Here is a 144179-nt window from a genome sequence, read left to right on the forward strand (position 1 = left end):
GCTGCACTTGCAAATAGAGACCTGCAAACCCGCGGGACCCAACGCAACAGAGTGCGGCGCGGGACAAAACTTGATGGGCAAGTGCGTGTGCTGGTGCGGGCGGGTAGAGACTCGTGTGTGTGTGCGCGGGATGCGGGAAATTAAAATGATTCGCGGGACTTCCGCAATATAGAAATATCTAAACATAAAATATCTAAAAAACAAAAAAATGTTATTCATCTATTGCACAAAAGCAGCAAGAACAACATATATGATTAGTAAGCGCAAGAATAGGCAGTTTCGATTTAAAATCGAATGTTTTAAGATTTTATGAAATCGCGTATGCACTGAGATGTCAGCTTTAAAGGAGCTTTGTTTGTTTGCATTCTGCCGTGGATGCACGCAGTAGGTCATGTTTGCTTTTTTGTTAAGAATAACAGTGGTTTGTGTAAGAAAAAAAGTAACTAGTAATATAACTAGTAATATAACTAGTTACTTTCTCCAGGGAGTAATAAAGTAAAGTAAGGGATTACTATTTTTGAGAGTAATATGTAATATGTAATATATTACTTTTTTGAGTAACTAACCCCAACACTGCTTATAATCAGTTTGTCATTTGGGGAACCAAAAATACAGTGTTAGCATATATTTTGCATACTAATTTAAAAATTATTACATAAAAATTACTGTTAGCTGACATGCAGTTGCAGAGTTACTTATAAAAAAGCTGTCTAAAGGGTACCATCAAAATAATCAAACTGATAATACTAATGTGTCATATTACACATTTATCTCATCTAATACCTGATCTTATGGCTCTTTGAGAAATATTATTATAATTACTTATAAGTCGTCTTTGTATGCTTTAAGTAAAGTGACATGAGAAAAATGGCAAGATATGAGACTTATAATATGTTATAACTATGGAGGAGGTAATCATACTGTTAAAAGCTATAACCACAAATGAAATAAGTAAAACATTATAATACATTAAGACTGTTCTTATGAATACTCATAAGATGATACAACATATAAGTTTTTTTTTATAATGTATTATTAATGTATTATAATGCCTTAAGTTCTCAGATATTTATAATGTATTTATAATGTATTATAAATACAGGCTTCATAGAAAGTGTTACCAAAACTTTTTACAGTGTAGTTAATAGTGAGAATTGGTCTCTAATATGTTATCAACTTATGTTTAAGACAAATAAATTAGAAGATCTTAAAAATATTTGACAATTCTGCTTTTTATGTATTTATTTATTTTTGTGCTCTTTATGCAATGGTGGTTTTTAAAATATATTTCTCTGTTTTTTCTCTTAAGCTGTGACACTCATTCCAGCCTAAGCCTAGAAACCGTAGGGTGGATTTACTGTTGACAGCTTCCTTCTCCAATAGCCAGCACATCCAGTTAGTTAGAGAAATGAGTCACCTCTAAGAGTAACAAGAACATTGCGAAATTGCCCTGGACGTTTCTCAGAAATTGGGATTTGTGAAAGGTAAAAGCATTTCTGTGATTTTAAGAAATAAGCGAGGCCATAGCAGGTATTTTGCCTTATTTCAGTTGTCATAAACATCATTAAATTGCCATAAAGCAAAAGTCCAAGACATCATAGTGGGCAGAGGTTACCATGACATCTTGACACAGTAAATCAAGCATTTGTGCACAGAAACACAACAGAATTTCTTTCATCCTGGACTCAAATTTGATTAAATGTGACTTTATTTTCTACTTCAGTACCATTTATGTCAGATAATATTGTATGGCTCTATTTTATATAGGCTGGAAGCTAGGTCTACAACCTTTTTCAGTACAAGTACTCCTTTTCCCTCTCTGTTTAAGACTTGTGAGGGAAAAAATAATTTGATCCCCTGCTGATTTTGTGTTTGCCTGACAAAAAAAAATGATAGCTCTATAATTTTAATGGTAGGTTTATTTGAACAGTGAGAGACAGCAAAACCAATGAAATCCAGAAAAACGCATTTCAAAAAACGTATAAATTGATTTACATTTTAATGAATGAAATAAGCATTTGATCCCCTATCAATCAGCAAGATTTCTGGCTCCCAGGTGTCTTTTATACAGGTAACGAGCTGAGATTAGGAGCACTCTCAGCTTGTTACCTGTATAAAAGACACCTGTCCACAGAAGTAATCATTCAATCAGATTCCAATCTCTCCACCATGGCCAAGACCAAAGAGCTGTCCAAGGATGTCAGGGACAAGATTGTAGCCCTACACAAGGCTGGAATGGGCTACAAGACCATCACCAAGCAGCTTGTTGATAAGGTAACAACAGCTGATGCGATTATTTGCAAATAGAAGAAACAAAAAAGTCACAAAAAACTGTCAATCTCCCTCAGTCTGGTGCTCCATGCAAGATCTTACCTGGTGGAGTTTTAATAATCATGAGAACAGTGAGGAATCAGCCCAGAACTACACTGGAGGATCTTGTCAATGATCTCAAGGCAGCTGGGAGCATAGTCACCAAGAAAATAATTGGTAACACACTACGCCATGAAGGACTGAAATCCTGCAGTGCATCTGAATGTGCATCTGAACATCTGAATGATTCAGAGGAGAACTGGGTGAAAGACCAAAATCAAGCTCTTTGGCATCAACTCAACTCGCCGTGTTTGGAGGAGGAGGAATGCTATCTATGACCCCAAAAACCATATCCCTACCATTAAACATGGAGGTGGAAACATTATGCTTTGGGGGTGTTTTTCTGCTAAGGGGACAGGACAACTGCAGTGCATCAATGGGACGATGGACTGGGCCATGTACCGTCTAATCTTGGGTGAGAACCTCCTTCCCTCAGCTAGGGTATTGAAAATGGGTCGTGGATGGCTATTCCAGCATGACAATGACCCAAAACACACGGCCAAGGCAACAAAGCAGTGGCTCAAGAAGAAGCACATTAAGGTCCTGGAGTGGCCTAGCCAGTCTCCAGATCTTAATCCCATAGAAAATCTGTGGAGGAAACTGAAGGTTTGAGTTGCCAAACATCAGCCTCGAAACCTTAATGACTTGGAGAGGATCTGTAAAGAGGAGTGGGACAAAACCATTGACAACAAGGGTTTTGCCACCAAGTACTAAGTCATGTCACCTTTTCACCAAGCTGCTTGGCGATGGTCTTGGCGATCCTTGTGTGGGTCTACAGTCTTGTCCCTGACATCCTTGGACAGCTCTTTGGTCTTGGTCATGGTGGAGGGTTTGGAATCTGATTGATTGATTGCTTCTGTGGACAGGTGTCTTTTATACAGGTAACAAGCTGAGATTAGGAGCACTCCCTTTAAGAGACCTGTATAAAAGACACCTGGGAGCCAGAAATCTCGCTGATTGATAGGGGAACAAATACTTATTTCACTCATTAAAATGCAAATCAATTTATAAGTTTTTTTGAAATGCGTTTTTCTGGATTTTTTTATGTTATTCTGTCTCGCACTGTTTAAATAAACCTACCATTAAAATTATAGACTGATCATTTCTTTGTCAGTGGGCAAACGTACAAAATTAGCAGGGGATCAAATAATTTTTTACCCTCACTGTATGCCAATATATGCAAAAGAATATTGAATGTAAACACAAGCATCAAGTCAATTTAGTGTCTACTTCATTGAGTCTCGGCCAGTGTGTTTTACGTGTAGTGATCCTGGTCTGTTGACCCTCTCGTACATGTTCTGGTTCTTTCCAGTCACGTGGGACATGTTCAGGCTCATCAGGATGTACTTTAGCACTGGCTGTAATTGTAGAGGTTGTGCCCTCAAAACCACTGTGTTTCTTTTAATTGGTGCGCCGCTGTATTGTGGAGACGCACAGGGTACAAGGTGAAAGGTCACAAGACACTCTCTATAAGAATGCGTGTCAGCGTATTACTAAGGAAAAAAAATCTCTATCCACAACTCCTTACAGGATTTCTGGTGCATTTTACCTTGTTGAGCTGGAATCAGAAATGCTAATAATGAAAAATCTCAATATAAGACTATAATGAAAAACTATAAATGAAAAAAATGTTTCTATAAATTATTTTAAAAAGTCATTTTTATTGTCCTATGTGTTTCTGTGGTGAACGCTGAACTTATTTAGGTTCAGTGTAACAAAATGTGTGGTGATAGTCAACATTTCATTGCATTGTGCATGACAAATATAGTAAAAAAAACAGCAAATGTGGGAGTAAACATTTTTCAGGGCTGAAGATATAAGGATGAACATTTTGAACAGAATATTCTATAATAAAACCTCCTGAGTCTTTAGTACAAGCAATATTTCAGGTAGAATAAAAAGCACAAAATAAAAATGCAGAAACTTACAAAAAATATCTACAGATATATACGTATATACAGTGCAAGAACAGAAAAGCTTTTTAAAATATAAAACAATCTCTAATCTCTCAACTAAATCTTTCTAAAAATAGAAAACTTACAAAAAAATGCATGACATATATCAGCAGAAGGGCTTTTTTCTCTCAGTAATAATAAATATGCCAGCAGTTGGATTGATATTTCATTGGATTGGCACCTGGACATAATATATTATAGAGCATATATTATATAACATATATAGAGCATAGATTTTGATGTTACACAAAAGAAGAAGTGTTTTTCCATTTTATTTTGGAGGCAAAACAGAATTAGAATTGCTGAAGACACTGAAAGTATATTAAAGGACTTGAACATACTCGAGTCTTATAGTTTCGAAAAGCTAATAAGGCAATCTTAGTACATTATTGATAACATTATCCTCCTTATGGCGGTAGCTTGCATGCACTAAAACATACTTTTGCATATTAGTGCAAGTAGAAAATTATAGAATCTAACCATACAGTGTTGACCTTTCTCGCCGATTTCTTCCCATGTCAGTTTTAATCAAATACGTGGTTAAACGGAAATAAGTTTTTGTAGATATATTGAAGAGTCAGAACATAATTGTTTTGTTTCATTGTGTCAGTATCTTGCTGAGAGGCGTGCAGAGAGGTTACGTGATTGCCCACACAAGCAAACATGTAACCGAAAATTGTGCTGTCAAGATATCAGTTTTGTGACAGGCCATGAATTATTTATTTTTTCTTCAGCAGGAATAGTGAAAATGTTACCTAATCCAACCGCAACCGTGCAATCCACATTAATTCTAAGGTGCACAAACCTGATTGTTTTGTTGTTGGGCAAATAATGTGTCATTGAACCAAAATAATCTGTTAAATGTATATTCTGTCTTCATTTACTCACCGTCACGTAAACCCGAATGACTTATTCTTTCTCCCATTATTGAGATAAAACATGCTGGGATATGTTTTGGGATACCATTTGTGAAAATGCGCAAATGTGAATGAGATTTAAGAGTCGCAGCAGATTGTCATTGAGTAATGACTTCAATTTCATATTGTATGGAAGACTTTGAATACCCTTGTGAAAAAGAAGTGTACTTAATTGTATTAAAAGTGCACTTTGTAATGTCAATTAAAAAAATATTTTAAAGTAGGGCTGTCACGATTATTTTGATAATTGAGTAATCGGGCGATTATTCTGACGATTATTTGAGTAATCGGTCGATTATTTTGACAATTAATCGAGTAATCAGATTTTTTATATATATATATATATATATATATATATATATATTTATTTATTTATTTTTTTGTAGTAACAGCCTTACTACTGTTATTACACTTTACTGCGCAATCTAAACCTTGTTAAATATTGACTAAACAACATTTAATTTAAATGTCCTCTTAATCTTTGCACTAAATCTAAGATGTGCGTCTACAACGCATTACATAATTACGTTGGAAAGGTCACGTACGGTTAGTTTTTCATCTGTGTACTCCGGTTCAAAAAGGTAGGGTATGGCGAAAAAATCTTCAAAATCGTCGGACAACGTATGACTTTTTCACATTCGTTTTGTAAAGACTAGGTTGGTACTTCTAGCCTACGTCCCGCGTGATCTTTTCAACTTGATTATGTAATGGAAACAGAGCTAATGCAAGACGAGCATTTGTGTTTTTTTTTTTATTTTTTTGCTTTCTCGTTGAAGCTGCATTTGGAGCTGCTGATCCCCATTGAAGTCCTCTATATAGAGAAAAATCCTGGAATGTATTCCTCAAAAACCTTAATTTCTGAAGAACAAAAGACATGGACATCTTGGATGACATGGGGTTGAGTAAATGATCAGGACATTCTGGAGTGGACTAATCCTTTAAGTCCTACTTAAGTGGATCAATAAATACTCATAAATTCAAACAAATTTACAGTTGAGGTCAAAAGTGTACACCCCCTTTCAGAATCTTCAAAATGTTAATTATTTTACCAAAATAAGAGGAATCATACAAAATACACGTTATGAGATATTTCACATAAAAGATGTTTACATGTAGTCCACAAGAGAAAATAATAGTTGAATTTTTTAAAATGACCCCGTTTAAAAGTTTACATACACTTCTTAATACTGTGTTGTTACCTGATTGATCCACAGCTGTGTTTTTTGTTGTTTAGTTAGTTTAGTTAGTTGTTCATGAGTCCCTTGTTTGTCCTGAACAGTTAAACTACCCGCTGTTCTTCAGAAAAATCCTTCAGGTCTCACAAATTCTTTGGTTTTCCAGCATTTTTGTGTATTCAAACCCATTCCAACAATGACTGTATGAATTTGAGTTCCATCTTTTCACACTGAGGACAACTGAGGGACTCATATGCAACTATTACAGAAGGTTCATATGCTCACTGATGCTCCAGAAGGAAAAAAAAAAAAAAAAAAAAAACATTAAAAGCTGGGGGTTGAAAACTTTCGAACAGAATGGAGATTTGTCAATTTTGCCTAAATATCCTATTTTTTCATTTAGTACTGCCCTTCAAAGGCTACAGGGTAGTTACATGTTTCCCAGAAAAAACAAGTTACATTTACACTGATCTTAATGCATTGTATAATAGTTGCATATGAGTCCCTCAGTTGTCCTCAGTGTAAAAAGATGGATCTCAAAATAATAGTCATTGTTCAAAAGGGTTCAAATACACAGAAATGCTGAAAAACCAGCACCTGAAGGACTTTTCTGAAGAACAGCAGGCAGTTCCAGGTGGTCCAGGAAAAACAAGGGACTCCTGAACATCTATCACTAAACAAACAAACAAACAAAAAAAAAAAAAACACAGCTGTGGATCATCAACACAGTATTAAGAATCAAGGGGGTGTAAACTTTTGAACAGGGTTGAATTTATAAAAATATAAATTCAACTATTATTTTTTTTCTTGTGGACTATATGTAATATCTTTACATATAGTCTATACTATCTTTTATGTGAAATATCTTATTCAGGTCAGTACTAAATTAGTCTCAGCCTCAGATTCACGCCCACGGAACGTTGGCTAAACGTCTGATGCATATGGTACGCTTAACTGGAAACACTTCAGGAATGTTGAAGTCGTCATCTGATTCATTGAATTTGATCACATTTCCGGGAGACGCGAGTGTCGCGTTTATTTTCGGTCCACCGGGAAACAAAGCGCAGACTGATCTACTCGGCGTTTTGCTAAAATGTGCTCATGCAGACGTCATTGCTGTTATACACACTTGCGACGTTCGCAAACAAATTACTGACTTAATGCTTGTTCTCCCTCTTCTTATTTAACTTCCAATGCTGGTTATTTCAATGACTGACATGTTGCATGCCAGTTTGTTGTTGTGGGGGCATTTCCACGCCCCGAAACGTGACGCTGAACGAAACGAACTGTGATTGGTTGTTTGGCATGTCGGTCAAACGGCCTTATGGGCGGACCTTGGCCAATGAAAGCTGCCATGAATACCAGACCTTCAGCCGTCAGTCTGAAGGTCTGGATACGCGAGACTAGTACTAAATAAACAAAAACATGTATTTTTTATGGTCCCTCTTATTTTGGTAAAAATAACATTTTGCAGATTCCTAAAGAAGGGTGTAAACTTTTGAGCTAAACTTTATGCTAAAACTGTATGTAAGGTATGCTAAAGTGTACTACTTTTTCACAAGGAAGATATACGTATAGATATATTTTTGTCCTTTTTGAAGCTTTCCAGTACTTGGTCACTATTTATTTTTATTCTACAGTATGAGCAGCGTGAACATTCTGCTAAAAATCTCAAAAAGATAGTCATACAGGTTTGAAACAGCACAGCGGTGAGTAAATGATGGCATCATTTTTATACTGGCCAGAACTATAATCTGTCATCACCCTTCATATTAATACTGTAAAAAAGTGGCCATTCACACAAAAGTAAACTCCTGAAAAACATAGGCACATTCATGGCACATCATACAAACAAACTTTTCTTTCTCCCTGTAAAGTTATTTAAAAGTTCTTAAGATTGAACCAGCATTAAGAAGTCACGGGGCCGTGTCCGTTCACCTCAGTGGACACCCTGCGCTTGTACCCAGAGTATTCGCCGATAAACGACCCGTCTTCATTGAACTCGCAGTCATCCTCCTCTGACATCACAGAGCTGTCCTCGCTGCTATCATCCTCTTTGATGTCTGCGAACAATTGCTGGCTGCTCTTCAGCGGCTTCTCGTCATTGTCACTGTCAGACACAGAGAAAAATGAGTCAAATTCAGCTCAGAGTGACTAAGAAGATGATACTAGTCAAGACTGGCAGACAGCGTGGGTGAAAAAGGGTGTAGGGGAAGGATGCAATCACTGCTTTCTGCTAATTACTAATTGCAAAGACTTCAAGGCCTGATGGCAATTCTCAAAACTAGAGAGAGAGAGAGAAAATTGCAGAGCGCCGGTCACGGCAGCCAATGAGCAGACCGACTTAAGAACTGCTTTGTGTGCCTGTAGACAAACAGCCTGTCAGAGTACTTTAGTCCCTAAGGAATGATGGGACAAACCAAAATTAGCTGCCAATTTGAGAGCAGGCACACTGCCAGCAAGCAGGTGTCTGTATAGAGACAGGGGGTCACCTCGTAAGCTCCCAATTACTATGAGATGCCACAACATCTTGGATAGCGATAAAATAAATCCAGACAGAACATTTATTAGGATAAACTGACATTTGTCCTCTTTTAATTTTGGAAATAATAGTCCTGCTGACCACAGGAGGACATTTCACTGAAGGGAATGAATTGCGTCATCTTTCAGACAAAAAAAAAAAAAAAAACGTAAAAATGAGATGCTTTTAACAATTAATTGGTGCAGATAAAAACTAAAATAATTTTATCAGAACCTGTGTTCACTAGATATCTTATGCTCACCAAGGCTGCATTTATTTGATAAAAAAGCAGTAAAAATAGTAATATTGTGAAATACTGCTATAATGTAAAATAAATCCAATTTAAAATAATGGAAAATAAAATTTCCTTCAGAAATCATTCTAATGTCCTGATTTGCAATTTCTTTTTATTATTAATGGTCAAAACAATTCACTGCTTCATATTTTTGTGGAAACCATGATACAGTAATATTCAAGTGTTTGGTGTCATTATTGTATGTATTTTTCTTTAAGAAAGTAATACTTTCATACAGCAAGGATGCATTAAATTAATCAAAAGTGACAGTAAATACTTGTAATAATAAATAATCAGAGTTCTATTAATCAGAGTCCTGAAAAAAGTCAGTGTCCACATAAATAGTAAGCAATGAAAACTGTTTTCAAGATTAATAATAATAAGAAGAAGAACGATTATTAATGCAGCTGAAATCAAAAGTTTACATACACCTTGCAGAATCTGCAAAATGTTAATTATTTGACCAAAATGAGAGGGATCATAGAAAATGCATGTTATTTTTTTATTTAGTACTGACCTGAATAAGATATTACGTATATTTACATATAAAATGACCCTGTTCAAAAGTTTACATACACTTGATTCTTAATACTGTGTTGTTTCCTGAATGATCCACAGCTGTGTTTTTTGTTTAGTGATAGTTTTTCATGAGTTCATTGTTTGTTAAACAGTTAAACTGCCTGCTGTTCTTAAGAAAAAATCCTTTAGCTCCCACAAATTCTTTGGTTTTTCAGCATTTTGTGTATTCGAACCCTTTCTAACAATGACTGTATGATTTTGAGATCCATCTTTTCACTGAGGACTCATATGCAACTATTACAGAAGGTTCAAACACTCACTGATGCTTTAGAAGGAAACAAGATGCATTGATGATAAGGGGAAATGTAAATTATTTTGTCTTCTGGGAAACATGTAAGCTTCTGTAGCTTCAGAAGGGCAGTACTAAAAAAAAATAAGAAAAAATAAGGAAACTGTACACATTTTCATTCGGTTCAAAAGTTTTCACCCCCATCTTATAATGTAATGTATTTCCTTCTGAAGCATCAGTGAGTTTTTGAACCTTCTGTAAAAGTTGCATATGAGTCCCTCAGTTCTCCACAGTGTGAGAAGATGGATCTCAAAATTATTTTGGTAAAACAATTGACATTTTGTGGATTGTGCAAGGTGTATGTAAACTTTTGACCTCAACTGTAAGTGAGCAGCAAATCAGCATATTAAAATGATTTCTGAAGGATCATGTGACACTGAAGACTAGAGTAATGATACAAAAAATTCAGCTTTGCATCACAGGCATTAATTACCTTTTAAAATATATTACGATAGAAAACAATTATTTTAAACTGTAATAATAATGAATTCAGCCTTTGTGAGTTTAAAAGACTATATGCTATTTTCATTCAGTACTTCTGTTTCAACTGATTTCTTCCCTTGCCTTACTTTAGTTATCAGCATTTGTTAAATCCTTTATTAGTCACCCTGTAATATCACTAATAGTATCCCAGAATCCAATGCACTAGATCATATTACAGCGCATTAAATGAATATCACCAATGGTGTAACACGATAAACCTGCTCTTCTACTCCCAAAAGTGTAATAAATCAGTAGCCTCCTTGTGTAAGCCAGAGTAATGCAGTTTTGAATGCCTCTGAGGCTACCGTCATACTCCACAGCTGGTACGGGACGCGCTTCCCTATCTGGTTTCTTTGGTTAGCAGATGTTTGAGTGTGTCTGGTGCTGTAACTCCCCAAACAAGGCTAGCGTACAGATCAGACGCCGAGCCTCTGCTGAAGCTGCATTTCTTTCCTGAGGGAGGAATAAAACGGGCATCTCTGTGTCTAAGTGTAATGAGATGGAAACACATTTATGGATTCAAGCTACTCCATTTGCAAGTACACAAGTTAACTGCATGCAGCCCCCATTTTCGCTTGCCTCTGGTCTGTTTTTCACACAGGTTTTTAATGTGCCACTTGTCACTTTACACCAGGTTGTAACAGTTTCACAGCCGTGATTGGTTGAAGTGTTTTTCCAATATTAACTACATCTTTTTTTTTTTTTTTTTTTTTTTTTTGTAATCCAAGAAACTGATTTTAATATAAACAGTTAAAAAGATTTGTAATATACATATTTTTTTAAAATAAATCTCTTATGCTGCGTTCACACCGCCCCAAACGTCAGCGTCAGTTGCCGCAAGATTACATGTAAAGTCTATGGTTGAGTCCGTCAAAGGTCCGTCAGAGGCTCTGCGGTGCGTTGTGTGCGTTGGATCCGTCAACTTTTCAAGCGTTACCTGCGTTTCAAGTGTCAACGCAGCAAACGCAAGCAACGTAGAAGTTCAGCTAGCTGAACTTTTGATGGACTTGATGCACTTGACACAGTGCGTCAACCAATCAGAGCGTCTCACTGTAGCGACGTCACCACACATATCTTGAATGAAGCGGGAGCAGAAAAAAAATAATTTTCAATTTAATTATATTATATTATATATATTGCTCATTGTAGCCGTCTGCAATCGCAGAGAATTGTATGATCCGTCCTCGTTGTTGTATAAAGACAGGAATGTAAAGGAACTTGCTTGGATGAAGATCGCTGAAGAGATAGGGATGCCGGGTAAGTTATCAAATCTTTTCTCAATGTAATTATTTCCCATTTCGTTAGCTAGCGAAACATGGTCATGAGAAGATTCCAAAATGTTCACTCCCTACTAGTTTGCCATTGTTTATTGAGGGGAAGTGTGCAAACTAGATGCATTGGAAGCGTTGCCTGACGTGTGCGGTGTGAACACATCAAAAAGCAAGCGTTGCAAACTTCAACGTACATGCGTCAAACTAGATGCATTGGAGCGTTGCCTGACGCAGACAAAGTGTGCGGTGTGAACGCACCATTATACAGTAAAAACACTAATATTGTGAAATATTAATACAATACTATACTATTTTGTATTGTTATATCTTTTAAATTGTAATTTATTCCTATGATTCAAATTTTCAGCATCATTACTCCAGTCATCAGTGTCACATGATCCTTCAGAAATCAAGACTTTACTGTCATTTTTGACCAATTTAAGGTGTTCTTGCTAAATCAAAGTATCAATTTCTTTATAAAAAAAATCATACTGTTTCCAAAATTTGTAATATATCAACAGATTTCCATTTGTATGTCAGATAGATTTTACTTTAAATAATAATTAGCAAATCAACAGGTTCTGACCTCTTAAAGAGCTAAATTTGGCATATGTAATATTTACAATTATCTAGTCAATGGGGAAATATACATATACATATATATATATATATATATATATATATATATATATATATATATATATATGGGCCATTCTACAGAATTGCTGCAAAATGCTGTCTCACAACCAAAAAACACATTTTAACAAGCATTCAAATCTTAGATGTTTACTAAGATCCTTCAATTAATAGTTAAGATGTTATTATAGCGTTTGGTTCAATATATATTCTAACATATTAATCCTTAACTTTGATATATAATCAACTTTTTGCCCTTTACAAAGAAAAACTGGATTCAAAATATAACATATCTCATAATCACATTTGAAATATTGTTAAAATTGTACCTCTGAAAACATTTTAATAAAATAAAATGCAGCAGAGAGCTTCTGTTTTTCACCTGTTGAGTTGATTAAAACAGCTTATTCCCAATGAATCAGGGTAATTAGGATGCTTTGAACAGCTTGGACTATTTGGAATGGTATAGAACTTTGGATTTTCCCATAGACTGTGACAGTTTGCAAAGGGTTTGAATAATTTTGGACATGCCACTTTTTGTTCAAATGTAAATAAAAGCTGAGAAATATTTTTTTCCACAATGATGCCTCTTGTACATCATCTTTTTGGGAGAAGCCTGTGTCATTTCCGGTAAAAAAAAAAAAAACTTGCTGGTTGAATATAAGTAACTTTAAGTCAGAATTTGCCAGGGGTATAAATAATTTCGGGCTTTACTGTATATATTTACATATTCAATAAAAAAAATACTATTTTTTACTATTTAACTATTTACTTTCATTACTTTTTCAGGCCTGGAAATGTTTAATATGGAAAAGTCCCAGATATTTTTTAAGTGTTTCTATAACTGAGGAAGTTGTACTACAGCCTTACTACACAAAACAACTATCAACATACACCACTACACTAAAAATCTGACTTTTGAGCTAAACAAAGCTGCCGTTTACTACCTGTGTGTGGGCTAGTGAGCACACAGTCAGTTGAAGCTTGAGGAGCAATGCTTTCCATGAGGCTCCAAGTAAATGGTGTGCATGTAGGGTTTATTTGCAGGAGATAAAGGCATTAAGAAATGACATTACAAGAACTCAGTGACATGAAGAACTTGTGTCATGATCTATAACAGAACTAGTGTTGCTCTCTGACCTGTACTCGCAAGGGAATTCTTCGCCCCTGGCGTGAGATTCAGGATCAGCCGGAGTTTCCTCTTTTTCCTTCACTGCCAAGAAAAAAAATGCAAAGAAGTTATTTATCATAAAATAATATTTGGGGAGATTTGATTGTAGTGAAATTACAACATTCAAGAAGAGAGCTCTGCGTATTGGTTTCTCAGCTGCCTTTGAAATTTCTTTCCTTGATATAATTTCAAAAATGACATTTATTGCTATTCATAAGAGATAATATGATATCAACTTGTTTTGCAAATGCTGAGTAAACATTCAATACTTCCTATTCTCCAAATTTGGGAGAATATGTTGTGTTTTGCTGTGTGGAAGCACATCAAGGACACTGACTGCCTTTTAGATGAACTACTGTGTGCTGAACTTGACTGTAAGACATGGCCTTACTGGTGAAAACATTTATTCTTTTCAGCTTGGTAAGGTATAAATAACCTACATGTAAAGTATAGCTAACTGCCACAGTGATGTAAGAACAAATGTCTAGCAAAGCCTTAGGCTTTATCCTATAAGCTCCATAAGGGTTCTTATGCATTTTAATGCATTGCAGTAATCCATTCAGGACATAATTAGTTCTTGAATTCATTAAAAGCATTTCATATTGGTTAAATATGTGACCCTAGACCAAAATAACAGTCATAAGGCTCATTTTGTGAAATTGAGATTTATACATCAAGTGGAATAAATAAGCTTCCCATTGATGTATGGTTTGTTAGGATTGGACGAAATTTGGCTGAGATACAACTATGTGAAAATCTGGAATCTGAGGGTGCAAAAAATCTAAATATTGAGAAAATCGCCTTTAAAGTTTCCAAATGAAGTTCTTAGCAATAGGCCTACATATTACTAATCAAATATTAAGTTTTAATACATTTATATTCGGAAATGTACAAAATATCTTCATGGAACATGATTTTAACATAATATCCTAATGATAATTGATAATTTTGTTCATACAATGTATATTTAGCCCTTGCTAAAAAATATACCCGTGGTACTTAAGACTGGTTTTGTGGTCCAGGGTCACATATATGTGAGGAACAAAAGAAGACCAGTAGGAGCAGGTGAGGACAAGCCAATAAAGCTCACTGATCCCAGTTATCCGTCTGACACTGCTAGTAATAAGTCTATGGGTTGGTGCGACAGAGCCACACAACACAAAGCTAACAAAAGCACCAAGCGAAGGTGTGTTCGCATTGACTACAGAGAACTGAGAGCTCGAACAGAGGTCTATATGACCTCTGAAGCTGTTTGCGTCTTACCTGCGTACTTGCCGCCTTTGTTCTTGAGCACAAAACAGCCGATGAGGACAAGCAGAGTTAGTAATGCCACCACGCACAATATCGCCACAAACCACTTCTGGGATGCCATGAGTTGTTTACTAGGCACTGCAAGGACAAAGGAGAGTTTGTTTTTGGAAAAATGTCATTCATGAACACAGTCATACTGATGTCAACTTGAAAACATTGGAAAATAACACAGATGGGTTAGAATACTTGTTGGGTTTGAGCTGGTATAAGATGGTCCTTAGCTGGCCATGAGCTGGTTTAAGCTGGTCCTTAACTGGTCATGTGCTGGTCCTAACTTAGGACCAGCACATGTCCAGCTTAAACCAGCTCATGACCAGCACATGTCCAGCTAAGGACCAGTTTAAACCAGCTCAAACTACACTCTTAAAAATAAAGGTGCTTCACAAAGTCATAGAAGAACATTTTTTTTGTCTAAATGGTTCCATAAGGAACCTTAAACATCTGAAGGACCGTTCTGTTTCACAAAAAGGTTCTTTGTGGTGAAAGAAGTTTTTTTTCAACAGGGTTCTGTGGGTCCTATGCCAAATTCTGATGTGGTTTGTCAAATGAGGGCAACCAGAACCCAAAGAGTATTTAAATGGATCATATTAATTTTAAATTACTTGAAGGCTCAGTTTCACAGACAGGGTTTAGGTTAAGCCAGGATTAGGCCACAGTTCAATTAGGACATTTAAGTAGTTTTTATAAATATTCCTTAGATAAAACCATTACTGGTGTGCATCTTCACTGTAAAAAGATTTCACCAGTTTTAACTTAAAAACTTAAGTTCTGCAGCTGCCTTAACATTTTAAGTTAAATCAACTTAAAAGTACAAGTCTTTTTAACTAATTTTATTGTCGTGAGTTGAAATGACTTGTAGTTTTAAGTTGATTTAACTAAGGCAGCTGCTGAACTTAAGTTTTTAAGTTGAAACTGCTGAAATCTTTTTACAGTGTTGAGACAAAACAATAAATCTGACATATTTTAAGATCAGTCAAGTTTCTTTCAGTTCAAACAACTCAGACTTACATTTTAGTCTAGGACTAGTCTTAAGCCTTGTCTATGAAACCAGGGGGACGTTTACTCCTTGTAGCAAAAATAGTTAACGTCTTAACATTTTATAAATGTTTGGAACACATTTGCCACCAATTCTCCATCATAAATGGCTCTTCTTTGTTGGTGTCTCGAGGCTGTGGGTTTGCTGACAAAATGAAATAATCAGGAAGCCAGTTGCAAATAAATTTCAGTCACTTGTTTCTTATATGTGACCCTGGACCACAAAACCAGTCATAAGGTTAAATTTTACAAAACTGAGATGTATATATAATATGAAAGCTCAATAAATAAGCTTTCTATTGATGCATGGTTTGTTAGGATAGGACAATATTTGGCCGAGATACATCTATTTGAAAATCTGGAATCTGAGGGTGCGAAAAAATAAAAATCCTGAGAAAATCACCTTTAAAGTTGTCCAAATTAGGTTCTTAACAATGCATATTACTAATCAAAAATTACATTTTGATACATTTACAGTAGGAATTTTACAAAAAATCTTCATGGAACATGATCTTTACTTAAATTCCTAATGATTTTTGGCATAAAAGAAAAATCAATAATTTTGACCCATGCAATGTATTTTTGGCTATTGCTACAAACATACCCCAGCGACTTAAGACTGGTTTTGTGGTCCAGGGTCACATATAGGGTCCGTGGGAAGCATATGCAGAGTTGTAGGTGCTACATCTAGCAGTCATACATAATTCAGTGAGATTATCATTAGTTCTTCTGGTGCTTATGAATAACATTATCTACCCTACTTCCTCTGTATCTGACAGAAACTTGGCCCATCTATTCAGTGCGAAGTAATACAGAGTAGACATCACTGACGTGTTAGAAAGTTATCGGTAACATGCTATTTTACAGTCTTTAATGATCTTACACTCAATTACCTTACAGTCTCAAAGGGATAGTTCACCCTAAAAAAAAAATTCTGTCATTAATTACTCCCCCTCATGTCGTTCCAAACCCGTAAGACCTTTGTTCATCTTCAGAACACAAATTAACATATTTTTGATGAAATCCGAGAAAGGAAGGGAAGAAATTGTTGAATAAAGTTGTTATTTTTGTGTTCGGTGTGCACAAAAAGTATTCTGGTAGCTTCATAAGGTTGAACTACCTTTCTGGGCCTTGAACGTGGTAGTTGCATTGCTGTCTATGCAGGGTCAGAAATCTTTTGAATTTTATCAAAAATATTAAGGTCTTACAGGTTTGGAACGACATGAGGTAATTAATTAATGACAGAATGTTCATTTTTGGTTGAACTATTCCTTTAAGGTCATTTTTTCTAGAGTGGAACTTTCTGGTTTTAAAAGATAGTTAGATAAAGTTAGTATTTTTTGAGGCAAAGTTCTAGCAACCACACAGCTGCTGTTTTCCCCCTGTAAAATTCACAGCTTTATTTTTTACAGCACATTCGATAAACCTATAATTGTGAAGTATAATAAAAAAACTGCTTGCTCAATGGAATGGGAGACCTTGTTTTTATACACCAGTGCTAATGCACCCACAGGAAGAATATCACACACTATACCATGTCAGTGATACCTTTAATGCTGTTCTACAGGCTAAATTCTCTAACTTCTCACCTTTCCTGGTCTTGAAAACCTCTTCAAAAATGCTAGGGACATCAACCCTGTGTGAAGCCTGCAGCCGGACTGTGTACACAGTTCCTGGGCTGAGCCCTTCAACGAGGTGGAAACCTTTAGATGTATTTAAAGCCTCTGAAAGCTGCCAGATACCATCACCTGAAGGAATAACCGCATAACCAGATAGCGTTAGGCCACAACCCGGCAGAAAGAGCCGATATCTATGATAGTGTAAAGTGACACTTTGAGAGGTTAGAAAAGTTGACAGAGCAAGACTGATAAAAGGGCTGCAAATAAAGATCCACAACGGAAATAGTCAAGAATTAATTTTATTATTTGTTGGTTTGGATTTTTTAAGAGAGGCAGTTTTTAGCCAAGATATTTCTCTCATTTTATATTCCTAATGTGTTCATCTGCTAGTCCTAATTTAAAGTGAGAAATTAAATGTCACTGTCATCATTAAACTCTAAATACTTCATGTATGCACACGCATGTACATCAAACAGAGCGCAAGCGAGAAGAAAGAGTAATTATGTAATTAAATCTGTTGTTGGATCAAATTAGATTTTTAAATAGATATGTTCAGTTTGTAGTCCATACATGTTAGGGAATTAGCATTTTTGCAACTCCCTTTGTCATACTGTAATTTTCGGATGGAACAGAATTTTGAAACTGCTGAATGAACTCTTTCAGTTCTTAAATAGCAAATTGATAAGAATTTTCTGTATTAATTGTTTACAGGTATTGTACATGTATTTTGAATTGCGCATTTTATTGTAATGTGTTGTAAACTCAACGAAAAAAGTAAATTTTTGCTTAACCATAATTAATAAAAACATTATTAAATTTATTTCAGTTAGTTCATTGGACATTACTGAAAAAAAAAAAGGAATTACTTTAAACAAATCATTTTCTTTAATATTGTTTCTACTTTGGTTATTAATTTTTTTTTTTAAACTTAAAATTCTAACTTTTTTTAATCTGCATTTAAATTGTAACCTTTATATTTACATGAGTACACTCAATATATACAGTACATTATGCATATTTCAATCTGCGCATTAATCAAAATGTTGAAAAGCCAATTAAAGGGATAGTTCACCCAAAAATGAAAATTACCCCACGATTTACTCACCCTCAAGCCATCCTAGATGTATATGACTTTCTTCTTTCTGACAAATACAATCAGAGTTATATTTTAAAAAATGTCCTGGCTCTTCTAAGCTTTATATTGGTAGCGAATGGCTGTTGAGATTTTGAAGTCCAATAAAGTGTATCCATCCATCATAAAAAGTGCTCCACACGGCTTTGGGAGGTTAATAAAGGCCTTCTGAAGCTATATAAAGTATAATCTTTGAGAAATGTTCTCGCGAGAGTGGCGTTCCAGTGGATGACATAGGACGTAGGTGTAGCTTCGGTAAGAATATGCTAGTCTCGCCAGAACCAAGTTTTGTTTACAGCAAAGCAAAACCTCCTCTTGGCTTATATCGAAATTCTCAGACATATTTCTTTACAAATCCACATTTGTACGTCTAATTCAGTGGTTCCCAAACTTTTTCTGCCGGGCCCCCCTTTTGCAGAATGACAAAAAATCAAGCCCATTCAAGCCCCATTCTCTGCCCAAAAATGAACATTTATGAACTGCAGGGTTAAAAATGACTATACAATTTTTAGTTCTAAAAAAGTTTTTGACGGGTGGTCTAATAAGTTTGTTAAGCACTGTATATAGCTACATAGTTTTATAAGGATTTAAACGGAAAATAAAACATACAAACTCACTTGTTTACACTCTGCCCCTTTTTTTTAATTGCCAACGGCTGCAGCCTGCAAAGTACAACGTGAAAGCACAAGGCTCTATAGCGAATTCACACATATATAAGTGAGGCATTTTAATTTACATTTTTTTCACAGTTTGTGTGAATCTGGCGATAGATCGTGCATCCACTGACTTATTACGTTCTGATGAAAGGGTATATATAGGCCATGGCTAAACAGACGTCTTACCGGAGAAAATTTATTTGCGTGGTGTCCCCCCTAAACGTGGTGCCTCTGGGCACTTGCCCAATTGCCCATATGGTTAATCCGCCTATGGTTAGTGGAGCATTCATAGTGGAGCATTCATAGTGGAGCATTCATATGGGCCGTGAGCAACTCAAAGGAATGCACATTCATAGAGCGGAATACTGATCAGAGCGTCACACATTGAGTAGTGAGTGCTGAATACTGCCGGGCGGCGCGGCAGATAGTTTCGGCCGTTTATCTCTTTCGAATCTCTATAAAAATCGTCTGACTGTACACTAGCCTTGCCGCGCACCCCTTATCATAACTCCGCGCCCCCCAGTTTGGGAACCACTGGTCTAATTCATGACCGGTGTTTTGTTTTGCTCTCGCCTCTGTGCATCCAAGTTCGTTGCCATGTTCATCTATGTCCAATGTCATCTGCTGGAACGAGTTAGCAGACGCTAGATTACAGTTTATAAAGTTTTAAATATACCTAGTTCTGCCATGAAACTCTAGATGGTGCAGGTTGACGGGTTTTTAACATAACTGATGATATCACAGAGTTATATGACTTGGCACAAGCTGATTGGTTCATGTTGCATACGCAACCAATGAGCTTGCAGCTATTTAAATGGCTGGTAGCACTTGGGCATTTTGTAGCGCGCTTTCAGAGTTCCTCTGAAACCCTCCTCCTTACCCAGCTCCACCTGTATAGATCTGCTACGGGTTATTTTATGCTCTTTGTGCAGTAGCAGCATGTCTTAAATACTCATAGCATCGTATCGCCATGTGCTTTGGCAGTAGCAAGTTCTGTACTTGCTTGCAGCAGCAGCAGCAGCAGCAATCTACAACTACAGCAATAACCAACAGCAGCAGCAGCGTAGCAGACCTATTCCACCAAGACCAAATACATTAACATTGTCATATCCATTACCATGCTAAACTTTTCAGAGAGTTGTCACGACAGAAATGCATATATTTCTTACACAAACACATCGATTCGCTTCAGAAGGCCTTTATTATCCTTCTGGAGCCGTGTGGAGTACTTTTTCTCAATCTCAACAGCCATTTACAGCCATTATAATGCTTGAGAGAGCCAGGATATTTTTTAATATAACTCTGATCATATTTGTTTGAAAGAAGATGGCTTGAGGGTGAGTAAGTCATGGGCTAATTTTATTTTTGGGGTAAACTATCCCTTTAATGTAAGAAATCAACAGATGAATCAATTCAAAATAGTTCAAATTGTTTTTAGTTGCAGCCCTCGATAATACTTTCCAAATGTCATTACTAAATACTTCTACAATTGACACAAAACTCAATGCTGTAAACACTGGATCCTGACAGAGCAGTTTGAGGAGAGAGATCCTTACGGTGATTCATTATTGCGACATAGAGCTGTGAATCAAAACGTTCTCCTCTGGTTCTCCAGCTGATTCTTGCAGAGGTGTCACTTACAAAGGTGGATATGTTGAGCACGACTGAGAGAAATACACAGAGAAGATATAGAACAAAAGACAGGAAAGACTCAAAAGGTTAGTTCCTGCAACAGAATCCCAGTACACCCGTAACCATAGAAATGTGCTACAGAAATCATACAGTGATACAGAAATCAGAATGATATAGTATGGAGTTATGAAAATGATTGTTTAAGTAGATGAATGGATGAATACCTAAGGTAGAAAAGGAGGCATTGACAGAAGGAGTGTCTGTGTTAGATGAGGTGAAAGAGAAAGGTTGCCCTGTGAGAGAAAGAGAGAGTTCAGACCACATGCATTTCCCAAAAGAATTGACTGCAGCAGTGGAAAATTTTAATGTCCCTATCCAGACTGTCCAGACAAAAAAAAATAGTTCTACATATTATAAAATCATTATTCATAGCATGGAAGCAACATGAACAGGAACTATATTAATAATCAGGATTGTTTAATTGAGTTTATATCAACCGATATCTATTAAAAGGACTCAAAAACAGCCCTTGGGTCTGAAAAATGCTAAATGCAAATAATAAAATGCAACTTATCATGGTCAGGACAGCAAAATAAATGGACCTAACAAGGGAAAAGTGCTGTCAAGACCTGACAGCTACTAAATGGTTTTTGCATTTGTACTATGAGTATACAGCTGGTCTTTACAAAATGAACGCCGTTGAGTGACGTGTTCCTGTCAGCAGCCAAACTGGTTTTGTCAACCCTGATAAAGACAGCATGTTTTTGCTGTCTTTAAGCAGGGGTTCAGGGACAGTACTACTGCCTCACAGAGGAGCTCTTAAAAGACAAAAGCAAGCGCCAACAGCAACCAAACTGAAGTAAACTTGAACCAGCTGTCACTACGTGGATTTTTGATGGAACAGTATGTTCATTTTGCAGAATGTACACAATTATCTCCTTCACTGAATATAGAGTTATGCAAGGCCTTTTGAATTTCAACAACAGCAACAACAACTGATGCTATTTATGGGACTAAAATTAGTGCTACAACTACTGACACTGTTACTAGTATGACTAATGTTAGGACCTAAATGTTTTCCCATGCTGCTATGAGTTAATGTAACTAATGACGTTATATAGACATAATAATGTAGGAGTTAATATACTAATTTATTTTGTCAGTTTACAAAAACAGCTTCAAATCTGCTGGTACATACTCAACTCAGAAGATGTCACTTCAGATGTTGACAGTTCATCTTAAAAAGAGAGTAGAGATATGTAACAATAAAAACAATAAATATAATAATAAGGATAAATAAATCACTTCAGGTTTTATGTCTATAAGATGGCATTTTTTACTTATAAATTAGCTTTAAAGTGCATTTATCTGCATCTAAAAATGCAAAAGTGACCATGGACCACAAAACCAGTCACAAGAGTCCATTTTTTTAAATTGAGATGTATGCAACATTTAAAAGCTGAATAAATACACTTTCCATTGATGTATGGTTTGTTATGATAAGACAATATTTGAAAATCTGAAATCTGAGGGTGCAAAGAAATCTAAATGTTGAGAGAATTGCCTTCAAAGTGGTCCAAACAAAGTTCTTAGCCATTTAAATTACTAATTAAAAATTAAGTTTTGACATATTTACAAAATGTCTTCATGGAACATGATCTTTACTTAATTTCCTAAGGATTTTTGGAATAAAAGAAAAAAATGATCATTTTGACTCACACAATGTATTTTTTGGCTATTGCTACAAATATACCCGTGCTACTTACGACAGGTTTTGTTGTCCAGGATCACAAATGTAATGGCAGGAGCTTCAAAATGCTTCAAAATGTTACATTTTCAAAATAGAAACTACTGCTAAGCTGAAAAATGCTCTAAACTACAGTATGTAATACATACAGCTGTCTGTTGACGTTTCAGCTGAGACTGTAGAAACTTCTGAAAATGAATGCTCGGGCATTGTAACTAGTTCACAAGAAAGAAAAGTTGGTTGATAAGAAGACAGATCAGTTTAAACAACCCCATGGAGTATGAGAATATGAGCATAACAGAAAAAAATAAGCAATTTATAACAAAATTGTGGCCTACAGAAAAACCCCAACGACGATTCAGTAAGTAAAAGCACATCAGTAGGCAATTATTTTTACTAAGCCACCTCATTGATTGGTCAAAGTATTGGTCATTACACCCTTTTGTTTGTCAGATCACTGCGAGTTTTGCATTTTAGCAATAATCTAATCATTCTGCTTTATGCAACAAGATCTTGCCAGCAGCGACTCAGAGTTCCATAACTGCTGCTTAATCACTTTCGAACACCTTGCGGCTCTGCTAATTAGAACACAACTAACTTTGCTTGTATCAGATGTTTTGTGTCTCAGCATGGGCACCTCAATTCAGATTCTAATACTGGATCCATTATAGCTCTTGGGATTCTGCTTATAGTTGCTGCCGGGCACACTTACACGCTTCAGAGACGGTGCCTCCTTCCTCACTGATGGCTGACCCGCAGCCCACCTGCGTGCACGCGCTCAGGTAGAACTTATACCAGTTGTCCTCCTGCAGATCACGCAAGACCCACTGTGTTGTATCTGGTGCACTGATGTTCACAGATTTCAGCTCACCCAGAGTCTCATTAACTACAAGGAAAACAAAATAATTAGTTTTAAAACATTAAAAGTTTGGGGTCATTCATTTAAAACATTGGTTTAAAACATTTAAAGGTGATACTTTTATTCAGCAAGGATGCATTAAATTAATTAAAAATGACATTAGAGACACGTAATGTTACAAAAAATGTCTATATTAAATAAATAGTTCAGTGAAGAAATCAATTATTCAATAATTCAATTATTACAGAAGGTTCAAATGCTCAAAGATGCTCCAGAAGAAAAAAAAACATGCGTTGAGAGCAGGGGTGAAAACTTTTTGAATTTGAAGATCAGGGTAAATTTAACTTAATTTGTCTTCTGGGAAACAAGTAACTATCTTCTGTAGCCTCTGAAGGGCAGTACTAAATAATAAAACAAAGATATTTAGGCAAAATAAGAAAAATGTACACATCTCCTTTCTGTTCAAAAGTTTTCACCCCCTAGGTCTTAATGCATCGTTTTTCTTTTCTGGAGCATCAGTGAGCATTTGAACCTTGTGTAATAGTTGTATTTGAGTCCCTCAGTTGTCCTCAGTGTGAAAAGATCGATCTCAAAATCATACAGTAATTATTTGAAAGAGTTTAAATACGCAAAATGCTGAAAAAAAACCTAAAGAATTTGTGGGACCTGAAGGATTTTTTCTGAAGAACAGCGGGCAGTTTAACTGTTCAGGACAAACAAGGGACTCATAAACAACTATCACTAAAAAAAGAAAAAAAAAAAAAACACAGCTGTGGATTATTCAGATAACAACACAGTATTAAGATTCAAGTGTATGTAAACTTTTGAACGGGGTCATTTTTATAATTTTACTATTATTTTCTCCTGTGGACTACATGTAAACATCTACTCTGTGAAATATCTTATTCAGGTCAGTATTAAATAAACAATAACATGCATTTTGTATGATCCCTCTTATTTTGGTAAAATAATTAACATTTTACAGAATCTGAAAGGGGGGTGTAAACTTTTGACTTCAACTCTACCTATTCGCTATTCCTATGCTTGAAACAATGTAATCAAGGAATTCTAAATAAAGCACACTGTATTGCATTTTCCACACTTTCTTAAAGCAGTACCACTTTTTTTTCTAACCTGTGATTATAATTAGAAATCAACAAATCAGCATATGTGACCCTGGACCACAAAACCAGTCATAAGGTTAAATTTTACAAAACTGAGATGTATACATCATATGAAAGCTTAATAAATAAGCTTTCTATTGATGTATGGTTTGTTAGGATAGGACAATATTTGGCCGAGATACAACTATTTGAAAATCTGGAATCTGAGGGTGCAAAAAAATCAAAATACTGAGAAAATCACCTTTAAAGTTGTCCAAATTAAGTTCTTAACCATGCATATTACTAATCAAAAATTACATTTTGATATATTTATAGTAGGAATTTGACAAAAAATCTTCATGGAACATGATCTTTACTTAATTTCCTTATGATTTTTGGCATAAAAGAAAAATCAATAATTTTGACCCATACCATGTATTTTTGGCTATTGCTACAAACATACCCCAGTGACTTAAGACTGGTTTTGTGGTCCAGGGTCACATATTAGAATGATTAGAAGGACCGTGTGATACTGAAGGCTGGAGTAATGATGCTGAAAATTCAGCTTTGCATGACAGGAATTAATTACATTTTAAAATATATTACAATAGAAAACAGTTATTTCAAATCATAGTAGTATTTCCAAATACTGCTGTTTTGACTGTATTTTTTTCAAAATAAATGCAGCCTTGGTGAGCATAAGACTTGGTGAACATAAGACTTCATTTAAAAACATAAACAATGTTACTGACAGTTGTAGTGCAGTTAAACATAGATTATATAAAATGCACTGAGACAGATGATGTAACATGAGATAAATCTGTGAGTGTCATACATGTCTGATATTGCAGCAGGTATCCAGTGAGAAAGCCGTTGGTTTCATGCGGAGGCGCCCACACCAACGTAATGGAGTCTTTCTGAAAGTTTGTGGCTTTCAGGATGGGAGGTTGCTCAGGAACTGTGGGAAGATGTCAAGCACTACTGGTCAGTATGTACCCTAAATGAGGAAACTCATTAAAAACTGTTGGGTGCTCTATTAAAGTGAGAAAAAAGGTGTCCTTATTTGATAACCACCTACATTTTAGTTCAACTGCTAAAATAGCAATGCATTGTATTTCAATTAAGTCAATGTCATCCTTTTTACACCTCCTTTCTGTGTAAATTACTCTTATGTTCGGCAGTACATTTGGGTGAACAACAAAGTGTGTAAAATTCAACCAAATTCTACACAAGAACTTAGCAAACACTCAGACCACTGAATTTTAAAACGTGTCTACTGTCAAAGTGTACTTGCCTCCCTGCGGAGTTGAGAAAGAGATGGGACTGCTGCTGGGCCCATTCCCTCTCCGGTTAAAGACGTTGACAGTCAGGGTATATTCAGAGAATGGCCTCAGTCCCGGCACCATGGTGTGACTCCTGTTTCCAGGGACGGTGAGAGACTGTCTCTCTATGGGAATTCTCTTAGAGGTCAACAGACTCTGAGTTTGCCACCACTGCACCTGGGAGCAAAAGACGGAAGAAAGAGAATGAGGGTGTTGATGAGGATATATATATATATTTATGGAAAAGAAGAGTGAAAATAGAGGCAGAGAGAGAGAAAAAGCAATAAGGAAACACATAGCAGAGTCTATTAAATGCTATAAACAGCTCGTTCGGCTTTTGTCCAGCACCACAGGACCTTCGAACCGGAGGGGTAGGAAACTCACAGTGTATCCACCAAGATGGCCCCTCAGGGTGGTTTGGGGCACCGGTGACCAGCTGACCCTCAGCAGCGTGGAGTTCAACACCTCCACAAATACATCTTCAGGAGCTGCCAAGGGCACTGGAAAGAGCAACAGAACACAGATCTGTTTAAGGCTAAACTTTCCCAGATGACGCAAGAGTGTAACGGCTCACTAATTCACACATACACAACCATTTCCTCGAGCAACTACAGCCACCGATGGGGGGAAAAAGACTGTAATTAGATGATACCCTGACTGTTTCCAGGAAAAAAAAAGCACAAGCTAACACGAAGCTATCCATAGAGACATGTGGGTACAAGGCAAAGGCTTTTTCAGGGATGCAAACTCATCGATGATGAAAAAAATAAGGGACAAAGATGCAACCATCCATTAGCTTTAAAGGAGATCTATTATATACTTTTACAATATGTAATAGAATTCTCAGGTGTCTGTGAAGTTTCAACTCAAAATACCCCACAAATCATTAATTATATAATTTTAAAAATGCGTATATTAAGTGGAAGCATGTCTCTTTAAATGCAAATCAGCTGCTGCTCCCCGCCCCCTTTTCCAGAATAGGTCTGTGCCTTTACAGCTCGTACCTCAGATACCTCAACCATCTGTTTGGTTTTGTTTATCATGTTTATCGTGCTGGAATCATGCGTTTTTAACCATATTAGTTTACATTTCTGATATACAATTTTCTAAGCGATTACATCCAAAGTACGCACACAAAGCGGCTGTCACTTGGCATGTGAGTACAAACTAAGTTCTCTTTCATGTCTTATTGTGCTTAAACTGTCAAATACACACAAGTTTAGGTTAAAAACACACATGAGTTACAAAAACAGTCAATTATGTCTATACATAAACAGCTGGGAAAGAAAACACAATGGCGGTGCCGTGGGTGGAAACATTTAGATTAAGGGGCGGTAATATTATGATAAGATCCTCCTCCTATGCCATGGGGGGAGCGAAACGAGAACCAAAAAAAAAATTGTTTTCTTTTTCACATTTTTTTGGGTAGGTAGATGCACTGGGGACCCGATTAAGTCACTTAAACATGGAAAAAGTCAGATTTTCATAATATGTCACCTTTAAAACATGGATTTATGGATATAGTGGGATATAGGATATAGTGAAAAACTCACTCACTTACTTTTACTTTGGTTGTCTCAGACCACATTCACAATGTTTTTATGGAACCCATTCAATATTACTATACCATAATAATAATAACAATAATTAAATTATCATTAATAATAGTAAAATTAAACCAATAGATTCATACTAAATGCATACTACTGTGGAAAAAAGAAAATTAGTATTTAATAATAATAATAATAATTTTGCAATACTAAATTACAATAATAATTTATGTATTCCTTAATTTATTTGCTTTTAAACATTAACCCACATAGCTTTTCTTTTGGCAAAAAAAAAAAAAAAACGCAGGGAGGAATTATTGTTGACACCACATTTATAAACAATTTTAATAACAAATTTAGGAAGATGGTTGCATGTGTTTCATTTTAAAATTCATGTTATAAGCGACATAAAACTGAGCTGCTCCATGATCCATGCTTTTACTTTTTTGACAACTCAAAAGTAGTGGTTTTCATTTCATTCCAATTTCAAAAACTCATCGGATTTACATGAATCACACAAAGGACTTAGACTGGCAGGAAAAATGTGCAAAAACTGTACCTTTGGGAATATGACAGCTTGATATTGGGGCAGTACTTTTTAAAGGGACACATTTGTACCTTCTTCATCCCTAAAGGCTGCATAGTAGTACCTTAAAGTAATTTAAAGTCCTTCAAGTAAAAGGTACAAAGATGTCGGTTTGAGGGTACCACCCCAGTGACAAGCTGTTTTGCACATTTTTTTGTCTGAGGATATTTTGGATTCAAAACAGCAATTATCAGCGAAAAGTGTCAAGTTTGCATCCCTGCTCTTTGCCACAACTGCATGAAAACTGTCAAGATCTACCTACAGCTTAAGAAACCATGTTTATGTGTATCTACAGCGATGCAGTACAAAAAACAGGGACAAAAGCAGCCCAACCTGTTGCATCATCCTGAAGACAATGCCAAATGTTGACTAGAGACAAGGCGATGAAATGGAAAAATTTAAAAATGGAATAAAACAAAAGATAATCGCATAAGTGCTCAGTAAAGAATGTGTCTGATCCCTAAAAGCACAATGTAAAAGCTCAGCAGAAATGGCTGATCCTGGTAAAGAGTGGATTAAACCACTCTCCCAACTACTCTCCTAATCTTAAGTGTTTATTTTTGGCTAATCGTGGAAGTGTCACACGACTGTGAGATGAATGCATTAACAAGCTGTCGGACTCACGATCTTCTCCAGAATAACCGGTCACCACTCTGGGTTCTGGTGCCCACCCGTGGCGGTTGGAGGCCTGGATCTTGACCTCGTAGGGGACGAATGTTGGGGTGTCTCGCACCACAAATGAGTGTCTCTTCACCATCTGTTCTTTCCAACTGTCCTCGACACCCAGGAGCCTGTAGCTCAGTTTGTATTCCAGACCGGGACCGTTGTGCTCCACAGGCAAGAGCGGCTGGTGATTAAAGGGAAAAGTGGGTCAGTGCACTGCAAACATTACTGAGCATTTGGGAAGAATGGAAGAGTTCGAGAGACATTTGCTGATGGGTTTGCGAAATCTGCCGTGGGAACCTAGTTTCTAGGTTGCCACGCTTGGCTTTCTTTCAGACTTGCAATCTGAAGAAATTCTGACTCATAAATAGAGCATAAATTGGCTCGTGAAAGGAGATTTGCTCATATACTCGACTGCCAGCGCAAATTAAGTTGTTACCGCTTTGAAACTACAAGACACCAGACTTCTTAGGAGCTCCAGGAGCATTTAGTTCCCAAACCTCTTATTTGCCTTTTTTTTTGCCTCTAAGACATGCATATATGCATGTGCATTAAGCTTGTTTGACAATGCTGTTTGCATTTTATTACCTCCCAGCTGATGTCCATCTGATGTGGCAGGTGACCCTCAATCTTAATGTTTTCTGGGTTCCTGTCGGGAGCTGTACAAATGTGAATATGAATTATTTAACATCTGTCTCAGTCAATAATACCATTGCCCTCTAACACTGCCAATGTGTATCACACATAATGACGAGCATGCAGTCATTGATAGTCTGAGGCAGCGCTCGCTTAAAAGAGCATTAAAATTTATGGAGCTTTTATAGACACCTGTATAATTTTCTCAGGGTAAATCCCCACAAAGACACCCTTCAAACAAGTCCAAGTTGAACCAAGGACAGCCTAGATGTTGGATGGGTAACACGTTACAAAAGCAAGTCTTCAAGGATCACAGGTATCCCTACCGCAAGGAGGTGTCTTATATCTTTCGGAGGGCATGCTGGGACGGCTTCCCCCGATAGCATTGATAGCGATGACTCTGAACTGGTAGTTAATGTGACCGTAGAGCGTCAAGGGGGCTGAGAACTGGCTGCCTGCGACTCGTAGAAGGTCCTTCCACTTCTCCGGCTCCCAGTGGTTCTCTTCGTACTGGATGATGAACTCTAGTCATAGGAACAGAGCGCAGCGGTCATTGAATATGCAGAGCGCACACTCTCAATACACTGTGGTTCGGCCCCATTGGGAGCCCTCTTGAAATATTGTAGAGTGATGTTTGAGTACGAGCAACGTCCCTGAAAATGACTTCAGAGGAATCTGCTTAAAGCAAAAGCCAGCGTCAGAAGTGCTGGAAATGTGCACCATTACATACAAAGGGAGTGTTTTGCATTTGTTCCCTAACCCCGACAGTAAAATACATTTGTAGGAGGAGTTTTACCTGTTATGGGACTGTTATGATCACTGGCGGCTGCCCAGTGGAGTCTCACACTACGGTCTTTCCGATCAGAGAGTGTCAGTTGAACTGGTGGATCTGGGACATCTGTGTCACATAACAACGTTTTAAAACTTTGTAAGAAACAGAATTGCTTAAAGTAATAAGTGGTGCAATAATGATCATAAAAACTACACATCTTTTTCTTTATGTGTTTTCTGTACAAACTTTTTTGAGATTGCGGCACTATTATTTAAATATTTTTCCAAGCAGGTCTATTATTGTGGTGTTAAAGTAATATATCACCATAACAACATCAATCTAGTTGGCATTCATTCTGGTCTCTAATGGTCCTTCAGTCCTACCTAACACAGTTATGTATGCAGAAGCTGTATCTTGGTCCAGTGATGTTTGAACCACGCAGGTGTAATTCCCTTGATCACCGTGGCTCACATTGACAATCTGGAGAATTCCATCATCTGTGAAATATCTGCAAATAAGGGAGAGTGGGTTAAGATAAGCCCTTTTTTTAGTTAAAATAGAAAATGAAAGTATGTAAAGTAATTTCAGGAAGTTTCCTATCATTTGAAATGATCAGAATGTACCTACTACAAAGGGTTCTAAAAATATAGTTTCTTATGAAAAATTGTTCCTGTGGCTCAATTTGCTCCAGGTTAGGATCTGGATATAAAGTGATTATCTGACCAAATATTAAAGATAATTTACCTCTTTTAAAGTCATATTTTCTTAAAGATAACTTAAAATAAAACTAACCAAATGAAGTTTAAATTAAAATCTTTAATTGTTTGCATTTCTGCAATAATATGTTGAACACCAAAGCTGTAACCTTCACAAAAAAACAGACTAAACTGAGAGTTTGTGGAATAAAATTAAATAAAATCTGAATTAGAATGAAGGAATAAATGTCACTGAAACTAATAAACATTATAGACAAAAGATTCTTGGCATGGTAGCTTTTTTGCAATGTTGAACAGACCATTAGGCAACACAGGTGGGAAGATATGACTATAATGTGATAAAGAGCAGCATCTGGTTCTCATCAGAGAAGGATTTGGTGCACTTGCACAAGCCCCAATCAAATAAACTACATTTATATGTGACCCAGGACCACAAAACCAGTCATAAGGGTCTTTTTTTTTTAAATCGAGATCTGAAAGCTGAATAAATATGCTTTCCATTGATGTATGGTTTGTTATGATAGGTCAATATTTTGTTATATTTGACAATCTGGAATCTGAGGGTGCAAAAAAATCTAAATAATGAGTAAATCTCCTTTAAAGTTGTCCAAATGAAGTTCTTAGCAATGCATATTACTAATCAAAAAATCAGTTTTGATATATTCATGGTAGAAAATTTAGAAAATGTCTTCATGGAACATGCTCTTTACTTTATATCCTAATGATTTTTGACATAAAAGAAAAATTGATATTTTTTTGGGATATTGTTACAAATATACCCGTGCTACTAAAGACTGGTTTTGTGGTCCAGGGTCACATATATATATATATATGATAAACTAAACCAGTTGTGTAATATCACATTAAAATACCAGTTTATACTTCAGAAATGTAACTTCAGTGCCTTATGGTGGGGTAAGTTCAAATGCTGGCTCAATTTACCCCACTACATTTGGCTTATTTTGCCCCATAGCTTACCAATTCTAAATCTAAATTAAATATGCATCAAAAATATTTTAGACCTAAATAAATATGCTTTGATGTTGATGTTTGATGTTACATCTGAGTAAAAAAATTACTTTGACAAGCCAAAAACAAAGTAAATAAGTGTTTCTCCTTTTCTGGCAGAAATGATGGGTAGTTCCAAATGACATGGTCACATGACAGTAAACGTGTACAGCTGCCAAGATATAGGGTGTGACTCAACTTACCCCACTCTCCCCTAACCCAAAATAGGTTCGTTGGTAGTTTATGGATAACAAAATGTTGCCACATTAAAATTCATTAATTCTCAAATGAGACATCAAACTCACAAATACTTTGTTCATGTAGAAGTTCCAAGTCTCTAAATGTCTTTCACAATGTTCAAAGAATATTTTGTTTTAGAAGCCAATATCTTAAATGGAATAAACAATGCGCATCCCAGGATTTTTTTGTTTAGGTTTTTTTTTGTTTTTTTTGTAGATGTCTATGTTGGCAGCAATAGTGATTTGCAAATCAAAAGGTAAATAACAATGAGTCATTGTCCATGATGATAAAAATATCTCTTAAAAATATAGTGCCAAGTTCTTAGAAATGTATTCTTTATCTTTCATAAGACACATTGTTACTCCTTATAATATAAATAAATCTGCTGTAAAGGGTGATCTATTCAAACCCACTGAAATGCTTGAATGCAGACACATCAACATCAGTGTCTCTATGATTTAGGTCAAAAAACGAAAGATTAAAATAACACAGATTAAATAAGATAACTCATGCCTGTTTATCTTTCCCGCTGCAATATTGATTTTATATTAGCTGAGTAGACAGATACAAATGTTTATTCATAACCATACTGAAAATAAGTAAATATTGTTAGCTGATGCTAACCGTTTAGTTAACAAGCTTGCTGGTGCTAAGTTGAGGTAGTTTTTAGATATAATGTCCAAATATTTTTATTCAACCACCTAGATAGATTACATCTGAGAGAAAAAAAGTGATGTTCTGAACATGGTAACCATAGTTATATCAAAGTGGGAAGTGATGCCCTCTGGCATTTAATTATATTTTCCTTAAAATGTTCTTCCCAACTTCAAACCTTATTCTCATATCATATTTAACTGATGTTCTGCAAAACAAGCTTTAAAACACTTTTTTTCTTACTGGTGAAAATTAGATGATCAAATCTGTTTTCTCTCAGGTACATTGCAGTGTAAGCTTTACAGTGAACATTACTACATCACTTATGTCAACGTAGCCAGGTATTTTGAACAGTAGGGTTATAAAAAAAATATATGTGCTAATATAAAATTTTATTTAGTAGCCTATATAAAATTTCAAAATAAATCTATCGATTTATCAGTACTTTTTACTTAAGTACATAAAAAATCAAGTACTTTTGTACTTCCACTCTACTTCACTGTACTTTTGCTGGAGTAATATTTTATTATACATATCTGTACTTTTACTCAAATACTTGATTTGTGTACTTCGTCCACCACTGGCGCTGACAGACAAGACAGAGCAAATTACTTTTGGAATGAAACAAAGTCTCAACTTTTAAATTTTGTCATTTTGTAAGAAATACACTACCAGTCAAAAGTTTGGACACAAGTTTATTAAGTAATGTTTAATTTAGTTCGTTTTGCTCTCTGGAAATCTAAAGAAAAAATACCGTTTTTACTTGGAATTCGTTTTAATCCCTGGCTTTAAACAAGCATATACATGAGATAATTTATATATTATTGCTTGAATAAATGTTTAAAAATAGTGCTAGAAATGTTAGCCGTGGCCTAATGGTTAGAGAGTCGGACTTGTAACCCAAAGGTTGCGGGTTCGAGTCTCAGGTCTGGCAGGGATTGTCGGTGGGGAAGGTGAATAACCAGCACTCTCTCCACCCTCAATACCACGACTGAGGTGAGTCCCTTGAGCAAGGCACCGTACCCCCAATTGCTCCCCGGGCGCCGCAGCAATGGCTGCCCACTGCTCCGGGTGTGTGTTCACTACTGTGTGTGCACTTGATGGATGGGTTAAATGCAGAGCACAAATTCCAAGTATGGGTCACCATACTTGGCCTCACTTCACCTCCTTTCCTTTCCATTAAGGCAATTAAACAGACATTTGAAAAGACATAGTGAAATGTGTCTAATAATTCCAAAAAGAAAGAGAAACATTGGACATAATCAAAATATTCGAGACATTTATTAGGAATGCCATTTTCTTAACAATTAAGATGCTGCATGTGTTTATCCAGTCTAATCGAAGTGTGCGTCTCTCCCTCCCCTGACTTTCCCAACAAAAATCCCACCCCCTCTCAGAAAATACATAAAACTGACATTACTGAGCTATATGTGTTTAAAAGTAGCCTATTAAAACGGTACAATGGCATTGCTCAGTTCAACGTGTTGGGAAATCGGGCATTTTGTCCCGCGTCAGCATTTATTTATTTATTATTAACGCTCAACATTCAAAAGGTAGGTCTATGTATTTCATTTAAATTGTCTAGTAGGCTACTATATAAATTACAAAGGTTTAATTTACATCTTTATTTCAAACGACCGCGACCCGAATATCATAAAAAAATATTTTTGGATGACTCGTAACCGCTGGTGACCGCTCATTTTGGATCAACCCGCGCACCACTGATACAGGTTACTGTCTTCTGATGGTTTGCGAAACTGATAAATAACAAATTGGAGATTAAAATAATAGCATATTTGTCTAATTTTAAATGAATAATTAAAACTTAATTCAGTGTACTTTAGCCAAAAATTTACTTTTACAATATGATAAAATAAATATTCAGCGATATCTTCAAAAGGCTTTTAAATTTTGGCGCACTTTTTTCTCTGCCTATTGCTGCTATGGCAACTAGTAAATTTGGTTAAGCTAGCATGTGTGGAAATATTTAACCCACTTGTGTTACAACTAACCCCGCGTTAGTTTGTGCCCCACGCTACACTACTGGGGTGCGGCAGATGGAACGGGCGCAATCAAATATATTTCAAAGCAAGCTGACGCCTTGGTCCTGACTGCAGCATCACTGTCTTTATTGGGTTTTCTTAGTGAATATTTACATTTATTCACATATAACTGGATGTGGTGGACTCTCATGATTTTGGCTAATGCAGGACACTAATGGTGCGCATCAGAGGGGATTTAGAAGTGGGTATACTCAAATCCGTCTGAAAAAGAAGTGGGTATACGCCGTATACCTGCGTATACCCTCCACTACACCACTGGGTATTTTGTTTCAACTGTGGAAAGACGTCAATAAACACAACAACATTAATCTACTCTCCTGTCTGGCAGATTCTGCGTTATGATTGGTCAGATTGCCTGTCAATCAAACTCCCTGTAAAGGGTCAATTAATAACATGTTTGTCTTACACATTAGGCTTGTTCAAAACTGGTCACTTCATGCGTTTTCTCTGATCAGATACCTATCTGATCGTGAAAAGACTAATTTTTTTTTTTTTGTGTTTTAGTGATCTAAAACCTGCTCAACAGATGAATCCTGCTGACGTTTACTTGAGTCTCTTCAAACTGTTTTCCTCTGAGAGTGCTTTACCAACTTCAGATGTTCAACTACACTGATATTCTAGTGTAAAACAAGTTCCTAGACTACGGATGAGTTTTGCAATAACTTAAATATCAGATATGAATCACTTGTTTCACTTGTTGAACAGAATTCAGAAAACGTTTTCAGAAATGACACATCTGTGGTTAGATCAGAGTGCTCAATAATGTGTCTTTGACCTACATTGTGTATGTTTTGATTATACTGAGTTGGAAATAAAATACAAATAATCTAAAACTCCATTCTTTGAATCTTCTCACATTGTTCCTTACCTAACAGTCACAGTCACAGTCACAGTCAAAGTCTTATTAATGGGCCATTAGGGGAGGGCTCTTTGTCCCTCAGGTGTGAATTGCTAAATATTCATGGGTCATTGCCACTCCTACGCATATTCCCTTTCGATCACAAAACATGTCCAATTCTCAAACGTCTTGTGAACAAATGTTCTGTATGTGTTTCATGGCCTTATTTCAGTGACTTCAAAACTTTAGTTTTTTACTAACCATGCATAAACGTTGTTTTCTCAAAAACATAAACATGTACATTCATGTTGCTTACATATTATTGTACCCCAATTTGTGCTAATTACAATGTAATCCGATTTTAGCCATTAATATGTTTTTAAGACACTGAAAAAAGCACAAATGTCAGGGGATGTCAAAACTTCTTCAGGACCCCAGAGGGTTAATTAAAGCTATTCAACATTACAGTATAATTGAAAGCTATTATTTCTTATTTTTAGGCTCTAAAATCTAAAAAACAACTTTAAATTTAAGTGATTTTAAAACAATCTTCACATAAATTATAAATTGTATATGCATAAATTGTACAAATTTTGGGTTATAAAGAATAAAGAAGGGAAAAGTTAATCTTATATAAAGCAGCAATATCTTCTTAGTTTAAAGTTTTTAGAACCGTGTCTAGGGATAGGATAGCCATCACACTGCTCTGAACTTATCAGCCCGTTTGTATCTTACTATTTAATTCGCTCTTGTCGCCTAGACAGAACAGCTTATCACGATGATCTTGTCTTCTGAAAATATTCTTTGTACATATAGTCGCCAACGCAGATTTTTAATGAATTCCTAAATAATGATTAAGTTTTGAGGGAATCACACCACATGACACTCTACATTATACAACTTATTTTTATCAAAAAAGGTCAAATGACCTGATGTTTTACCTGAAGTCTTACTGACTTTAAATCACTGATAAACTTTAAAACAAAATTTAAATGAATTCACATAAAATACACATTTTCAGACCGGAACAATAAAGCAGCCGAAGTTGCTATGCAGCTTGATAAAAATAGAAACCAGGCATCCTTCAAATGAAGCCACCACTTATAGTGCAGACAGCTCCATTGATTATAATGGAAGTGATCTAGTTTGTCTCAGGACGGTATAGACAAATCGCCATAGACAATCTGTGGCTTTTGTTGTGTTGGAAATGCCAAATTAGAGCAGCGTTAAATGTTGTCATGACAATCAATGCACGGCTCTTTTCTGTTCACCGTGTGTTTGTCTCCAGTTTTTTTTAATGAATAAAAAATGATTTGCGGTTCGACTGGTGCTAATCTGCGGTGCGGAACTGAATTGTGGCCTGCTAATTGGTGACCTGAAGTAAAGATGCAAACATAATTTCTGTGGAAACAAATAACTAGCACTAGTCACAACAACAAAACATTACACAGCATTACACCGTTTCACCGAAGATCCTGTTGGGCATCATATTCCAGCCAGTGGAAAAAAGGTTAAAGCTCTGCTCATTAGCTGGAGTACCTTTTGATTTTCAAGAGAGACATTTCGCCCATAAGAGCTTACTATTACTGATAAAAGCTTACAATTACATCTAGCCCGGCTCTGTTATATGACTACAAAGTCTAAGTACTTAATCCATGATTCCAGCACTGATAAAACTATAAATAAAATGTCTGCACTTCAAAAATGTCATAGCTTGTGGTAATCCTTTCTGTTTTGACAGTGCACCTCTTTCTGAAACCAGGATTTACTTAAATGGCTTCGAAGTTGAAACATTACAGATAATCAACTGCATCTCATCCTACTACTGAGGGAAAACAGGTCACCCACCCTTCAGAGAAGTTTGAGAGGATATTCATCCCATCTTTTATCCATAAGACCTCCAGCTCTCTTCTAAGAGTGGGATCGCACTCCACCTGGCACTCCAGCTCCACCATAGAGCCTCTTCTGACCTTCATGTCTTGAGGAGGTTCTACGATCCTCGTTGAATCTATCAACAGAAGACCTTTAGTTTCTGTAATGACCAGGAAACAGCTTTTTGATTAAGGAAGGTCACTAACCTTTAATGAAAAGTTCAGTGGTGAGGCTTGCGGTGCCTTCGGAGTTGTTTGCCAAACATTTGTACTGGCCCATATCTTCCATCTCGACTTTGTGAATCTGCAGGGAGCCATTCTCCAGGAGCGAATATCTCTCTCCATCTAGAGAGCCCTCTGGGTCTTCTCTTCTCCTAAAAAACAAACATTGAACCCTTCACAGCTCTTCTGAAATAAAGGCCCATGGGAAGGGCCTTTACAGAAATGACTACAGATGCTCTGTTGATAAAACCGAATCCAATGTAGCCTAGTTTTTTTTTGCCCCCACTTTTTTTTTTTACCATGACTTTCAAAATTGACCAAAGGTTTTTGAAAGGAAACTTTTCAAAGAAGAAAAGAGTATAAATATGAGTGCAAAAGGAGGATCCCCTAGAGACGACAGACATTTCAAAAGGGCTATAGATCTTGCAGTGTCTTTTCTCAATGTATTGCCCCTTTTCCTTCGCTTAATTCACTTGACCCTTGTGGGTCTGCATTGCTGTTATCACTCAACAACTATCATTCACCAATAATCTGAAGGCCAGCTAGAGTAAAACCATGCTAAAAATCCATCATTTCTAACAAAAGGTTAATTAAAATGTATTTTAAGAAATATATTCTAAGTATGTTTATCTGGATTTACTGGACAAAAATTCTTTCTTTCTTTCTTTCTTTCTTTCTTTCTTTCTTTCTTTCTCTCTTTCTTTCTTTCTTTCTGTGAAGACCAGCATGAATGTCCATTGCTGGTTAGGCTAATCAAAAAGCTTTTTTTAAGCCTTGTAGGCAGATACAGAAATAATTACATTTATTAAAACAGATTAGCTTATTATGCTTTATCCCACATTCCTCCATTTGTTCTTAAACCCATCATTCAAATGATGAATTATGGTCAAAACTTTGTATTATTATTAGGGATGTAACGGTGTTATCAATATGGTGGTATCGCGATAGCAAAACTCAACTCTCAATATTATCGTGTTCACATGACGATATGAAACGAGTCTTCAGGGCATAAAGCGTAGATTATAAAATATATTTAAACTTATTATTCTAACATAAAAGATCTTTAAAGTTGTGTTTTGGACCATTATGCATTTGCACAGTATCTGTCTAAAACCGAAAGCACAATATGGCTTATTCCTTTCATCAAGTGTGTTTTCGCTGCATATTTCAAAGCAAAGCATGCACTTTGTTCAAGAAATCAGCTCATGATCCGGTGTTTTCAGTGCCTCAAAACGGCTCAATTCACAGTGAAGGCCGTAAACTTGTTTATTGCATGTGCTATGAGTTTAGCACGCATTTGGGAATGCAACAACCACCAGTTATGCTTTATTTTTGCTGCAGATGATTACGGCATTTCACTAGATTTGTAGTGAGATGCATTTTTGCAAGCCTGTTTTCACTGAAGCAGGGGTTTTCTGTCAAAATAAAAACTCTACAGCCATTTCCATCAAAACAAATGCTTAAAAGTGCAGTATGAATTGCTGGCAACTAGGTTTAAATGGGTATACTGCAGTCCAAATTCAAAATATCTCTTTCAAGTGAAGAAATTAGGAAAGAAGTATTGTAATTTCCCTACTGCAGTGAAAAGCAGAAATAATGTACCTATGAAATATTCATTTTCATTTATTTTACAGTGCAACTATTTTACAATACATGGGTGTTACTGTTCTTTAGAATAACAATAATATACAATAGTAGTCATTATTATTATTATTATTATTATTATTATTATTATTATTGTATTCTAATTTGTTTGGCTTCCTAAAACACCAGAGTCAATGTAAATTAGACTGAGACAGTATACCACAAATAAAAAGAGGGTTGAGTCCCCTTTAAAGTTGAGGTACAAGTCAATTTACTGACTTTTTTCTGACTTAAGTTTTCTTAGTTCAGAACATGGGTTGGAGTTCTTCATTTTGAAGTCTCAAAGTGCATTAGATAAAATAATTTTCATGTTTTTCCAAGTCTTCATTTGTTTTTGTTTTTTTTTTGTTCTGAAATATCACAATAATATTGCATCATGGACTTCATATCATTGCATTATCTTATCGTGAGATATGTTTTGTTACATCCCTTATTATTAGTTGTAGTAATATTATTAGTATTATTATAATGTTTCTATTTCTATTTTAAATAATCATATTTTCGAAAATGTTTATCTGAAAACTAAGTGGGAAAATGTTTTATTTATTTAAATGTATTGCTATTATCTTTTAAATATGAACATGGTTTTATTATGTTTAGCTGTGGGACGAGCAAGATTTGAATTTCTGAAATGATTTTGCATATACATTTTTATTTACAATTTGTTAATGATAGGTTACTGTGCCTTTAAAACACATTCAGCTTATTTTATTTATGTATAACAAATATGCATCACATTATGTTTTCCATGTTATATTAAAACTGTAATCCAGATTGATGAAAAATTAATATGCAATTAAAATACAAACATCTTAAATATATGCCTAAGTACTTTTATAACTGATGGATAGGTATCACACATTAACATGTATTTAACACTCATAAACCGTGTCCTAACCAAGACTCCCGTGACAAGAAGCTAAATGTGAAAATGGTCAAACAGCTCAAAACAGCCAATCAGAAGCTTAATGCTCTTTCATGCACACCGCACTGGGCTGCAGAGCATAAAAATACATACAGTAACTTATATTTTCATGACTTCTTCAGTGGATGGCATGCTTTTCATGGTTTACCTTATGCAATTTTAAGAAATGTGTTTTACAATCTATCATTATCTTTTCCAAGTTTGATGTTTAAAGGAACACTCCACTTTTTTTGGAAATAGGCTCATTCTCCAACTCCCCCCGAGTTAATAAGTTGGGTTTTACCGTTTTTAAATCCATTCAGCCGTTCTCCTGTTCTGGCGATATCACTTTTAGCATAGCTTAGCATAGATCATTGAATCCTATTAGACCAATAGCATCACGTTCAAAAATGACCAACGAGTTTCCATATTTGTTGTATTTACAACTTCACTCTTCTGTAGTTATATTGTGTACTAAGACCGGTGGAAATGCAAAGCTGCGAGTTTCTAGGCTGATAAGATTAGGAACTACTTCCATTCCGGCGTAATAGTCAAGAAAGTTTGCTGCCGTAATATGGCCGAAGCAGGCGGAGTATTATCAGAAATGAGTTCCCAGCTAGTTTAGCATTTGCACATGTGCTGCGTGGTATTACTGCTCCTGCTCCGGCCTTATTACGGCAGCAAACTTCCTTGACTATTACGCCGGAATGGGAGTGTAGTTCCTAATCTTATCAGCCTAGAAAATTGAAGCTTTGCATTTCCACCGGTCTTAGTACACGATATAACTACAGAAGAGTCAAGTTTTAAATAGGACAAATATCAAAACTCGTTGGTCATTTTTGAACGTGATGCTATTGGTCTAATAGGATTCAATGATCTATGCTAAGCTATGCTAAAAGTGATATCGCCAGAACAGGAGAACGGCTGAATGGATTTCAAAACGGTAAAACTCAACTTATTAACTCGGGGGGGAGTTGGAGAATGAGCCTATTTCCAAAAAAAGTGGAGTGTTCCTTTAATATGAATGAATATGGTACTTCAGACCAATGTGATTTCAAGCGGCAAAACATTTAGCGCCGCTCATTATTTGTCAGGGCTGGTTGAGTCAAAAAAGAGACACTCACTTGTGGCTCATCGTTTTGCGTCTGGTTAGGACACGGTGTTAAAAATCACAACGCTTGTTACCAAACTCACCAGTTAATGCTTGCAGGTGGTGAGCTAAAGACTTTGCAGTCCATGATCACACTCTTGCCTAACATGGTCGCGTACTCCAGATAATTCCGCGTCAGAATCAAAGGGGGGTGATCTGAGAGAAAGCCAGACCATTAGTCAAAACATTTGTGCACACAGACAAACATCAAACAGGCAGAGCGGCATATGGCTCACTTTCTGTGCTGTGGTTTGAAACGGAGGCACACTCCCGAAATCACAATTAAACTGTAAAAAAGCTATTAGCATATAAAAGAGCTCTCTTCTCCTGCCAGCTACAAACAGAAAACAGTGACCGAAGAAGTTTATAGACACACACTCATGGGCATGTTTCATGTTTTTCTTCTACGTCAATTACGAATGAACAGCTGCTGAAACCCTTAAGTCATTACATGTCAGCAAGAGCATCATATCATAATCAAAGGCAAGAAAACTTCAATGAGGACCACAAGCCTCTCTTCTGGCGCTATGATTAATTGATACATGTAAGTGGGTTGCGCATCAGTAGGGCTGACCTATTATTGTGCTCTGAAATGCATAATATGATATTCATCTTCTTCCAATTTACACAGGTAAGTGAAGTACTCACTCATGACAAGCACGTTAGTGTTGACAAGTAGGGTCCCGTGTCTGTTAGAGGCCTCACACTGGTACACTGCAGTGTCTGTCTTCTCCGCATTGAGGATGATTATTCTGTCATCAAGCATTTTGTAATTGGTAGGAAAATCTGGGAAGAAGTGTTTAGGAAAGAGACTGAGGTTAGTTGTCATACATGGGCTGTTTAAAAGTTTGGGGTCAGTAAGATTTGTAATGTTTTTGAATGTCTTTTTTGCTCACCAGGGCTGCATTTATTTGACCAAGATACAGTAAAAATAGTAATATTGTGAACTGTCTTGTATTTGAATATATTTTAAAATATAATTTATTCCTGTGATGCAAAGCTGAGTTTTATGCAAGCCCGTTTTTGCCCGGTATTATAAAGGGTATTGCGATGTGTTCTGACTTTTTTTCTCAGAATTGCATGATACACACTCGCAATTCTGTCTGTCCTTAGAATTGTGAGTCAGAATTCTGAGATATAAACTCGCTATTGCGAGTTATAAAGTAACATAATAGTCTTTTTTTCTCCTCAGAACTGGACTTTATAACTCACAATTGTGAGTTTATATCCCACAATTATGATATTTTGTTCTCAGAATTGCATGATACACACTCACAATTCTGACTGTCCTTAGAATTGTGAGATATAAACTCACAATTGCAAGTTATAAAGTAACATAATAGTCCTTTTTCTTTTTCTTTTTTTTAATTTTTTTTTTCAATTCTGACTTCATTTCTCAGAATTGCGAGTTTATATCTCGGAATATTGACTTAATAACTCACAGTTGTGAGTTTATATCCCACAATTCTGAGAAAAAAAGAATCTCTGAATTGTGAGATAAAAACTCGCAATTGCGAGTTATAAAGTCAATATTCTGATATATAAACTCGCAATTCTGAGAAATGAAGTCAGAATTGTGTAATATAAACTCACGATTGCGAGTTATAAAGTAACATAATAGTCTTTTTTTTCTCCTCAGAACTGGACTTTATAACTCACAATTGTGAGTTTATATCTGAGATATAAACTCGCAATTGCGAGATATACAGTCAGAATTCTGAGATATAAACTCACAATTGCGAGTTACAAAGTCTGAATTGTTACAAACTGAATTGTGTAATATAAACTCGCAATTGTGAGTTATAACGTAACATAATAGTCTTTTTTCTTCTCATAACACTCTGACTTTTTTCCTCAGAATTGTGAGATATAAGAATTGCGAGATATAAATTTGCAATTGCGAGTTACAAAGTCAGAATTCTGAGATATAAACTGTGGCCAAAATCCCTCTAAAACCAGCCTGCTGACCAGCTAAAACCAACCAACCAGGGTATACATGTTTTTACTGTCGCTTTTTATCAATTCAACGCATTCTTGCTGAATTCATTTTAATATTAGTATGTAATGAAATCTTACTGATCATCTGATCAGCAAAAAAAGTAAAAAATGTTTGTTAGCCACGACTAGAAATGGTCTACATAGTCTTTCAAAAATAAACCTACTCTGAGAAATCGAGTAAAAATGTAACAGCTAGCCCCAGTGTTGTCTACTTTGTAATATTTCACACAATTATAGCAGCAATAAACTTGTGAAAAAATACATCATTGACTATTTTCATCTGCTGTTGATATATCATTTTACCAGAGCATGTAAATTGTGCATAAATACAGAGGTGGCCACACATTTGCTGCTGTTTACAAAGTCTAACTGATGAGAAAATCCAGAAAGAAACAACAGACTGTTCTCGCTGCCAGTAATTGCAGATTTGGCAGTGGCTTTGAACCGACAAATTCAGTGAAATGCCCATGATAAGGGTTGGGAGAGGAGGGGGTTTAACACACCATCAAGAGGCTGGCCATTTCTCTTCCAGGTGATTGTGGGTTGTGGTTTTCCTGTAGCAGAACACTTGATGTGGATGTCGGATCCAATCTCTGCTAACTGACTCTTCACTGGCTCCTCCTGCCAGCTGGGCGACTCTGAGACACACAACATATGAATACGGATAGAGAGAAATACTACTCCTTTCTAGAGCAATACTGCCCCCGTGTGTTTGTAAGTGATTTTATATTTTGCAAAATATGATCATGTAAATTGAGACATGTGCTTGCTAAGTACTAACAAAGACCACATTTACTTTAATATGCATGCTAGTTAATGCTGAGAATTATATATACATGCTTCATAAAAATTGCTAACCTTAATTAACGCATTTACTAAAATGATCTAACAATGAGCAATAAATTTGTCACAGTATTTATAATCCTTTTAAATCTTAGTTATTAAAAATACAATTGTTCATTGTTAGACCATGTTATCTCAGTTCAGTAAGTAATACCTTAAATCAACCCCATAAGACTTTCGTTCATCTTCAGAACACAAATTAAGATATTTTTGATGAAATCCTAGAGCTTTCTGACCCTGCATAGACAGCAAAGCAACACGTTCAAGGCCAAGAAAGGTAGTAAGGACATTCTTAAAATAGTCCATGTGACACCAGTGGATTAATTTCATAAAGCTAAAGCTTTATTTGTGTTCTGAAGATGAACCATGAAGATGAGCTTGGAACGAAATGAGTAATTAATGACAGAATTTTCATTTTTGGTTGAACTATACCTTTAAGTATGAATAATAAATGCTTTAGAAGTATATTTTATTGTTAGTTCATGTAGTTTGTCAGCACATGGAACCTTACTGTAAAGCATAACCAACAGATTTACTGACTAGAATAACTAGGAATCGTCAAATCACCAAATAAATTTCAGGCTTAAGACTGTAAATGTTTGCATACCTTCCACAACAACTTGGAAATGATGCACAGCTTCACCAAGATCATTCCTGGCTTTGCACATGTATTTCCCTTCATCTTGATCGGTGACGTTTGGTATAGTCAGAAGCTTTCCATAGTTTTTGATTTGTGTACGCTTCGGTAAGCTGTCCCACATCTTGATCCATTCCACCGCTGGTGTAGGCCTGAGAAAAGGCCAAAATAAATGGCTGTCATTCTCTCTGTCAGTAGAAATGCTTTACCGCTGTGTAGTGTTTGTAAACCCAACATGGCCATAGAGAAGTAAACTCACAGTCCTTCCGGGATACACTCCAGCTCCAGCTCTTCTCCTTTTTTTAGGTATGTTGTTGAATGACTGGAGGGCACTAAAATGCTCGGCTTCCTGTTCCGAACTGAATGGGGACAAATGATGGTAAATGGCCTCAGCACGGATAAAAAAAGAAACATAACTTCATGTCTAAACGAGAATGGGCCGAAGTCTGAAGAAGAATTCTAGATATGTTCTCAGAGAATAGTCCATTATCAAACACAATTCTGAAAATGACAGTACGCAATCAGATTTTAATGATTCTGAACAGAGTCTGAAATCCAGAAATAGCTGACAAACTAGCAAGTTCTAAAGCCCAACAAAAAAGAAACACAAGAGGCACAAGAAAAAAGAAAAAAAAAAACCTTACATAGAATCATGATAGCAAAAGCCTTAAAGCCTTAAAAGAAGGTTTGATACACAGCTCATTTGACAAAATATGTTACTTTGTGACATGTGACTCACCACTCGTGCTGTTATCATCCCCCTGACCTGAATTACAAAAAAAAGAGAGAAAGGAAAAAAAAGAAAATTATTTGAATGGTAATAGTTAGCATATATACAATACAAATATTGCATATGCAATACATATAAAAATTACGCAACTGCACTAAGGATAGGTCAGAGAGGTCAAATCGTTTGACAACTGATTTGATTAGTTACAGTTGAGGCCAAAAGTTTACATACACCTTGCAGAATCTGCAAAATGTTAATTATTTTACTAAAATAAGAGGGATCATACACAATGCATGTTATTATTTAGTCCACAAGAGTAAATAATAATTGAATTTATAAAAATGACCCTGTTCAAAAGTTTACATACATTTGATTCTTAATACTGTGTTGTTACCTGAATTATCCACAGCTGTGTGTGTGTGTGTGTGTGTGTGTGTGTGTGTGTGTGTGTGTACCTGGTATTCATCACGTTGTGGGGACCAAATGTCCCCACAAAGATAGGAATACCAGTAGATTTTGACCTTGTGGGGACATTTCTCAGGTCCCCATGAGGAAACAGGCTTATAAATCATGCACAATGAGTTTTTTTGAGGAAGTAAAAGTGTGCACAATCTCCTGTGAGGGCTAGGTTTAGGTGTAGGGTAGGTGTAGGGCGATAGAAAGTACGGTTTGTACAGTACAAAAACCATTACGCCTATGGAATGTCCCCATAAAACATGTAAACCCAACATGTGTGTGTGTGTGTGTGTGTGTGTGTGTGTGTGTGTGTGTGTGTGTGTGTGTGTGTGTGTGTGTGTGTGTGTGTGTGTTTGTCTTGTGATAGTTGTTCATGAGTCTCTTGTTTGTTCAGTTAAACTGTCTGCCGTTCCTTATAAAAATCCTTCAGGTCTCACAAATTCTTTGATTTTTCAGCATTTTTGTGTATTTGAACACTTTCCAACAATGACTGTATAACTTTGAGATCCATCTTTTCACACTGAGGACAACTGAGGGACTCATATGCAACTATGACAGAAGGTTCAAACGCTCACTCCAGATGGAAAAAGTATGCATTGAGCTAGGGGGTGTAAACTTTTGAACAGAATGAAGATGTGTACATATTTCTTAATTTGCCTAAATATCATATTTTTTTTCATTTAGTACTGCCCTTCAGAAGCTACAGAAGATACTTGCATGTTTCCCAGAAGACAAAATAAGTTAAATTTACCCTGATCTTCAAATTCCAATTCATTGTAATGCATTGTTTTTCCTTCTGGAGCATCAGTGAGCGTTTGAACCTTCTGTAATAGTTGCATATGAGTCCCTCAGTTGTCCTCAGTTTGAAAAGATGGATCTCAAAATCATACAGTCATTGTTGGAAAATAGTTCAAATACACAAAAATGCTGAAAAACCAAAGAAATTGTGGGACCTAAAGGATTTTTTTTGAAGAACAGCAGGCAGTTTAACTGTTCAGGACAAACAAGGGACTCATGAGGGAAATCACTAAAAACACAGCTGTGGATCATTAAGAATCAAGCATATGTAAACTTTTGATCTTTTGATCAACTATTATTTTCTCTCGATGTAAACATCTTTTATGTGAAATATCTTATTCAGGTCAGTACTTCATAAAAAATAACATGCAATTGTATCCCTCTTATTCTGGTAAAATAATTAACATTTAGCAGATTCTGCAAGGTGTATGTAAACTTTGGACCTCAACTGTAGGTTTAAATTTGTTTAATGTTAATATTTTTAGCTGTGCTAAACATACTGTATTAATCTGAAACCATGTCTGTATTCCTCAGTGAAATAGGATAATCAATTCTGAGTCATGTTGACTTTAAACAGGATTACATTAGAGACAGGTACTGTTAAATTATTAGCATGCTAAAGCACAGCATGCTGACAATACACTAAAACCAGACTGCATCTATAAATTACATCCACTATAATGAATCGCCACTACTGCCATTTGAACACTGCTTTTGAAAGTAATCTATCTGTGCATCTAAGTGTCATTTTCATGACGTTGTGTCAAGCTAAATATACTTTTAAAAACAATCTTGTCACATTCTGCTCTGCTTTCGAGCTTTTGTCCAGCTGTTCATGAAGGCAAGAATGTGTCCTACGTCACCCAAAAACCAGCATAACAGGTTTCATTGATGTGGTGGATAGTGGTTTAGTTGTGAAAATATGTATGTATACACACACTACATACTACTATTTATTTTTAACTGTTTAGGGTCAAGATGTTTTACGAAATGAATACTTTTATTTAGAAAGAATGGAATAAACTGAATAAAACCGAGAGCAAACATATTTGTGATGTTGTATGAATGCTAATTTTACTGTTTTAGCCCTGATAATAATAAAAATGTTTTTTAAGCAGCAAATCAACATATTAGAATGACTTCTAAAGCATAATTTGATACTAAAGACTGTAATGAGTAATGATGCTGAAAATTCATCTCTGATCACAGGAATTTTTTTTTAAGTATTTTCCAATAGAAAACTGTTATTTTAAATGAGCATATATTTTTCAAACTATTGTTGTTTTACTAAGCCTTGGTGAGCCTAAGAGACTTCTTTCAAAAACACTTAAAAAATCGTACCAAACCCAAACCTTCAAATAATAGCATATATCATTTCTATTTCATTTCCTTTAAGCAGTATCATGTTTATTAGATTCTTGGCACATACTTGGCTTGACCCTTAGGACCATGCTGGGTTTCTGAACAATTGTGCGTATCTTGAAAAAGGAGGCAAAACAGCAGTAGTCATCGTGGCCATCCGACACCACTGTATTAGAGAAGTACAGATTCCCATTGAGGCCCATGGACACCCTCTCATTCTGCTCAATGTGCCGAAGATCTGAGAACAATACAGAGAGGAGGGTTATATTAACATGAGCAACAGGACATCGGAGAGGGCAACCATCCAAACCGCCCAGAAATAGTCCCATCTGACAGACTGCACAGCAGATAACAGGCATCATGGGCAGAGCTTTGAATGCTCAGACATTTTGGTTCCTCTCCTGAAGTGTAGGTGGCTCAACATGATTAAGCCGCCTCTTCAGCACAAGAAGTGAAGACATGTACAATAATAACCCTCAACACATTTTTAATCAAATGTCTTGTTTTCCAATATAAATGTCTAAAACAAGGTACATTTACTTGAGAAGGAAAATTACATACAGTACAATAAGTCTTTCCTTCAGAAAAAAGTTAATATATCTACAGAGGTTCATGGTTATAACAAATATATTTGCCAATGGGGGGTAAAAGATTAATTCAAACAGATAATTTAATTTTCTTATCCTCACTAAACCCAAACCTGATTATATTTCATTAGATTACTCTGAAATCTAATATTTCTTTCCTTAGTTCATCCAAAAATGAAAATTCTGCCATCATTTAGTCACCCTCAAGCTGTTCCAAACTTTTATGAATTACTTTCTTCCGCTGAGAAGAAGATATTTTGAAGACTGTGGGTAATCAAACAGTTACTGGTCCTCATTGACTTCTACAGTATTTTTCTTACTACTGAAGTGAATGGCTACCAGAAACCAGAGTGTTGGTTTGGTTACCAACACTCTTTAAAAATCTTCTTTTGTGTTTACCAGAAGAAAGAAATTGAGTAAGTAATGACACTTTCATTCTAGGGTAAATAATACATTTAAAAAAAAATATTCAGTTCAGAATTTTGCATATTATTGGGCCCAAATATTACCCTGGACCCTGGTATAACCCTACCCTTGTAGCAATAGCCAACAATACATTGTATGGGTCAAAATTATCGATTTTTCTTTTATGCTAAAAATTATTAGGATAATAGGTAAAGATCATGTTCCATGAAGATATTTTGTAAATTTCCTACCATAAATATATCAAAACTTAATGTTTGATTAGTAATATGCATTGCTAAGAACTTTATTTGGACAATTCTCAAGGCGATGTTCTCAGTATTTTTGTCTTTTTTGTTTTTTTGTTTTTTGTTTTTGCACTCCAAATTATCAAATAGTATAGTATTATCTCAATATTGCCCTATCCTAACAAACCATACATCAACACAAAGCTTATTTATTCAGCTTTTAGATTTCAAATGATGTATAAATCTCAAAATTTAAAAAAATAGACCCTTATGACTGGTTTTGTGGTCCAGGGTAACATATGCAGATTATGACTTTTTTAAATCGATTTTAATGCTTGTTTTTATTGACGTTTTGTTTTACAATTTTGTTCTGCGTTCAGGTGTGAGCATTTGAGATTGTCTGCTCTATTGTTCTGCTGGGTTGAATGAAACAATCAAATTCTTCAAATGTCACATATTCCCAGCATTCTTTACAATGTGCAACGTGTAACGTTTATCATCAAAAGCCTGTTATTAGCAGAGGCGGTGAAACTCCAGTCTGGCGCCAGAAAAGATAGTTATATACAGCTGGTTGAAATTCATGCACGCATCTGTTTATCTGTCTAGCCAAAAACAAGAAGATGACTGACATATCAGAAACAATTATGTTTGCTGTAACGACTGAGGAAATTTGATGCAGTGTTATTTTTGTATCATTAATATACTATTATATTTTTTGTATTTTTTGTTTTTACAATAATTTTATAGTTGTTGTTTTTTTCTTATTCTTTTTTTGTTAGCTTGGTTAATTAATTAATGGTTAATATTGTTCATGATTTTAAATAATAATAATAATAATAATAATAATAATAATAATAATAATAATAATAATAATAATAATACAGATCTTAAAGGAATAGTTAACCCAAAAATTCTAATTACGCTATGATTTACTCACCCACAATTCATTCATGACATTCTTCATTTAGATGAATACAACTGGAGTTACATTAAAAAAATGTCCTGGCTCTTCAAAGCTTTATAATGGCAATGAATGGGTGTTGAGTTTTTGAAGCCCGAAAAAGTGCATCCATCCATCATAAAAAGTGCTCCACACGGCTCATGGGTGTTAAAGGGGTCATATGATTGCTAAAAAGAGCATTATTTTGTCTATTTGTTGTAATGCAATGTGTTTATGCAGTTTGAGGTTCAAAAAACATTATTTTCCACATACTGTACATTATTGTTGCTCCTCTTTGCCCCAACTTTTTGAAACGCTTCGATTTTTACAAAGCTCAACGTTGATGGAAACCAAAGTGTTCTCTGATTGGCCAGCTATCCAGTGCATTGTGATTGGCCGAATACCTCAAGCGAGTGACGGAAATGTTACGACCCTTACATGCGGTTACTAGGCGAGACGCAGTTACTAGGCTACGCCTTTTAAAATGCTAGACGCAGCATTTTTGAAAAATGTTTTTGCCATCAAATACAAAAGTTGTCATGTTAACCTGCTACTGTAAACATGCATGGCCTGCCGCTAGGGTCTTCTGATTGGTCCACTGTTTTGGACCTGACATTGATGAGCGGCGCTGTGTGTAAAAGTTTAAATTCTTTTAACGGACCACTCACGTGCGAGACACTCCAAAAACAGAAGTGCAACGGTCATACATGTCCGTATAGCGCTGACTACACACGCGGTAGTATGTTTTTAAGGGGAAAGTATTAATAGGTTTAAAAAACAAAATAACCGACATGAGAAAATTACGTCGATATTAGAGGTTCTGATTTTCTGTTTTGATTTTATTTTTAATTAATCGTCCAGCCCTACCAGCAGACGTAGGCATACTGTAAGCTCTGGTGAGAACTGGCAAACATGGAAGCGCAGAAGAGAGACCAAAACAAAACTTTATTGTGTTTCAAAATCTCAGCCACTCCTCAATGGCATTATAAAGCTTGAAAGAGCCAGGACATTTTTTTTTTTTTTTTATAACTCTGATTGCATTCGTCTGAAAGAAGAAATTCATATTCACCTAGGATGACTTGAGGGTGAGTAAATCATTGGGTAATTTTCATTTTTTAGGGATAGCCCTTTAAGAAGTGATATTCAAACTAAAAATTCACATGCAAAATCATTAAAATGATCAACTTGGATTCCTCTATTAAGCAAACGTGATTTAAAGAGTTTTCAACTACCATTGGTCATCCAGTACAGCTGCCATGGTGGAATCCCTTGTGGCGGGTTACACTCCAATACCACCGAATCGCCCACTGTGACCTCCACTGGCTCGGCTTTCTCCTTGGGAAACTTTGGTACCACTGTGAGCAAGCACAAAAACAACAAACAAATTGCATAAGACTACCAGTGAAATTGTCAGTAAGACATGATCAAGATTAAAAACCAGTCAAGCAACATCATGTTGGATGTGCTTAAGGGCTTACACGGAATATGCAAATTTCCTGGAACAGATCTGAGGAAATTGTCAATACCAGAATTTCAAGAATTCTGCTATATTCATTTCATGCTAAGCAGCCGAGATAAAGTGTGAAAGGGGATATTTATGAACTGTGACTTACTAGGCACAATAAATTCTGATTCCTCTGATATTGCAGTTCCGAGCTTGTTTGAGGCATAACATCTGTACTTTCCCTGGTGTTTTACTTTATCTTTAATGTTGGGTATCGCGAAGGTCCCACTACTTTCGTCTTTAATGAGCCGGGGGTCTTTATGCGGGTCAAAATCTATCCCATCTTTCGTCCAGCGGTACCTGTTCAATTAAAAACACACAACAGGCAACCTTTAGCAACACTAATTAAGGTTTTTGAGGAAAACATTTGAGGCTTTTTCTCCATATAGTGGACTTCAATGGAGCCCAACAGGCTGAAGGTCTAAATTGCAGTTTCAATGCAGCTTTATAGGGTTCTACACGATACCAGCCGAGGAATAAGGGTCTTATCTAGCGAAACGATCGGTCATTTTCTAAAAAAAAAAAAAAAAGAAAATTTATATATATTATATATTTTTATACACTAGCTCAACTATACTGCAATTTTGACCTTCATCCCGTTGGCCACCATTGAAGTCCACTATATAGAGAAAAATCCTGGAATGTTTTCCTCAAAAACATTCATTTCTTTTCGACTGAAGAAAGAAAGACATGAACATCTTGCATGACATGGGGGTGAGTAAATTATTCTGGAAGTGAACTAATCCTTTAAGTGCCAGACATCTCACTCACGTAGGTCTTGGGTTGCCTTTAGCTTCACATTTGAACAGGAAGTTCTCATCATATGGCAAGGCAATGAGAGAGCCTGAGGTCTGAGCGGTGATGGTCGGCAGCTGCTCCACTACAGGAAACATATCACAGGATAAAAGAGTTGTTGAAATGGTCATCTGTGCTAAAAAGGAAGCTCTTTTCTGGAAGAGTTTACTGGATGTAATACTGTTGAATAATGATCATAGCCTCAAGTTGAAGTTGCATTGATAGGAACAAACACCTGAGAGCAATTTAACTGTCCTGGCACTTACCGTGAGGAGGGAAATAAAGACCAAAGCCAGTGGAGAAGGCGGCTGACAGGAGCCCGACAATAAGGCTCCTGACCCCCCTCATCCCAGTCAGCAGATAAGGACAAAGATGAAGAAAATGCTGAAAACACCCTCAGAAAGTTGTTCTTGTTGTAAGAGCTCTTCACGGACTCCTCCAAGGAAAAGATCTAAAGAGACATAAAAGAGTACAAGAGTAAGAAAAGAGAACAAATTGTAATAAATCCTTCTACAGCAAACCTGAGAGGAGATTTGAGGAGCTGTTCGCTTTGAACAAGTACTCTTAGGTGTTTTACTAAATTTTGGATTTATAGCAGGTGAGATGCTTTTAAAACATTTTCACTTCAAGCAAAAGCAAGCTTATATTGATGCAAATCATCAACACAGTCTGCAATAAAATATAGGAACCGGGTCAAAGATGTGACACTATTTTCCCTCCTAGCTATTAAATACATTAAACAAGTTTAAATACTCTACTAAACTTGAGTACACCTTTTCTATGCTGAGCATGTTTTTAATTAATGTATTAAAACTAATTTTGATATATTTTGGGTGACACCAGGCTGACATAAATAACTTAATTTTCTTAAGAAATGAATAAAATGCAATATTACAGTTGAGGTCAAAAGTTTACATCCCTCTTTCAAATTCTGCAAAATGTTAATTATTTCACCAAAATTAAATTGATCATACAAAAAACATGTTATTGTTTATTTAGTACTGACCTGAATAAGATATTTATTTTCATAAAAAATGTTTACATATAGTCCACAAGAGAAAATAATAGTTGAATTTATAAAAATGACCCTGTTCAAAAGTGATTTTTTTTTTTGTTATAGTTGTTCATGAGTCCCTTGTTTGTCCTGAACAGTTAAACTGCCTGCTGTTCTTCAAAAAAATCCTTCAGGTCCCACAAATTTGTTGGTTTTCCAACATTGTGTATTTGAACCCTTTCCAACAATGACTATGATTTGAAAATCAGGGTAAATCTAACTTATTTAGACTTCTAGGAAAGCCTCTGAAGGGCAGTACTAAATAAATTAAATAAAAGTACTAAAGATGTTTAGGCAAAATAATAAAAATGTACACATCTTACACATATTTTTATGCGAAAAATCTTATTCAGGTCAGTACTAAATAAACAACATGCATTTTGTATGATCCCTCTTATTTTGGTAAAACATTTAACATTTTCTAAAAGCAGATTCTAAAAGGGGGATCTAAACTTTTGACCTCAAATGTAAATGTGAGAGTGTTGAGTATATGTGTGCAAATTGTATTTTTGTTCTTCTGTTGCTGCTTTAACACTTTTATTTCCACTCGGGGTCATTAAAAGAAGTCTAGGTCTACAAAAATTAAATATTTAAAATATTTAGTACCATAGTAGTATAATATTTCATTATTTCACAGATAATCACTGTTATTTATCAACCTTAAAATACATTTGCCTGCAAAATCAAGTCATGTGTCAACCTACAGAAAAAGCAAGCAGGAAATGATATCATAGAAAAGACCCATTCACACCCTCATTACTCATTAATATCAGTAAGTTCCTAAAATGTCATAATCTTTGACCCTTTTAGGACAGGGTGAGGTTAGTTCAGGTTGTAAAATGTCATATGGTGCAAAGAGTCACTTGCTCCATTTCTAAATGAATCAGCCTATTGAACAAATCGGCTAAATGAATAACTCAGTGACTCATTGTCTGACTCACTCAAGACAGTTACTTGCTGCCAGCTACTGACCATTTTCATTTCATTTTAAAGCATAATTTTTAAAGCATTTCACATTTGATTTGATTTTTAAAACATTTTTCTCATAGCATGTTATGCATTCATACAGTATATGCATTACATTAAGTCTTATTCAATTAATTTGATTGGTAACAGCTCGTTAATGCCTTATTATAATTACATTTATTGATTGTTTATTGACTTTGACATAAAAAATTATGTGCACTAATATGTCTAATATGTGACCCTTGACCACAAAACCAGGCATAAAGGTTTTTTTTTTTTTGTTAATAAGTTTTCCATTGATTTATGGTTTGTTAGGATAGGACGATATTCGGCTGAGATATAAATCAGAGGGTGCAAAAAAAAAAAAAAATCTAAATATTGAGAAAATCACCTTTAAAGTTATCCAAATGAAGATCTTAGCATGCAACTTACTAATCAAAAATTAAGTTTTGATATATTAACGGTAGGAAATTTACAAAATATCTTCATGGAACATAATCTTTACTTAATATCCTAATGATTTTTGGCATGATCATTTTGACCCATACAATGTATTTTTGGTTATTGGTTTTGTGGTCCAGGGTCACATATGTATAAATTCATTTAAGGTTGCAAATATCCATCCTTAAAGCTCTTTTACTGTTGTTAACTAGCCATTGCACAAAATATGAAGAATATGAAAAGCTTTGGGTGTCAGCTGTCCATGACATGCCTAAACTAGCCAAGGTATGGGCTCAAAAACACAGTTAACAAAATACTCCCTAATTATCCTCATTAACAAAACTTCCATAAAATAACAAGATATAATTTATTTGCACTCACATGTAATCAAGGTCTATTGAAAATATGTTATTACTTTTTCTTGTACACCACACCACACGGCATTATCACTCAATTGAAACTTTTGTTTAGAGTGGTAGAATATCTTTACAAAACATTTTCAGTTTGTGCAAAGTCAAGGCACAAAGGTTGCAAGGTTAAAATGAAAGACATCAGCTAAGAAAATAATTTCACGATGTTTATTTCGCTGACTCGTGTGCGTTGTTTGCCTTCACGCCTCCGTGAAGGCTGATGAACCGTAAGCAAGCTTGTGCCACAGGCTCATTCCACACATAATCGTTTACACTCGCAAGCGTCAAAGAGTCAAGCCGCCTCCACAAATTACCAGCGTCAACCTCAGATTAACCCTTCTTATGCAGGAATTGCCAGAGGTGATAGATTGTCTCACTCTCGCCCCTGGTTCATAATTTGGAGACTGGGTGGATAAGTCTTCCCCTGTCTCATGAAGAGCAATCAAAAACACCTGGATGGACTTGAGGAATCAGCACAATAATTGAACTGACAACAAAGATGTCCTGAGATGCTGAGAAGGGGAAAATGTGTCATCAGAATCATAGTGGTTCTGTACAACAATTTAAAAGGGGCAGGTAATACTATAGGGGTGAGCGGGGCACAACCTAATGCGGGGTTAATTGTAACACACGTGGTTTAAATAGTTCCACACATGCTAGCATAACCAAATTTACGGCATTTGCTAGTTGCCATAGCAACACTATGCAGAGAAAATTCAAGAAGCCTATTGAAGACATCGCTGAATATTTATTTTACCATAGTAAAAGTACATTTCTGGCTGAAGTAAACTTTTCAGTATTTACAATATGTGTGTATTTTTTTTCATTCGATCAGATAACATTTTAAGCTGTCATATGGTCGTGTTACAACGTGCCTCTTAGATGTTACAATTTACCCCACCTACGGGGCATGTTGTCACGTTTCACTTCCTTTCTTTTGAGGTAAATAACGAAAAACGTATACACTGTAAATATGAAACAAAGCGATACATTTGTTCTAGACAAGTGTGAAATTAATGTGGATAAATATTGTACTCTGAACCCCAAGTGGATTTACATAAACCGCGAAATTCAAAAAGTGTTAGGTTGTGCCCCGCTCTCCACTATACAGTAAAACTGTGATCAAGAATGGGAATGATCAAAGAGAGGCATCCATCTGGTGCATGTTTACACAGAAAAACAGGCAAACAACAATGCAGACAGACTAGGTCCTGTGTGAATGGCCCTTATAAACTCAGCTGAAACTGAAATTACCATGCAGCAACATATGCCAAGTTCTGTCATGAAACAAAACTGATTATATTCACAGCGTTAAACTACTTGGCACAAGCTGATTGGTTCATGCTGCATATGCAGCCAATAAGCTCGCTGCTTTGCATTTAAATGTCAGGTTGGCATTTACTAGAGCAGTTTGTAGTGCCTCTGAAACCCTCCACCTCCCCAGCTCCACCTGTATAGATCTGCTACGGGTTATTACATATGCTACTTGTGCAGCCGCAATATGTTTAAAATACTCACAGACGCATATCAGTGTATGTATTGGCAATAGCAAGTTCCTGTACTTGCTTTGCAGCATCAGCATTAATCTACAACTACAGCTATAAAAAATAGCAGCAGCAATTCTGCTGTGTAGCAGATCTATTCCACCAAAACCAGCTATATTAACACTGTCACATCCATTACCATGCTAAAATCTTCATAGAGCTGCCATGATATAAGTATGTTTATGTAAAACTAATGTAGCTCTCTTTCAAAATGCAACTATGATGAGCTGAAATTACATTTTCAGAAAGAGATAGTTTTTTTGTTGAGGGTTTTGTAACTTTCATAAATTAAAATGTATGATTTGGGGTAAAAAAGACAATGCTGAAGAGGTGAAATACTGTCTAGAGGACACTCTAGGTCAAAAGGCCCCTAAAATAATATGTTGACAAATAATAAAAATGTGTATGAATATACATGTTTGGATAAAGATGCAGAATGCATCGATTTGGACTGAAAGCATTTGTTAACCGATTTAATCACACTGGAGACTCATTTCTAAACTTACTGTACATGATTTTTTTTTTTTTTTTAATCCTTAAGGTTAGGAAATGACAAAATTGGTGGAATTGATTAAACTGGTGCACCACTTCCTGAGTTAGCTATATTTAAAACATAATAATCACTTTAATCTAGCTTGCGCTCACTGTTGTACATGAAAGCAGCTTTTTACTTTTTAAAAATGATTTTTTTTTTTTTTCACAAAAACACATTGATTCACTACAGGAGGCCTTTATTCACCCCCTGGAGCCATGTGAGGCACTTTTTTATTATGGATGGATGCATAATATAGAAGTGTGGGTTTGAAAAGTTTGAAAAGATTTTTTAATATCGAAAGAAGTCCCTTATGCTTTTCCAGGCTGCGTGTATTCAATCAAAAATAAAATAAAACAGCAATATTTTGAAATATTATAATTTAGAATAGCTTTATTTAAACATATTTTAAAATGTAATTTATTCCTGTTTTGCAAAGCTGAATTTTCAGCATCATCATTCCAGTCTTCAGTGTCACATGTTCCTTCAAAAACCTGGACCACAAAACCAGTCATAAAGGTTACTTTTTTAAAATTGAGATGTATACATCATCTAAAAGCTTTCCATTGATATATTTCTTATTAGGAAAGGAAAATACTTGGCTGAGATTTGAAAATGTGGAATCTGAGGGTGCAAAAAAAAAAAAATCGAAATATTGTGAAAATTGCCTTTAATTTGTTCAAATGAACTTTTTCTTAGCAATGCATATTACTAATCATAAATTAAGTTTTTATATATTTACGGCAGGGAACATACAAAATATCTTCATGGAACATGATCTTTACTTAATATCCTAATGATTTTGGAATAAAAGAAAAATCAATCATTCTGAGCCATTCACTGTATTGTTGGCTATTGCTACAAATATACCCGTGCTACTTAAGACTGTAAATTTTACAGTTTATTTTTGTACACACAATGTGATATGTAAATCTTTTAAAAATATGTATCTTCTTATATAATATACTCAGTATATTCAGAGAGCCTGTTGTTTTCAAATGTTGTAGTCAAACTGAAGTTGCGAACTTCAGACCTGTCAATCTGTAGACTACAGTTTACAAAGATATCTGATGACCTCTGCTCCTCACAAGTGCCTGACGCTTCTCAGAACAGCCTGGAGTGAACTTCTGCCACCATTCACAAACACTAACCAGTGATATCTTTAATTCTGGCAAACTAATGGCACATTTACTGTAGAGCAATTATCTGCAACAGCACTCCTAACCGAATCAAATACATCCACTTCAAATCATACTGTAATTATTTACAGATCTATTTCGAATGAACAAATTAAAAACACCATGCAAGGCAAGTTAATCAAACAACAAGCCTGAGTAAGACAAACTTACTGAAGCACATGACTGCATATTTCATCCATTAATCCTAGAGGATGAATACAGAAAGATATCACAGACTAATATCAGAGAAAACTGCTGAGGCTTACAGGTACACCTTTCTCATTTGCTTCACTGTCACTACTTACTTTAACCATTACACAAACAGCTAACTAATCAGAACAGGGAAACTATACTTACTTAGAAGTACACACTCACACATATGCAGTCAAGACAGTAATTCCCAGAGGTGCCAGTGATAGTATTACACAGCATTCAGACTAAGCATCCAAACTCTCAGCATGCTCTTCAAATTCCTAAACACACACACACACACACACACACACACAGAGAGAGAAAGAGAGAGAGAGCGCCTGAAAACATGCCCCAGCACTCCAGCAAAGCACTAAAGGGGATCCAGTGAGGAGACATATGTCGGCAAAGCTTCTCACTGGGATAGGAGGCTTGCTAAACCTTTGACAAAGATTCAAATAAAGCCTGATCCGCAGAGCTATTCACAAACCATTAAAGAATAGTCCGGAAAGTGCTGGAATTCCCGTCTATACAGTGCAATGCATCAGAACAACCTTGACATGAAAACACAGCAGTCTGAAAGATTTTGCAACTGAGCTATTTGACTGAAAAAACAACCCTTGAATCATTTTATCCTCCGATAATCATTCATAAACAGAAAAGTATGAGCTGTCAAGTAGGAAACTGCTTTGATTAGTGATAGCAGCATGCAGTGTTTCAACAGTGAAAATCCTCTTAGTATAATGAAGACTATTGTCTTAATTCCTAATGCTGTCTTATAGGGTCGGCAGATGCACGCCGATTGCATTGTGCTCAGACAAAACACGCAAACGCTTGTTGATAAAACACAGCATGTGTTGAAAGTCATAATCGCATAAGGCAATTTTTTATGTTTATGCTCAATTTGATGACTAAGGAGTGGAGTATAATGATTTTTTGGGTGTGTGTTGTGTGTCATTTTGTGGTCTGCTCGACCTGCCTATTGTACTTAATGCTTTCTACCACCATATGGCATGTAGAAAGTACAAACACAGCCTTAATACCAGAGTGAAGGACACACTCACTTTAAAGTACGTCTCTGTACAGCTGAACATACATAATGCAACAACACATGAACCCAGACTGGGACAAATGTAGACAATGGACACAAAGTTCTATACTTTCTGCATATAATGCATACACCGCAATGTAAACGTTATACATAAATGCACCTTACAACTGGCAATGATAACAAAAGCTGTTGGAGTAACAAGGAGGGAAAATGATTGTGCACTATTGCTTTTATACAACAGTTCAATAAACAAAAAGTTCATTTTGAGGTTGATCACATGAGACTATTATGAGTCAAAGTTATAGAGCCACCAACTGGCAGCAGGAAGTGTGTGACTTTAAAGGATTAGTTCACTCAAAAATTAAAAATTAGCCCATTATTTACTCACCCTCAAGCTATCCTAATGACTATCATATATGACTTCCTTCTTTCAGACGAATCCAATCGTCTGAAAGTTATATTAAAAAATGTCCTGGCTCTTTCAAACTTTATCATAGCAATAGGTGGGTGTTTCTCTTCAACAGGTCAAAACAAGTCCAATAAAGTTTATCCATCCATAATAAAAAAGTGCCTCACATGGCTCCAGGGGGTGAATAAAGGCCTCCTGTAGTTAATCCATGTGTTTTGTGAGAAAAACATCCATATTCAAAATGTAAAAAGCTGCTTCTGTGTACAACAGTGAGCACAAGCTAGATTAAAGTGATCATTACGTTTTAAATGTAGATATTTCTTACAAAAACACATCAATTCGCTACAGGAGGCCTGTATTCGTATACACACATCACAGTTATCAACAGTTAGACACTGGCAAAAGCTCAAATGGGCGTGCAGGAGGCACTCTGTAGCACTACCTTTTGATGAAAGTGAGGGGGGTTAATTTTAGCTACAGTTCCCAAATTTGGTCCATATATTGTTCTCATCACGCCAGACAACTTTCTAATTTACAGTCATTAGCTATGACCAACAAGAAGTCAGGATTTTTGTAAAAATAAATTAATTAATTAATTAAAAAAAAAAAAAAATTATATATATATATATACACATATACATATGTTCACTCACATGTCTCCAAGAAGTTTCTTGGATTCTTTCTTTCTTCAGAGAAATTACGTTTTTTGAGGAATACATTACAAGATTTTTCTCCATATAGTGGACTTCAATTTTGTTCAACGGATTGAAGGTTAAAAATGCAGTTTCAGTGCAGCTTCAAAGGGCTCTACACAATCCCAGCCGAGGAATAAGTGTCTTATCTAGCGAAATGATCGGCTATTGCAGTTAAGTCGAAAAACTCTCATCTCCAACTCCAACAAAAATTGTCCTACATCGCTGCAGAAGTACCAACCCAGTGTTTACAAAGGAAACGTGCAAGGAGGGTCAAACACCCTTTTACAAAAAAAGGTAAAACGGAGATCTAAGATAATTTTAAAATTGGGGGAGAAAATGAGATGGGAGTTTTTCGACATATCGCAACTGTATTGAATCAGAGTGCACAGAGTACGCATGCACATTGCAGAGTTAGACAAGATGAACATGTGAGTTCAAAAAGTATATAAATTGTAAGTTTTTTAAGAAAATGACCAACTGTTTTGCTAGATATTCCTTGGCTGGATCGTCTAGAGCTCTTTAAAGCTGCACTGAAATGGTATTTTTAACCTTCAATCCGTTAAGCACCACTGAAAAATCCTGAAATGTTTTCCTCAAAAAACTTTCCTCAAATTACTTTGCGATTAAAAAGACACATACATATCTTGGATGACATGGGGGTCAGCAAATTATAATCTCTTCAAAACTTTTTACATATAAAGAGCAAGTCATTTTGAGGAAACATGCTTAGTTTCGTGAATGTATAATGCTCTGGGGGCTAACAGCAAATTAAAACTTTATTTTAGTATGTTGTTAGGAGTGCATCACAGGGCCGGACTCTTATGAAACATTTTAAATTCGGGGCAAATTTTAAAAGTTTCTTGAGCAGCAAATCAGCATATTAAAATGATTTCTGAAGGATCACGTGACTGAAGTAATGCTGAAAATCTAGATTTCCATCACAGGATGTTAAAATATACTAAAGTAGTTGTAGTTGTAATAATAATTTAAAATATTAGTGTTGCTACTGTATTTCTGATCAAATAAAAGCAGCCTTTGTGAGCAAAAGAGATGAATAAACATTTTTTTAAACAAATCAGATAGATAGATAGATAGATAGATAGATAGATAGATAGATAGATAGATAGATAGATAGATAGATAGATAGATAGATAGATAGATAGATAGATAGATAGATAGATAGATAGATAGATAGATAGATAGACAGATAGATAGATAGATAGATATTAGATATGGAATTAATCTACTCTAAGTTTAACCTCAAACCACTTTGAGGTTTTTATGTTGCCTCCGTCATGATATCTTTTAATGATGAGCAGATGCTCAAGATCATTAAATAATGAGTCATACGTTCCTGAATTAAGCCATGTCCTCATTAAGTGGCCAGCAAACCTATATTGTGCCAGGATACTGCTTCTGAATTCCAAAGATTTGTCCACTTCGACATGTTCATAGCATGCCACTGTCACTGTAAACAAAGCCCCAGCCTGCTGTGACAGCTGCCTTTTGACCTTTGTCTGGAGCAAACATACTCATTAATTCATCACAATTCCCAATACTACAAACGTAACTTCTTTATCTTTACACCGGAGGTTTTACGACATCATTAAAATATTTAAACAACACTAACAAAGCTTTAAAAATGCCAGAGAGGAAGTACAGACAATTGAAGCGGTCTAGAAAGACAATTAGTAAGCTCTGACACAGAAACATTCATTCATGCTAGATACCACAACATAAAAGCACCTGTAATTAGAAGCAGGTATGTCGGCCCACAGATGACCGGTACATAAGTCTTACAACCGCAGAGTTAGAGTTACTTTAGGACACCTGTCACATATGAAACCAATTTTGGGAGGTTTGTCATATTGCGGTTATGAATGTTGGCTGGTTTCGCGTGTGAAAACTTTGAGGCTTTTCGACAAGTCACAACCCATGCACACATTCCCTCTCTTTCTCTTCTGTTTCTCAATAACATATATGAACCAGCTACAATTAAAAATACTACTGTTCAAAAGATTTCTAGGCAATTTTTTTAAGTTTTAGAGTGTGCTCATACAGGCTGCATTTACCTGGTCAAAAATACAGTAAAAACAGTACAATTGTCAAATATTATTGCACTTTAAAATAACTGTTTTCTATTTGAATATATTTTAAAATGTAATTTATTCCTTTGATGCAAAGCTGAATTTTCAACATCATTGCTCCAGTCTTCAGTGTCACATGATCCTTCAGAAATAATTCTAATATGCTGACTTCAATGTTGTGCTTTTTTGGAACCTGTGATTCTTTTTCAGGGTTATTTAATGAATAAAAAGTTCAAAAGAACAGAATTTATTCAAAAACGCACCTTTTCTAACAATATAAGTCTTTACCACATCCTTGGTAAAGTAAAAGTAACGTAAAGACCACAAACTTAAAAATGGTAGTTTCTTATGCTCATTAAGGCTGCATTTATTTGACCAAAAATCCCAGAAAAAAATGTAATATTGTGAAATATTATTTCAATGTAAAACAACATTTTTTTTTTATGTGAATATATTTTAAAATGTAATTAATTCCTGTGATGCAAAGCTGAATTTTCAGCATCATTAGTCTTCAGTGTCACATGATCCTTCAGAAATCATTCTAATATGCTGATTTATTATCAACGTCGAAAACAGTTTTGCTGCTTAATATTTTGTTGAAACCTGTGATAATTGTTTTTCAGGATTGTTTAGTAAATAAAAAGTGAAAAAGAACAGCATTTCTTTAAAATTGAAATCCTTTGTAACAATATAAACATTAACATTTTAAAACCATTAAAAATCTCTTTTTTTAAGATAAACATGCTTTTCAATTAAAACATTTTCATAAAAATCTAGTATTTAAATGCTAAAAAAATAGCCAACTGTTTAATATGAAGAAAAACAAATATATGATTATGTCACGCCAGGCCAGCAGAGGGAGCCCTTACCCCCACTGACTGTTGCTGCTCCCTCTGCTGCCTCTATGGTTACTTCCTGTTTATCAGACATAAAAGCCAGCTCATCACACACACACATCGCGAAGTATTGTTTTGCTCCAGCGGACTCTACCAAGCGTTTTCCTTTGCTCTCAGGTTTCCTAGTCTCCTTGTTGTTCCCTAGCCATAGTTCTGTTTTTGTTTTCCCAGTCTTAGTCTTAGTTTTCTAGTTTCTTGTTTTCATTTCATTGTTTCATTTGGACTGCCCACTTGGATTTTGACCCACGCTTGTTTATTGGATTACGCTATTGGATTGTCTTCGCTGTTCATGTTTGCTGGTGTTTTCGACCCTGTCTGTCTGACTACGATCTGCTTAATAAAGCCTTGCATTTGGATCCTCACTCTTGGTCGTCCCGTTTGTGACAGAATACTTCGCCACACCCGGATCCAGCGGCTTTACTCACCACCAGCATCACAACATGGACCCAGTCGACCAACTTCTGCTCCTCAGACAAGGAGATCTCCCCATCAAGGAATATGTTCAACGTTTCAGTGAGTTGTTGCATAAAGTATCATTTTTTGATGAGGTATACTTTAAGGACTTATTCCGTATGGGGCTGAATGAACCAACAAGATCAATGTTGCCTGGGGGGAAATCCTTATGCTCACTGAAGGATTATATGAACTATGCACTGTCGTTATGCGGCTCTCCATGTACTGTGGGTATTCTAGTTGAGCCCCAGCACAAGATGTCTGCTAGCTTCAAGCCACAGCACAAGATGTCTGCTAGCTTCGAGCCACAGCACAAGATGTCTGCTAGCTTCGAGCCACAGCACAGGACGTCTGCTAGCTTCGAGCCAAAGCACAAGATGTCTGCTAGTTCAAAGCCTGTTCATAAGATGTCTGCCTTTCAGGAGCCCCTTCACAAGATGGCTACCTTCCCTAAACCTGTTCACAAAATGGCCGCCTTTCCCGAATCAGCTTTCGGAATGACCATCCTTCCTGAGTCCGCATTCAAGATGGTCACCCGATTGGACCCAGCTCACAAGAAATCTACCACGTCTGACTTCTCTCACAAGATGGCTGCCACCCCAAGGCCCGATCACAAGATGGCCGCCATCCCCAAGCCTGTTCACAAGATGGCTGCCACCCCCAAGCCAGTTCACAAGATGGCCGCCGTCCCAAAGCCTGCTTCCAAGATGGCTGTCCTTCCCGAGTCAGCTCATAAGATGGCCGCCTTTCCTGAGACTGCACCCAAGATGGCCGCCCTTCCTGATCCTGTTCGCAAAATGGCCGCTCTTCCAGACCCTGCTCACAAGATGGCCGCCGTTCCAAAGCACGTTCATAAGATGGCTTCCGTTCCTGAGTTCCCGGTCAGAATGGCCACCACGCCAGAGCCTGCTGCAAAGATGGCCGCCACGCCAGAGCCTGCTGCTAAGATGGTCGCCACGCCAGAGCCTGCTGCTAAGATGGCCGCCACGCCTGAGCCTGCTGCAAAGATGGCCGCCACGCCAGAGCCTGCTGCAAAGATGGCCGCCACGCCAGAGCCTGCTGCAAAGAGGGCCGCCACGCCAGAGCCTGCACCCAAGATGACCGCCACGCCCGTGCTGGCACACAAAATGGCCGCCATACCTGAGGCTGTTATTAACAGGGTGGCTACAGCGTCAGACTCTCACCCTTCCAGGACGTATCAGAGACTAATGTCTAGCTTGGAGGACCCACCACTGCTGTCAGCTCGTTCGGCTGGTCCCTTACTGTCAGCCGAGCCAACGTCTGCTCACCCCACATCAGCCAAGCCAGCGTCTGCTAGCGCCACATCAGCCAAGCCAGCGTCTGCTAGCGCCACGTCAACCAAGCCAGCGTCTGCTCACGCCACGTCAACCAAGCCATCGCCTGTGAACGTCATATCTGCTTCTCTCGAACCTGCACCAGCTGCCGTTCCTACCAAGTCAAGTCAAGTTACAGCTGCTGTCCCTGCCGAGTCAAGTCACGTCACAGTCACTGTCCCTGCCAGGACAAGTCAAGATACAGCTGCTGTTCCTGTCAGGCCAAGTCAAGCAGCTGTTCCCTCCGAGCCAAGCCAAGCCACAGCTGTCCCTCTCACGCCAAATCAAGTCACTGCTGCTCTTGTCATGACGAGTCAGGTCATAGCTACTTCTTCACTGCCAAGTCACATCTCCCCTGAGCATCCAGAGCCTTCACTCCCAAGCCATGCAGAGCCAACGCTCCCAAGCCATGCAGAGCCAACGCTCCCAAGCCATGCAGAGCCAACGCTCCCAAGCCATGCAGAGCCAACGCTCCCAAGCCATGCAGAGCCAACGCTCCCAAGCCATGCAGAGCCAACGCTGCCAAGCCATGCAGAACCAACGCTCCCAAGTCACACAGAGCCAACGCTCCCAAGCCCCACGCCCAATGACCCGGAGGGCATTCCTCTGCCAACTGTGTTACCTGTTATGGCTATCGCCATTTTGAGTGTGTGGGCTGCACACTGCGCCCCAGTTGCCTCTTCGGCCCATGAGTCTGCCCACAAGTTTGTTCTGGAGACCTCATCTACAGGCATGTCCGCTGCGCCTATACCTCTTTCGGAGGTGGCGTACATAGCGGAACTTCACGCCCTGCCCGCTCCGCCAAGGCTTCACGCCCTGCCCGCTCCGCCAAGGCTTCACGCTCTGCCCGCTCCGCCAAGGCTTCACGCTCTGCCCGCTCCGCCAAGGCTTCACGCTCTGCCCGCTCCGCCAAGGCTTCACGCTCTGCCCGCTCCGCCAAGGCTTCACGCTCTGCCCGCTCCGCCAAGGCTTCACGCTCTGCCCGCTCCGCCAAGGCTTCACGCTCTGCCCGCTCCGCCAAGGCTTCACGCTCTGCCCGCTCCGCCAAGGCTTCACGCTCTGCCCGCTCAGCCAAGGCTTCACGCTCTGCCCGCATCGCCTGTGCTCCCTGCTCTGCCAGCACCGCCAGTGCTCCCTGCTCTGCCAGCACCGCCAGGGTTCCCTGCTATATCTGCTCCGCCAGGACTCCTTGCTCTACCTGCTCCGCCAAGGTTCCTTGCTCTGCCTGTTCCGCCAAGACTCCTTGCTCTGTCTGCTCCGCCAAGGTCCCTTGCTCTGTCTGCCCCGCCAAGACTCCCTGCTCTGCCTGCACCGCCTAGGTTCCCTGTCATCTCTGTCTTGGCGTCTGGGGCCGTTCCAGAAGTCTCTGTCTGCCCAGGAACTGCCACGAAAGTCGTTCCTGAAGTTCTCGTCTGCCTGGTCACGGCTATGGAGGCCACGTTCTCCCATGAACTCTCTACTTCTCTCCTTGCTCTGTCTGCCTCCTCTATCTCTGTTCTCCCCAGGTCCCAGTCCATAATGCGGCCTCCTGTTCCGCCCTGGAGGGCTTCTACGCCTCCTGTTCCGCCCTGGAGGGCCCCTGCGCCTCCTGTTCTGCCCTGGAGGGCTCCTGCGCCTCCTGTTCCGCCCTGGAGGGCTCCTGCGCCTCCTGATTCGCCCTGGAGGGCTCCTGCGCCTCCTGCTCCGCCCTGGAGGGCTCCTGCGCCTCCTGTTCTGCCCTGGAGGGCTCCTGCGCCTCCTGTTCCGCCCTGGAGGGCTCCTGCGCCTCCTGCTCCGCCCTGGAGGGCTCCTGCGCCTTCTGCTCCGCCCTGGAGGGTTCCTGCGCCTCCTGCTCCGCCCTGGAGGGCTCCTGCGCCTCCTGCTCTGCCCTGGAGGGCCGCTCCGCCTCCTGCTCCGCCCTGGAGGGTTCCTAAACCCCTTGCTCCGCCTTCGGCTCCGCCCTGGAGGGCTTCTACGCTTCCTGCTCTGCCCCGGAGGGTCGCTAAGCCTCCTGCTCCGCCCTGGAGGGCTCCTAAGACTCTTGCTCCACCTCAAAGGACTGCTCTGCCTCCAGCCCTGCCCTGGAGGGCTCCTGAATCTCCTGCCCTGCTCTGGAGGGCCTTTGCCCAACCTGTTCTGCCTCAGTCTCCTGGCCCCCCCACCGCTCCCCTGGACTGTTTCCTCCTGTTGTTTTTTGGAGCGTCTGGAAGCCGCTCCTTGGGGGGGGGCTATGTCACGCCAGGCCAGCAGAGGGAGCCCTTACCCCCACTGACTGTTGCTGCTCCCTCTGCTGCCTCTATGGTTACTTCCTGTTTATCAGACATAAAAGCCAGCTCATCACACACACACATCGCGAAGTATTGTTTTGCTCCAGCGGACTCTACCAAGCGTTTTCCTTTGCTCTCAGGTTTCCTAGTCTCCTTGTTGTTCCCTAGCCATAGTTCTGTTTTTGTTTTCCCAGTCTTAGTCTTAGTTTTCTAGTTTCTTGTTTTCATTTCATTGTTTCATTTGGACTGCCCACTTGGATTTTGACCCACGCTTGTTTATTGGATTACGCTATTGGATTGTCTTCGCTGTTCATGTTTGCTGGTGTTTTCGACCCTGTCTGTCTGACTACGATCTGCTTAATAAAGCCTTGCATTTGGATCCTCACTCTTGGTCGTCCCGTTTGTGACAGATATAGTGTTACAGTATATAATAATGTTACACTTTTTGGATATAAAACCATTAGTGCATTGTATTACCATATGCTTTACATATTCAAATACTTTTGAGGCTACCGTATGCACACAAATGCAAACAAATCAAAACTAATTAGCAGATCCTACAGATACTGCTCATCAAATGGCAAAGCAAATCATTTACAAATCCTGCATGAAGCTCAAACTTCTGAGACAGAGACAGCATTCCTTTTAAGACATGCACACATGTGTGTATGTGCATGAACATGTGATTTGCATGTTGAAACATGCAAATTATTTCTATGTCAGCTTCCAAACATTTTTCAGTTTGGTTTTTACATTCTTTTCCCTTCAGTGCTTGTTTGAATATAAAATTCCAAAATTATATTAACATACCATAAGTGTTACATCACACTTTAACTATCTAGTAATACATTAACACTTAAAGAGATGCCCTCTGTATAGTAAGCAGTAAATACAGTAAAATAACAGTTACACGAAATGCACAAGATGCAAAACAGACAGACCCACTTACCTTCAGACTTATCCTTGTCTTCTCACGCTATTGTCCCTTTGTGACCTGCAATGCAGTCAGACTAAACAACATGAACTCCACTTGCTGATGCACAAATACTGCTGTACAGTATGACAAACCTCTGACAGCTCACGGAAAGCAAGAACCAGTAATACCAGAAGTAGGGAGGTGACTCCGGGGCTAAACAAACACAGAGGCATGGCAAGTCAATGGGGTGCGTGTGGCTACCTATCCTGTTTCCAGAAAGCCCATTTCAAAAGAATACCACTGAAGCTAGATAAGCTATAGTGGCTTACATAATAGGGCAGCATTTAGAATAGAAGTCCATTTAATTCATTTTAATTCAGTCTGGCATGATAACCAATGAGACTTCATACAAAGACATTAATAGCTCCCTTCATCTTATAATGGAGTGAATGCTTTAAATGTCAGGATAGGAAACTAAACATCCCAGTTTCATGAGGCGTGTCTCATTATCCCGTCAATTCCCTAAATCCATTGATTATTAAATATTTTCCAGGTGTTAGGCTCACAGACTCCCTCCAAATATAATATTATCGCAGAGAACACAGCAAAGTAAATACATTTTTTAAAGTAAATAATACATAACAATTTAATTGTTTTAAATTACAAAGTTTATATTTAAAAATGTTTAAGTAGTATATTTAATTCATTAAATTCATTTTATTTTTATTATTATATTGGGAAATAGTTGCTAAAATATTGCGAAATTTATGCCTAACAGGGAAAAAAGCAGGCTGGAACTTGCGATACTCGCATGAGCATCACTGAAGAATGCATCTTCAGCATATGAATGAAAAAGCAAAATGTAGATGCCAACTTGGTTGAGTGCCATTTATTCATTCATTGATTCATTCATTCAAATCCATAAACCATGAACAAAACTATGCCAGATAACAGAAGACATGATCTATGATCTTAAGAGTAAATGCAGGTTCACTTAAATAATAAACTCAGGTTGTGACGATTACAGTGTGTTTTGTGTTGAATTATTGGCTGCTGAGAGTTAACAGAACTGTAAATATTTTACAAATGCGTTAATAAAATTTTATTTTTTTCTATTTAGTGCATCATTGCATTTTAATAAATATGTTATTAATTAATCAAATAAATTAATAAATAATTCCATTTGAATTATATATATGCTACCAGTCAAAAGTTTTTGAACAGTAAGATTTGTAATTTTTTTTCAAAGTCTCTTCTGTTCACCAAGCCTGCTTTCATTACAAAGTACAACAAAAACAGTACTAATTTGAAATATGTTTGCAATTTAAAATAGCTGTTTTCTATTTGGATATATTTTAAAATGTAATTTATTTCTGCGATTTCAAAGCTGAATTTTTACTCCAGTCACATGGTCCTTCATAAATCATTCTAATATTGTGATTTGCTGCTCAAAAAAAATGTTTATTATCATTATGTTGAAAACAGCTTTGTAGAATTTTTTTCAGGTTTCTTTGATAAATAAAATGTTCGGAAGAACAGCCTTTATCTGAAATAGAAACCTTTTGTGACATTATAAATGTCTTTATCAACACTTTTGATAAATTTAAAGCATCCTTGCTGAATGAAAATACTATATTCCCCACCAGAAAATTATACTGACTCTAAGCTTTTGAATGGTATAATGTTTTATTTTAGATAAATGCTGAACTTTGATCTTTCTATTCATCAAAGATTCCTGAAAAATGTACTTAATAGTTTAAAACATTGATAATAATAATAGAAAATGTTTCTTGAACAGCAAATCAGCATTTTAGAATGATTTCTGAAGGATCATGTGACACTTAAAACTGGAGTAATGACGCTGAAAATGTTGCTTTGATCACAGGAATAAATTACATTTAATTTTTTTTTTTTTTTTTAGTTTTTTTAAATTTCAAAAATATTTCACAATATTACTGTTTTTGCTGTATGTTGGATCAAATAAATGCAGGCTTGGTAAGCACAAGATAATTCTTTAAAAAAACATTATCTTACTGTTCAAAAACTTTTGACTGGAAGTGTGTATTTTATAATATTTAATAAATGTAAAAAGTCTGTTCTGTTTAACTTTTTCAACAATAACTACCACTTAGTACTGCTTGATCACCAGTTCATGTCCAATTTAAATTTGGATACTAAAGCAAAATCTTTTGAAAACCGCTATGCTATATCACAGTTCCAACAGCACTATTAAAACTGTCTGTAGAAGTCTGTATTACTTTGCTATATTAGTTCTTAATGGCCAGCCCTGCTGCCATTTTTGCACATCTTTCCTTTTGCATACAGTTAAGTCAGCACAGCATTTTTAATGCAAACTGCAAAATTCTGTAAAATGCATCAAACATTTCTATCAGCAAGCAGTCATTTAGAATGTCAGGATGGAGAGAGATGACGGGGGCGAGAAAGACTAAGAGAGGAGGGGAAGGAGCTCTTAATCTGTGCCTCACAGCAACGCAGTGAAAGTTTGGAAGTATCTGGGACAGACAGGAAGAGAGTGACGGAACCTCCCATTCATCTCGCAACCATTCAGAAACATCCTGGGCTGTCAGCACTCCTGCACAGCACCTTGTCTGCTTTAATCATTTCAATAACACACAGCAAGAAGAGGAGACTCTCTTATGTAACTACTCCCACATTTCCATACCATCGTACGAAAGTCCACATTAAGATGCAGAGATATTGTAATCTTAGACTTAGTAGAGGAAAAAAAGACCCTTGAAAACGAGATACTACCCTGAGGTAGAGCAAACCTTAGTCACATTTTAATTAATAGTTAAATGATGTTAGTTCATGGAATGTATGGCAATATAAAAACCTTACTGCAAAATATGCGTAATTGATTGATATTATCGACCTTTCAGAAACAAGAAGATGAATAAATTCTATGGTATTTAAAGAATTATTTTGCTTCAAACCAAAGGTTGTTTGCGCTTGACGTCATTGCTGTGGTGCGAAATTCAGCTGGAGGGCAGGAAGCTTTTCTCTATAGGAATCACTAGCAGAAATTTAAAATGCCTGTGTTTTGCGTTGTTTATGGATGCACAGATCGGTCAAACCATGAAACCATAAGGAGCTTTTAACATGTATCATTGCTATTCATAAGGAGGGGAAAGGCAAGAAATTGACTGGAAAGCGCAGGAAAAAGTGGCTTGTAAGTCTCCGTCTGTGGTCAGGAGGAGAGTTGGATAATGCTTGCGTGTGCAAATGATTAAGAAAATATGAAATAATATGTTAAACTATTAATAAAAATATATATATGTGAATAGATACAGGGTGAGACAGTGAGAATTCGCTCAATGCTAAACGCCACACGTAGACACAATGTAAGATATTATATTTGTACTTTCAAGAGCTTGATTAATGGAACATTGTGAGATTGCAATAAATTGAAATGAGTGACAGCTTTTTAGTGACTATATGGAAGTGCTATTTTCTCGCTTTCTAGACTATAATCAGTTTGGAAATTGAATAAGAGTTTCGCTTTATGTGCATGACTGAAAAAGCAGAACGGATGAGATGGAGGAAAGTCTGTACTGTACTGGTTTAGACACTATTACAAGAGAAAGGTATAAACAGAAAATCACAACATATGTTGGATGTGATCCTTATGTTAGGAGGAGGGATTGTTCAACTAAATTGAAATAGTTGCCTGCCATTGAGGCGGTGGATATAAGCTAGGCAACTAAGCCTGATTGCAAACAAACTATTTTGAAGGTGATTCCCACATTTATACGAAAGATGCAGGATATATGTGTCACACCCCTGGACTGTCTATGTTGGTTTCTCCCAGTGTCTCCCCCTGCTGTACTGTGTGTATTGGTTTCTCCCTCGCCCATATTTGGACTTCCCCCTCGTTAGCGTGATTCCCTACACCTGTTCTTGTTAATCAGTGTGCCTTTTATAAGTTGGTGTGTTTGCTCAGGTCCTTGTCCAGCGTTGTTGTTACCTCTTGTGTTTCTGTGTTCTCCAGCATTTCCTCTACCCGTCTTGTGGAATATTTAAAGACTTTTGTTTATATTCCGTCGTTGTTTGTCCGTTCCTGTCTGCACCGTGACAATAGGTCACTTCTGAAACTACTACTGAGTGTGTTTTTTGGCTATTGGTCCTGTTAGCAAAACGTAAAGCGAAACTTTTTTCAAATTTTGAATTGATTATAGCCTAGAAAGTGAGCAAATCCATTTTGCTTCCATATAGTCACTGAAAAGCTGTCACTTCAATTTATCGCAATCTCACAAGATTAAACTGCAAATATAATATCTTATTTACATAGATATATATCTTTATATCTTAATATTATTATATCTTTTATTAAGCATTTGCACACACAATTATCCCACTCTCCTCCTGACCGCAGACGCAGATTTCATACACAATATGAAATGAAATTTCTCGGTTTGACCGATTTCCATAAACAACTCAAAACACAGGCATTTTGAGTTTCTGCTGATTCCTATGGAGAAAAATCAGTTCCTGCTCTCCAGCTGCATTTCGCATTTCATCAGAATCACGTGATTGCAAACAACCTGCTTCTGGACAAAAGTCCATAATCCATAATAATGATTTCTATAGTGAAAAAGTCCCCCCATATTTGTTTAGAACTGATTTACACTGTTTTCACTTGTAAACGGTGCTTGATCTTGCCATATTTCTCTCCTGATTCAGACAAGATGGCTTTTTCACTGGAGAAAGCAGTATTATAGATAAGAGGGTAAAAACATCCTGATGGTTGTGTTTATTACAAACACGTAGCTTTTCGCTTTACAAGATGTTAACTGATGGATTGGAGTAGTGTGGATTACTTGTGGATTATTGTGACGTTTTTAGCAGCTGTTTGGACTCTCTTTTTGACGGCACCCATTCACTGCAGAGGATCAATTGGTGAGCAAGTGATGTAATGCTAAATTTCTACAAATTTGTTCCCATGAAGAAACAAACTGAGTAACTTTTGATCATACTTTCATTTTTGGGTGAACTATTCTTTAAAAATTGAACTTCATTCATGATATATTATCAATATATTAAAGAGATAGTTGACCAAAAATGAAAATTCTGTCATTAATTACTCACCCTCGTGTTGATGTAAGACCTTTGTACATCTTTAGAACATAAATTAAGATCATTTTGATGAAATCCGAGAGCATCCCAACAGTTATTTACAAAGCTAATTATTGCAAAGTTATCTATGCACTCTTAAAAATAAAGGTGCTTTAAAAGGTTCTTCACAGTGATGCCACAGAAGAACCATTTTTGGTTCAACAAAGAACCATTCAGTCAAAGGTTCTTTAAAGAACCATCTCTTTCTTAGCTTTTTTTAATCTGAAGAACCTTATTTAGCCACAAAGAAGCTTCTGTGAAACAGAAAGGTTCTTCAGATGTTAAAAGTTCTTTATGGAACCATTTAGGCAAAAAGGTTCTTTTATGGCATCAGGAATCACCTTTATTTTTAAGAGTGTAGTCTTTGCTTGTTTACAGTGCTTTGTTATATGGAACAGTTTGGTAGATCACAATCTAATTTGTTTATCAAATGATTAGACAGACATATGAAAGTACACAGGTTACACCATAATTTAAATGCAGCAGACTTTAATGGACAGTAAAACAAATGCAGAATACCATAACTCCAGGCTGGCAAAGTAACTTTAATATTGATGCACAGCTAAACAAAGACAGAATACCGTAAATCAAATAGCTTCCAAATAACTGGTGTTATATGGCGTTCCGCTTTGGTTTCTCATGGGATTTTGGAAGTTACAGTTAAAATAACCCACTATTTTCTTGAAAAAAAAACAATGAAAATGAACTTGTCTTTTAAATGTCTTTTGCCTTTGCACGGCAATGCTGTCACATGGACTATTTTAATGATGTCCTTACTACCTTTCTGGGCCTTGAACGTGTCAGTGGCATTGTGGTCTATGTAGGGGCAGAAAGCTCTCGGAACTCATCAAAAATATCTTAATTTGTGTCCCGAAGATGAACGAAGGTCTTACGAGTTTGGAACAACATGATGGTGAGTAATTAATGACAGAATTTTCATTTTTGGGTGAACTACAGTGCCTTGCAAAAGTATTCTTCATTTCTTTCACATTTTGTTATGTTGCTACCTTATATTAAACTACTTTAAATTACTTTTTCCCCACATCAATCTACACTCCCTACTCCATAATGGCAAAGCAAAAAATAGGTTTTTAACATTTGTGCAAATTTATTAAAAATAAAAACTGAAAAGATCCCGTTGCATAAGTATTCATACCCTTTTTCTGGGACACTCGAAATTTAGCTCAGGAGCATTCATATTGCTTCTAGATGTTACTACACTTCGAGTGGAGTTAAACTGTGGCAAATTAATTTGAATGAGTATGATTTAGAAAGGCACACACCTCTCAGAAAAGGTCTAACAGCTGAAAATGCATATCAGAGCAAAAACCAAGTCCTGAGGTCAAGATAACTGTCTGTAGAGCTCAGTGACAGACTTGCGTTAAGGCAATGATCTAGGGAAGAGTTCAGAAAAAAATTTGCTGCATTGAACGTTCACAGAAGCATGTAGCCTCCATTATCCATAATGGAAGACGATTGGAACAACTAGGACTCTAGACAATGTCTGCCAGCCCCCATCCAAGCTGACAGAGCTTGAGAGGTGAAAAGGTGAGGCAAAGAATGGCAGATAATTGCCAAATGCAGATGTGCAAAGCTTGTCATATCATACCCAAAAAGACTTGAGGCTGTAAAGGTGCTTCAACTATGTACTGAGTTACTGAGATACTTATGCAATGTACTTTTTTCAGTGTTTTATTTTTAATAAATTTGTAAAATTTGCAAATCTGGTTTTTACTTTGTCATTATTATGGTGTATGGAGTGTAAATTGATGTGGGGAAAAACTAATGGATACTTTTGCCAGGCACTGTGTCCCTTTAATGACAAGCATATTTCAGATGCCTGGGGATATGTTTACTACAAGGTGGAAGTTGTCCAAATATAATTCATCTTCTACAATCTGATTGGGCCTATTTCCAATTAAAATTAGCATCAGATTTGGTACTATGCAACACCGCCAATTAACTGTGAATAAATGTACAGATATAGTGTCATCATTAAGTAGCAGTAGCTTCTAAAAAAACAATGAGTATGTGAAGAAATCACAAGAAAGGAACATTAATTATGACTGGGGTAGATACTTTAATTCTTTAATGATAGGCACGCGTTACTTAGAAACAAGAATGCAGTTCTGTGAATGAAGAAATATCAGATTTGGCTTGGGGTAATGAAACCTGACTCATTAAAAGAAACTCTTAGTTTTATTTCTTCATTTGTTTGGTCTGCACTCTCTGTGTACACAAAACAAGACTGTGACTGAGAAAGGAACGTTTTGTCTGGTGGCGGAGGCCTGTATCAGATCTCATAAATGTTTGGTTCAAATGAAAAGAAGTGTGGGCCGTTCAAAGGATTTTCCCGTTCCAGAGAAGCTGTTCTAGTGCTGTCCAATAGGTGCTCATGTGCTGTGGTGTTTCAGATAAGAGTACTGTAGGCATAGTAGAGAACAAAAAGTACTTGATGGTAGCTTTGAATTCAAAGCTCTGTGTTGGAAGATGGAATTAAGATCATCAGCTGTAAAAATCTGGATGCTTGCGTTCTGCCCCAACTTGCTGAGCATTTCGTTGTTGATTTATCCCATACATTTTTAATCATTATCTTCACAACATGTTATGACAGAACCTCACAGCAGATAAACAGGAAACCACTTGTCTATCAATCAAATCCATGCAAGACTTAAGAATTAAAACCAGATGTGTCTCCGCAACAACGAAGAGAACTATAAATTCAGTACATTAAACATTTTAATAAGGCATGCATAATGTTCAAACCAGGGAATTTTTTTCCACATTTGTATTTGAAATAGCTCCAATAACAATAAAGTAGAAATATGATACTGTTAAAAAAAAGTTGTAAATAAAACAACACTTACTGAAGTAGGGTTTACGAAAATACTACTGCAGTCTCTCTATTTCAGATTCAATGTGTTACTGTGTCTTTGTAATGATTAGGGATGCACCGAATATTCGGTCACTGAAAATTTTCGGGTGAAAATGGCCCAAAAGTGCATTTTCGGTTTTCGGCCGAAAGATTTTTTATCACCGAAACAACACGGCCGAAACAGCATGTTGACGCAAACAGAAACCGCGGCCTGCACGTGCTTGTCTGAAGCAACACGTCTGCGGTGTGGACGTATTTCAGTATATCTGAGAAAGACTCACGGATAGCGATTTGCAAAACTTGTAATGCCGAAATTTCAAGAGGGGGTGTGTCTGCAGTCATGCCTGCAGTGATGAGAGCAGAGATCGAGACAGATGTAGCTTTCAGTGAGAGAAAAACAATGGCTTTACCTTGGTGTTACGTCGCAATATTTTAAAGATATGTCTTTTCTACATACTGTATTTTTATAATTATTTATGTTTTAAACCATGGAGGTGAGCCAATGAATATCACACAAGCAACTGCGCAATGTGTTAAAGTGAAAGTAAAAACTGACAGTGCTTTCAGCATCTGACGTGCATTCTCTCAGAGACAATGAGAGACGATTATACTTCATATGCTGATATTAATTTAGTCCCGTAATATTTTTCTTGTGCCCCGAACACGGTGGGAAAAAAATAAAAAGAAACGTATTTTGTGTAAGGTTTGTTTTTGAAAGCCGTTTCTTTAAATAAAGCTCTTAATTTTCATTGATGACTGCAGTGTTATTAGGGGTTAAGAAAGTCTTAATTATGATTTCAGGTGGTTTTAAATGTGGGGACTGAAAGACAAGAATTGCGATGAAACTTCAAAAGGCTATCCATTGAATAAATATAAGCGCTGCACGTTTCAAAGTCATTTGCTGCACTGCTTTGTGTACCAATCTGACAGCGCCTCCTGCTGGAAGAGAAACACGTGAGTTGTAAATGTGAACTGATGGATCCACAAGATAATGTGTTATAAAAATTTAATCAAATAAATATAAAATATAAATATAAATGTAAAATATAAAATATATGTATATGTTATTTAAGTAATATAATACTTGATTGATAATAATTGTTTAAATTAATATAATTGATTTATTCTTTGAAACTTTAATATTAATTTATGCAATTGCAATGCCTTGATTTTAGTAAGATTAGTACACAGTCATAATTCATAATTCACTGGCATAATTCTTTCTGTGTTTCGGTTTTCGGCCTTGGTTTCATCTTTTCCGGTTTTCGGTTTCGGCCAAGAATTTCGGTGCATCCCTAGTAATGATCACATTTTAAGTGTATTTTAAATAATCATTTTTCTTTAATGAAAGAAATGATACATTTAGAATTCAATAATTAAAAATGTAATATTAAAATCATTGACATTTTGCATTTTTCTTCTTGGACTCTCTATAGAATATAACTTATTAACTTATCATAAATGTATTTTATGCATAAATATAATTATACGTAATTCTATAAACACTCAGAAATGAAAAAAAAAAATTAAAAATCTGCATTCATTCTAAAATTTGCTGCATTAGCTACAAAATTATATGAAAGTTATATACACTACCAGTCAAAAGTTTTTGAAAAAGACATTTTATGCTATTTTAAAGTCTCTTCTGCTCACCAACCCTGCATTTATTTGATCCAAAGTACAGCAAAAACAGGAAATGTTAAAAAAATATATTTACTATTTAAAATAATTTTTTTCTATTTGAAAATGTAATTTATTCCTGTGATTTCAAAGCTGAATTTTTAGCATTATTACCCCAGTAACACGATCCTTCAGAAATAATTTTAATATTCTGATTCGCTGCTCAAAAACATTTATCATTATTATGTTGAAAACAGCTGAGTAGAATTTCTTTCAGGTTTCTGTGATTGATAGAAAGGTCAGAAGAAAAGCATTTACCTGAAATAGAAATCTTTTGCAACATTATAAATGTCTTTATCATCACTTTTAATCAATTTAAAGCATCCTTGCTAAATATAAGTATTAATATCCATGATTTCTTTCCCAAAAAGACAAAAAGAAGAAAAAAAAAACATCAAAAAAATGCTAATCTTTGGATTGTGTATTCATCAAAGAATGCTGAAAAAAAACTTACTCAACTATTTTAATTATTCAAAATACTCAAATTATATTGATTGATGATAATAATAACAATAATAAATGTTTATGAACAGCAAGTCAGCATATTAGAATAATTTCTGAAGGATTATGTGACACTGACGACTGTAGAATGATGCTGAAAATTCAGATTTGATCACAGGAATAAATTACATTTTAAAATATATTCACATAGAAAACAGTTATTTTAAATAGTAAAAATATTTCAGCATTTTACAGTTTTTGCTGTACTTTAGATTAAATAAATGCAGGCTTGGTGAGCAGAAGAGACCTCTTTAAAAAATATTAAAACTCTTAATGTTCAAAAACTTTTGACTGGACTGTAGAGTAACATCCTATAAAATCCAGAAATACCTTGGGTGTCTTAAAAAATTACTATAATGACTGAAAAATAGTACATTATTGTAGCCCTTTTAATTCCAAAATTCAATTTGACTAATTTCTCTGATTAGCAAGACAGGAGAGGAAGTAAATTGTGTGTTACAACCTACTATAAACAGTTTGATTACCCACAAGATTAACATTTACTGACTTCTCCACTAAAGCACAGCAACTACTAAAACCCCTCTGCACCAATATAACCTTCAAGTACTTAAAAATAAAGCCGCATTTCCTTGTCTCTGCCAAAGGCGTTTAGGTGACTCTTTACTAGGGGCCACTAGGGCCAGTCTATGTCAGGGCCTTGTTGGCCACCGTTAGCTTGTAGGCTGCCAGCACTAATGGCTCTCTATGTGAGAATTTACACCATGCCATGACATGGGAACTCCTTGAAAATGTGTCGGGAACCAGCCGTATTAGCATTTTGGAAACGCATGAATGAGTGTGTTTGTTCTAGTCTGGGTGGTTTGCTGAAAGACCCCATTAACAGCAGGTCTAGAAGGACTGCTGTGTGTCAGGTCAGACCAAAAGTGAACAGAGAGAGAGAGGAAGAGAAAACAAAGAAAACAAAGTAAGAGTAGAGAAGGAGTAGCTGATGAAGGTGTTAAGTTAAAATAATCACTTGAAATGGAGCCATAAAACTTAGTAGCCCATCTTTTTTCATTGATAAAATGATAAAACTCGCAAAAGATGAAAATGCTGAAACATTTAAAGGTGCTATAGAATACAATATTTTAAATCGTTCCCTGATGTCTACATAGAAGGCATATGGCATATGAAAGGGCAAAAATTCTCCAGAAACGGTTTTACAGGTCCATTTACAACCCTAGGATTTGTCCCTAGAATGAAATGGTCTCATTCTAGGGACAAATCCTAGGGTTGTAAATGGACCTGTAAAACCGTTTCTGGAGAATTTTTGCCCTCTTATTTGGAAGATTCATGAATAATAATGATGAGCTCTGCTCTGATTGGCTGTCTCACAGAGCGGCTTGCTCTCACACAGCAGGAAAATATATATATAATTACGGAGCTCATGCCGCTATTAATATGCGGGGCATTGAAACTGCTGTTTTGAATGCACGATAACTTTTTAGTTTCACTTTTGAGATCGGCGTTCGCACGTGTTCTGTGTAGCGTTATACTGCAGCGGCAGTACTTACCACATTTGACAAGTTTAGATGCTGTCAGCAGTGATCCGGATCTGCAAATCATTTGCCATCGTCCGCGCAGTCATCTATCCTTATGTGGTAAGTGAAATCTTATGTACTGCAATGTAACAGGCTAGTGCTTGCAAGAAGCTAACAGTGTCCCTTCAATGGCTCGCCTTATTTTATTAGATCACCTTATTTGTTTTCCGTGCCTTTCTGAGTAAGTTACATCCCTGCACTTAACATCCCCTGCACAATCTAGAACATAACATTTATTCCCATGATCTGCCATTTTCTCTATTGTCCTGTCCTCTTGTTGTTTTTTCATAATAGCCTAGCTGCAGAACTTATGATGATTCGGCTATGCAAATGTTTGGGGGCGTAACTATTAATGATCCCGAGACTATTACTGTCACGGTTAGGACAGGAACAAACGAACAACGATGGAGTAAAACGAAAGTCTTTAATAAATCCATGGAACAGGCGGGGAACGAGGCTCTGTTTCTCGCCAGTGTCCACTCCACAAATGCGGCGAAATTCGCTCGAGGGCCATCCTCGGACGACGACGCTCTGCAAGACGCGTTTAGGCTACAGTCATAAAATGCACAGAGCGCGTCGTCTGGGTAGCTGGTGATGTGAGCTACAAGCTGGAACATGGAGGTATATCCTAGAGCGGCAAATCCCCCTGCTTCACGTGGACGTGCTAAGGGATACATAGTAAACACACAACGGAAACAAAAAACCAAACGATAAACAAAACGGGGGAACACGAAAAAAAGAACTGTATCGGTCAGACGTTCTGTCACGATTAGGACAGGAACAAACGAACAACGACAGAGTAAAACGAAAGTCTTTAATAAATCCAAGACTGCACAAGGAACACAGGGTGGTAACATCAACGTCTGACAAACCAAGAGGGAAATGCACACACAATATATAGACAGACTGATTAACAAACACAGGTGCAAAAAATAAGGGAGATACCAAAACACATAGCACAGCGGGGGGAAATGATGGGAGAAACCAACTCAAAAGTCCAGGGGTGTGACAATTACGTAATAGTCGCTGTTATGTTAGGATTTACCTATTTTTCAGTGGTCTTTTGCAAACACCAGATTTATATAAGAAGGAGGAAACGATGGTGTTTGAGACTCACGGTATGTCATGTCCATGTACAGAACTGTTATTATTCAACTATGCCAAGGTAAATCAAATTTTCCATTTTATGGCACCTTTAAAAGTTGTTTTCTAGAAGTTATTTTACATGGAGCAGATCACCCAATAATGGGAGCCACCATATTGAGATCACATGACCAATCACACCAAGTAACAGTCCAAATTACTAATAACTAATTCTTATTTTTATCAAAATATGCTCAGATTGAATCCAAAAATGTCTCAAGAATGTGTTGTATAAGAGATGGGGAAAAAAACAAAAATGAAACTAAAAAATGAATGGCTGGTGGTGGAATGATATTCCCACCTCCATCCAGAATGCTAAATTTAGCTAAATTCCTTAAATGTATGTCACTTTGGATAAAATAAATAAATGTAAATGTAAAAGATGCAACTATTAGTAAAAAAAATTATGCATCCAGGCCAGTACAAATTTAATCAAAAACATAGGCTACTAAATGGATGTCTAATTTCAAGGGATGTAGCAGTTCACAAAATTCCCATTTCAGTTCAATATGACACAGTGGTGTCACTGTAAATGAAATGCCAGAGAAATGTCATTTTCATCACGTGAAGAGAGTGAGTCAAGCTGACGAGTGAGATGAAAAAGACAAGAATTTGGCGAAATATTTTAGACACTGGGAGGCCTTTTGACTTTTGCCGTTTATCTAAGATGATTTTGGAAGCTTTTAAAACATTTGTTTTTTGTTTTGTTTTTTTATTTGGTTCCACCGGGTTTTTTTTTTTTGGTGTTTTATTTTTAAATTTGAGTTATTTCTTATTTTATATTAGGCCTATAGCATGGTATATTTGTATTTTTTTGGTTAATAAATTAAACATTCTATATTTAATATAAGTGAGTTTGTCATACTGTTTTTCGACATACCCTAACCCCTTCAGCTCTGAGGCATATTTAGGATTTTTGGCATATTTCTGATTTTGGCATACCTGAATTCAAAAGAGCACCCTACTCACATACATAGGAGTAAATTGACAAAATGGTCTCTTTCCAAAGAAAATAATCTAAATTTTAACACATTCCTATTATAATGACTATTTGATTGTATTCTTTGATGATTTTGTGATCAAATGATACCATATACAGTGGTGTGAAAAAGTGTTGGCCCACTTCCTGATTTTTTATTTTTTTGCATGTTTGTCATACTTTAATGTTTCAGATCATCAAACAAATTTAAATATTAATCAAAGATAACACAAGTAAACATAACATGCAGTTTTTAAATGAAGGGGTTTTTTATGAAGGGAAAAAAATCCAAACCCACATGGCCCTGTGTGAAAAAGTATTTGCCCCATGGAACAGTGGTAAACCTTCCCAGGAGTAGCTGGCCGACCAAAATGACCCCTAGAGCACAATGACTATTCAAAAAGAGGTCACAAAAGACCCCACAACAACATCTAAAGAACTGCAGGGCTCTCTTGCCTCAGTTAAGGTCAGTGTTCATGACTCCACCATAAGAAAGAGACTGGGCAAAAATGGCTTGCATGGCGAAAACCGCTGCTGAGCAAAAAGAACATAAAGGCTTGTGTCAGTTTTGCCAGAACACATCTTGATGATCCAAGACAAAAGTTGAAGTTTTTGGAAGGTGTGTGTCCCGTTACATCTGGCGTAAAAGTAACACAGCAATTCAGAAAAAGAACATCATACCAACAGTCAAATATGGTGGTGGTAGTGTGATGGTCTGGGGCTGTTTTGCTGCTTCTGGACCTGGAAGACTTGCTGTGATCAATGGAACCATGAATTCTGCTGTCTACCAAAAAATCCTGAAGGACAATGTCCGGTCATCTGTTCGTGATCTCAAGCTGAAGCGTACTTGGGTTCTGCAGCAGGACAATGATCCAAAACACTCCAGCAAATCCACCTCTGAATGGCTGAAAAAAATCTAAATGAAGACTTTGGAGTGGCCTAGTCAAAGTCCTGACCTGAATCCTATTGAGATGCTGTGGCATGACATTAAAAAGGCGGTTCATGCTCGAAAACCCTCCAATGTGGCTAAATTACAACAATTCTGCCAAGATGAGTGGGCCAAAATTCCTGCACAGCGCTGTAACAGACTCATTGCAAGTTATCGCAAACGCTTGATTGCAGTTGTTGCTGCTAAGGGTGGCCCAACCAGTTATTAAGTTTAGGGGGCAAACACTTTTTCACACAGGGCCATGTGGGTTTGGATTTTGTTTTCACTTTATAATTAAAAAAACTTTATTCAAAAACAGCATGTTGTGTTTACCTGTGTTATCTTTGATTAATGTTTCAGATCATCAAACAAATTTAAATATTAAAGTGTGACAAACATGCAAAAAAATAAAAAAATCAGGAAGGGGGCCAACACTTTTCACACCACTGTATGTCTAGTTCACTACTCCACAACTTTTTTACAATAACTCTAATGATGCCATTTTGGAACCCTTACCGATACACACCCGTGAGGCACTTTATTTTCCACTTTTGGATTATTTTCTGCATTTTAATTGAAAATAAATGCCTGTCCGATATGAGATCTGAAAAGGAAGAACAACGAGGTCAACGTAAAGCGGATTTGAACTTGGGTTGATAGCATCATAAAATCAGTGCTACATGTTTTACAACTTACACCACTGGAAATACATACGGAGCTGTAATCATAACTGTGTATGAAAACTATTACAAGTGCTTGCTGTTTTACCACCTTTAGTGTTAATTTCTGTTGGAAACTGCAGCGATATGCACTTATTGGTACGCATTTCACGTCTTGCGAAAAAGTTCCCACAGGTACGTTTTCATCTTGAGATCAGGAAGCTTTTGTCATATTTTCTAACCCAACTAAACACTGGTAGGTGGAGTTACTGTTAAAACCTTCTGCCAACAAGGCAGGCTATTTGCACTTAGTGTAAACAGACACTCCGTGATTAGGATTAAAAATGGTTATGAATTATAATATCGACCAAACCTCGGAAGTCTGGTGTGGAACTACGAAGAAATCCTCTTAATTAGCATGAGAACGAAGCTTGAAGAGTAGCTCACCACTACACCTGGAATCTTCCTTTCATTTTATCACGGAAACTTGCCTTTGAATAGCACAGTTCAGAGACAATTCTACTCAGACAATAGAAGAATATGTGTTACACACTCCAGCTCGAAAGCTATTTCTTTACCTTTGTCTCAAAATATATTCAGAACCCACGTGTGCTTCAGCGTGTATCTGCACGCATTGTAAAAGCGAAGGGTGTGTGTCTGCGTGCGTGAATGAGACACTGTGGGAGAGAATGAGAGTGGTGAGTAATCAGAAATCCCTGAGGGTTCACACAGTGTTATCATTTTTGCCACATGTAACAGCTTGTCGAGGAAAACACCCAGCCCAGCAACCGTATTCCCAAACAACATCCACACTTCACCTACTTAATCTTTCAAGAGGCAAGGTCTGTGCAGAAACAAATCTATACTTATTGTGCAATGTTGTTCCCATAAGTACTGCAATATCCTATGATTCAGAAACAAATATGCAATGTTTATTAGGCATGGAATAATTATTAGACTAAATGGAATGGAACAATTATAATACTAAACAAATAAATTCTAAATTAAAACAACAGTTTAAATGATTTAATGAGCAGCTGAACTATGAAAAGGCTCAATGTTGTGATAAGTCCAGTCTTTCAGCTAAAGCTATACCTTCAGGACATATTTATTTTAATGACTGAATAGTGCTTTAGACAGGAAGCTGTTTTTAACATTTTTTGGTATAGGAATATATGTAATGATCGTTTAAAGTTTATTGCATTTCATCTTCTGTTCTCAGTACTGAATTAAAGGGTCAGTTCACCTATCTTTAAAACACAAATTAAGATATTTTTGATGAAATCCAAAAGCTTTCTGGCCCTGCATAGACAGCAAGACCCAGAAAGGTTGTTAAAATAGTCCATGTGACATCAGTGCTTCAACCCTAATTGTAAAAAGCTATGAGATTCTTTTTGTGTGCAAAGATTTTATTCAACAATTTCTTCTCTTCTGCGTCAGTCTCTATTGGGCCTTGAACTCGGTAGTTGCATTGCTGTCTATGCAAGGTCAGAAAGCTCTCGGATTTCATCAAAAATATCTTCATTTATGTTTTGAAGATGAGCGAAGGTTTTACGGGTTTTGAAAGAACTGAGGGTGAGTAATTAATGACTTTTGGGTGAACTATCCCTTTAAGCATGTGATATCCATGAATTTCATGCATATTAGCATACTGAAATATCTGTATTCAAAAGGTTAAAAGGTTGAAAAAATCTGCTTGGATGAGTCATGTTTGAAGTGAAATAGGCTACATTACCATTTATAAGGGTTTGGGGCTTTTTATGTTTTTGAAAGAAAAGCCTCTTATGTTGCATCTATTTGATTAAAAATAAAAAAAAGTAAAAAGTACCATCTGTCATATTGTGAAATAAAATAACCATTAAAATAACTGTTACGCCAGGCCAGCAGAGGGAACCCTTACCCCCACTGACTGTTGCTGCTCCCTCTGCTGCCTCTATGGTTACTTCCTGTTTGTCTACCATAAAAGCCAGCGTCACACACACACTCATTGCGAAGTATTGATTTACATTTGTGGACTTTACTGAGCATTTTTCCCTGTTTGTTTTCCCTGTTTTCCTAGTCATAGTCATAGTCAGTTTATCCCTAGTCTTAGTCGTAGTTTTCTAGTTTCTGGTTTTCATTTCCCTGTTTCCTTTGGACTGCTCACCTGGATTTTGACCCACGCTTGTTCTTTGGATTACGCTATTGGATTATCTTTGCTGTTGATGTTTGCTGGTGATCGACCCTGTCTGTTCTGACCTCGTCTAAATAAAGCCTTGCATTTGGATCCCCACTCTCAGTCATCCCGTTTGTAACAGAATACTTCGCCACACCCGGATCCAGCGGCTTTATTCACCACCAGCAGAACAACCATCAAGAATGGATTCAACAGGAAGTTTGTCCAACCCCGTAAGTCTGCTCTGCTCCATCTTTCAAAATGGCCGTCCCATCGAGCATTATGTGAGGGATTTCATTGCTCATTGTTATCTGGCACCTTACGATGAGACCTTAATGAAGGAGTGTTTTTGGAGTGGGTTGGACACAGATATCGGTTACAATTTACCCGATGAGGACCCTAGTTGGACCCTCGCACAGTTTATTGACTTTGTGTTGTCGCATTGTGGATCTCCGTTCACTGTGGGAGTACTAGAAGGGCCTCAGCACAGGATGTCTGTTAGCTCAGAACCACAGCACAAGATGTCTGCTAGCCCAAAGCCACAGCGCAAGATGTCTGCTAGCTTCGAGCCACAGCACAAGATGTCAGCTAGCTTCGAGCCACAGCACAAGATGTCTGCTAGCTTCGAGCCACAGCACAAGAGGTCTGCTAGCTTCGAGCCCAAGCACAAGATGTCTGCCTTTCAGGAGCCCGTTCACAAAATGGCCGCCTTTCCCGAATCAGCTTTCGGAATGACCATCCTTCCTGAGTCCGCATTCAAGATGGTCACCCGATTGGACCCAGCTCACAAGAAATCTACCACGTCTGACTTATCTCACAAGATGGCTGCCACCCCAAGGCCCGATCACAAGATGGCCGCCATCCCCAAGCCGGTTCACAAGATGGCTGCCACCCCCAAGCCAGTTCACAAGATGGCCGCTGTCCCAAAGCCTGTTTCCAAGATGGCTGTCCTTCCCGAGTCAGCTCATAAGATGGCCGCCTTTCCTGAGTCTGCACCCAAGATGGCCGCCCTTCCTGATCCTGTTCGCAAAATGGCCGCTCTTCCAGACCCTGCTCACAAGATGGCCGCCGTTCCAAAGCACGTTCATAAGATGGCTCCCGTTCCTGAGTTCCCGGTCAGAATGGCCACCACGCCAGAGCCTGCTGCGAAGATGCCCGCCACGCCAGAGCCTGCTGCTAAGATGGTCGCCACGCCAGAGCCTGCTGCTAAGATGGCCGCCACACCAGAGCCTGCTGCAAAGATGGCCGCCACGCCAGAGCCTGCACCCAAGATGACCGCCACGCCCGTGCTTGCACACAAAATGGCCGCCACGCCTGAACCTGTACGCAAGATGGCCGCCATACCTGAGTCTGTTATTAACAGGGTGGCTACAGCGCCAGACTCACACCCTTCCAGGACGTATCAGAGACTAATGTCTAGCTTGGAGGACCCACCACTGCGATCGGCTCGTTCAGCTGGTCCCTTACTGTCAGCCGAGCCAGCATCTGCTAGCGCCACGTCAACCAAGCCAGCGTCTGCTCACGCCACGTCAACCAAGCCATTGCCTGTGAACGTCATATCTGCTTCTCTCGAACCTGCACCAGCTGCCGTTCCTACCAAGTCAAGTCACGTCACAATCACTGTCCCTGCCAGGACAAGTCAAGATACAGCTGCTGTTCCTGTCAGGCCAAATCATGTCGCAGCAGTCGTTTCTTCAGAGCCAAGTCAAGCAGCTGTTCCCTCCGAGCCAGGCCAAACCACAGCTGTCCCTCTCACGCCAAATCAAGTCACTGCTGCTCCTGTCATGACGAGTCAGGTCATAGCTACTCCTTCACTGCCAAGTCACATCTCCCCTGAGCATCCAGAGCCTTCACTCTCAAGCCATACAGAGCCAACGCTCCCAAGCCATACAGAGCCAACGCTCCCAAGCCATGCAGAGCCAACGCACCCAAGCCATGCAGAGCCAACGCTCCCAAGCCATGCAGAGCCAACGCTGCCAAGCCATGCAGAGCCAACGCTCCCAAGTCCCACAGAGCCAACGCTCCCAAGCCCCACGCCCAATGACCCGGAGGGCATTCCTCCGCAAACTGTGCTACCTGTTATGGCTATCGCCATTTTGAGTGTGTGGGCTGCACACTGTGCCCCAGTGGCCTCTTCTGCCCATGAGTCTGCCCACAAGTTTGTTCTGGAGAGCTCTTCTGCACGCATGTCCGCTGCGCCTATACCTCCTTCGGAGGTGGCGTCCATAGCGGAACTTCACGCTCTGCCCGCTCAGCCAAGGCTTCACGCTCTGCCAGCACCGCCAAGGCTTCTCGCTCTGCCCGCTCCGCCAAGGCTTCACGCCCTGCCCGCTCCGCCAAGGCTTCACGCTCTGCCAGCACCGCCAAGGCTTCTCGCTCTGCCCGCTCCGCCAAGGCTTCACGCTCTGCCCGCTCCGCCAAGGCTTCACGCTCTGCCCGCTCCGCCAAGGCTTCACGCTCTGCCCGCTCCGCCAAGGCTTCACGCTCTGCCCGCTCCGCCAAGGCTTCACGCTCTGCCCGCTCCGCCAAGGCTTCACGCTCTGCCCGCATCGCCAGTGCTCCCTGCTCTGCCAGCGCCGCCAAAATTCCCTGCCCTGTCTGCTCCGCCAAGGTTCCTTGCTCTGTCTGCCCCGCCAAGACTCCCTGCTCTGCCTGCACCGCCTAGGTTCCCTGTCATCTCTGTCTTGGCGTTTGGGGCCGTTCCAGAAGTCTCTGTCTGCCCAGGAACTGCCCCGAAAGTCGGTCCTGAAGTTCTCGTCTGCCTGGTCACGGCTATGGAGGCCACGTTCTCCCATGAACTCTCTACTTCTCTCCTTGCTCTGTCTGCCTCCTCTATCCCTGTTCTCCCCAGGTCCCAGTCCATGATGCGGCCACCTGTTCCGCCCTGGAGGGCTTCTACGCCTCCTGTTCCGCCCTGGAGGGCCCCTGCGCCTCCTGTTCCGCCCTGGAGGGCTTCTACGCCTCCTGTTCCGCCCTGGAGGGCTCCTGCGCCTCCTGCTCCGCCCTGGAGGGTTCCTGCGCCTCCTGCTCCGCCCTGGAGGGTTCCTGCGCCTCCTGCTCCGCCCTGGAGGGTTCCTGCGCCTCCTGCTCCGCCCTGGAGGGTTCCTGCGCCTCCTGCTCCGCCCTGGAGGGCTCCTGCGCCTCCTGCTCCGCCCTGGAGGGCTCCTGCGCCTCCTGCTCCGCCCTGGAGGGCCGCTCCGCCTCCTGCTCCGCCCTGGAGGGGTCCTAAACCCCTTGCTCCGCCTTCAGCTTCGCCCCGGAGGGCTTCTACGCTTCCTGCTCTGCCCCAGAGGGTCGCTAAGCCTCCTGCTCCGCCCTGGAGGGCTCCTAAGACTCTTGCTCCACCTCAAAGGACTGCTCTGCCTCCAGCCCTGCCCTGGAGGGCTCCTGAATCTCCTGCCCTGCTCTGGAGGGCCTTTGCCCCACCTGTTCTGCCTCAGTCTCCTGGCCCCCCCACCGCTCCCCTGGACTGTTTCCTCCTGTTGTTTTTTGGAGCGTCTGGAAGCCGCTCCTTGGGGGGGGGCTATGTTACGCCAGGCCAGCAGAGGGAACCCTTACCCCCACTGACTGTTGCTGCTCCCTCTGCTGCCTCTATGGTTACTTCCTGTTTGTCTACCATAAAAGCCAGCGTCACACACACACTCATTGCGAAGTATTGATTTACATTTGTGGACTTTACTGAGCATTTTTCCCTGTTTGTTTTCCCTGTTTTCCTAGTCATAGTCATAGTCAGTTTATCCCTAGTCTTAGTCGTAGTTTTCTAGTTTCTGGTTTTCATTTCCCTGTTTCCTTTGGACTGCTCACCTGGATTTTGACCCACGCTTGTTCTTTGGATTACGCTATTGGATTATCTTTGCTGTTGATGTTTGCTGGTGATCGACCCTGTCTGTTCTGACCTCGTCTAAATAAAGCCTTGCATTTGGATCCCCACTCTCAGTCATCCCGTTTGTAACAATAACCATTTGAATACATTTTAAAATGTACTTTATTTTTGTGATGGCAAAGCTGAATTTTCAAAAACAGTTGAACTGTCACTTTTCATCAATTTTAATGCATCCTTGCTGAATGAAAGTATTTATTTCTAGCTTAAAAAATCTTACAATATCTGTGTTTGCATATCACCCAATTTCTATGTTAATGTGGTGTATTTGTTTTTTTTTTTTTTATTCATGACGCTGGACCACAGGGCACAAGTATATTTGTAGCAATAGCCAACAATTCATTGTATGGGTCAAAGTTTTCCTTTTATACCAAAAATCATTAGGATATTAGGTAAAGATTATTCCATGAAAATATTTGTAAATTTAATATATTTTAAAACTTTTTGATTAGTAATATGCATTGCTAAGAACTTCATTTGGACAGCTTTAAAGGCCATTTTCTCAATATTTTGACTTTTTTGCACCCTCAGATTCCAGATTTTCAAATAGTTGTATCTCGGCCAAATACACCTGAGGTCAAAAGTTTACATCCCCCTTTCAGAATCTGCAAATTGTAATTATTTGACCAAAATAAGAGGGATCATATAAAATGCTTGTTGTTGTTTATTTAGTACTGACCTGAATAAGATATTTCAAATAAAAGATGTTCACATATAGTCCACAAGAGAAAATAATAGTTGAATTTATAAAAATGACCCTGTTCAAAAGTTTACATACACTTGATTCTTAATACTGTGTTGTTACCTGAATGATCCACAGCTGTTTTTTCAGTGATAGTTGTTTACGAGTCCCTGAACAGTTAAACTGCCTGATGTTCTTCAGAAAAATCCTTCAGGTCCCACAAATTCTTTGGTTTTCCAGCATTTTTGTGTATTTGAACCTATTCCAAAATGGCTGTATGATTTTGAGATCCATCTTTTCACACTGAGAACAACTGAGGGACTCATATGCAACTATTACAGAAGGTTCAAACACTCACTGATGATTTAGAAGGAAAAACAATGCATTAAGAGCCAGGGTGTGAAAACTTTTGAACAGAATGGAGATGTGTACATTTTTCTTATTTTGCCTAAATATCACATTTTTCCATTTAGTACAACCTTTCAGGCTGGTCTTCAAATTCAAAAAGTTTCCTAAATGCATCGTTTTTCCTTCTGGAGCATCAGTGAGCGTTTGAACCTTCTGTAATAGTTGCATATGGGTCCCTCAGTTGTCCTCAGTATGAAAAGACAGATCTCAAAATCATACAGCTATTGTTAGAAAGGTTCAAATACACAAAGCTTGAAAAACAGCTAGGTGTAAATTTGCTCTAACTGATTTTCTCATCACATAATGTGGTCTGTTATGTGAGAGGAAAGGGAATACAGGTGTTAAGGGGCTGCGAGCGACACACACTTCAGGAGGTGCTAGTGAGATTAGATTGAGAAGAGGGACCCCAAGACAGGGACTTCATTAGCATTTGAATCTTATTCAGCTAGATAGAAAAGGAACAGATCTGGGGAACAGACCTGAATTAATAAAAAGATTTACTAAAGGAAAAAAAAAGTTAGAAATCTAAGCAACATTTGGCTCCTTTCACACATACTAAAACATCAATGCGACATGAAGCTTTCTTGATCTAATATGAACCAGGTCACGCCTAACATAACCTGCTGTGACCTATAAAAACGTCTCTTAGTAGCAGCCACGTTCTTTGCTTCCCTATTCTTTGATGACTGGCATATCTCATTGCTCCCGTTGGGCAATATGTGAGATAACTAGCATCTTTCATTTGAACCAGAGTGTGACTATCAAATTATCGTCTATATAGCCTCAATGAATCACTCCAAAAGAGCAAAAGGATGTTTTTGGGACGAACGGAAAACTTACTTCATGTTCCAGTGTAAGAGGAACACTGTCAATATGGGTAGGTGGGCGGTCAGGGAAAGTGGTATTATTTTGAGACTGTCATGTGTGGCCTCAGAGGGAAGTGTGAGTGAGAAAGGTTATTCTATATCGGGACACACCGTGAGAGCTTCTGTTGAGCTGTGTGAGACAGGCTGAATTGGACTGAAGTACACTAGAAGTGCCAGCAAACCATGTCCATACGCACTTAGGAGGAATGTGGGCCATTGTGCCAGTCAATGGGGAGGACGTTTTCCAAGTGGGTTGCAAAGAGTGTACAGGACGTTGGGAGTGGGTGTCTTTTGTATGAGTGTGTATTTGTATTTGCGTGTGTGTTTGGAGACAGAGCAGCCCAGATCTCGCTCAATGGGTGGCATCGTTATAGAATATTGTTTCCTCTCCTCAGAAGTGCCATGGAAAGCTGTGGAAACTATGAGAGATGGTAATTGCATTAGCTACGGCCAGCGGGAGAAGTCACGACCCTATTTCCATCTACTCACTTTGATGACAGAAAACCAGTGTAATGCTTAGTCCAAAGAGTTTCATAGCTAAATATGCTGTTTGTATATTATTAATGAAATGGCATTAGATCATACATCAGTGGTGAAGTGTTTTTTTTTTTTTTTTATCAAATGTAAATTCATGCCCCAGTCACATTTACTTGGTTAAATAAACATTACTTACACTTCAAAAACAATTCTATTTTTACATTACCAGTATAATCAATACAATAATTATTAAAGCCAAGTATGAATCTCATCAAGTTAGTGTTTTTAAGCATTTTATATTTATTCTAAAATAATCACTCAAGGCAATAACAATTTAAACAATATATTTTATTTGTGAACTTGTTATTTGTGAAGCTGTTCTTTTTAATAGTTAACTATTTTGAATTTATCTAATTATCATTCATCAAAGCTCAGTATATATTGGTCACAGACATATTTTAAGTTTCACCAAGCTGGTTACTCACTAAAAAACTCCCACAGATCATGTTTTCATGCCATTTTATATTATATTTATTTTATATAAATGTATGTATGTATGTGTGTGTGTGTGTGTGTGTACCTGGTATTCATCACGTTGTGGGGACCAAATGTCCCCACAAGGATAGGAATACCAGTAGTTTTCCAATGACGTATGGTGTATTTGTTAGAAGAGGACAATATTTGGCCAAGATAAAACTATTTTCAAATATGGAATCTGAGGGTGCAAAAAAATCAAAATACTGAGAGTATTGCCTTTAAAGTTGTCCAAATGCAGTTCTTAGCAATGCATATTACTAATCAGAAATTAATTTTTGACATATTTACGGTAGAAAATGTACAAAATATCTTCATGAAACATGATCCTTACTTAATATCCTATTGATTTATGGCATAAATGAAAAATCAGTCCCATACAGTGTATTTCTATACCCGTGCTACTTATGACTGGTTTTGTGGTCCAGTCATTTCCAATCATTTCGGGTTGTAGGTATAGCCTTTGGGCAATGTTGCTGTTGGACAATGTTTCTTTAGAAAAACAAGTGATTTATACATTTTGTAATGTTAAATTTTGTAATATATCCATTGTTTTATTTTTGTACTATGATTTTTTCTTATCCAATATTTTGAGGAGATACTGCTTCCCTTGTCTCCTCCTGATTTACATGTATATTGTAATACCTTTGGATAGATATTGAAAACTCTGATTACAGGTCGACTAGTCATTGACTAGATTTTCTTACGCACTATATTTAAAAACAATTTTTAAGCAAACATTTTTGCGGAAACAGATGAATGTGAATCTGGCAACATTTTATTACAAATGTTGTGCCTGTGGCAGTTTAGGAATAAAATGTCTGGTAAGTGGTCATAAAAGGTTATAATCAATAAAGGTTTCTAGTGTTAACAAAAGAAAAAAATTGACAAAAATGCATTTACTGAAGCAATCATGTCCTTTAGCTATTTTATTGTGACTCAATCCTGAACACTTTATATAGCAAATGCATTGCTGTACCAGGTGAGCTACTAAGCAAGTTTACTGTCAGAGAAGTCACAAAGAATTGTGACCCTGGACCAGTGTCATTTTTTTCAAATTTGAGATTTATACATCTGAAAGCTGAATAAATAAGCTTTCCATTGATGTATGGTTTGTTAGGATAGGACCATTTTTGAGACACAACTATTTAAAAATCTGGAATCTGAGAGTGCAAAAAAATTTAAATTTAAAGTTGTCCAAATGAAGTTCTTAGCCATGCATATTACTGATCAAAAATTAAGTTGATATATTTACAGTAGGAAATTTAAAAAATATCTTCACAGAACATGATCTTAATATCCTAATGATTTTTGTTATGAAAGAAAAAAACGATAATTTTGAAATATAATGTATTTTTGGCTATTGCTACAAATATACCCTTGCTACTTAAGACTGGTTTTATGATCCAGGGTCACAAAAACATCCAAATGTGGTAGTCTAAAAATCATGCACTATGGTGAAATTGTTTTGAGGTCATAACATATTTTTGTCTCTGCTTTTTGTCTTTGCTTTCATACTCCTGCATTCCACTGTGTGCATCTGAGTGCAAGAATATGCAGATTTTGAAATAGTATCACAACGCTGCAAATAATTTCAAATTTGGCAGCATCTAAAATGTAAACACTTATGTACGTATGTACAACTTTGCGAATGTTTCCAACTGTTCACAACAGGGAGAGACACATTGCCATTGTGGAATTTATCACATACACTTACCTACTATAAATTCAACAATCTTCAATACTGAATTCATCATGAATTCAGTATTCAATGAAGCTTAAAGAATTCACAAACATTTAGCCGTCTTGGTATTATAAGGTTCTATCTGCTTTCTGAGCACTTTTGAGATATTGAGCTATAAAGTTTTTGCTAGGGCTGTCGCGGTTAAGGAATTTCCCTTGCGGTAATTTTGAGTGGCTCAGTAGCGCGGTATGCGGTATTACCGCCATATAATTGTGTGTAGGCTGTTACAATGTAAGGTCATATTCAGAAATCAATAAACCGAAACCAAATCGCGTTGATATATGAAGTGAAGTAAACAGTACTTACATAGAAACCTAGCCAGTAAGAAATGCAAATTTTGAAGAAAAATGTCAGACATACTTAGAGGCTTTGCATCTGAAATCTTTGTGTATATAACAGTTAGCGCGCACCCTCGAGTCTGACTGGACAAGAGACTTTCTGTCAGTATTTCACCTGCGTGTTTTAGGCGAGCTGTCAGTCAGTGCAGTTTCATTTTTACGCCACAAGATGGAGGCAAGAGACTATCTTTGAGTAAGTCTTTAATCCGTTCATTCAACTATACGTTCAAAAACGCTTATTTATTCAAAGAGAGACGTAATGAAACACGATGTTAAAATCATTTTAACTTTAATCGCCACTTTTAAAGGCTCAGCTGACCAGCAGAGCACCGATGTTAAGACAGAGATTTCACTTTCCTTGGACATGACAAGCTAGTTTCACATACATACATGACTCGATCTGAAAGACAGACGCAGGTAATCGCACAAGCTCAGTCGATCTCTCTCTCATTTGCTGTCTGTTTAGGCTTGTTAAGTGCATATCTACTGAGCCTCATAATAAACACATTATGTTATCATTACTAACTTATTACTAATTTAATATTCAGCGCACAGGCATTAAGTGAGAAGGGCAAATTCTTAGGAAAAAAGAAAACAGGCAGATATCGCGGTTGCTGCGGTTGTTGCATTCCTCTGCGGTTATGCACGTCAATAGCGCGGTATTGCGATATTGCGGTTATCGCGACAGCCCTAGTTTTTGCAATCTATATACTTCTGTAAATAGAACCCTTTTTTGTTTTCTAAAGAAAGGCCCAAAATGTACACAGCTTAGAAAAGAAACATCACAAAATGTAAATAAGTTGTCACACAAAAAGAATGTGTGAATAACTCAATTTTGACAAAAAGTCAGATAGAACCTTATAATTAAAAGGCGGCATATCTGAAGTTGTAAAAGGATAAATACTGATGTACATACTGATTACAGTGTCTACGCAATGTACAATTGTTTACATGCAAATACATGAGTTGGTCTAAAAGGAAAACATGTTTTCAGGCCTCAAGAGGTGAAGAGAGAATGCTGCAAAACCAGTCTTCAGAACACCAACAGTAGCCAAAAAATATAATTGACATCCAAAGCATCCAAAATTTCAAAAGCAGAGACCGACAGTAAATGCAAACCACGCCAAATCGCTAGTTCCACCAGATCTCAAGATAACAACCACCTTTCACAAACAGTCTGTTAGAGAGGCTCAATGATGATTCATATTCATCTGAAGAATGAAAAATACAGAACCTCTTTATTGTTACTCACTGTCCTGCAGGGTTGAGTTCCCTAACAGGCCCCAGCGGACACAGAGCTCTGACTGTGAACCCCACAGCAGGACACTGTCAGCACTATACACCAGACCTGTCTGAAAGAAAGCCGCATGTAAAAGCGAGCTTTTGCACAAAAATCCTAAAAAGACTCCCTCTTTTTACTAACTTTGGAATACTAACAAGATAGAATATGTGCACTGTTTGAATATCAATAAGCTAGGACTTCCCTTTGTTGATGTGTCGTCACAACACATACACAGCAGCGTAGAGGAAATCCTTTTGGTTTATACTGTACAAATCAAAGACATTTTGGGCTTGAATTTACACTTTTGCTAACAAGCTTTCTAATAAATTTTAAAAAGTACAAATTAAAGGGATAGTTCACCCAGAAATGAAATTACCCCATGATTTACTCACCCTCAAGCCATCCTAGGTGTATGCGACTTTCTTCTTTCAGACGAATACAATCAGAATTATATTAAAAAGCTCTTGCAAGCTTTATAATGGCAGTGAATGGTGAACATTTTTAAACATTAATGTGTGTTGGTAGTTTGTGTGCGCAACCACCCTACAATGATAAAAATCCACCCAGTGGTATTTTTTTTAATCTTTAAAAGTAATATCCCCTATTTAAAATCTGTTCATTCTTAGCTTGTTGTCATTGTGATGAAACACATTTGATTGACATTAGCGTCTTACCTTAGACCCGCCCTCACCGAGCTGAAACAGTCCGAATACAATTGCCATTGTGTCGACTCAGGTGCAGAAGAAGACTCTAATTGAGCGAATGAGGTGTTCTGTAGTTGGATGCAATAATGAACACAGCAGTCGTCATTTACTGTACTTCTGACATCTGAGCTGCTGAAGACGCAGAGGTTTAAAGTTACTTTCGTTTTTAAATGGAGAGCGCCAATACTGGTCTACATATGCATCCATGTTCGTGTGAATCGTTCGTGATGCAGCTTCACCCACAGCAGTAGTGAGTATAAGGGTTTTTTATGCATCTTTGCAAATGGCCTTTCTTAATAATGTGCTTGTTGGCAAGTTTCGCCAATAAATGCGGCTAAATGCAGCTAAACACAGCTAAATGTGGCTAAAGTAAGCATAATCCCAATGAGGGGTGGGGCGAGCAGGGCTTGATGGCACTTAAAGGGGCCATGTCTTAAAATGAGCTGAAATTTTGGAGAGCTGATTTTGACATGGTAAAGGGGTGGTTTTTTACACTACTATTGAGATTTTTTAACCAAAGTAAATTAGAGACTTTTCATTAAGACCCTAAAGAATCATATGAACTCGTTGAAAATGGGCATCCGATGACCCCTTTAAAGAACCTTTGACTAAATGGTTCTTTGTACCAAAACTCCCATATATTGCAAAAAAGTTTCTACGCTCGCATGAGGTGGTTTTTCAGGCAATTTGAAAAAGGAATATTTCGCAAAACAGCAACGGAAACTTTTATTTTCCGCATTTACAGGTCACATTTGATTAAAGTATAGCCAAAATCCCACAAAATTCCACTAAAGCCCACTAAAGCTGAGCCACTTTCATGCTAAACTGAAACATACTGTTACATGTCTGTTTGTATTCTTGGTTTCTCCCATTGTCTCCCCCCGTCGATCTGTCTACCTTGGTTCAGCCCTCGTCAGTGTGATTCCCTTCACCTGTCTTCAATCATTAGTCTCCCTTTATAAGTCTGTCTTAGTTCATTGTCGGTCTTTAATTTTGAGTCTCCGTGTGTGGATGTATCTCAGTGTTCCTGATTGTTCCTGCCTGTTTCACCAAAGAAGATATTAAAAAGACGTTGATTGTTTGTATTCTAGTTCCCCGTCTCGTCCGTCCAGCACCAAACTATAACACATACCTGGCTAGCCAGCTAAACAGGCTAAGTGGCATAGGCCTCAGAAGACTTGTTGGTGGGCTATTTTGGCTTGGGCCATTAAGCAAGCACCTAACAACAACTAAAACCCTCAAAACCTCTCTGAACCCCTAACTATTTCATAATAATTTTCTAAAACACCCTCAACAACTGCATAGCAAAGCTCTGTCAACCCAAATGTCACAAAAAGTTAAACTCTTATTCCAGTTTTGCTGTTATAAATATAGGTTGGAAAAGTAAAAAAAAAAAAAAATTAATTACTGATGAGCCAAACTAGGGGTGGGCGGTACACCGGTGTCATAGTCATCACCGGTGTGAGATTGCGCCACGACATGGATTTTCTAATACCGTCAATACCGGTATATTTAAAACATTAAATTTTCTTCAAACGTTCAGTTGTGGTCTGAATACCTGTCCTTATACTATATATCTTATATAAATAAAAAAGTAAAACATATTCGTATCAGCTTTGCAGGTGGTAAAAGGGGAGTGGCCATTAAACGACTGGTGAAACATCGTGAAAGGTCGGCCCTGTAGCCTATACCAGGGGCGGAGTGGCAATCGGGACGACCGGGACTTTTCCCGGTCGGCCGGCAAAAGGATTTACACAGCGGATCACAAATTGAGCAGGCGAACGCGACCGGCCTGTTAACTTTTACTTTCGATTTTGTAAAGGGAGCAGCACGTCTTATAATAGATATTTGTCAGTGAGTACAAGATTGCAACAAATCCTCCAGTCTATTTTTGTCATCTCTCTTTACTTTCGACCCGTGATCATTCAAATCTAAAGGTCATTGTACACTGAGTCCGATTTTCGTATGCGTTTTTTTTTTTTTTTTTAGTTTTCTCATATTCGCCATCCTTATCAAAATGCTTATTATGGATGTGAAAATGCAGAAAATCAAACACGATCCAAATTTTTTTATGACGGACGAAAGTTTCAGAGGCAGTGTGTAAACTCTATTAACATAACCTGTATTTTTTTTAACGTGCAAAAATGTCGGACGAAAATTTCGTACTCATGTGTGCAAAGACATTAACTCCAGCAGCTCTTGTTGGATGCAGGGTTGCCAAGTCTGCGTTTTTCCCCACAGAATTGGTCTACTTTTAAACTGTTGCCATGGGTTGATTTCCCCCAGTTATTTAAAGGTTGTAAATATTGCAGAAATTAAATTTCAATAAAAAATATTTTTTTTGTTTTGTTGTACACTGTTAAGTAAGATCTTTAGGTTTTTTGCAAAATAAATATGTTGAGAATGCATAATACTCTCCCATGTCTCTTTTTGATAAGGATACCTACCATATACTTATTATATTATGAAAATATTAACTTTATTCACATACTAAATGGACAGGACAGGCTACTCCTCCGAAAATGTACCAAAAAAAGTAATACCGTGATATTATACCGGCACCGTTCAAAAGATGAAAAATACCGTGATATTAATTTTAGGTCATATCGCCCACCCCTAAGCCAAACAATATATTTACCAGTGTTTTCAACGATAGGTCTGCAATAAACAGGCTGTGTACTTGGAGACTGGCTAAATGTTAAATGGCCATTAAAGTGGGCACTCAGCCCTAGTGCCTCATGGGATTAACTCTGTGTTTACTGAGAACAGCACAGTCTCCACTGCCCACTGACTTTTAGAAAATCTGCCCAAATCCATTCTCGCCACAGCAGGAATCACACAGAGGAGTTTATCCCTAAGACGATGCAAGAATCCAAACACAGACATTACCTAGGAGAAAATCTGCTGGTGGCGGCAGACGTAGAGAGATGTGCGGAGTTTAGATAGATGTTGATAAATTGGATTATAGGTTTATATGGTATTTATGTGCATCAGGCTCCAGTATAGAGCAGCTGAAAGGCTTGAGGATATAATGATAGAGAGTAATCATGACTGAACCCAGTGTGCCTCTTTGCATTGTCTGGATTTTGATGGCAAGTAATGTCTTCACATTTAGGATGGCCAAAGAACATTTTCTTTGAGAACTGTTTTTGTATGCTATGTAAGTGGATTTATTGCTGTCTTTAGGGGGTTCTTCCCTCAGCCAAAATGGAAATTCAGTCATCATTTTCTCACCCTTGCATTGAGCTAAACATTTCTACCTGTTTCAACTTAAAAACTTAAGTTCCTACTTTAAATTAAAGGATTAGTTTACTCCAGAATTAAAATTTCCTGATACTTTACTTAACCCCATGTTTATGTCTTTCTTTCTTGAGTCAAAGAAATTAAGGTTTTTGAGGAAAACATTCCAGGATTTTTCTTCATATAGCGGACTTCAATAAGGATCAGTGGGTTGAAGGTCCAAATTGCAGTTTTAATGCAGCTTCAAAGGGCTCTACACGATCCCAGCTGAGTAATGAAGCTCTATTCCTAGCTAAAGCTTTACTACCTAGCTTTACTTTTTAACCACAAATGTTCATCTTGCACTAACTCGTCTTCACGCATTACATAATCACATTGGAAAGGTCAAGCATGACATAGACGAAAGTATTGACCCAGTGTTTACAAGGTAAACGTGCAAAGTCAAATCGAGGGGCGGCACAAAGCATGCAATTGAAACTCTCACTGCACGCAATTGGATAACGCCACGACCAATCACAACAATCCAGCGGAGCTAACTGATAGATTAAAACAGCAAAAACATCCTTCTTGCAAAGCAACGATTCGAGCGCGGTTTTCTGTTACTCTTTTATATGAAAAGCCAAGTCTAACTCATTCATTGTAGCGGCCAAAGCTGTTTCAAACAACTGGTGTTCATCTGTAGCCATCTGTCAATGATTACTAAATGATTCCGGACGTCGCAGCGCTGTCGTCATCAGCTTAGCTCGCCTCTGGCCCGCCTACATCAGATACACCGATTTGATTGATTCCCAGAACTGCTTACGTAATGCAGTAACATGCATCATTGCTCGATGCCAGAGTGTCTTGCAGAGACAATTCAAATTGTGCTCTCGCGAGACCTCTGGATTTCCAGGGTAAAAAAAGACAAATTAAGATTTGGAAAAAAATATAAATTTAATACATTTTTAAGTTACATTTTTCTAACGAATGCACTTTGAGAGTTTAAAATTAAGAGCTCCAACATGTTCCTAACTAAGAAAACTTAAGTCAGAAAAAAGTCAGTGAATTGACTTGTACATCAACTTTAAAGGGGACTAACCGCTCGTGACCTTTCCAATGTAATTATGTAATGCATGAAGTCACAGATGTGCATTGCAGAACTAGTTCAAGATGAGCATTTGTGGTTAAAATATATCTACATTTTTATTTTATTTATTTATTTTTTTAGAAAATGACTGATTGCTTCGCTAGATAAGACCCTTATTTCTTGGCTGGGATTGTGTAGAGCCCTTTGAAGCTGCATTGAAACTGCAATTTGGACCTTCAACCCGTTGATCCTCATTTAAGTCTACTGAAAGGAGAAAAATCCTGGAATGCTTTCCTCAAAAACGACCTGATTCTCCAATGTTATAATCAAGGTTTGGTGTAAAAAGAACTGTTACAGAACTGTTACAGATACATTTGTAGTTCAGCATGTTTGTGGTGTTGATGTACAGCTTGTGTCTGATATTAGGGTCTCAGCAGGGTATTGGAGTATCTCTGGATTTGCCAATTACCCGTTCCCAGTCAAGTTGGGTCACAATGAAAGAGGTTCGACCTATTTCTCTGTGAAAAGCTGCAGCAGCCTGAATAGACAGACTTCAGAGAACAAACTATAGCCCCTGCCCTATGCGACCTCCTCTTTCTCATGTGCATGAGAAGAGCCCAAATCTTCACAATACACTCACTGCTTTGCTCCTCCATTCAACCTGGTTAACATGCTAAATAAAGTTCAATTAAATTGCCTGGTTTACTGGAGAGATAGAAGTTATTTGCTGTTACTGTATAATATATATATATAAGTACAATATTATTTCAGTATTATAATTACAAATATAACGTGCTGACATTTCTTATTCACATAAAAGAAATAAATTGTACAGTTGCTACCTTAACTTTACCTTGAAGAAAGAAGGAAAGAAAAAGCAGGTGTGTACAGCTAAGGTGTTTGAGTTGCATAACTTCAATGTTTCTTTATGTAATGTGCTGATTAATTAGGATAAACAATTGAAGTTTCTCGAGACATGACTTAACACGCCACCAGTTAACTCTGAATTAAACCCATGCCCATGTGTGATGAAAGGGAGTTCAAGCACTGACACGCACTTTGAGATCAAGAATTGCGTAACATATGATCGATCCTTTGCATTATTCATTCTCCCACCTGTTAATTAAAAGTGCCTTACCTGATTTCAGTCGGCGTTAAGCTCCAGCGGGCTGCTGTCACAAGAGATGAGCAGGATGACACCAACACGCGAGCCTCACAAACTTTTTCCCGCACTCACTCTCTGACCGAGCGCATCACCCTCCCCTAATCAAGCGCTGCGTGCGCGCCCCATCAACGTGCACTGGCAGGAGCGCAACGCAACTAACTTCAACGACCACTATAAAAACAGAAGGTTGTGAGAGGATTTTATTACTATTTTAAAAGGGGAGCCCTTACAACTTTAATGAATGTACATGTTTGACATATTATGTATTAAAAATTAAACTCACAACAAGAGTAGATGATCATAAATATTTTAATTAGGCTACGGGAGGCATCAGTATTTCAGTATATCATAACTTACACAATTTTAATATAACAACCTATTTGGAAAAATAAAATGAAACATTTTATATAAACCACACTCTAAAAATGCTGGGTTGATACAACCCAGCGCCAGGTAACATGTATAAACCAGTGCAGTGACTAAATTGTTTGGACTCAGTGTTGAGCTAAACAAAACCACCCAGAAGGTTGGGTTAAACATTTATCCCAACCTTTTGGGTGGTTTTGTTTAACTGAACTATTGTTTAAATTACTAGAGTTGAGGTCAAAAGTTTACATACTTGCAGAATCTGCAAAATGTTAATTATTATTATTTTTATTCCACAAGAGAAACGAATTCAAAAGTTTGCATACGCTTGATTTTTAATACTGTGTTGTTAACTGAATGATCCACAGCTGTGTTTTTTTGTTTAATGAAAGTTGTTCATAAGTTCCTTGTTTGTCCTGTACCGTTAAAATGCCCGCTGTTCTTCAGAAAAATCCTTCAGGTCCCACAAATTCTTTGATTTGCCAGTATTTTGAGTATTTGAACCCTTTACAACAATGACTGTATGATTTTGAGATCCATCTTTTACACTGAGGACAACTGAGGGACTCAACTATTACAGAAGGTTCAAATGCATACTGATGCTCCAGAAGGAAACGCGATGCATTAACAGCCGGGGGAGAAAACCTTTAGAATTTAAATATCAGGTTAAATTTCACTTATTTTGTCTTCTGGGAAACATGTAAGTATCTTCCGTAGCTTCTAAAAGGCAGTACTAAATGAAAAAAAAAAAAATTACATTTAGGCAAAATAAGAAAAATGTACTTATTTTTATTCTTTTCAAAAGTTTACACCCCCTGGCTCTTAATGCATAATTTTTCCTTCTGGAGCTAAGTGAGTGTTTGAACCTTCTGTAATAGTTGCATATGAGTCCCTCAGTTGTCCTCATTGTGAAAAGATGGATCTCAAAATCATACAGTCATTGTTGGAAAGGATTAAAATACACAAAAATGCTGAGGAAAAAAAAAAACTAAATTTGTGGGACCTAAAGGATTTCTTTGAAGAACAGCGGGCAGTTTAACTGTTCAGGACAAACAAGAGACTTGTGAACAACTATCACTAAACAAAAAACACAGTTATGGATTATTCAGGTAACAACACAGTATTAAGAATCAAGCGTATGTAAACTTTTGAACAGGTCTTTTTTTATAAATTCAACTATTATTTTCTCTTGTGGACTATATGTAAACATTTTGATATAAAATATCTTATAAGCTGACTTTTTTTAGAGAAAAAAATAAAATGATAACAATACTGTTGAATGTAACAGCATGTACATGTGTACATAATCACCTCCAAAGCCGCTAATTGTTATATGAATTAACATAAAATTAAATTTTTGTCCATCTAAACCTACTTTACCGCATATGGTAACAGTTAACATACAGTAAACATTTAGTCTAGGTAACATTCTTAATTTTTTCCATCAACATTTTTACAGTGTGCTGTGTGCCAGTACATATATTTTTTGTTTATTCACATCTTTTAAATTTTTTTAATTCTATATATTTCTTTATATTTTATCTTGTTTCCTATTTTGTAGCACTTTAGGTAAATTTAACATGCTTTCTAAATGATCCTGGCTTGGTTTGACTCGATATCCAACGTTGGCAATCTAAGCAGCAGATGCTTAACTGAAGTAAGTTCCACTCATTTCCACAGCTTTCCAAACTCATTATTACTGTAGCTGCAGCCAGTCTGGTCCCTCTGAGTGCTCACTCAAAGCTGTTTAAACCAAGTCTATTTAAACTGCAGGGTCCGCAGGACACCAGCGAGTGCACGACTGCAAAGTGCTTATCCCACTGGCTCAGAATTCAGAGGCCTTGATGTGTTTGTACGCCTATGTTAGGGATGTTATGCTCGCTTTTGCAGGCAGGGGTTGGAGGTGCCGTTCACCGTTCATGTTTTCAGATATTTTCCTCCACCACCAGGAAGGTTATGGTCGAGAGCCCCCTAAGAGATGTGTAATTTACTTTGCTTACCCAGGCTGAACACAAACTAGCAGAGGTCAACACTATGAGTCTAAGAGGGTTTCTTGAGTGTCCCTCTGTATTATCTTCTCTGAATTACATTTATAAGTGAATATGAATGTCTTTAGAGTGTCAGGAACCACTAATCAGACTTAAAATGAACTCTACTATTCGTAACATGCTGTAATTGCTTTTTAATCTCAGTGCAGGAGGGCAGTTAATGTCCAGCCATGCACGTAATTGGTCCTTCTGCTTTCTCTTAGTTATTACATGCAATGGCTGGACAGCTCTGTTTGAATCCTATCGCAGAAATGTTGTCATTATTCATAATGTGCAATTACAATGCTTTAAAGGATGATCTGCTTCAATATAACCCAACATTTATTCATGTGCAAAGTGTTTTCTCAAATTTGGTGAGTACTGACTTAAGGCTGAAAGTTAGAGATTAGAAAAAAAGTGCTTGTCTTGTGCATGTTTAATATATTTAATTGTGTTCTGAAATACAAAGAATATTGTACTTGATTAAATTCAAGTACCCGATTATTCGTTTAATCAGAAAATTTAGTCTATATAAGTCTGTAGTTAAATTTAGTCGATATTAAACATGGATTAGATCACGCTATAAAGTATCAGGCCACTGGCCATTGTTTTATTACATTGTGAATTTTAACTGTTTTGTTTAATAAAACCATATGAGTACTTGCTTTTGATAGTTAATCAATTATTATTGCTTCATTTCTATTATATATGTATTTTAAGTCATTTTAAAGCCTATTGTTAACTTGGGTCTATTTTTGTTACCATAAAAAAATGACACATTTACTCGATTAATCGTCAGAATAATCGACCGATTACTCGATTACCAAAATAATCGTTAGTGACAGCCCTAATAATGATGTTTATTTTTGTACTGTGATACAGGGATGATATTTAAGTGGCTTATTTGTAGATCAATGACTAATCACAAACATTCAAAAACCAAAATCTATTCAATAATAATAATAATAATCTGCATTAACGAGAGCATGTGGAGCCCCTAAAAATTTACATGGTGATGGTACAAAAAAAAAAAAAACGGGACGTGAGGAAAATTTTTATTTCAATGCTTTTGTGTTCTCTCACAAAACTTTTGCATTCCCCCAAGAAGTTCATGTTCACATGCAAAATGCAAAGTTTCTTGGGGAATAATACTTTTCCAAGAGAATGCATGTTTTGTGAGAGAAGAAAATGTTTTTTGATTGAAAGCAAAGTTTCTAGGGGGAATGCAATGCTTTTCCAAGAATGCCAGAGAATGCAGACATTTTGTGAGAGAACACAAAAACATTGAAACGCAAAATTTTCCTGGCATCTCAATATTTTTCCAGAAAAGTAAAACAAAAAATATTTGATAATGGTTAGGGCTTTCACGATTCCTCAATTAAATTTGACTACTCGATTATAAAAAAAAAATCCTTGATTGCATTTTGCCTGTTTCGATTAACCAGCAAATTTAGTCTATATTACTCTACAGTTAAGTTTAATCGATATTAAACAAGAATTAGATCATGCTGAAAAAAATGTCAGGCCGCTGGCCATTGTTTTATTACACTGTGAATTTTAACTGTTCAGTAAAACCATATGAGTACTTGCTTTAGATATTTTATTTGAACCAATTATTATTGACTCATTACTATTATATTTGTATTTTAAGTCATTTTAAAATCTATTGTTAACTTAGGTCTACTTTTATTACCATCAAAAATGACCTGTTTACTCGAATAAACGTCAGAATAATTGACCGATGACTTTTGATTATTATTATTGATGTTACCAAAATAATCGTTAGTGACAGCCCTAATAATGATGTTTATTTTTGTACTGTGATACAGGGATGATATTTAAGTGGCTTATTTGTTGATCAATAAGCAATCACAAACATTCAAAACCCCAAATCTATTAAATAATAATAATCTGCATTAATGAGAGCATATGAAGCCCTTAAAATGGACATGGTGATAGTAAAAAAAATTAAATAAAAAATGAGACGTGAGAAAAATTTATATTTTAGTGCTTTTGTGTTCTTTCACAAAACTTTTGCAGTCCACCAAAAAATCATGTTCACTTGCAAAATGCAAAGTTTCTTGGGGAACAATACTTTTCCAAGAGAATGCATATGTTTTGTGAGAGAAAGCAAATGTTTTGTGAGTTAAAGCAAAGTTTCTCGGGGGAATGAAATACTTTTGGGAGAATGCAAAAGTTTGCGAGAGAACGTTTCTCAGGGCAATGCATTATGGTTTTGTGAGACAACACAAAAGTATTAAAACGCTAAATCATCTTAGAATCTCAATATTTTTCCAAAAAAGAAAAGAAAAGAAATGCAAAAAAATCTGAGAATGATTAGGGCTTTCACGATTCCTTGATTAAATGTGAGTACTCGATTATATATTAAAAAAAAAAATCCTTGATTGCAGTTCTATTAACCAGCAAATTTAGTCAATACTACTCCATAGTTAAGTTTAGTCGATATTAAACAAGGATTAGATCACACTGTAAGTGTACAAACAATCGTCAGGATGCTGACAATTGTTTTATCACACTGTGAATTTTAACTGTTCAATAAAACCATATGAGTACTTGCTTTTGATATTTTATTTCAACCAATTATTATTATTGCCTTATGACTATTATATATGTATTTTAAGTCATTTTAAAATCTATTGTTAACTTTTTACTACCATCAAAAATTACCTGTTTACTCGATTAATCGTCAGAATAATCGACCGATTACTCGGTTACCAAAATAATCGTTAGTGACAGCCCTAATAATGATGTTTATTTTTGTAATGTGATACTGGGATGATATTTAAGTGGCTTATTTGTTGATTAATGAGCAATCACAAACATTCAAAACCCAAAATCTATTAAATAATAATAATCTGCATTTATGAGAACATATGGAGCCCCTAAAATGGCCATGGCGATAGTAAAAAAAAAAAAATGTATATTGTGCTTTTGTGTTCTTTCATAAAACTTTTGCATTCCACCAAGAAATGCATGTTCACTTGCAAAATGCAAAGTTTCTTGGGGAATAATACTTTTCCAAGAGAATGCATATGTTTTGTGAGAGAAGAAAATGTTTTTTGAGTGAAAGCAAAGTTTCTTAGAGAATGCAATGCTTTTTCAAGAATGCAAAAGTTTGCAAGAGAATATCATAACATAAAGTGTCTCAGGGCAATGCAATAGTTTTGTGAGAGAACACAAAAGCACTGAAATGCACAATTTTCCTTCTTGGCATCTCAATATTTTTCCAGAAAAGAAAAAAAAAACAGAAATACAAAAAGTATGATTTGGGCTTTCACGATTCCTGGATTAAATTTGAGTACTCACTTATTAAAAAATCCTTGAGTGCATTTTGCTCATTTAAATTAACCAGCAAATTTAGTCTATATTACTCAAGTTCAAGTTTGGTCGATATTAAACAAGGATTAGATCATGCTCTAAGTGAAAAAAATTCGGCAGGCCACCGACCATTGTTTTATTCCACTGTGAATTTTAACTGTTCAATAAAACCATACGAGTACTTGCTTTAGATATTTTATTTGAACCAATTATTATTGCCTCATTTCTATTATATATGTATTTTAAGTCATTTTAAAATCTATTGTTAACTTAGGTCTATTTTTATTACCATAAAAAATGATCTGATTACTTAATTAATCGTCAGAATAATCGACCAGTTACTCAGTTAAAAAAATAATCATAAGTGACAGCCCTAATAATGATGTTTATTGTTGTACTGTGATACAGTGATGATATTTAAGTGGCTTATTTGATGATCAATGAGCAATCACAAACATTCAAAACCCAAAATCTATTAAAAAATATTAACAATAATCTGCATTAACGAGAGCCCCTTAAAATTTACATGGTGATGGTAAAAAAATAAACGCGACGTGAGGAAATTCATGTTCAAAATGCAAACTGCAAATTTTCTTAGGGAATAATACTTTTCCATATGTTTGCATATGGAAAATGCATATGTTTTGTGAGAGAAAGAAAATGTTTTTTGAGGGGGAATGCGATAGAGAAAGAATACAAACATTTTGTGAGAACAGAAAGTTTCTCAGGGCAATGCAATAGTTTTGTAAGAGAACACAAAAGCATTGAAACGCAAAATTGTCTTAGCATCTCAATATTTTTCAAGAAAAGAAAAGAAAAGAAAAGAAAAGAAAAGAAAAGAAAAGAAAAGAAAAGAAAAGAAAAGAAAAGAAAAGAAAAGAAAAGAAAAGAAGATATATAATTGAGTTGGTCAATTCACTCTCCAACATTGTTAGTGAGGAAATGCCCCCTTACCCACCACCAAAAAAAACCCTACCCCTGTAATTATGGATAATGCAAATGTGTCTCTCGCCTCTAGGGTTTAGACCCTCACTCTGTGGATTATGGTGTGTGGAAAGAGACAATTTTGCATTAGAAGGATCAGAGTGCATACAAGGGACGTTCTGAAACCTCATTCACTGCCTAGGCCACTATTGTCCTAAAAAATGCCTTTTTTGTTGTCATGGTGATGTTGACTCTGTGGAATGCACAAAGTCACTTAATGAGCTGTGCCGCTCGGCTCACTCCATTGTAAATCACGCCTGATGTGTGTATTTTAAGCTGGCACTCGGACAAATATAGATAGCAATTAAGACACATCAATCACATCATTGGGGGAAAAAAGATCTCTATGTTTAACAAAACCTTTTGTCTTTAGATATTTCAGCATTTGGAGTATCTCTCAGATGTTGCAATGAGACTGGCAAGGGCTGTTTTGCAATTTTTTTTAACTTTGACCTATAGTGCGCCAATACGCTGCTTTTTCAGTGAGACACAAAGATAAAAAATATGCAGTAAAGTTTTAATAGCAAATGGATTTGGAAAAAATAGCTGCTTCATTTTATTTATTTAAGGGGAGACACTACAGGCAAAAATGCTGTTTTTTCATCTACCTGTCAAGTTTGAGACTTTGGGCTTTTTGGTTTTTCATAAAGTCTTTTTTCAAACTAGTGTAAAGAAAACATCCAAAAAACACTGTTAAGTGTTTCTTTTATAGCACTGTTTCTAGTTGTGTCAATAGATTGCAATTACAATCCATATTTTTAAAGGCCGTTTTCTCAAAATGAGTTTGTTCTTCAACACTGAGCCATAAATCTCCACTTCAGTAGCACTTACACACACCAAACTTAACATTTTTATTCCTGTCTATATCCTGAAGGTTTTTAGTAAGGGATTTGTTCATACATGATTTGCTTGATTTAATAAAACATTTTATTCCCCCAAAAATGTTGGAAAAAAAAAAAAAAAATATATATATATATATATATATATATATATATATAAACGTAGTGTTTCCTGTCTGTTCTAAGTTTTTTTCTGAATTATGTCGTGACGAAATGAGATACCCCAAATTCCCTCGGTAAAAACTTTTGACTCTAATATGTCTAAAAAATTAAACATGGATTTTGAAACTGACTTCAGCCAGTGTTAAGATTTGTGTACTAGAAATGTATGCAAATTAGTGCATATTTCATTAAATAATAATATGCAAAAGTGTCATTTGCATATTTAAATCTAACATTTTAGAAAACTTGTAATACAAAAAAATGTTTGCAATTATCAAAGTAATCAATGAACTGGGTAAGTAAGGTGATAACTATTAGTTTTTTTTTTTTTACCCTATTCACCTGCAGTGTCTTGCCTTAAATGAAAGTGTTTAAATATTATTTCATAAGCCAACGACACTGAGCCACATTCCACTATTTAGCATAGCAATCCTCTAGTGTTCATTTCTGTTGGAAACTGCAGTGATATGTACTTATTGGTATGTATTTCGGGTCTTGCAAAAAAGTTCCCAGGTATGTTTTCGTCATGAGGCCAGGTAGTTGTATACAGTATTTCTCAGGGTGGGATTCTTTTTTGACATTCTCACTCCCAACCTTCACGCAGGGTACCCCTTTAGCGTCACTTTTGGACTTGCAGGGTACTCCGTTGCTTTTAGTTGTTTGCATTATGTGTCGCATTTAATGGTTTGCATACATTTGTAACAAAATATGAATCATTCTGTACACATTTTAGCATGTTTAAAAAATAAAAAATAATGAAATAACAAAAAATAATGAAATAACAGAAATGTAAATGATAATGATAAAGAATCAAAATGTTATTGTTTTGGTTAAAAAAAATTCCAAAATGTCATATTTTGCGCCCTAAAAAACTGACAACTTGCCCCAATCTGATCCTAAGAACACACTTCTAATATTCAGTTAAAATGTGCCCTCATTATATAGCTTAAATGTATTCTAGTGTCATTGTATTGTGTTGACTTGAGTTTTAAAATAAAGCCTCAAACTATTTTTGTTACATTTTATTATTATTAATTTATCTTGCAATACTTGGGTCACCTTTTACTTTGTTCTAACCAACTTTCTGCTGGACACAGCAAAAAACTCCACATCCAAACTGCCAAAACATGTGCAACAATGCATGTCTCAGATCAACTCATTGATATACATCTAAATATTTTCACTCACACCCACATACTGATTTAATTGATTTATTTCCCAAATCACTTTGATGAAAATATGAGATACCAATGTTTCAGGCGTTTAGGACACAGAATAGGGCATGTTTATTTGATAACTGTTTAATTTCATATTTGGGTTTATGTACAGTCAAGCCAAAATTATTCATATCCCTGGCCAAAACATGAGGCATCATGGTGGAAAAAATATTTATCAGCTTTTATTTACATTTGAACAAAAAGTGGCATGTCCAAAATTATTCATACCCTTTGCAAACTGTCACAGTCTATGGGAAAATCCAAAGTTCTATATTATTCCAAATAGTCCAAGCTGTTCTAAAGCATCCTAATTCATTGGGAACAGCTGTTTTAATCAACTCAACAGGTGAAAAACAGAAGCTCTCTGCTGTTGGTTTGTGGACAGTCATGGCTAAGACAAAGGAGCTCACTGAGGACCTGCGGCTGCGCATTGTGGCTGCTCACAAGTCAGGAAAGGGCTATAAGACCATATCCAAATATTTTGAAGTTTCAGTGCAAAGTATTATTAAAAAATACAAGACGTTCCGCACTGTGAAAAATCTCAGAGGACGTGGTTGGAAGCCAAAAGTGACACCTGTGCTGGCCAGGAGGATAGTGAGAGAGGTAAAAAAGAATCCAAGGAAAACCACCAAGGCCATCCTGATGAATCTGGGCTCTGCTGGTGGCAACATCTCAAGGCAGACAGTCCAACAGACACTGCACACCGCTTGGTTCCACGGACGCAGACCAAGGAGGACACCACTTCTCCAGAAAAGGCATACAAAGCCTGCTTGGCCTTTGCAAATGCTCATCTGGACAAAGAAGAAGACTTCTGGTCTTCTGTTTTATGGTCAGATAAAACAAAAATTTAATTGTTTGGCCACAATGATGTAGCCTTCATTTGGTGTAAAAAAGGAGAAGCCTTCAACCCTAAGAACAACACTTAAATCCAATTGGGAATCTGTGCTAAAGAGCTAAAGATCAGGGTGATAGCAAGGAGACCTTCCAACCTGAAAGAGTTGGAGCTCATCGCTAAAGATGAATGTGCAAAAATACCAGTGGAGACATGCAAAAAGCTGGTCAGCAATTGTAGGAAGCGTTTGATTGCTGTAATAGCCAAAAAAAGAGGCTTTTCTATTGATTATTGAGAAGGGTATGAATAATTTTGGACATGCCACTTTTGTTCAAATGTAAATAAAAGCTGAGTGATATTTTTTTTCCACAATGATGCCTCTTGTACATCGTCTTATTATCTTTTGGGAGAAGCCTGTGTCATTTCCGGCCAACAACAAAAAATTGCTGGTTGAATAAAAGTAACTTTAAGTCAGAATTTGCCAGGGGTATGAATCATTTCACGCTTGACTGTATATGCTTCATTTTTTAAGATTAACTTTTTTTTCCAAGGCATTGTCAGATGCCAGTGTTTCCTGTCATAACAAGATTTGACTTCAAAAACAGTATCGCAGCTATTAAGCTATGTCTTGTTATGACTTTAAATCAGTATTTAACCTTGGAAAGATCTCAAAAGAGGTACAAAAGAGTTGTGTTGGCTGTGCTTTTAAATTAAATTTGAAAGTCTGACTGTGTTGGTTTAAATGTTTAAAAATGATTAGCAGTTGAAAACATTGATGAGAAATTTAGAAAAGTGATCAAAAAGTAATAACATTTACATTTACATTTACATTTATTCATTTAGCAGACGCTTTTATCCAAAGCGACTTACAATTGGGAATACAACAAGTGATTCATCCTAAGGAGGCAGATCAACATTGCAAAAACAGGCTAGAAGGGAGGATCAAGAAGAGAGGAGAATTTTTTTTTTTTTTTTTTTTTATTGAGTCACATAGTGTCGAAAAAGATGGGTTTTCAGCAGTCGTTTGAAAACTGTTAAGGAGTCTGCATTCCGGATAGGGGTGGGAAGATCATTCCACCAGGCAGGGACATTGAACGAGAATGTTCTGGACAGTGATTTAATACCTCTCTGTGGTGGTACAATGAGGCGTCTTTCACTAGAGGATCTCAGTCTTCTGGAAGGAGTGTAGATGTGTAGTAGTGAATGGAGGTAGGCAGGTGATGATCCGGTGGCTGTCCTATAGGCCAGCATCAGTGTCTTGAATTTGATGCGTGCTGTAACCGGTAACCAGTGCAGTGATATGAAGAGAGGTGTGACATGGGCCTTTTTGGGCTCATTGAAGACCAGTCGTGCTGCTGCATTCTGAATCATTTGTAGAGGCTTGATTGTACATGCTGGAAGACCAGCTAAAAGAGCATTGCAGTAGTCCAGCCTGGAAATGACCAGGGCCTGGACGAGGAGTTGTGTAGCATGCTCTGTTAGGAAGGGCCTGATCTTTCTGATGTTGTACAATGCAAACCTGCAAGATCGAGCAGTTGTAGATATGTGGTCTTTAAAAGTCAGTTGGTCGTCAAAGATTACACCCAGATTTCTGGCTGAAGTCGATGGGGTAATTGTTGATGAACCTAACTGGATGGAGAAGTCATGCTGTAGAGATGGAGTGGCAGGAAAGATAAGGAGTTCCGTCTTTGCTAGATTGAGCTGTAGATGGTGTTCCTTCATCCATGCAGAGATATCCGCCAGGCAACCTGAGATCCGTGCAGCTACCGATGGATCGTCTGGTTTGAATGAAAGATAGAGTTGTGTGTCATCAGCATAGCTATGGTAGGAGAAGCCATGTGCCTGTATGATGGGGCCCAGAGATGTAGTGTATATGGAGAAGAGGAGAGGTCCAAGAACTGATCCCTAAGGAACCCCAGTGACCAGTTGATGAGTTTTGGATACCTCCCCTCCCCAGGCCACACTGAAAGACCTACCAGAGAGGTAGGATTTGAACCAGCGAAGTGAAGTCCCTGTGATGCCCAGCGTTGAGAGGGTGGACAGGAGGATCTGGTGATTCACAGTGTCAAAAGCTGCAGATAGGTCCAGCAAGATGAGTACTGATGATTTGGACTCAGCTTTTGCCGTCCGCAAGGCTTCAGTGACAGACAGTAGCGCAGTCTCAGTTGAATGGCCGCTTCTGAACCCTGATTGGTTAGACTCCAGTAGATTGTTCTGTGAGAGGAATAAGGATAGCTGGTTGAAAACAGCCCGTTCCAGTGTTTTTGCCATGAATGGAAGGAGAGAGACAGGTCTGTAGTTGTCAATGAGTGAAGAGTTAAGTGTAGGTTTTTTGAGCAGCGGGGTTACCCGGGCCTGCTTAAATGTAGTGGGAAAAGTGCCTGTGAGAAGAGATGTGTTGATGATGTGTGTGAGCGCTGGTAGGATTGTAGGAGAGATTGCTTGGAGAAGGTGTGAGGGGATAGGATCTAAAGGACATGTCGTCGGATGGCTGGAGAGGAAAAGTTTGGTTACTTCTGCCTCCGAGTAAGGACAGAAGGAGAAGAGGGGAGTTCCAGCCGTGAGTGTGGTCAATTTTAGTTCCTGTATGTGTGGAGCTGAGAACTTATTATTGATCGATGTAGTTTTGTCTGTAAAAAATGTGGCGAAGTCATCAGCTGTTATAGAAGTTGTGGGAGGTGGTGGAGGGGGACAAAGCAGGGTATTAAATGTTTTGAAAAGGTTGCGTGCGTCTGGAGAATTGTTGATCCTGTTGTGGAAGTATGAAGATTTGGCTGTATGTACTTGGGTAGCGAAAGATGAGAGCATAGACCGATACATACTGAGGTCGGATGGATCCTTAGATTTGTGCCATTTTCTCTCGGCTGCCCTAAGTTTGGAGCGATGCTCACGAAGAAAATCGGATAACCAAGGGGTTGTCGGAGCAGCTCGTGCTGGCCTGGAGGAGAGAGGGCATATAACATCTAGACAGGAGGTAAGAGTGGAGCATAAGGTGTCAGTTGCTGCATTAGTGTCCAGGGATGAGAAGTGAGTAGGAGAGGGAAGGGAGGAGGATACTAAAGAAGAAAGATGGGAGGGTGAGAGAGAGCGTAGGTTTCTTCTAAAAGTAACAGGTAGAGGGGTTGGGGGTGCACAAGTAGCAAGATGTAGGTCAAATGTAATGAAGAAGTGGTCAGAGATGTGTAGGGGTTTGACCGCAATGTTGTCTGAAATACAATTTTGCATGTAAATGAGATCAAGTTGGTTGCCAGACTTATGAGTGTATGTAGTGATAACGCGTTGTAGATCAAATGAAGCTAGAAGTGAATGGAAGTCAGCAGCATAGGGTTTGTCAAGGTGAATGTTGAGGTCCCCAAAGACTAGAAGTGGGCTGCCATCATCTGGAAAAGAGGACAGCAGCCCATCCAGCTCTTCTAAGAAGATGCCAAGTTGAGTAGGAGGGCGGTAGATTATCACAATGTGGAGTTCGATAGGAGATGTTACAGTGATTGTATGAGATTTGAATGAACTATAATTGCATAGAGGAGAATGGGTTGAGTATTTCCAGTTGTTAGAAATAAGAAGTCCCGTACCCCCGCCCCTTCCAGTGTGACGAGGGGTGTGAGAGAAGGAAAAGTTATTAGAAAGAGCAGCTGGGGTTGCAGAGTCTTCTGGACGAATCCAGGTCTCAGTCAAACCTAGAATGCTCAGACCAGATTGCACAGAAAATGCTGAAATGAAGTCAGCTTTGTTGACAGCTGACTGACAGTTCCAGAGTCCAACCGTGAACGAGAAAGGTTCAGTGGAAGAGGTGTCGATAGGACGCAGGTTAGAAATATTGCGTCAACGTGTGCGTGTGATATTAGTGCGGTGTGTAGAGACCACCAGAATGAGTTGGAAACACATGATAGAGGAGGACAGAAAGAAGAGTGAAATAAAGGAAAGGAGTACTTAAGTGCATTGTCGGTGTCGTTGCTCGGTTAAGTCGCGCAGGAAAAGTCGCAAGTCTTTACTCTCGTCGGTCTTCACGCGAGGAGGCTGAACGCTTCCGCTGACGCTTCAGCGTCAGCTGGTCTGACACAGTTAAATAGACAACCAAACAGTGCTTCACTGATAAAAGCTAGGGACGCCTCCTAGGCTCAGTCAGCCGCAAATGTATCGCCCGCACGCAAAATGGCTCAATCGAAACTCAAAAAGCAACAGCTTCGCACTTGTAATAGCTCCAGAAGGGAACGATATGAAATAACAAAAGCTTCCCTTGGCCGTACGCTCAGTTATCAATTTTAATGATTGCAATAAAAACTAGAATTTTAAAGCAAAAACAATCGCAGGACAAATAACAGAAGAAACACTCCTTTTCTAACAGTGAATAGATGTAAATAAAACAAACGAATAACTAAATAGAACAACAGAGTGCTTTAAGAAGCAGCTCAAAATTAATATTAACGAATAAGAAAGTAAATAGAAATGACAGAGTGCTTAAGGGAACAGCAGCTTAAAATTAATACTTAGGAATAAGTAATTAAACAGAAACGACAAAGTGCTTTTAGCGGCAACTCTAAGTAACGATCGCCTATCGAAATAGTATTAAAGTAGACACTTACGCGCCGTCGTTCTTTCTTGTCTGAGGACTGAACTCACTTTCTCACTTTTTTTTTAAATGTAATCAGTTAAATTACTTAAGAAAGTAATTGAAATAGTTACACTACTTATTACATTTCAAATAGGGTTACTTGTAATCTGTAACGTTTTACATTTCCAAAGTAACCTTCCCAACACTGTGTTTTGAACTTAAGTTTAACGGTTTTGAAAAAAGTATGTTAGCGTGCAAACTGGCCTGAAGGTACATAGAGTTTTGGGCTGTGGTTGTGTCTGACTGAGACAAGAATTCATGTAATTTAAAAGATGTAGTCATTGAATATATTTTGCTCCAAAGGAAAAACCCACACAGGCTGCTGTAGTACTCACTGTGTGAAGAAGAGTTTTGACTGATCCTAGCGATTGTAAAAAGTGTAAATGAATGCTTTGCCTCCAGTAATATAGTACTGCCCTCTAGTGTAAGTGTAAGAAACAAACCATCCGAGCGGCATGGGAGCACTTGAGCATGAACAGCACATCTCAGACGCAGCACTTACATGTAGTATCAACAATCACACACGCCTCCAACATACTAGAACTGCTCAAGGCTTTAGTAAGAGCAGGCTGCTGTTAGAGATAACGCAGTCAAGAGATTCAGGACGCCTGCAGAGTCTCTGATGGCGCTTGGCACGTCTCACTCACTCATGTAGAGAGAGACACAGAGCTGAATGTGGGTTTAGACAAGGCTGTTGAAGCTTTTGAAACCTCTGGCGCTGTGAGCACTGGAAAACAGTATAAACAAGGTAATATTAAAAGTCTAAGTCGTTTTTCTCATTAAAAAGTTGCACACATAATAAATAGAAGCCTTTCTGAAAAATATTTTTTTAAATAATGTGCATTCACATGAGATGAAGAGTCTCGTCATATCAGTAGTCTAATAAAAGAAATTACATGAATCTAGGTAAATTTGTTAGGACACTTTAGCTCACAGAATAGATTAATCATGTGTGCCCTTATGAAAAAAATAAGTTTATACAAGTGTGCTATTAGTATACTTCCTTTAAACTAAAAATAAGGACGTATACTTTCAATCTACTTTTTATGTATTTTTCAGAAATGTGTTGGACATGCAAATGACATTTAAGTATACTTGAATGTTTTCATTGTTACATGCTAGGAGCACTATTGTACATCTTCTTTACAGAATTTCCAAAACAGTGAAGAAGAAACCGAAACAACAGACGCTTCCACAAGCAATCAAACACAATCGGCAGACATAAAACAGCATCAAAACCATAGATATGTAAAACTGTTTAACAGTATGTAATAAAGTGTCAACCCATGAAGAGGTAAATAATGACTGTAAAGCTTTGGAGTGTTGATCGACAAGAAATAGTCTTTTAGCTTTTTTTTATTTTTTATTTATGAAACACATTCAAGTGTTTATAAAAGAAAATGCATGAAGCTAGAATAAAAAGTTGTTGTTTACAAGCAGATACCCTGTTCTTTCTTTTGATGTTTTGTATGTTTAGATATTCATATAACAAAATATATACAAATTAACACCTAAATAGGGGACATAGTAGTATACTTAAAATATGATGTAAAGTTCACTTAAAGAAAACTTATGAGTATACTTGCAGTGTAAAATTACTAAACTAGTAGTTTACTGAGACTATACTTCAAAGTGCATTAAAAATGCATTTAATTAGTCAACTATTATTATACCTATAAGTTCACTTTTAGTATACTTGCGGTACAAACCGAAAACATGAATGATGAAAAGATGTAAACTATTTGTGTACTCAAAGTTTGCTACTGTTATACTTTTATATACTAAAAAGTGGGCCAATTTAGTCCCAAGGAGTATTGAAATAGTACACTTAAATGTATACTAGTAGTACACTGATATTTGTATACTTACTACATAAGTATACTTAAAAATATACTTGAACTTTGCTTAAGTACTTAATAAAAAAATGAAGTTTACTTCTTTTTGGTAAGGGTGGCTGCAAATAATGCATTTTTACAAAGGTGTCGGTTGTTTCAAACTTTTGTGTGATGCTGTAAGCAGTCTACATTATGCTGAAAAAATATATAGGCCTACTTACACAAATATATATTAAATAAATGCATTTTGATATTTTGATTGAGAAAAAAGATTATTGGCAGCCCAATAATCAGAAAGGCTGATATGTAAAGTAATATTGAATGAAACAATGGCCAAACTGAACCAGGATTTCCAGGGCAAGAATCTTGACAACATTTGTGTTTGTTTTTATCATTTCCAGTCAGGCAGGTGAAATATTAGGCTAATATCTAAATGAATACTGCTCGTAAGTATCTTTACCACCTATTAACTTTACTTTGTCAAAATATTGTGTCCTGCCTACTAATTTTAAGTTTAAATCCTCTATTCCATTTTATGTAAATCTTCTCACAGAGGCATAAAGAAACTCCAGCGTCTACTGCTTCACTGTGACAATTTTATATCTGGCTATGTCATTCAGTGTTTCGAAACCCTTCATTAAATAGTATATCATCGAGATTTTGGCTTCCTTAATTGTTATTAACCACGAGCAGGAATGATAACATGACAATGCGATACTGAACTTGACTGGCTTGAATGTTTACCACAATATTGACTGGTTATAGGCCTATGTGCATAATGATGCTTTATTTATATATTTAGGCCCTTTTAGCGCAAAAAAAAAAAAAAAACTTTGCAAACTTTATCAACTAAACTCAAGAAACACAAACCCCTGAAAGTTCATTTCATGACCCATGTAAGCAGTCTAATTCAAGTAACCAAGATAGCTTTACTTGGAGCTGTCTTTAACTGTGATTTACCTCCGTCTCTGACGCTCTTGGATCTTGCTGCAGAAGCTTCACAGCTAAATTTAATTCCAGGCAATCTGTTGAATTCTGAGCTGTCAATAACAGAACTTGACACACAGGCAACATAAGCAAATATACTGCACACTAGAGGGCACTCACTTGCTTTGAGTTGGGCTTTACCAGTCTTGTCCCTATAGTTAAAAGAAGTATATTGAAAGATATACTAAAGCAAATCCAGAATTTGCCTAGTAGAAGAGAAAGTGACCCAAGGTGAAGGTTTAATGAAGGAATACTGCAGAGTTAATGATATTAAATATAAATGTCCAGCTCAAAATAGTCTTGGTCTGTTCCAGAGGTTTGACCTACTCGAATCTATCCAACCTTACAGTTTTGAGTTGATTAGATTTCTTGTCAGCTCTGACAAGAAGTAACATAATTTCTTACTGTGTACTTATAGTTTACATACATCCTGCAGAATCTGCTAAATAAGTTGCATTATACAAAATGCATGTTATTTTTTATTTAGTACTGACCTGAATAGGATATTTCACATAAAAGATATTTACATATAGTCCACAAGAGAAAATAATAGTTAAATTTATAAAAATAATACTGTGTTGTTACCGGAATGATCCACAGCTGTGTTTTTTGTTTAGTCATAGTTGTTCATGAGTCCCTTGTTTGTTCTGGACAGTTCTGCCCACTGTTCTTCAGAATTCTTCAGGTCCCATAAATTCTTTGGTTTTTCGGTGTTTTTGTGTATTTGGACCGTTTTCATCAATGACTGTATGATTTTGAGATCCATCTTTTCACACTGAGGATAAACAAGGGACTCATATGCAACTATAACAGAAGCTTCAAAAGTTTTCACCCCTGGCTCTGAATTCATTTTTTTTTTTCCTGAAGTATCAGTGAGCGATTGAACCTTCTGTAATAGTTGCATATAAGTCCCTCGTTTGACCTCAGTGTGAAAAGATGGATCTCCAAATCATACAGTCATTGTTGGAAAGGGTTCAAATACACAAAAATGCTGAAAAACCAAAGAATTTGTAGGACCTGAAGGATTTTTCTGAAGAACAGCAGGCAGTTTAACTGTTCAGGACAAACAAGGGACTCATGAACAATTACTGCTTCATTGTGACAATTTTCTATCTGGCTATGTCATTCAGTGTTGCGAAACCATTCATTAAATAGTATATCATCGACATTTCGGTTTTCTTAATTATTAGGCCGTTTTTAGCGCAAAAAACAAACAAACTTTGAACTATTATGTAAACTTTTGAACGGGGTTATTTGTATAAATTCAACAATTGTTTGCTCTTGTGGACTATATGTAAAGGTCTTTTATGTGAAATATCTTATTCAGGTCAGTACTGCATAAAAAAATAGTATGCATTTTGTATTATTCCGCTTATTTAGTAAAATAATTAACATTTTGCAGATTCTCCAAGATGTATGTAAACTTTTGACTTCAACTATATATTAAAAATGAAAATATATTAATATATTAAAAATATTGTTAGTAATAATCAACCATTCAAATGTATTGCTGGAGGTAGTATACAAAAATGATACAAATTAATCAATTTAATGTTAATACTTTATTTTATGCTGTTTTTGGCCCAACATTTTGTTGCAGGGTTCCTTAATGATTTTCAGGCCCTATTATGTTCATGGAATGTATCTGCTATTGTGTGCTCACATCGATTTTTTTTACACTGTTAAGGAGTTAAATTAATAAAAAAAGGATGTCTCATTATGAAACACTGTTTTCAAAGAAAAAGTAAGAAATCTATTTGTTGTCTTATCGGAATCCCTTTCCTGTATTTTTATAGACCATGCACGTCTTTTAACCATTTCCTTAATTTTTTTTTTTTAAATAATGTATTATTTGTGACTGTGCTGCATCTCGTTTTTTTTTGTATAACACAGTACCGAAAATTTAAGCCTTATATATAAAATGTTTAAGCATGCATACGAAAAAAAACTGTTTGAAAATTATTCACCACAGAATAGCAGGACAAACATACAGTCAAGCGTCTGTTAGGTTTAATATGTTATTTAATGCTAATAATTCATGTGCAATTAAAGAACAGCAAATGAACAATCGAGCCGGCCAGTGTGCAAACCTCAACCAGCTCCTTCTGGAAGGCGCTGAAGCATTTAAGATTGGCTGCAGAGCATTCTTATTAGCTGCGTGCTGATGAAACAAAAGCACTCCCGAAGAATGGTCTCTGATCTGCCTTTCCGCTATTGTGTTTTTGCTGAACACGACCACCAATGCCGCTTGTAATTATTTTAAGAACTGCTTAATTAATTTGTTCAATTGTTCTAATTTTAACCATTCAGAGGCCCGGAAATCATCAGTAATGACTGAGTGCGCTCAACACTCCACATCCCCTCCAATCTTCACCTGAAATATTCTTAACCCTCTCTAAAACAGAAGAGATTGTTTTACTGATGGAAATTGATTCTATTAGTGCCACAAATTCCACTGGCACCAGTTCCATCATTGTGTATCTGCCATGAATTATTTGTAACCTTCAGAATTGTGGCGATAAAATGTTTGATCCAGGCCATCTGTTCTTTGAAAGACTTACAATTTGGTATTTGTTTAATTCACTGCACTTAAGGGAAGAAACCATGGTAACAAGTGTTTAGGTGGCAGTTGTGATTATCTCTTCTGTACTGCATTATATACTATTCATTGCACAAAAAAGAAACAGTTCAACCAAAAATTTAATTTGCTGAAAATTTACTCACCCTTCCAAGATGTAGATGAGTCTGTTTCTTCATCAGAATAGATATGGAGAAATGTAGCATTACACCCCTTGCTCATCAGTAAATCCTCTGCAGCAGTGGAGGACAAAGTACACAAATCAAGTGAGTATAGAGTAAAAGTAAAAGTACAGGTACGTATAATAAAATATTACTTCAGTAAAAGTAAAAGTAGGGGAGAGTGGGGATGGTTGCAATTTCCTTTAGTTTCTCAGAGACTGTTTGTATTAGAAAGCCGGAATTTTAATACAATAAATATAAAGAAATAGACAAAGTGAAATGTTGCAACCGTCCCCACAATAGGGGACAGTTGCAACATTCAATAAAATGTAATGATGTCATTCTTAAATATAATTTAGCAATTTCTTCATTTTATTTGTTCACAGTCACGGTCTTCAATAAGGTACATTGGCTGAAAAAAAAAAACAAAGAATAGTAAATTAAAAACATTGTTAAGTAACAAGTAGATTTTTTACCTATTCACTTAAAAAAGGAGAGATAACTAACTATTAAAGGGGTTCATAAGTATTATCATTATAAAATTACAATTATGTAATGTTATGGCAAGCTTTTAAATCAATATTGTGGTAAGGGACAGCATGTTGGGATGGTTGCAACAGTGTGTTGCAACTGTCCCTACAGTGATAGCCATGATAAAAATTGGTATATTAGCTTGACAACATATCATTGGCACATGCTAGCTATGCCTATTAGAAACTAAGAACGCACAGATTAAAATGTTATATTTTTACAATTCGTCACACAAACAAGACACTATGACACACTTAGACACTATGACCAAAAATATGATCTTTAAAAAAATTACTTTTTTTTACCAAGAAAATGATTTTGGGTAGAAGGAATGATCACATGTGACTGATTTCTTCCAGGAAGTATGAGGGGCCAATAAAGCATGTGCAGTTTGAATATTATCACTGTATCTTATTCCTGCTTGAAGAAATAAGCAATGTTGCAACTGCCACACGTTGCAACTGTCCCCACTCTCCCTTACTCCCTTTTCATTTTACTAAGTGAAAGTACAAAACTACTAGATTTTTTATGTACCTAGTTATAAAAAAAAATACTGATAGATTTATTTTCTGCAATTTTTTTATAGGCTACTTAATTTAATATTTTTTATATATTACATACAGTCTGGAATTATTCATACCCCTGGCAAATTCTGACTTAAAGTTCCTTTTATTCAACCAGCAAGTTTTTTGACCAGAAATGGCACAGGCTTCTTTCAAAAGATAACAGGACGGAGTACAAGAGGCATCATTGTGGAAAAAAATATTTCTCAGCTTTTTTTTTACATTTTAACAAAATGTGGCATGTCCAAAATTATTCATACCCTTTGCAAAATGTCACAATCTATGGAAAAATCCAAAGTTCTACACCATTCCAAATAGTCCAAGCTGTTCTAAAGCATCCTAATTACCCTGATTCATTGGGAACAGCTGTTTTAATCAACTCAACAGGTGAACAACAGAAGCTCTCTGCTGCTGCTCACAAGTCTGGAAAGGGCTATAAGACCATATCTAAATGTTTTGAAGTTCCAGTGGCTACAGTGCAAAGTATTATTCAAAAATACAAGGCGTTCCGCACGGTGAAAATCTCAGAGGACGTGGTCGGAAGCCAAAAGTGACACCTGTGCTGGCCAGGAGGATAGTGAGAGAGGTAAAAAAGAATCCAAGGATCGCCACCAAGGCCATCCTGATGAATCTGGGCTCTGCTGGTGGCAACATCTCAAGGCACACAGTCCAATGGACACTGAACACCGCTGGGTTCCAAAGAAGACGACTGCTAGTCTTCTGTTTTATGGTCAGATAAAACAAAAAATGGAAGTGTTTGGCCAAATTGATGTAGCCTTCATTTGGCGTAAAAAAGAAGAAGCCTTCAACCCTAAGAACAGCATCCCCACTGTCAAACATGGTGGTGGGAACCTAATGTTTTGGGGGTGTTTTTCAGCCGGTGGACCAGGGAACCTAATCACAGTAAACGGCACCATGAAAAAGGAGCAATACATCAAAATTCTCAACAACAACATCAGGCAGTCTGCAGAGAAACTTGGCCTTGGGCACCAGTGGACATTTCAGCACGACAACGACCCAAAACACACAGCAAAAGTGGTGAAGAAATGGTTAGCAGACAAAAACATTAATGTTTTGCAGTGGCCCAGCCAGAGTCCTGACTTAAATCCAGTTGAGAATCTGTGGAGGGAGCTAAAGATCAGGGTGATGGCAAGGAGACCCTCCAACCTGAAAGAGCTGGAGCTCATCGCTAAAGATGAATGGGCAAAAATACCAGTGGAGATGCAAAAAGCTGGTCAGTAATTATAGGTAGTGTTTGATTGCTGTAATAGCCAATAAACGCTTTTCTATTGATTATTGAGAAGGGTATGAATAATTTTGGACATGCCACTTTTTGTTCCAATGCAAATAAAAGATGAGTAATTTTTTCCACAATGATGCCTCTTGTACATCGTCTTATTATCTTCTGGGAGACGTCTGTGTCATTTCTAATAAATAATAATAAAAAGAAATAACTTGCTGATTGAATAAAAGTAACTTTTGCCAGGGCTATGAATAATTTCAGGCTTGACTGTATATTTTTAGAAAAATAATAATTAATTTTATTTATAGACATCTTTCTTGGCACTCAAGGTCACCTTACAAGTAGGACTGTAAAGCTTACACTGCAATGTACCTGTGAAAAAAAAAAAAAAAGATTTGACCATCTAATTATCACCAGTAAGAAAAAAAGTGTTTTAAAGCTTGTTGTTTTGCACAATGTCACAGTTATATATGACATGAGAATAAGGCCTGAAGTTAGGAAGAACATTTGAAGGAAAATATAATTATATTTTAATAATGATTTTTTTTTTTCCTTCTTAAACCTTGCCTGTGGTGTAAAAACTCCCCTGGCCAAATGCCCCCAGAGGGCATCACTTCCCACTTTGATAATTACTGAAGTTTCCGTGTTCTGAACATCACTTCTTTATTTTTCCCTCAGATGTAATCTATCTAGGTGGTTGAATAAAAATATTTAGACTTTATTTCTAAAAATTACCTCAACTTAGCACCAGCAAGTTTGTTAGCTAGACGGTTAGCATTATCTAACAATACTTATTTTATTTAATCATTTAAATGTTTCGTTTTTTGACCTAAAAGAGACACTGATGTTGATGTGTCTGCACTGATGTGAGTACATTGTCAGCAAATTCAGATTTTTGGTTTATTATTTTTAAGTCATTTTGTCCCGGTAGATAAAGCAGGTTTACATTCAGCTATTCCAAATTACACTTGTTTTGTTTTATCTACATGTCTTTCATAAACTAATTGAGGATTTGAGAATTGGTGATGCTTGTTTGCCAGGCAGGAGTATTCTGGTGACTTAACAACCAGCGCGAGACAGCCAACAGCTGCACTGAGGAGGTCGTTCATGATCTTATGTGGCCATTCATTGCTGCTGTCAAAAAGCTTTTAGTGTCAACCCTTTGGTAAATATGGTGAATGAAGCTGCTCTGTACTGAACATGTGTAGGCTACAAGTGTGACTGACAGCTCTCTGGCTCCCTTGTAACCTCAATTTAATGATCAGTGACTCCAGCATGTAGGAAATAGGTCTTGTTTACCCTTTTTGATATTGGAGTCTTTTCAGAGGAAAACTGCTTTCATGTTAGTAGGCTGGGTGAGGTTTTGAAAAATATAGCCTGAACAAAAGAAATAGGTTTGTTACATAAAATATAATATGCATAATTCACTAATTATAGGTTTGTATAAGCACTTCTCCTAAACCTATACCAAAAACAAGGAAATTTATATGAAGTGTGACTTCTGTGTTTAAATCCTGTGTTTGTTCCTCTCCTTTCCCTTATCACATTCAAACCGAAAACAAACAAAACTAAAGACCATATCATCCTCTGCTTATGTGAGTAAACATTTCATTTGACTCGAACGCACAGAAGTGAAGTGGACCAGAGAAATTCAAGAGCATGCAGGACTTTAAAGAGAAATCAAACTAACAGCCAAATAAAATATATTTTTACATTCCGAGAAGAAAATTATGTGCAAAAGTTGGCCTAGTGAGTGGTTTCTATAATATTAGGCACAGCCTGAGTGTGGTTACATTACCAAAATTTTGTCAATGGTGTAGCGATGTGTTCAAGCTGTTTTTCTATTGGTTATCACAGCAAATGCACTTGATGCAGACATTTTTAAGATTCCTTTTCCCTCTCATGAAGTTTCCAGCGACATGAATTCCTATTCAAGTGACTTTGTCAGTGAAAATGTTCTGAGCAACGGTTTTTAGTGTTGCTGTAGAGCTGCTAGGATGTACTAAATCATTGTTATTATGATGCTTTGTGGTTGCTAAAATGTTGTGCCTTTTAGCAAGCCTTGCTATGTAGTTGCTATTGTGTTTGTAATGTTTTTTAGTGCTTTGCTGTATGGTTGCTAGGGTTTTGTTTAACAGGAGTTGTGGATAGTTGCTATGGGTGTTGCTATGCAGATGTTAAGGCGTTTTGAGTGATCTTTAGTGAGTTTCTGCATGTTACTGTATTCTGAATGGTTATAGTCAGGGTTCACCAAATTTCAAAATATATGTATATAAATAAAGTGTCAATATAAGGTCGCTACTGTGTTCTGAATGGTTGTAGTGCATTGCTATGTTGTTGCTAAGGTGTTCTGAGTGTTTTTTAGTGCTTTTCTATAAGTTGCTAGGATGCTGTGCCACAACAGTTGTGGTAGTTCCCAAGGTGTTGCTTTGTAGAAGCTAAGGTGTTTTGAATGTTTTTTAGTGTGCTGCTATATGTGTCACGTCACAGTGTCGAAAGGACGTTAGAAACGTTAAGTAGCAAAAACAGTCTTTTAATAAATGAAACACAAAGAGTAATCCAAATAGGCAATGAGAGCAGACACATGTACACAAAGTAGACCCAACGAAGGAGGAACAAACTGACTGGAAAATACATGGGGTAATCAGGGGAACACAGGTGAACAGAATGACTAAATTAGAAGAGGAACATGACCAAATAAGGGCACACAGGAACTAAACCAATTAAGGATAAACAGAAACAGGGGTGAAAACACGACAAAACAGGTCCATAATCCTGACATATTGCCCCCCTTCCAGAAGGTGCATCCTTGTGCCGTAGAATGAACAGAAGGAGGTATGAATGAAAACTTGGGAGGAGGTTCGGGAGGAGGCTGACGAGATGGAGAACCGATAAGCCAGGGTGACGAGAAGGATCCAGAGGGCCAAGGTGGAACTAATGGCTCTGGCGAGCAGAGTGGAGGCATGTATCCAGAAGGCCGTGGTGGAGCCGGAGCGACAGAGGATCTAGGTGGAGCTGAAAAGATGGAGGAGCCTGACGGAGCTGGAGAGACGAGGCGCAGCCGGAGGAGTGGAGTCCCAAGCCACAGGATGGTCAACGACAGACCAAGGCAGAGCCGGAGGGACGAGGGAGCCCGGAGGAGCCAGTGAACTGCCGGGCCATGGCTGAGAAGAGGGAGCTAGGAGCCATGGTGGAGCCGCTGGGTCGACGGGCTGAGGCGGAGTTCTGGACTCTGAGGTTGGAGGCGGAGGGGTACCTCCAGCCGTGACACAGATGGAGACTGATAGATCCGTGGTGAGCCAACCTCATTTATTGTGGGCTGAGAGTGAGCAGAGGGCCTGCCAGATGACAGTGGAGGACAAGGAGGCAGGAGCAGGTGGAAGGGCAGGTATTTTTGAGCCTCTGGGCTCTCGGGATAGAAGCCCTCTTTTGGCAGGACTCAGGAACGGGAGCCCTCTCTGGATTGGACTCAGAACAGAAGTAGCTCCGATGAAGGAGAGAGGAGAGGGGTCAGGTCGGTATACAGGTCCCTACTGAACACCCCCCAATCCTCATCTCTGAAATCTGCTCGAGGACCATCTTCGGATGACGGCACTCTGCACATGGGGTTTAAGCTGGCATCGTAACGCGTCGTCCGGGTAGCTAGTTATATTAGCGAGGACCAGGAACAGTCTGGTATGATCCTTGAGTGATCTTTTCCCCTGTTCCAGCAAGAGGAGGAGGTATTCAGAGCGGGCAAGGGCATCCATAGGGGGAAACAACGAAAACAAAAAACACAATAAAACACGGAAACAAAAGCGAAGTGGAGACACGCAATAAACTGTTTGTGTTGTTAAAGTGTTTTGAATGGTTGTAGTGTGTTGCTATGTGGTTGCTAAGGTCTTCTGAGTGGTTTTCAGTCTTGATATGTGGTCTTTACTGTGTTCTAAATGGTTGTAGTGAGTTACTATGTGGTTGCTGAGGTCTTCTGAGTGGTTGTCAGTCTTGATATGTGGTCTTTACTGTGTTCTAAATGGTTGTAGTGAGTTGCTATGTGGTTGCTGAGGTCTTCTGAGTGGTAGTCAGTCTTGATATGTGGTCTTTATTGTGTTCTAAATGGTTGTAGTGAGTTGCTATGTGGTTGCTGAGGTCTTCTGAGTGGTTGTCAGTCTTGATATGTGGTCTTTACTGTGTTCTAAATGGTTGTAGTGAGTTGCTATGTGGTTGCTGAGGTCTTCTGAGTGGTAGTCAGTCTTGATATGTGGTCTTTATTGTGTTCTAAATGGTTATAGTGAGTTGCTATGTGGTTGCTAAGGTCTTCTGAGTGGTTTTCAGTCTTGCTATATGGTCTTTACTGTGTTCTGAATGGTTGTAGTGTGTTGCTTTGTGGTTGCTAAGGTGTTCTGACTTCTGAGTGGTTTTCAGTCTTGATATATGGTCTTTACCATACTCTGATGGGTTGTGGTGTGTTGCTATGTGGTTTCTAAGGTCTTCTGACTTCTGAGTGTTTTTTAGTGCTGATATACGATTGCTGCTGTGTTCTGAATAGTTTAGGGTGTTGCTATGCGGTTGATGAGGTCTTCTGAGTGGTTTTCAGTGTTGATATGTGGTCTTTACTGTGTTTTGAATGGTTGTAGTGAGTTGCTATGTGGTTGCTAAGGTCTTCTGAGTGGTTTTCAGTCTTGATATGTGGTCTTTACTGTGTTCTGAATGGTTGTAGTGTGTTGCTATGTGGTTGCTAAGGTCTTCTGATTTCTGAGTGGTTTTCAGTCTTGATATATGGTCTTTACCGTATTCTGATGGGTTGTGGTGTGTTGCTATGTGGTTGCTAAGGTCTTCTGACTTCTGATATACGATTGTTGCTGTGTTCTGAATAGTTGTAGTGTGTTGCTATGCGGTTGATAAGGTCTTCTGAGTGGTTTTCAGTCTTGATATGTGATCTTTACTGTGTTTTGAATGGTTGTAGTGTGTTGCTATGGAAGTTTTAGTGTTGATATATGGTCGCTACTGTGTTCCGAATGGTTGTAGTGCATTGCTTTGTGGTTGCTTAGGTGTTCTGAGTACCACAACAGTTGTGGTAGTTCCCAAGGCGTTTTTGTGCAGAAGCTAAAGTGTTTTGAGTCATTTTTGGGTAGTTCCCAAGGATTTGTATTATGGTCGCAAAGGTCTTCTAAGTAGTTTTTTAGTGAACAGTTGCTAGTTGCATTTGTTCTGAGTGATTTTAATGCATTGCTATGTAGCTGCCAAGAGTCTAAATGTATTTTTGTTTTATTTTTAGTTTAGCAGTTGCTATGGGGTTTTGGATGGTTGCTTACTTGCCTAAATCAAAAGAGCCCACCATACAGCTCACTGGTTATACAGATTATAAGACAATGTTGTGAGAATATATGAGGATACTGTGAATACATTATGAATGTGTATTCATAATATGAATACATTATTCTTTGGTTTGATAATTCTGTGTTGTCAAAAAAAGAACAATATTCCTACTATTTATATCACATGCATTTCCAGGATGTTTCCCCCAATGTCAAAAATGTAGCAGGCGGAACTTTCTTTGTGACAGCAGAGTTATTGTTTTTTAAAAGCTTTCCAGAGGAGTCCTCTCACCATATACTGTACAAGAAAATGATAAGAGAAATAGTTGCAATACAGTTTGTTCTTTTTTTACACAAGCCTCAAGCTCCTCAATTCTTGCACCAGTATCACAACCTTGCACCTCTCCCTGAGCCCTGGGGTCATTTAATATGGAGATTATTCACATAATTAAGCTTGACTAGAATTTAATCTTGTGTGTATCGGGTTACTCAAAGTTGCATCACACTAAAATTGCGAGCGATAGTCTTTTGCACCAGACAATATACAATTTCCAGTTGTAAATGCTTTTATGAAACAAGAACTCCAAAGCTAGATTCGGCTCCAGTGAATGCAGTCTGTGAGTCCTGTTATTGTTGCAGCACATTAGCATATTGATCCTACGGACTCAACACTTTGCGCTCCACAGCCTCGTTGTTTCACTGTTTAGAAATGCAACCACAAACATCCTGCCTCAGCACCGAAGCACAGAAAAGAGCAGTCTGGTGAAATAAAGTGCTGAAATATTTATCCGGGATGCATATTCAGCTTTTTTTGACCACAATTTGACTGTGATCCATCTCCATGAGCAGCCGGATTAATAATTGAGCCATAGTTAAATAACTGACAAATGAGATGGCCATGTGAACAAGGAAAGAAATTATGGAGGATGAGGTGAGACAATAGAAAGAGAAAGGCTGGTTTGAAAACATGAGGATGAATATGACTGCCAACATTGGTTGCGTCCAAACCGAACCAGCATTTCTACCACCAAAATGTGTTTTTCACACTCTTTTAATGCGACACAGAAGCAGGGGAAACAATGAATCAGCAAATGATTTCTGTTGGTCTAATCGCCCACGTCGACTTAATGCTTTTCAGCCAGTGACTCAATTTAAAAACTCATGTTACAATTTAAGGCTGAATATGTTTTGTCTTCCAGCATCTTTTGGATACTTTAACCCTTTCCAGCAGTGAATGTATGATTTTGAGATCCATCTTTTCACACTCATGACAGCTATTAATAGTGTATTAGCTGCACAACTACTGTATTACAAAAGGTTCAAACATTCACTGATGCGCAAGAAGGAAAAACCATGCTTTAAAGGTGACCTATTATGCAACCTTTTTACAAGATGTAAAAATAAGTCTCTGATGTCCCCAGAACATGTATGTGAAATTTTAGCTCTAAATACCCAACAGATAATTTTTTGTAGATTTTTTTTTAGTCTATGAGCCAAAATAGCCTATTTTATGTTTGTCCCTTTAAAAGCTGGCAAAAACAAATCAGGACAATCTCACGCACTGAAAATGTCAGAAACTCTCAGTAGCTGTGTTTAGCCGTATATGTTTGAACCGGAATCAGATCATCTGATTGTACAGTGGATGATAAATGCACATTTATGAATTACACAGATGGGGTATTAATCCATAAACATATATGGGACTTTACTGATATTTCCCGGGACATTTCCTTCGAAAATTAAATTTAACCACAGTTTCCTCAGCGGCTCAGATGGAGGGAGTCTATGGAGCCTCATATGTTTGTTGGTGCATACCAAAACACAACATTTGTAATGCCTCTTTGGCACTGACGTTGTATATCTCCAGCAGCTACAGTAAGAAAACAGTAATGGTGGACTGCTGCTTCTCGCTCAGGGCTGTGTCTGTGCTAATAGGGCAGAAATATTTGTTGATTGATTGATTGATTGATTGATTTTTTTCATTTAGTACTGTCCTACTGAATAGTCAGTAGCAAAACCTTTATATATGAAAACACACTGTGAGGCTGTGAGTCAGAAGCACCAGGCTGTCCTTGCCAAGTTGGAAGGACAGCAAACTATCCCAAGTTCAGGAAACAGTCCTCCATAAAATGCGCTGCGCACACTTGCATATTTGGGTTGTACTGTTCTGGAACAGTGTTTAACTACTGATTTCTAGTTGTGTACTCCTTTGGAAGGCCAAACAAAGTAGTTTTGCTTTCGCAACGAAACACACAGCATCTCCACATTATGGTGGCGCTCCAACAATACTACAGCAAGAATAAAATTTACGCTTTCTTTCTTTTCATTTGGGATGATGGCACAGCTGATTTTTTAGTATCATGATTTCAGTATTCAGAGTTACGTGATTCTACAGAAATTGTTCTAATATGCTTATATTACTCAAGAAATATTTCCTAAAGTCAATGTTGAAAACCGTGGTGCTGCTTAACCCTTAAATGCACGAATGTTTCGCCAATCATTATTACATATTTGGGTTTTTAGCAACCCGGACCTATATATCCAGCACAAATGGATCTCTACCCTCTGCAATAGCAATAAACTCTCTTGAAATTTCAAGAACCATTACAGAAGAATAAAATAAAGCATATTTCGTTACCTTTTGAAACTTGATTTTATGATTTTACAATCGCCGTCATTCTCAGAGCACACTTCCGTATTCAATGGATATTCAACAAACTATCATTTTCAATTACTTCAAAGTCAATATTTTGATCGCTGACAGCTTATTCGCCACATCCTCCATCAAATAAAAGTGACATTTATATTTTATTACGTACAGTAATTGCTCTGCAGTAAAGCCATTCAAACCAGTTCAGTTTTTGCAGATGATATTCTTTTGTTTACCTGCGATAGTTATGAGTGAAACATCACATCATTATTGTCCATCAAACAGCCACCTCGAGGAATAAAGGTGTATTGCACGTTTTGAGTCGTCAGATATTTACATATTTTTGCGCACAAAAAAATATTCTTACACTATTACACACCTTGTGTCTCTAGAGACCCTATACACTTTTTACAACAAAAAAAGTGAAAACAAGTTTTTTTTTTCAGAAAACGGATATTCTTGTGTGTGTATATATATATATATATATATATATATATATATATATATATATTTTTTTTTTTTTTTTTTTTTTTGTTTGTTTTTTTTTTTTTTGTTTATAATTAATAGGTTGAGGAATACTAAAAAAGTTGACGTCAAACTTGAAAAAAATAATGGAGGGAGAGGGTAGCGAATGACATCTCCGGGTCACTAAAGACCCGAGGTATGCATTTAAGGATTACTATTTTTGTGAAGACTGTGATACATTCTTTGGTACACAGAAAGTTCAAACAGCATTATAGCATATTAACTATTTAGGCTTGACTGGCAACCTAACAAATGTACAATGATGTGTATTTCTGCCTTTCCTTGTTTCGTCATTGTTTTACTTTGTAAAGAAACTGCAGCACTTGGAGCAAACAATGGTAGAAGACAGTTCTGGTGTCTGTGTTTTGTCACAAAACCACGACACCAGGTCCGACTTAAACAGTGTTTGGAGAAAAGATTTCAATTAAGAGCGGTTTGATTAAATCTCAATTTACTGGAGTCAACGAAGCTTTGCTTGACTCCCACTCATGTTGTGCCGTGAATCTCAAGGCCAGATTGACATTTGGAAGTGTTTAGACCCGCCACCTGCTCCCGTCTCATTTCCCTCCCCATAACGGGAACGCTGGCACAGACGGAGCCGCGGTCTGTCTGGGATAAGTTATCGCTGTCATGTGCCTCCGAGGACCACGTGGTCCGACTGTCATCCCGCATCCCACCAACTCCATGGACCAACCGAATAAGGATTTATGTCTAGGATGCTGTCCTCTCATTAAAGTCCACCATGGACTCTCTTGGAGAAGGTAAATTCAGCCTGCTCAGGCGTAATAGACCCCTCTACCATTGCACGGCAGTGCGCAATGAGAGGCAGAGAGGGCCATTAGTCTTACGCGGCCCGACTAGCAGCAGGCAGGATAATGAACTAAGGAGAGGGTTAGGGCACCCAGAGGAAATAAGGCTCACACTGCAGAGGTAAATTCACCATAAGAGACAAATACTGTGAAGAGCATGGGCCTCAAACTGACAAGGAGGGATATAAAAAGTTTTTAGTGCTTATTGAGTGGATATATATTTTCACATATTTATTTATTTGTTTGCTTATTCCTTCATTTACGAGTATTTCAGATGCTTTACCAGGGAAAAAAGCCTCGTCTTGAGAGCATATTTTCATTTAAGAGTGTAGCCTCTAGGCAAGGCAAAGCAAAACGCTGTGACGGGATTTTTTTAAATTGCAGCACGTCTACACTGTGTAAAGTGTCTTGCTCGGTTTGTTTACGAATGTGCATTATATCGGCACTTAAAGCCAAAAGTTGTACCTATGAGTTTTTTACGCATTTGGGAATGTTATTAAATTGCTGTCATTTTTAATAGGGTAGGAAGTGATATGAGGCGCTCATTCGGCTTCATCAGATTGAACGCATATTACTCCCTGAGAAAATGAGCTATATCTTTTACTGTGAAAATAAAGAACAGTGATAAAGCAAGACACTGGAATTTAGGAATATATTCACACTGTGCTAAATATGATGCATGACGCATTTCCATTAGACGAAACCGTCTCTGGATGGAATATGACTACAGTCAAACAGCAATTCAAAACGCAAATGACCATTTTCAGATTACATATCCGCCTTCGGCGAGGACAAATAGATAGCTGTGGGCTCTGCGAGTAATTGTCCTCCTATGGTCATCACCTCAGAGAAGAATAACAGAAATGAGATGTATGGTCAGTGTTGCGCGGTGATGGCCTTACGTGCGCTTCCTTTAGTGATGCTGAGTAAGCTTTGCCTGGAGCGAGGAGGTTTCTGTCTATGCCTTCCAAACTGGATGAAGACCAAGTCCCTGTCTGCGTTTGTTTTTGTCACCCTGTTCTCTACGCCAGATGGTTTGACAGTCTTGCCAGGAGCTGTTATTGCCTTCATAGATATGCTTCTCTTGACAGCACGTAAGTAAACTTAAGCTAAAGGCAAGAGAGGGTAATTACACATAGACTAAGCTGAGCTCCATTCCAGTGATTATGGCACTTGGCACGCACTGCTGCGAACTGGATTTGATTGGATTGAAATACAGAATGTTGCGGTTGTTGCTGCATTTTGTAGCGATGTCATTGGGTTTGCGGGAATCATTAATATTTTAAAGAAAATAATCCCACTCCACAGTTCAAGTCATGTTGCGCACACATGTGATGAATGTACTGTTTTCAGTGGTGTGAAGTATTCAAGTATATTCCCTTTTTGCCAATTTTGTCATTTGAATGAGCATCAAAGACATTAGACAATTTTACTCTCTACATGACTGCATATTTTTGGTGTAGGTACTCTTAACTTTTTACTTGTAATAAGTAATGCACTTACACAGAACAAAAAGTGATCTACAGGTTATTAAATATATTAAAGGGGTCATCGGATGCCCATTTTCCACAAGTTGATATGATTCTTTAAGGTCTTAATGAGAAGTCTATAACATACTTTGCTTAGAATGGTTGTGAATGGTAGTCTTTTTACCTTGTCAAAATCAGCCCTTTTTAGAGCGAGCTATTCTGTTGCATGTTCCTTTAAATGCTAATGAGCTCTGCTTGCCCCGCCCCTCTCTGCTGTGGGATGACTAGCTGTAATGTTTACTTTAGCCACATTTAGCTGTGAAACTTGCTAACTAGCACATTATACAGAAAGGCAATTTGCAAAGATGCATAAAAAACCCTTATACTCACTTCTGCTGTGTGTGAAGCAGCATCACGAATGATTCGCACGAACATAGACGCATTTGTAGATCGGGATCGGCGCTTTCCTTTTAAAAACGAAAGTAACGTTAATCCTCTGCATCTTTAGGGGCTTAGATGTAGGGAGTAAATGGCGACTGCTACGTTCATTTTTACATTCAACAACAAAACACCTCAGTCGCTCAATCGGAGACATTCTTGTCTTCCCATGCACCTGAGTCGACACAATGGCGAACTGTTTCAGCTCGATGAGGGCGGGTCTAAGGTAAGGCGCTCATGTCAATCAACTATCGCGGGAGCGGCCTCTGTTGGTGTGCCATGACAAAGAGCTGAGAATGACCTGATTTTAAAAAGGGGATATTACTTTTAAAGATTAAAAAATACCACTGGGTGGATTTTTATCATTGTAGGGTGGTTGTGTACACAAACTACCAACACACATTAATGTTCAAACAACATGTAAAAGTGAGTTTTGCATCCAATGCCCTCTTTAAATCATGTGTTTTGCTTTTACGCACCCAAACTTATCAGTGAGGCTACTTCGCGTGAATGTAAGTACATTAGCAGCTAGTTGTTGAATCACAGGTGAATGGTCTAGATTTAACTACCAATGGTTGTGTGAGTGGTTTTGTTATGTAGACCTGGCAACCCTAAAACGCCAGCCAATGCCAACTACTGGCCTGACATGCATAATACAGTGTTTTTAGTCATTTTTGTGGATCCTTGTGAATAGGGATCATTTAGAAAATGTTGTTGCCTGTATTGGAAACATTTCAAAATATGAGATGAAGACATGGCTGCAGTCAGTCATGACGCCGAAATCAGCACATGCAAATAGGTTTTGACTGTTTCACTTAATATTTTATTCCTACATTATACTTAAGAGATGTTTTTGAAGGATATTTGGTTATATGTGGCCTTTTTGACCACTTGAGCTTAACTGAGGTGTTTTATCTCTGTTTAGAAAGTAAACATGATTTCTCTGCTTACAAATAAATAAAAAAAAATCATTTTTTTTACTGGCAGACTAGTGCATCATTGAGCCTATACATTCACTGAAATACTAAAATACACAAATGCATAAGTGATGAACATGGAAGCACAGAGGAGAGAGCAAAAACAACCTTGTTGAAAAAAAAAATATGCTGGTTAGGTATGTTTTGAAGCATGGGTTTGAGCTGGTTATAAACTGGTTATGAGCTGGTTTGATGGTTATAACCAGTTTATAACCATCTTATGACCAACTAAGCACCAGCTCAAACCAGTTTTCATGCTTCAAAACATACCTAACCAGCATATGCAGTTTTTTTTTTCAACAGAGAAAACATCAGTCAAGAATTAGAAGTAAACAAGGATAAAGAATAATGGCGGGGGATTTCGATATAAGCCAAGAGGAGACTGGTTGTCAGTAAACAAACTTTGGTTCTGGTGAGACTAGCATATTCTCACCTTAGCTTATGCTATGCCTACATTTTACGTCATCCGCTGAATGTGTGTACGACAGTTAGTGGAAGCTAGAGATTATGGTTTATAAAGGTTTAAATATTAGTATTATTCCCATGCACACGCATTGATTTGCTTCAGAAGGCCTTTATTAACTCATCGATTTGCTTCAGCACTTTATTGGACTTCAAAACTTGGAAGAGCCAAGACATTTTTCTGCACTTTTTGCTTCACCCAAAGAAACCACAGACTGTTGCATTTCCAAACAACACAACAATTGGCATCTGGTTCCTGATTTATCTGAGTGAATGATTCAGTGATTCACTTATAAAGGCGGTCACTTAATGCCACCTACTGACTATAGAAATTATGTAATTCAAAAAAGCATGACTGAGTGACTGAAAATTTCAACCACTGTTTTAAATAAAATCAAATTCAAGGATTAGAATTACTTGTTGTAAAAACCTATCTGCGCTGCATACATATATTCTGTAAAACAAATTTTTTTAAAGTGCCGTATAAAATGTCATATGTGTTATTAATTATAATTAGAAAATAAAACCTGCAGAGGATAAAGCAGTTTGGATGGATTGAGAATATGTGACATTTTTTAGTCGGGTACATTTTTTAGTCAAGATACAACTATTTGAAAATCTAAAATCTTGAAGGTGCCAAAAAAATCTAAATATTGAGAAAATCGCCTTTAAATTTGTCTAAATGTCTAACTGCAAAGTTCTCAGCAATGCATATTGCTAATCAAAAATTAAGCTTTGATATATTTACGGTAAGAAATTTACTAAATATTTTAAAGGGGTCATCGGATGAAAAACTTTTACATTTAGTTTGAACATTAATGTGTGTTGGCAGTTTGCGTACACAACCACCCTACAATGATAAAAATCCACCCAGTGGTATTTTTTTTAATCTTAAAAGTAATATCCCCTTTTTAAAATCAGATCCTTCTCAGCTTCTTGGCTTGGCTTCTTCAGAGGCCGCTCCCACGATAGTTGATTGACATGAGCGCCTTACCTTAGACCCGCCCTCACCGAGCTGAAACAGTACGGCTCAGATCGCCATTGTGTTGACTCAGGTACATGGGAAGACAAGAATGTCTCGGATTGAGTGATTTAGTTGTTCTGTTGTTTAATGTAATAATAAACATAGCATTCATCATTTACTCCTGACATCTGAGCCACTGAAGATGCAGAGGATTAACATTACTTTCGTTTTTGAAAGGAAAGCGCTGATCCCGATCTACATATGTGTCTATGTTCGTGCGAATCATTCGTGATGCAGCTTCACCCACAGCAGAAGTGAGTATAAGGGTTTTTTATGCATCTTTGCAAATGGCCTTTCTGAATAATGTGCTAGTTAGCAAGTTTCGCAGCTAAATGCAGCTAAAGTAAACATTATGGCTTGTCATCCCATGACAGAGAGGGGCGGGGCGAGCAGAGCTCATTAGCATTTAAAGGAACATGCAACAGATTAGCTCGCTCTAAAAAGTGCTGATTTGACGGTAAAGAGTGTTTTTTAAACTACCCTTGAGAAATTTTAACCAAAGTATGTTATAGACTTCTCATTAAGACCTTAATGAATCATATCATCTTTTGCTACAAATATACCTGTGCTTAAGACTTCCGCTGATCCTACACAATTTTACATTAGATTTTCTCTCACTGACACTAAGTTATTAGGGATTGTTCCAAGTGAAATATTGTGTATTGTGTGACCCTCACTCACTGATCTATCATGTAATGTGCAAACATGATGCCAAAACAGTCATGTAATGTAAAATGGATAGTAATCAGACAACATAAATGTAAATAAGCAAAAAACCCAAAGCCTTGAAAGTGCCTCAAGTGTTTACTTAACAAACTAAAAATTACCTCCCAGCCACACAAATATAATACTCAAAATATTTTCTGACACAGTAACAAACTCAAACCTGTTTCAATTGGCACATGTGTATTGGAGGCCTAATGGCTTCCCGGCTTAACATGCACAAATAGCAGTCATGCCTCCCAGCTTCCTCATTAGCATAGTTAATCCTGTGTCTTGAAGAGGCTTGAGTAAAATATTCCTCGCAGGCAGCTTCGCACAACAAGCGCCACTGATACAGTACATGAATAAATTACGGAGATAATTAAAGGAAATGTCAACGCGGGACTGGATGGAGCGTTATTAATGATGGCTGGGCTGTGTTAAAGTATCCTGGGCTGAAGTAAGCATGATTAATGTGTGTTTAATGGCAGTGGGGAAGAACACGGCTTCGGCTTTAATAAAGAGAGCTTATTTTACTGGGGTTTGTCTGTGGAATTGACCTGTTCTCAACACCCGGAGGAGCGCCGTTCGACCTTTCCAAAGATCATCTAATCTTCCGGTCTTGTTCAGAGATTTATTTCCAACAACAATTATAATGGGGTGATATGGATGGATATGTCTGGGAAGTGCTAATAAAACGCAGTTTTTTTTTGTGGGCGAATGTGGATGTGTCTTACACTTCACTGCAGGCCTGAGGGGTATACGCTGATAGACAGTGATGGTTTTATCGAAGTTCTTGACTGACACACAATCAAAATGTAGAAAGTAGCCTAATAAAGGCTCAGAAGTCGCTCTCCTCTTTAAAATACAGGTTTGTGCATGTTCCAAGGTGAAGGGGCTTGTTTACTGCTGAGACCTGAATAGCATCTGCTAGTAAAGCTTGTTAACCGTAACCTTGGGGAGCTCAAACCAGTTGAAAAGTTCAATCACACTCTTGACACCAGGTCCAACTGTTTTTGAGCACTAGTGGCACCCATCCTGAATGGGATTGTCTTTTCTCGTTTCAAGGTCAATTTGAGCACACTCTGATATGTAATCTTTCTCAAGGCATTGAGCATAACTGCAAGCCTGTCATGTTTCACATAACAACTTCAGCACGCTCTGTGCTGTAGGTGTCAGAGATAAAGCATGTCAGTCAGGGGGTTTTTTTATGTTAAATGAAAGGCTCTGATGAGATACGTGAGCGTGTTCAGTGCAATGCTATACACAAAACAATTTGGGAGGATTCCTAAAAATGCATTATGCAGCCAAGAAAAAAAAATCTGACTTTTTCATTATAAATATTTAAACATCCTTAAACCAAAATGCATTTACGTATTTGCTTCAGAAGCGAAATCGCATGCAATATTAAGTCATTTTTGCAGAGAAATTAATCGCCAATGGGGTAAGAAAAATAAACATAATTCAAAGAGAAAACATGTTTATTTTTACTACCCCGTTGGCAAAGCGTAAATAAATATCTCTAGATTTTCATTCAAATTCTCTGAAAACAAGTCTTAATATTTTATTTTTCATTTCAAAAGTATGTTTTAGGCATGTTGAGATATTTATATATTAAAATTACTGATTAAGAAAAGTAAACAACTGGTAAAATGAAAGTTATACATTTTTTTTTTTTTTTTTACAAAATAAACTGCTGGCTCATGTTTTTGAAAGTCTCTTATTGTCACACTTTTAGCAGAATGAGGAAAGTAGATGAAGTAGCCAGAACCAGAGTAAAGAAAACACTAATATTTATTGAAAACAAACCGAAGAACATGGAGCAAAACAGGCAGAAGCAACTTATATCGACAGACAAAGGGAGAGTGCAAACACAGACTTTAAATACACGAAACAGGGGTGTGGCTATAAACAAGATAACAAGGATAACGAGGGGGAAGTACAAATATGGGCATAGACTGAACCAACTAAGATTAAACCAAAAGGGGGAGAACAAGGACTAAACCATTTACATGTGAAACATGGGGGGAAAACACTGGGAAAACAGAACAGACAAGACTAAATCCTGACACTTATGCTCACCAATGCTGCATTTGCAGTTGAGGTCAAAAGTTTACATTCACCTTGTAGAATCTGCAAATTGTTAATTATTTGACCAAAATAAGAGGCATCATAGAAAATACATGTTATTTTTGATTTAGTACTGATCTGAATAAAAGACGTTTACATTTAGTCCTACTTATAGTCCACAAAAGAAAATAATAGTTGAATTTATAAAAATTACCCTGTTCAAAAGTTTACATATGATTGATTCTTAATACTGTGTTGTTACCTGAATGATTTATATCTGTTTTTTTTTTTTTTTTTTTTTTACAGTGAGAGTTGTTTATTAGTGATTAGTCCCTTGTTTGTCCCAAACAGTTAAACTGTTCTTCAGTACTAAATGAAAAATAATATTATATTTAGACAAAATAAGGAAAATGTATCTTCATTCTGTTCAAAAGTTTTCACCCCTGGCTCTTAGTGCATAATTTTTTCTTCTGAAGCATCAGTGAGTGTTTGAACCTTCTGTAATAGTTGCATATGAGTCACTCAGTTGTCCTCAGTGTGAAAAGATGGATCTCAAAATCATACAGTCATTGTTGGACAGGGTTCAACTACACAAAAATGTAAAAAACAAACAAACAAACAAACAAACAAAGAATTTGTGAGACCTGAAGGATTTTTCTGAAGAACAGTGGGCAGTTTAACTGTTCAGGACAAACAAGGGACTCATGAGCAACTATCACTAAAAAAATAACATGAATTTTGTATGAACCCTCTTATTTCAGTAAAATAACATTTTGCAGGTTCTGCAAGGTGTATGAAAACGTTTGATCTATTTATCAAAAACACAATAAGAAAAGTAATATTGTATAAATAATATTATTAAATAATATTGTTTTTCCATTTTTAATATATTTTAAAAATGTAATTCATCCCTGGGATGCAAAGCTGAATTAACTCTTTAGTGTCACATGATCCTTCAGAAATCATTCTAATATGCTGATGAAAACCGCTTAATATTTTTGTCAAAATCATGACACACTACCTATTGAAAGGACGATTTAAAAAAAAAATAATTAATGAACAATAAATAAATAAATACTTTTATTCAGCAAGCACTTATTAAACTGATCAATATCATCAATATTCATTCATTCATTACTCGGAAGTAAAAAGAAATCGTTAATGGAACCACTGACTGAGGAACCAGAATCGTTAAGAGAGATCGAAACTGGAGCTAAAAACATGAAATTCTGGTATTTATAACATCCAGATGTTCGCTTCAGTCAGAAGGTGGCGCTGTTGTTCATAAAGTGTGTCTCTCCAGTCTGTCGCTATCATTCTGCTGATTTGCTGGACCCAGCGCTGGCTGGACACGCTGAATGTAAATCTGGCCGCAAACAACGTCTCTCTCTCTCTCTCTCTCTCTCTCTTTCTCTGTATGGCTGTGAATCCAGCGAGGTGAGCTTGGCACAGGAGGAGGACTGTCTGGCTTTGCGCGCAGTTTGCAGACACATTTGCGAGGGAGCCGTGCTGGAATATATTCAGGGGTGAAGAACCGAAGGAGAAAGGGCGAAACCCTCCTACAGCCTGCGCTTTCTTCTCTCTCTCTCTCTCACTCTCTCTCTCTCTCTCTGTGTCTATATCTCTGGACGCAAAGACTTGGGCAAAATGGTTTTTCCGAAATCTCAGTGACTGCGATGTCAGCACCTCTCATCCACCGCTTGTGGAGCACGGACTGAAGAAATACACGTACTGAAGAGAAAAAAAAAAACACGTTAGTCGGGTAAAGTATGAGTTTTCATATCAGAATTGAGCGTTTTGGTTATTATAATTAGTCATTGTTCATTGCTCATTGTTTCACCTTGCATGGCTTTCAGGTTCACCCGTGTGATTTCGTGTCATTTATTGCTGCATTAGAATTCTCACTGAACTGAAGGAGCAGATGCTTCAATCAGCAGGTCAAATATTAGTTCACCCATCAGCTCGTGCTGGTTTACGGTTAAACAGCGTGTGCTGAATGATGCTGATTGACAGGGTTGGATTTGACAGATACGGATATAAGGAGCTCTGCAGCAGTGAAGTTCAGGTACAGCTTCAACTGCGCATCTCCTGCAGAAATGCACAGGTGCTCTGCTGGTGTGTCAGGAAAGCCCCTGGAGAGAGCCTGACATTCAGAACAAAAGTGCCTAATACTACATTACAATGCCCTTGTTACACCAACTGCA

General features: G+C 37.4%; 1 protein-coding gene across 1 annotated transcript; it reads right to left on the bottom strand.

Moving 5' to 3' along the window:
• Nucleotides 1-4011: 4011 nt before the first annotated feature.
• chl1a (cell adhesion molecule L1-like a) lies at nt 4012-53243 on the bottom strand. The gene is given in 26 exon segments (XM_073822831.1): nt 4012-8527; nt 13632-13704; nt 14926-15051; nt 23507-23680; nt 25592-25714; nt 26051-26255; nt 26463-26578; nt 28839-29061; nt 29466-29536; nt 29840-30037; nt 30310-30411; nt 30669-30793; nt 37653-37812; nt 37883-38049; nt 41640-41751; nt 42244-42381; nt 44097-44231; nt 45044-45225; nt 45333-45432; nt 45816-45820; nt 47332-47359; nt 48487-48657; nt 51829-51951; nt 52210-52400; nt 52872-52980; nt 53162-53243. Coding segments are annotated over 26 exon segments (3441 nt in total). The 3' UTR covers nt 4012-8325.
• Between the last annotated feature and the right edge of the window lie 90936 nt (nt 53244-144179).

Source organism: Garra rufa, chromosome 18 (assembly GCF_049309525.1).
Source record: "Garra rufa chromosome 18, GarRuf1.0, whole genome shotgun sequence".
In the NCBI taxonomy this organism is placed as follows: Eukaryota; Metazoa; Chordata; class Actinopteri; order Cypriniformes; family Cyprinidae; genus Garra; species Garra rufa.